General features: G+C 46.0%; 1 protein-coding gene across 2 annotated transcripts; it reads right to left on the bottom strand.

Annotated features, from left to right (window-relative positions):
• Positions 1 to 56,503: 56,503 nt before the first annotated feature.
• LOC144798687 (uncharacterized) lies at positions 56,504 to 116,415 on the bottom strand. Of its 2 annotated transcripts, XM_078669685.1 has the most exons (8): positions 116,209 to 116,415; positions 114,764 to 114,829; positions 106,155 to 106,226; positions 98,763 to 98,887; positions 96,982 to 97,054; positions 92,474 to 92,639; positions 75,806 to 76,003; positions 56,504 to 56,758 (listed from the first exon to the last, which is right to left on the bottom strand). In XM_078669685.1, exons 1-8 carry the CDS (start codon positions 116,221 to 116,223, stop codon positions 56,601 to 56,603), a joined length of 873 nt encoding a protein of 290 aa, XP_078525811.1. In that variant the 5' UTR covers positions 116,224 to 116,415; the 3' UTR covers positions 56,504 to 56,600. The 2 variants fall into 2 exon arrangements, with proteins under 2 accessions (XP_078525811.1, XP_078525810.1); XM_078669684.1 differs by lacking the exon at positions 106,155 to 106,226.
• Between the last annotated feature and the right edge of the window lie 27,764 nt (positions 116,416 to 144,179).

Raw genomic sequence — 144,179 nt, 5'->3', positions numbered from 1 at the left:
CTGTCCTTCCCTGAGGACCCTTTAATGGTGAGTCCTTAACCTGGCAGCAGTAACACCTCTTGGTCACTGCTCTCACTTCCTGTGTGGATGGGGCTCACCATCACTCACTGTGACCCCCTCCTTCTGATCACCAGTGTCAGCTCCTGTCCCTCTCCGAGGAGCCTTTAATGGTGAGTCCTTAACCTGGCAGCAGTAACACCTCTGGGTCACTTCTCTCACTTCCTGGTTGGACAGGGCATCACCATCACTCACTGTGACCCCTCCTTGTGATCACCAGTGTCCCTCCTGTCCCTCCCCGAGGAGCCTTTAATGGTGAGTCCTTAACTTGGCTGTAGTAACGCCTCTGGGTCACTGCTCTCACTTCCTGTGTGGACAGGGGCTCACCATCACTCACTGTGACCCCTCCTTCTGATCACCAGTGTCAGCTCCTGTCCCTCCCCGAGGAGCCTTTAATGGTGAGTCCTTAACCTGGCAGCAGTAACACCTCTGGGTCACTGCTCTCACTTCCTGTGTGGATGGGGCTCACCATCACTCACTGTGACCCCTCCTTGTGATCACCAGTGTCAGCTCCTGTCCCTTTCTGAGGAGCCTTTAATGGTAAGTACTTAGCCTGGCTGCAGTAACACCTCTAGGTCACTGCTCTCACTTCCTGTGTGGACAGGGGCTCACCATCACTCACTGTGACCCCTCCTTTTGATCACCAGTTTCCGCTCCTGTCCTTCCCTGAGGAGCCTTTAAAGGTGAGTCCTTAACCTGGCAGCAGTAACACCTCTGGGTCACTGCTCTCACTTCCCGTGTGGACAGGGGCTCACCATCACTCACTGTGACCCCTCCTTGTGATCACCAGTGTCCGCTCCTGTCCTTCCCTGAGGAACCTTTAAAGGCGAGTCCTGAACCTGGCAGCAGTAATACCTCTGGATCACTGCTCTCACTTCCTGTGGCGATGGGGGCCCGCCATCACTCACTGTGACCCCTCCTTCTGATCACCAGTGTCAGCTCCTGTCCCTCCCCGAGGAGCCTTTAATGGTGAGTCCTTAACCTGGCAGCAGTAACACCTCTGGGTCACTGCTTTCACTTCCTGTGTGGACAGGGCCTCACTATCACTCACTGTGACCCCTCCTTGTGATCACCAGTGTCCCTCCTGTCCCTCCCCGAGGAGCCTTTAATGGTGAGTCCTTAACCTGGCAGCAGTAACACCTCTGGGTGACTGCTCTCACTTCCTGTGTGGACAGGGGCTCACCATCACTCACTGTGACACCTCCTTGTGATCACCAGCGTCCGCTCCGGTCCCTCCCCGAAGAGGCCTTTAATGGTGAGTCCTTAACCTGGCTGTAGTAACGCCTCTGGGTCACTGCTCTCACTTCCTGTGTGGACAAGGGCTCACCATCACTCACTGTGACCCCTCCTTCTGATCACCAGTGTCAGCTCATGTCCCTCCCCGAGGAGCCTTTAATGGTGAGTCCTTAACCTGGCAGCAGTAACACCTCTAGGTCACTGCTCTCACTTCCTGTGTGGACAGGGGCTCACCATCACTCACTGTGACCCCTCCTTGTGATCACCAGTGTCCTCCTGTCCCTCCCTGAGGAGCCTTTAATGGTAAGTACTTAACCTGGCTGCAGTAACACCTCTGGGTCACTGCTCTCACTTCCTGTGTGGACAGGGGCTCACCATCACTCACTGTGACCCCTCCTTGTGATCACCAGTGTCCTCCTGTCCCTCCCTGAGGAGCCTTTAATGGTAAGTCCTTAACCTGGCTGCAGTAACGCCTCTGGATCACTGCTCTCACTTCCTGTGTGGACAGCGGCTCACCACCCTCCACTGTGTTCCCTCCTTGTGATCACCAGTGTCCCTCCTGTCCCTCCCCGAGGAGCCTTTAATGGTGAGTCCTTAACCTGGCAGCAGTAACACCTCTGGGTCACTGCTCTCACTTCCTGTGTGGACAGGGGCTCACCATCACTCCCTGTGACCCCTCCTTTTGATCACCAGTGTCCGCTCCTGTCCCTCCCTGAAGAGGCCTTTAATGGTAAGTCCTGAACCTGGCAGCAGTAATACCTCTGGATCACTGCTCTCACTTCCTGTGGCGATGGGGGCCCGCCATCACTCACTGTGACCCCTCCTTCTGATCACCAGTGTCAGCTCCTGTCCCTCCCCGAGGAGCCTTTAATGGTGAGTCCTTAACCTGGCAGCAGTAACACCTCTGGGTCACTGCTTTCACTTCCTGTGTGGACAGGGCCTCACTATCACTCACTGTGACCCCTCCTTGTGATCACCAGTGTCCCTCCTGTCCCTCCCCGAGGAGCCTTTAATGGTGAGTCCTTAACCTGGCAGCAGTAACACCTCTGGGTGACTGCTCTCACTTCCTGTGTGGACAGGGGCTCACCATCACTCACTGTGACACCTCCTTGTGATCACCAGCGTCCGCTCCGGTCCCTCCCCGAAGAGGCCTTTAATGGTGAGTCCTTAACCTGGCTGTAGTAACGCCTCTGGGTCACTGCTCTCACTTCCTGTGTGGACAAGGGCTCACCATCACTCACTGTGACCCCTCCTTCTGATCACCAGTGTCAGCTCATGTCCCTCCCCGAGGAGCCTTTAATGGTGAGTCCTTAACCTGGCAGCAGTAACACCTCTAGGTCACTGCTCTCACTTCCTGTGTGGACAGGGGCTCACCATCACTCACTGTGACCCCTCCTTGTGATCACCAGTGTCCTCCTGTCCCTCCCTGAGGAGCCTTTAATGGTAAGTACTTAACCTGGCTGCAGTAACACCTCTGGGTCACTGCTCTCACTTCCTGTGTGGACAGGGGCTCACCATCACTCACTGTGACCCCTCCTTGTGATCACCAGTGTCCTCCTGTCCCTCCCTGAGGAGCCTTTAATGGTAAGTCCTTAACCTGGCTGCAGTAACGCCTCTGGATCACTGCTCTCACTTCCTGTGTGGACAGCGGCTCACCACCCTCCACTGTGTTCCCTCCTTGTGATCACCAGTGTCCCTCCTGTCCCTCCCCGAGGAGCCTTTAATGGTGAGTCCTTAACCTGGCAGCAGTAACACCTCTGGGTCACTGCTCTCACTTCCTGTGTGGACAGGGGCTCACCATCACTCCCTGTGACCCCTCCTTTTGATCACCAGTGTCCGCTCCTGTCCCTCCCTGAAGAGGCCTTTAATGGTAAGTCCTTAACCTGGCAGCAGTAACACCTCTGGGTCACTGCTCTCACTTCCTGTGTGGACAGGGGCTCACCATCACTCACTGTGACCCCTCCTTGTGATCACCAGTGTCCGCTCCTTTCCCTCCCTGAAGAGGCCTTTAATGGTGAGTCCTTAACCTGGCAGCAGTAACACCTCTGGGTCACTGCTCTCACTTCCTGTGTGGACAGGGGCTCACCATCACTCACTGTGACCCCTCCTTGTGATCACCAGTGTCCTCTCCTGTCCTTCCCTGAGGAGCCTTTAAAGGTGAGTCCTTAATCTGGCTGCAGTTACACCTCTGGATCACTGCTCTCACTTACTGTGTGGCCAGGGGCTCACCAAGGCTGTTGTGTATGCGGAGCTCCGCAGGGACATCCCCTGATGAGGCACACCAATTAGGATCACTCGAAGGTGCTTCAAAGTTTTTTTTAATTGTTATGAATTTTCATTTCTGTGATTATTTACAGGCAATCCCTTTAAGGGTAGTTAGCTTCGATATTTAACAGCATATCATAAGATGACCAGAGTTGTAATCCATGTACATTTAAACATTGAACTCCAATGCATTTCGGGCTTAGGTGCCCTTGATCACGGAGAGCTGGGGAGGAAGCGAAAAGGGGTGACAGTGAGAAAAAATACCAAGTTGGGAACGGGAAAAGGAATCTAATGGGAGTGCTCTAGTGTGTGGGCGATTGACATGAGTGCTCGAAATTAAAGTGCAAGGTCGGGTAAGTGGTGGGAGTGTTACCGCTAGTGGTATAAACAAACTATAACTCTACCGGTTGACATTGTTCAAACTCTTACTTCAAAGAAACGCGTAGCGTCCTTAAACGTTCACCATCAGTCATCCGTTTGCCGACTCAGCCGCGTGTGACGCGGCCGGCTAAATAATTACATCAACATAGATGACGGACTCGTGCCCGTGAAAAACAGGGGCCATTTTGGAATGGTGAAATCCAACTAGACAACATGTAGTGAGAAACATATATAAGAGCAACCGTATACAGGTAAATGAAAACAATGGAAAAAAGTAAACAAACAGAGGTAAGGATAAAGAGGAAGGTGTGGCAGCAGTAGTGTAGTTCATATTATAGGTAGCAGCTAAATTCTGTGCGATCATTGAGCCCGTGGGGCTTAAGAGTCTGCAAAAGGTAGATCCATTCAAGTTCTCTCTTCAATAATAGTTTAGTATTGTCTATGCCTTCTTTCTTAGGTACCATCTCTAGGACCAGAAATTTTAATTGAGCGATGGAATGGCGTGCTTCCATGAAGTGAAGGGCAATGCTCGATTTTTCAGTTTTGAGTCTAATGTTAGACTTATGTTCATTCAGTCTGGTTTTGATTTTGCGTTCCGTCTTCCCAATGTATAATTTGCCACATGGGCATTTAAGGGCATAGATTAAGTTGGTAGAGTTGCATGTGGCGTCTACATGGAGTTTAATATTGTGTCCTTTCATGGGGTGCTGTATTTCATTGCCCCTGATTACACTGTTGCAGTGGCCACAGTTCAAGCAAGGTTGAGTACCACGATGTCGTTTGGTTGGTTCAGTGGGCTTCGCCAATATTTCTTTAATGTTGCGATTCCTGGTGTGGGCAAATATTGGAGGCTCATTAAAGATGCCTTGAAAGTCCGGTTCATTTTGCAGTATTGGCCAATGCTTCCAGATATCCTTTTTGTATGCTGCACTCGCGGTGGAAAATTTGGACACAAGAACCATGCGCTGCTCTTTGTTTCTGTGAGTCTTAGTCAGGCAATCCTGTCTGGATATGTTAGCCACGCGGCTTCGTGCCTCTCGTAGGACAGTCTCTGGGTAACCACGTGCCTGGAATCTATCCGACATTTCCGTCATCCGTTGGTGAACCATAGTCTCATCAGATACTATGCGCCTGATGCGCAGCATTTGGGAATACGGGAGGTGTTTTTTTAGAGAGCCTTGGTGGAAGCTGGTAAAATGAAGAGCATTGTTTCTGTCTGTACTCTTTCTGTAGAGGTCCGTGACGATTCCGTCAGTTGTGTTCTTGATGTGAACGTCTAAGAAGGCGATGTCAGTATCGCTGATTTGCCACGTGAGTTTGATTCGTGGATCCTTGGTGTTAGTTTCCGTTAAGAGGTTGTGAAGAGATTCTTTGGTATCTGCCCACAGGAAGAATAGGTCGTCGATGTATCGTAAGAATAGTTTGGAATGTTTCTGGAAACTTGGGTTGGTGTACAAATATTTGGTTTCAAAGTTCTCCATGTAGGTATTGGCGTAGGACGGGGCAGCACAGTTTCCCATGACCATCCCAGAGAGTTGCAAAAACCACTGGTTGTCGACATTAAAATAACTGTGATAAAGGATAAATATCATTAATTCCATCAGGAACGTTTGCATGTCAGGGTCAATGTTGCTTTTGAGAAGGATTTGTTCAATTGCCTCGATACCCCCTGCATGGGGTATAGATGTGTATAATGAGCTCACATCGGCTGTGCCAAACACTAGAGGTTCATTGTTGGCAGTTTGAAAGACAGACAATTTTGTGAGAAACTCTGTAGTGTCCTTGATGTGACTCAATGACTGAGTGACTAGAGGTTGTAGATATTTGTCCAAAAATTTACCAGTTGTTTCATGAATTGATCGTTTCGTAGACACTATAGGTCTGAAAGGAGGGTCCGTGAGATTCTTGTGGATTTTTGGGCACATGTGGATCGTGGGACTTTTAGGATGTTCAATCAAAAGATATTTTTTGGTGCGTTCCTCTATGATCCCTAGTTGGAATGCTTTATTGACAATTTCCTTCAGCTGATTGTGATATTCATTGGTAGGGTTGTAGTTCAGAGCCATGTAAGTCTCAGTATCTTGAATATGTTCCCAGAGTTTATTGGTGTACATTTCGCTATCAAGTATAACGAGGGCCCCTCCTTTGTCAGCTTTGGTGAGTTTTATGCTCGGGTTGTTGGCCAAAGATTTCAACGTGTCCCGGTCTTTGATGGTTAGATTCTGGGTTCTTTTTGGTGCCTTGAAGTTAATATTTGCTGAATCTTTACGAACCAATGTCTCAAACAAGTCAATACATTTGTGACTGGTCGGTGCCTGATAAGTGCTCGGAGGTCGTAGGCCTTTGAGTTCGTCTGTTTTTTCCTTGGTTGATGGAGGCAATACATTATCAAAAAAGTGTCTTAGTCTAAGTTTTCGGGTAAACTTAAAGGTACTGACCTCAAGTTCCAAAAGGTTAGTCGATGTCGTGGGGATAAATGACGTTCCCTTTTCTAACAAATTCATTTGGTGGTTAGATATCTGGGTTTTAGAGATGTTGATCACGAGACTACTTTCTTTGGTTTCTGATCTTTTTTGGCAACGGTACTCCTTGTGGCCGGTGGGCTTATATCTCGTTCTTTTGATCTTGCTCCGCCTGGGTCTTCTGGAGGGTCTGGACTGATCTCTAAAAAAGGAAGGCTAGATGTTGTTTGTTCTCTACTCGTATTGGCAGTGGCACCGTTGGTGCTAGTACTCGCCTGTTGTTTGTCAGGTACATTTCTGATGTTTACGGGTCTTCTTGTTGGACGGGTGGTTGAGTCGGTATCGGACGAGGAAGTATCCGTTTGAGGATTAAATGGTCGGTTGCGGCGTCTTTGGGCGTAAACATCAGCCCACGAGTAGACCTCATCAAGCTTATAGTCAAGCGTGTCGCGACGAAATTTCCTGACTTTGCGTTCTTGTATTTCTTTCTGATATTTATCAAGTATGGTTTTAGTTTCATCTAGCTTGGTTGTAAGTTCCTCCATTGTTAGTAGATTCTTAATTTCGTTATCAATCTCTTTCATTTCCAATTCCAGTTCCTTGAGGATACCGGCTAGTTCCTCAACAATTAGTAATATAAGATCGAGGCTACATTTATTCAAGATACCATTCCATTTCTCCAGGAAGGTCTTGGAATTTTTGCAAAGAGATGGTTTCAATGAAATACGTAATCCGCGTGGGATCCTGAGTGCCCTGTGGTAGCGCAATAATGTGCTCGCATGGAGCTTCTGATTTATGTGTCGTTTCGATAAGTATATTAGCTGCTTTACACATTGCTCTTTATTCCTAGTGGTGGTAGAGGGGCTAATGTCTTCCTCGATCAGCGAGTATATTCTTTCTTTCTCCGATTCATCGTAGGCCAATATATGTGCTCTGGCTTCTGTGCTTTTGCTAATGTCATCAAATTGCATGGTCAATGTGTGCTACCCCGTCGTAGACGGACTTGTGGATGAACGAATATTGGAAATCGCAGGGTGCACTACTTAAGGGTAGGTTAATTGTTCAGTGCGGTGCTACTGAATTCTGGGTGCACTCGTAGGGTGGTGTTATCCGTCTAGAACACCTACAAATATCAAGGCTGTTGTGTATGCGGAGCTCCGCAGGGACATCCCCTGATGAGGCACACCAATTAGGATCACTCGAAGGTGCTTCAAAGTTTTTTTTAATTGTTATGAATTTTCATTTCTGTGATTATTTACAGGCAATCCCTTTAAGGGTAGTTAGCTTCGATATTTAACAGCAGCATGTGGACAGCGGCTCACCACCCTCCACTGTGTTCCCTCCTTGTGATCACCAGTGTCCCTCCTGTCCCTCCCCGAGGAGCCTTTAATGGTGAGTCCTTAACCTGGCTGCAGTAACACCTCAGGGTCACTGCTCTCACTTCCTGTGTGGACAGGGGCTCACCATCACACCCTGTGACCCCTCCTTCTGATCACCAGTGTCCGCTCCTGTCCCTCCCTGGGGAGCCTTTAATGGTGAGTCCTTAACCTGGCTGCAGTAACACCTCTGGGTCACTGCTCTCACTTCCTGTGTGGACAGGGGCTCACCATCACTCACTGTGACCCCTCCTTGTGATCACCAGTGTCCTCCTGTCCCTCCCTGAGGAGCCTTTAATGGTAAGTCCTTAACCTGGCTGCAGTAACACCTCTGGGTCACTGCTCTCACTTCCTGTGTGGACGGGGCTCACCACCACTCACTGTGACCCCTCCTTGTGATCACCAGTGTCCGCTCCTGTCCCTCCCTGAGGAGCCTTTAATGGTGAGTTTAACCTGGCTGCAGTAACGCCTCTGGATCACTGCTCTCACTTCCTGTGTGGACAGGGGCTTACCATCACTCACTGTGACCCCTCCTTGTGATCACCAGTGTCCCTCCTGTCCCTCCCCGAGGAGCCTTTAATGGTGAGTCCTTAACCTGGCTGCAGTAACACCTCTGGGTCACTGCTCTCACTTCCTGTGTGGACAGGGGCTCACCATCACTCACTGTGACCCCTCCTTGTGATCACCAGTGTCCTCCTGTCCCTCCCTGAGGAGCCTTTAATGGTAAGTCCTTAACCTGGCTGCAGTAACACCTCTGGGTCACTGCGCTCCCTTACTGTGTGAATAGGCGCTCACCATCACTCACTGTGACCCCTCCTTGTGATCACCAGTGTCCGCTCCTGTCCCTTGCCGAAGAGGCCTTTAATGGTAAGTCCTTAACCTGGCTGTAGTAACGCCTCTGGCTCACTGCTCTCACTTCCTGTGTGGACAGGGGCTCACCATCACTCACTGTGACCCCTCCTTCTGATCACCAGTGTCAGCTCCTGTCCCTCCCCGAGGAGCCTTTAATGGTGAGTCCTTAACCTGGCTGTAGTAACGCCTCTGGGTCAGTGCTCTCACTTCCTGTGTGGACAGGGGCTCACCATCACTCACTTTGACCCCTCCTTCTGATCATCAGTGTCAGCTCCTGTCCCTCCCCGAGGAGCCTTTAATGGTGAGTCCTTAACCTGGCTGTAGTAACGCCTCTGGGTCACTGCTCTCACTTCCTGTGTGCAGAGGTGCTCACCATCACTCACTGTGACCCCTCCTTGTGATCACCAGTGTCCTCCTGTCCCTCCCTGAGGAGCCTTTAATGGTAAGTTCTTAACCTGGCTGCAGTAACACCTCTGGGTCACTGCTCTCACTTCCTGTGTGGACAGGGGCTCACCATCACTCACTGTGACCCCTCCTTGTGATCACCAGTGTCCGCTCCTGTCCCTCCCTGAGGAGCCTTTAATGGTGAGTCCTTAACCTGGCTGCAGTAACACCTCTGGATCACTGCTCTCACTTCCTGTGTGGACAGGGGCTCACCATCACTCACTTTGACCCCTCCTTGTGATCACCAGTGTCCCTCCTGTCCCTCCCCGAGGAGCCTTTAATGGTGAGTCCTTAAACTGGCTGCAGTAACACCTCTGGGTCACTGCTCTCACTTCCTGTGTGGACAGGGGCTCACCATCACTCACTGTGACCCCCTCCTTGTGATCACCAGTGTCCGCTCCTGTCCGTCCCTTAAGAGGCCTTTAATGGTGAGTCCTTAACCTGGCTGTAGTAACGCCTCTGGGTCACTGCTCTCACTTCCTGTGTGGACAGGGGCTCACCATCACTCACTGTGACCCCTCCTTGTGATCACCAGTGTCCGCTCCTGTCCCTCCCTGAGGAGCCTTTAATGGTGAGTCCTTAACCTGGCTGCAGTAAAGCCTCTGGGTCACTGCTCTCACTTCCTGTGTGGACAGGGGCTCACCATCACTCACTGTGACCCCTCCTTGTGATCACCAGTGTCCGCTCCTGTCCCTCCCTGGGGAGCCTTTAATGGTGAGTCCTTAACCTGGCTGCAGTAACACCTCTGGGTCACTGCTCTCCCTTCCTGTGTGGACAGGGGCTCACCATCACTCACTGTGACCCCCTCCTTGTGATCACCAGTGTCCTCCTGTCCCTCCCTGAGGAGCCTTTAATGGTAAGTCCTTAACCTGGCTGCAGTAACGCCTCTGGATCACTGCTCTCACATCCTGTGTGGATGGGGGCCCACCATCACTCACTGTGACCCCCTCCTTGTGATCACCAGTGTCCCTCCTGTCCCTCCCCGAGGAGCCTTTAATGGTGAGTCCTTAACCTGGCTGCAGTAACACCTCTGGGTCACTGCTCTCACTTCCTGTGTGGACAGGGGCTCACCATCACTCCCTGTGACCCCTCCTTCTGATCACCAGTGTCCGCTCCTGTCCCTCCCTGGGGAGCCTTTAATGGTGAGTCCTTAACCTGGCTGCAGTAACACCTCTGGGTCACTGCTCTCCCTTCCTGTGTGGACAGAGGCTCACCATCACTCCCTGTGACCCCTCCTTGTGATCACCAGTGTCCGCTCCTGTCCCTCCCTGAAGAGGCCTTTAATGGTGAGTCCTTAACCTGGCTGTAGTAACGCCTCTGGGTCACTGCTCTCACTTCCTGTGTGGACTGGGGCTCACCATCACTCACTGTGACCCCTCCTTCTGATCACCAGTGTCAGCTCCTGTCCCTCCCCGAGGAGCCTTTAATGGTGAGTCCTTAACCTGGCTGTAGTAACGCCTCTGGGTCAGTGCTCTCACTTCCTGTGTGGACAGGGGCTCACCATCACTCACTTTGACCCCTCCTTCTGATCACCAGTGTCAGCTCCTGTCCCTCCCCGAGGAGCCTTTTAATGGTGAGTCCTTAACCTGGCTGTAGTAACGCCTCTGGGTCACTGCTCTCACTTCCTGTGTGCAGAGGTGCTCACCATCACTCACTGTGACCCCTCCTTGTGATCACCACTGTCCTCCTGTCCCTCCCTGAGGAGCCTTTAATGGTAAGTACTTAACCTGGCTGCAGTAACACCTCTGGGTCACTACTCTCACTTCCTGTGTGGACAGGGGCTCACCATCACTCACTGTGACCCCTCCTTGTGATCACCAGTGTCCGCTCCTGTCCCTCCCTGAGGAGCCTTTAATGGTGAGTCCTTAACCTGGCTGCAGTAACACCTCTGGATCACTGCTCTCACTTCCTGTGTGGATGGGGGCCCGCCATCACTCACTGTGACCCCTCCTTGTGATCACCAGTGTCCTCCTGTCCCTCCCTGAGGAGCCTTTAATGGTGAGTTCTTAACCTGGCAGCAGTAACACCTCTGGGTCACTGCTCTCACTTCCTGTGTGGACAGGGGCTCACCATCACTCACTGTGACCCCTCCTTGTGATCACCAGTGTCCGCTCCTGTCCCTCCCTGAAGAGGCTTTTAATGGTGAGTCCTTAACCTGGCTGTAATAACGCCTCTGGGTCACTGCTCTCACTTCCTGTGTGGACAGGGGCTCACCATCACTCACTGTGACCCCTCCTTGTGATCACCAGTGTCCTCCTGTCCCTCCCTGAAGAGCCTTTAATGGTAAGTACTTAACCTGGCTGCAGTAACACCTCTGGGTCACTGCTCTCACTTCCTGTGTGGACAGGGGCTCACCATCACTCCCTGTGACCCTTCCTTCTGATCACCAGTGTCCGCTCCTGTCCCTCCCTGAAGAGGCCTTTAATGGTGAGTCCTTAACCTGGCTGCAGTAACGCCTCTGGATCACTGCTCTCACTTCCTGTGTGGACAGGGGCTCACCATCACTCACTGTGACCCCTCCTTGTGATCACCAGTGTCCGCTCCTGTCCCTCCCTGAGGAGCCTTTAATGGTGAGTCCTTAACCTGGCTGCAGTAACGCCTCTGGATCACTGCTCTCACTTCCTGTGTGGACAGGGGCTCACCATCACTCACTGTGACCCCTCCTTGTGATCACCAGTGTCCCTCCTGTCCCTCCCCGAGGAGCCTTTAATGGTGAGTCCTTAACCTGGCAGCAGTAACACCTCTGGGTCACTGCTCTCACTTCCTGTGTGGACAGGGGCTCACCATCACTCACTTTGACCCCTCCTTGTGATCACCAGTGTCCCTCCTGTCCCTCCCCGAGGAGCCTTTAATGGTGAGTCCTTAAACTGGCTGCAGTAACACCTCTGGGTCACTGCTCTCACTTCCTGTGTGGACAGGGGCTCACCATCACTCACTGTGACCCCCTCCTTGTGATCACCAGTGTCCGCTCCTGTCCCTCCCTGAAGAGTCCTTTAATGGTGAGTCCTTAACCTGGCTGTAGTAACGCCTCTGGGTCACTGCTCTCACTTCCTGTGTGGACAGGGGCTCACCATCACTCACTGTGACCCCTCCTTGTGATCACCAGTGTCCGCTCCTGTCCCTCCCTGAGGAGCCTTTAATGGTGAGTCCTTAACCTGGCTGCAGTAAAGCCTCTGGGTCACTGCTCTCACTTCCTGTGTGGACAGGGGCTCACCATCACTCACTGTGACCCCTCCTTGTGATCACCAGTGTCCGCTCCTCTCCCTCCCTGAAGAGGCCTTTAATGGTGAGTCCTTAACCTGGCTGCAGTAACACCTCTGGGTCACTGCTCTCTCTTCCTGTGTGGACAGGGGCTCACCATCACTCACTGTGACCCCTCCTTGTGATCACCAGTGTCCGCTCCTGTCCCTCCCCGAGGAGCCTTTAATGGTGAGTCCTTAACCTGGCTGTAGTAACGCCTCTGGGTCACTGCTCTCACTTCCTGTGTGGACAGGGGCTAACCATCACTCACTGTGACCCCTCCTTGATATCACCAGTGTCCTCCTGTCCCTCCCTGAGGAGCCTTTAATGGTAAGTACTTAACCTGGCTGCAGTAACACCTCTGTGTCACTGCTCTCACTTCCTGTGTGGACAGGGGCTCACTATCACTCACTGTGACCTCTCCTTGTGATCACCAGTGTCCTCCTGTCCCTCCCTGAGGAGCCTTTAATGGTAAGTCCTTAACCTGGCTGCAGTAACGCCTCTGGATCACTGCTCTCACTTCCTGTGTGGATGGGGTCCCACCATCACTCACTGTGACCCCTCCTTGTGATCACCAGTGTCCCTCCTGTCCCTCCCCGAGGAGCCTTTAATGGTGAGTCCTTAACCTGGCTGCAGTAACACCTCTGGGTCACTGCTTTCACTTCCTGTGTGGACAGGGGCTCACCATCACTCCCTGTGACCCCTCCTTCTGATCACCAGTGTCCGCTCCTGTCCCTCCCTGGGGAGCCTTTAATGGTGAGTCCTTAACCTGGCTGCAGTAACACCTCTGGGTCACTGCTCTCCCTTCCTGTGTGGACAGGGGCTCACCATCACTCCCTGTGACCCCTCCTTGTGATCACCAGTGTCCGCTCCTGTCCCTCCCTGAAGAGGCCTTTAATGGTGAGTCCTTAACCTAGCTGTAGCCTCTGGGTCACTGCTCTCACTTCCTGTGTGGACAGGGGCTCACCATCACTCACTGTGACCCCTCCTTCTGATCACCAGTGTCAGCTCCTGTCCCTCCCCGAGGAGCCTTTAATGGTGAGTCCTGAACCTGGCTGTAGTAACGCATCCGGGTCACTGCTCTCACTTCCTGTGTGGACAGGGGCTCACCATCACTCACTTTGACCCCTCCTTCTGATCACCAGTGTCAGCTCCTGTCCCTCCCCGAGGAGCCTTTAATGGTGAGTCCTTAACCTGGCTGTAGTAACGCCTCTGGGTCACTGCTCTCACTTCCTGTGTGCACAGGTGCTCACCATCACTCACTGTGACCCCTCCTTGTGATCACCAGTGTCCTCCTGTCCCTCCCTGAGGAGCCTTTAATGGTAAGTACTTAACCTAGCTGCAGTAACACCTCTGGGTCACTGCTCTCACTTCCTGTGTGGACAGGGGCTCACCACCACTCACTGTGACCCCTCCTTGTGATCACCAGTGTCCGCTCCTGTCCCTCCCTGAGGAGCCTTTAATGGTGATGTGGTTCTGAAAATCTGGACCCTATTGTTATCCCAATATCGAGGTCCAATACCCGTGTCACAAAATATCAACGTACCATGACGAATTTAGTGTCCGTGAACCGATAATGATTAGGACATCATTCCCATGTATTTGCGTGACAATCGAGGGTAGCCAACACCCCTAAGTCGTTGTTTCCGTCCCAATCCCTTAGACTCCATTTTGTGAACGGCATCCATCTTACGTCTTGCCCTCATGTTAAGTCAATTAAAGGTCGAGCTTGATCCAAAAGGACACGTCCACCTTCCCTGACTTCCCCCTGACCTGTCCAAACTGACTCCATTGCCTTAAGCCAAACCTGTTTGGGCGGCTCCCCGCCCAGTGGCCGAATACGATACTATCGACACATAACATTCCACAAACCATTCACCCCATACAGAACATGCTTTCTACAAACATGCACCTGTCCATACTTCTTCTTTATGGCCAGTTTTATGACTGGGTGGTACCTGCCTTTATTGGTGTTTCATCGATATCTGATGGGAGTCCCGGATCTTGCTGGGTAATCTGTCACGAACTGGACATCTAAAATGTGGGTTTGCTTACGTGACGCCGCACTTTGTATTATTACAGAAATATGTTTACAGCCATATCATAAACTCAAGAATTCTTGCTTGAAGCCATTTTTTCTGTATAAAAGGAGAAGACTGGTTCTGTAAAAACGAACACGTACAGTCTCCTGAGAATACATGACCCGTGTTTGTCGTGCTTCTAGGACACGTGTTACTTGGTAGCTACCAATAAAAACTTGATCTCTGACTGCGACTAGAAGACTCATTGTTTCTGTGGTCCGGAACAAGGGAGAACTCAGAGGTCTTCGGGTGTTGTCCCCTGGCACCACTGGGTTCCTAAAAACCCGGCACCTCAATTGGCGCCCAACTCGGGGCGATATCAAGCGGCGACGGTCCAAGCCAGATGTTCGTGAGGAGCTTCGTGTGAAAATTCCGGAGGACGGCCAGCCACTTCAGCGACCCCTGTATGTCGACGTGGTTCCGAAGGTCTTTGCTGTGAGGTTCCCCGCGTCCCGACGGCTACGAAGGACTGCTGCCCTGACTATCGCCTTGTTTTGGACCCAGTGATCCTTGGTAGAGCGAAACAATAGACGAGTCTTCTAGCGACGTCACCGATCTTCAAATACTTCAGTTAAGTATAAGTGGAGCGTCTCCCAGTCCTTAGTTTGTCCTTAGTTTTTGGTATCCTTGAGATACGACTTGATTTGGTACTTGCAAGCCCCAAAGCCGAAGGACTCGTGTTTTCACGAGAAATATCGTAATAGATAATCTTTTGAAGTTTGAAGCTAGACTAGTGAGCGAAGATGCCTGGTTTTAGCAGACTTGGAAACTTGTTTTGTCTTGGTTATAATAGGGACTCCCGATTAGAGGATTCGTGTCCGGTTCCTCCAATTGGAACTCCAACGTATGAGCTCTATGTAAAACATGGCGTAGGTCCTATCACATATAATGAAGTGTGGATAAAATACACCCGTAAAGATGGTGTTTTAAAATGGCCCCAATATGGTAGTTTCGACTCAGAAATTCTAGATAACCTAGAGGTCAAACTGTTCAAAAAGAAAGCCCGACCGGCGATGTTTGACTCTTTCCGCTTATGGCGTAAAGAGGCCAAACAAAAGGCAAAAAAACTAGAAAAGAAGAATAAGAGGGAAAGGGGTATTTCAGTAATACAAGCCGCGATAAAATTTAAAGACAACGAAGAGGATCGAATAAGTGAGCAGTTGCACAGGCAACGTAAAATGGCAATAGATAAATGCTATCCTGTTTTACCATCTCTTCAGCAAGAGACAGTAAAAGAGCGTGAGAAAGATCCATTAATGGCGCATTTACTGAGTTCGCCACCACCCTATGCGCAAAATGCCACAGCACCTCCGCAACCTTTAGTTGCACCTCTGGTAGCTGTTATACCAGCTCCTCTACAGCACTCACCAGCTACTCTTCAGCTGGCTTCTATTTCTCTAGTGCAGCCTCCTCAAGGCTCACCAGTCACATCTACTTCTCCTACTGTTCCTTCTACAACTTCGCCTAGCGCACCTTCTATTTCTTCCGATACTAGTTCTGCGAACGCTTCTGTTTCTGCTTTGCGTGACTCTGTTCTGACACCAGTTATTCCTCCACTTTCACCTTCCGTCTGGCATAAAACGGCCAGCATTATTACTAACATTCCTTCACCACTTTTTCGGTCGCCTAAAACGACCCCTAATACGGGACTAAGAGTTACGAAGCCAAATGCCTGATTATCGAGAGAGGGAATGCCTGAATAAGTTAGCACGGAATTGGGCTCTGGATACAGCCAGATATGATGTAGAGTCCGTCATGAACGTTTTCCGTCAATGGGATGAACCGACGCAAAGAAATGTTTTTGAACAGATGTGTGTTTTTCTGTGTGAGGATTTGGAAGATAATGGTCAAGAGAGCAACTCTCGAGAGTTGTGTAGTATACGATTTAAATTCGGGGAAGGCATGATTGTAGGTCCCGATGTCGACAAAGCAGTTGAGGTATTATTATCATATCGAAGCACAGGTGGTAACTCTGGGTCATCGTCTGAATGTGGTACGTCTAGTAGGAAAAGAGCGAGACAGTACCCCATGAGAGAGGTTCCTCCTGTTTGGAGGGAAGGTGATGCGAATGCCAATCCACCAATTCTGCCCCATTTCCAGCGTGTATGGGTACATGTCCCATGGAAAAGATCGGAAGTATTAGCACTCAAACAGTCACTACCTGACCCTCGTAAGAACCCAACTGGGTATTATAAGGAGTTATCGCAAATTGCAAGCTCATGTATAATGAATTTAGCAGATGTAGACATGTTATTTGGGAACGTTGTTCCACATCCTTTGTGGAGCAAGATACGTCATACGGATCACGATCAGGAACTAGGTGACTCATGGGCGAACATCGCGACTACAGATGCTAGACAAGTCGGTGGTTTTAAACCTGAGCCGTTAATAGCTGAACTTCCCGGTAGAATTATAGCGTACATGAAGACAATAATGCCTGAAGTACGCGTAAATTGGGACAAGCTATCAGCATGTAAACAAAAGAAAGATGAGAATGTGTCTGACTTTTTCACGAGATTTGAGGAAACATTCACTGACCACAGTGGCCAAGATATGGCTACCGAGGGTGGCCAAAGATTGTTTGTGGACAAGTTCGTACATAATTTGCTCCCTGAACTATGTAATAAACTAAAAGACTCTGAGAGTGCTTGGGCTGTCTCTACGTCAGCACAGATTTTAGCTACAGCCCAGTACTATGAGAATAGGCGTAAAGACGAGCTAGACAAGGCAGATAAAAAGACGAAAGATTTGAAAACTAAGGTTCTCCTCCAGCAGGCCTATCCGCCTCGCACGGCTAGTCAGCCCGACTATCAACCGCGACAGCAGTATTCGAGGAACGCGCAAGGTAACGAGTTTTCCCACCAGCGTCCTACATATGGCCCGAATCAATGTGCGTATTGCAAAGAAGAGGGTAATTTTAAGGATAATTGTCCGGCTCTTGCGCGACGTTTAAACGGTGGTCAAGGTGTAAGGGGGAGGGGTAGAGGCCGTGGAAATTTCACTCAGAATACAACTTCTTTTCCGCCTCAGAAGTCCATGAATAGCTTTGACCAACAGAATAGTTCATCGTCTAAATCAGCTCAGTACTATGCTGACGACTATTACGCTGAACACGAAAATGAGGGTAACGATTGCTAGGACAGCCATGGACAAAGAGAGGGAGTTGTCTCAGTTCCGGTAGATCAGAATGGACCTTATGTCGAGGTAATAGCCTCAGGAGTGTCAGAGCCATTTCTGCTGGATACTGGTGCCACAAAAAGTTCTATCATATACTCGAAACTTCCTGGCGCACCTTTGTCTGGCGAAATGAATGTCTCAGTAGGTTTCTCTGGCGCCCCTGTTAGAAACCCGATCTCTAGTCCTATGTCTCTTTCTGTTGGCCCATGCGAATTAGAAGCACCCCTCATTTTGACAACAGGTTGTGGTGAAAATTTGCTAGGTTTGGACTTACTAAAAAGGTTATATGCGACCTTGTACTGTTCTCCCTCGGGAGTACAACTTACTTTAGGCAAGAAGGTCATTTCTTTGATGTATTTATCAAAGGAAAATAGTCCAACTGAATTATTGTCACTTCCGGATATACTCTGGGCTAATGGTTCTAATGATGTAGGTCGTTTGGAGATAACACCATATGTCATAACGTTGAAAGCCGACGTTAGGTTGCCACGTATTCCCCAATACAAAATATCTAGCGAATGCGAAAAAGCGTTGTTGAAAATTGTTCATGATTTGATTGATAAAGACGTCATCGATGAAATGACAGGAAATGTCTGTAACAGTCCGGTTTTGCCCGTCTTAAAACGTACTGATCCTTCACAACCCTCTGTGTATAGGTTCGTGATCGACCTCAGAGAAGTAAACAAGATAGTTATCCCACAGTTTCCAGTCGTCCCCGACATTACTGCTTTATTGACAATGGTTCCAACTTCAGCAAATTGGTTCTCGGTGATTGACCTGAAGAACGCTTTCTTCAGTATCCCGATTGCCGAGGAGAGTAGAGATATTTTCGGATTTAATTTAGGAGGACGAAGCTTCCGCTTCAAGTGCGCTCCTCAAGGCTACTGCGAAAGCCCATCCATATTCAGTCAGGCCCTGAAAACACAACTAGACACGATTGTTCTACAAAGTGGTTCAACTCTGATTCAGTACGTAGACGATCTGCTGATCGCTGAGGACACTGAAGAAATTTGCAAGAAAGCTACGTTATCATTATTGCATCACTTATGTGACATGAAGCACAAAGTCTCCCTTTCCAAACTACAATTTTGCCGACAAGAAGTAACCTACTTAGGTCACGTCTTGTCGAAGGAGGGAAGGAGACTGACACCAGAAAGAATACAGGCAATTGCAGAACTAAGTGCCCCAAGGACACAGAGAGAAGTTCGAGCTTTTTTGGGCATTACATCGTACTGTAGACAATGGATACCGAATTTCTCACTGCTAGCTAAACCCTTGCTGGCACTACTCCGTAAAGATACGCCCAATCCTATGCCCTGGTCTGAAGATTGTCAGACGAGTTTTCACCAGTTGCGTGATGCATTGTGTTCAGCCCCTGTGTTGGGAAACCCCAACTACAGTAAGCCTTTCACATTATATGTCCATGAGAAGGAAGGCTGTGCATTATCAGTCTTAACACAACATTTTGGGAACAGACAGCGCCCATGCGCGTATTTTTCGGCAACTCTGGATCCTGTGGCTAAGGCACTACCAAGTTGTCTGAGGGCTACCGCCGCAGCAGCTGTCTGCATTCGACAATCCGCTGGATTAGTCATGAATAATACTCTGATCGTTATGGTTCCGCACGCAGTAGACATTTTACTAAACAGGACGAAGACACAACACCTTACTAGCGCTCGACTATCCAGTTACGAACTGACGTTGCTAGCAAGCCACATCCACGTAAAGAGGTGTGATACACTGAATCCTGCAACGTTATTACCCATTCCGACAGGAACAGACAAGAGTGATAAACATGACTGCTGCTTTAGGACAGAAGAAGAGACAAAAGGGAGAGTAGACTTACAGGACACTCCCCTTCCTGAATGCAATGATACTTTATGGGTTGACGGTTCATGTTTCAAGTTACCGAATGGTGATACGACTGCCGCATATGCTGTAACAACATTACACACCATTATAGAGACCGCACGTATTTCCCACAACTCTGCACAAGCTGCGGAAATTATTGCACTTACCAGAGCATGCGTGTTAGCAAAAGGAAAGCGAGTGAATGTGTACACGGACAGCCAATACGCCTTTGGCGTGGCTCACAGTTTTGGGAGATTATGGCGTGAACGTGGTTTCCTTACCTCACATGGTGCAAAGATACAACATGGTCAGCTAGTTAATGAGCTCCTTGAGTCACTGACCATGCCACTACAAGTTGCCATTATGAAATGCAGTGCACACAAGAAAATTCAAGACGATATTGGCCGCGGGAATGCATTTGCAGACGAGGTTGCGAAAGAGACCGCAAGGGACACGATGAGTCGAATGTATGTTGCGGGTCCCGCTAGATGTACTGCTGATGTGGGAATGTGTGAGGACACCATTGAAAGCGTAAAATGCATACAAGCTGAGGCAACTGAGGATGAGTTGAATGAATGGAGAGAAAGTAAGGGTAGATTGGATGTGAATGGTTGTTGGGTCGAATTATCGGAACACCAGCGATGGCTACTACCTAATGCATACGTACTTGCAGTAGTAACAATGGCTCACGGCATGGCACACATCAGTTCGAAAGGAATATGTAAGCTATTGGCCCCAGTATGGCAGAATAGCAATATCCCAAAATATGCAGAAAATGTGGTCAGAAACTGTATGATATGCCTAAAACACAATCCCGGTAAAGGAACTCCAACTCCAGCTGGTCACTTTGCGCCTCCTACGTATCCGTTCGAGGTTTTGCAGCTCGATTTCATTCACATGGAAAGGTGCAACAATCTAAAGTATGTGCTCGTTGTTGTTTGCGCTTTTTCAAGGTGGGTGGAAGCGTACCCCCTTAAAGACAATACTGCTATGACAACTGCCAAAGCCCTTGTCAAAGAGTTCTTCCCGAGATTCGGTATGCCTAGAATTGTCTGGAGTGATAATGGAAGTGAATTCATAGGACGAGTGATGAAGAGAGTGTGTGAGTGTCTAGGCATACACCAGAAATTCCACGCTGCAAATCACCCCCAATCAGCTGGATTAGTAGAGTGCTACAATGGCACTTTGAAACTCAAGCTAGCCAAGATCCAAGCCAGTACAGGTCTTAAATGGCCTGGCGCCTTGCCCCTAGCACTCTTGTCAACTAGGATGACCGTCCATTCCAGATTAGGTCTTAGCCCCCACGAGATCGTGTTTGGCCGCCCAGCCAACGTCTGGGGCGTGCCAAGACCGAAGAAACTCAGCGAAATAGAACACCCCGTACTGCTTGATTATTTGTGCGAATTGACAGCCAAATTGCGTGTTTTACACCAACAGGTTCACAGTTCCTCTCCGCCAGCCTCTGACGATCCAGGTCATACAATCAAACCCGGTACGTGGATATTGGTGCGGAACTTCCAGCGCACCAACAACGGACAGCCGAGGTGGACCGGACCATACCTGGTACTTCTTTCCATGAGATCAGCGGTTCGGGTGGACGGCAAAAAGAACTGGGTGCATGGGACCCATTGCAAACGGGTCCCTCTGCCCCTTCCATACGACTGGTGGGTCGATAAAGGACTTGCCGACTCTAAGACTGAATCCGTACCTCGTTTCATCCCTTTCAGCGATGCACGTTCAAAAGAGACTGGTACCGAAAAGGAGAGTGATCGTATTTTGCAAGGACGTGTGTCACCATCTATGCAATTGGACACTACCGAACCTGAGACATTGTTTAAAGACCACACCGTACCTGAGAAGCGACGATACAACCTGAGCTCCAGCCCCAGGGACTAATAAAACCTTGATCTAATGTGATTTCCCTTTTCCCCCAAGAACTATTTTTTTATCTTCCAGCTCTCTCGTCCCAGGGAACTAGCTCATTTTTGATTTTCGAACCGCCATCCGGTTCCGCTGCTAGGGTCGCGGTTGAAGTGTAGGGAGTGCAACCAAGGAAGTTTTAGGTCCACGGTTCTGGTTGGTCCGAGGGAGTCACCCCGGACCGAACGGAGCGCGCTCCCTGGCAGAATCAACCTACCACCGCGGGCAGCAAGTAGAGGATGGAGTTTCCAAGGGTAGAGAGACCTGTCAAGCTTACGAACTTTGAAAAACAATTGTGTACTATACTGTCCAAGAAAAGATTTTTAATAATATGTGTTCTAATGCTGTGTAGCACTGTGATGCTTTTGATTGGTTATGCTCTATTCGTATTTCAAGTTTCTACATTCTCAAATGACACTCTGCCGACGCCTTCTCCCACTCTCTCCCCACATTCTTTTCACCCTCTACCTGAACACGAGTCTGCCAGAAGGCTCGAATTTGTAAATAACTCTTTCATCCAACTCCTACACCAACACCAGTCTATAATGAACACATCAAACTGTTGGATATGCGGACTCCTGCCGCACACGACGGATAAGGGTATCCCATACTTCATCCTGCCATTTAGTTATTATGGTTCTCTGTGGGCTTTTCAGACCATGTTCCTATTCGCCCTAGAACCATACCCGACCCGTTCCACTGAAAGCGATTCCAGTAACAAGGCACTAATAGCAGGGATAAGAAATATGAGTAGAGAGTTCGACACATATCTGACTATCCCCAAAGATGAACTGACTCCATACACTCGTTGGAACGTAACCAAACATGGCGTTTACCTGATCAAGAGCCAGGCAGCAAAGAAATCCCGCCCAGTTTGGATAGTGCCCCACCGAGGTCACCTATGTTTACAAGGTATTGGTAGAGATCCCACTGCACAGTTAGGAAAGAGCATTTGCACAGAAACATATGTGCTCGCCTCCCGAACTTCCCCTATACTCTTAGCAGCCAAAGGCACGTATTTCGTCTGCCACGACCAAGCCTATACATGGTTACCCCCTGACTTCTCAGGCACGTGCTTCATCTCATTTCTGCTGCCTCCTACCTACACGGCCCGAACAGATTACCATCGGACAAGGACAGCTAGAGGTGTCGTGAGTAAAGACGACACCGCGGGTCAGGAATTCTCTGACTTCGCAAAAGGTTTTCTGCCATTTTGGGGGCCTATGGTGAACAGCAGGAATATTCGCCAGTTAGCAAGGATAGTTGAATCCGCCGTGACTACAACGGCCGGAGCACTTGGCAATACGACAACCGAGCTTCAGTCGGATCGACTTATGACCCTTCAGAACCGAATTGCCCTTGATATCATACTCGCCGATCGTGGTGGTGTGTGTAGAGTCATCCAATTCAGTTGTTGCATATTCATCCCTGATAATGCACCGACAGTATACCAGGCCATCTCTAAACTACATGAAATATCTGGTTCCCTTCACGTTGAGAAAGGGGATTGGTCCTTGCTAGGGTGGTTCTGGGGACTGATCGCTGCCTGGGGATGGAAAACGCTAATCTTCATTGGGATGATCTTAACACTTCTGTTTATGCTCTGCCTATGTGTCCAGTGCGCTCCTGCACTCTGTGGCCTCTGTGCTACTTCATGTGTACGGAAGCCTGCGTCAAGGGACGAACTAAGCAACAGGATGATGTTACAGCAGCATCTCCACGAATTCCTTCATACAGATTTGGACTCGGATTAACATGAGTTATTGCCTTACATAAGGGCAAAAGGAGGGTCTGTGGTTCTGAAAATCTGGACCCTATTGTTATCCCAATATCGAGGTCCAATACCCGTGTCACAAAATATCAAGGTACCATGACGAATTTAGTGTCCGTGAACCGATAATGATTAGGACATCATTCCTATGTATTTGCGTGACAATCGAGGGTAGCCAACACCCCTAAGTCGTAGTTTCCGTCCCAATCCCTTAGACTCCATTTTGTGAACGGCATCCATCTTACGTCTTGCCCTCATGTTAAGTCAATTAAAGGTCGAGCTTGATCCAAAAGGACACGTCTACCTTCCCTGACTTCCCCCTGACCTGTCCAAACTGACTCCATTGCCTTAAGCCAAACCTGTTTGGGCGGCTCCCCGCCCAGTGGCCGAATACGATACTATCGACACATAACATTCCACAAACCATTCACTCCATACAGAACATGCTTTCTACAAACATGCACCTGTCCATACTTCTTCTTTATGGCCAGTTTTATGACTGGGTGGTACCTGCCTTTATTGGTGTTTCATCGATATCTGATGGGAGTCCCGGATCTTGCTGGGTAATCTGTCACGAACTGGACATCTAAAATGTGGGTTTGCTTACGTGACGCCGCACTTTGTATTATTACAGAAATATGTTTACAGCCATATCATAAACTCAAGAATTCTTGCTTGAAGCCATTTTTTCTGTATAAAAGGAGAAGACTGGTTCTGTAAAAACGAACACGTACAGTCTCCTGAGAATACTTGACCCGTGTTTGTCGTGCTTCTAGGACACGTGTTACTTGGTAGCTACCAATAAAAACTTGATCTCTGACTGCGACTAGAAGACTCATTGTTTCTGTGGTCCGGAACAAGGGAGAACTCAGAGGTCTTCGGGTGTTGTCCCCTGGCACCACCGGGTTCCTAAAAACCCGGCACCTCAGTGAGTCCTTAACCTGGCTGCAGTAACACCTCTGGATCACTGCTCTCACTTCCTGTGTGGATGGGGGCCCGCCATCACTCACTGTGACCCCTCCTTGTGATCGCCAGTGTCCTCCTGTCCCTCCCTGAGGAGCCTTTAATGGCGAGTCCTTAACCTGGCAGCAGTAACACCTCTGGGTCACTGCTCTCACTTCCCGTGTGGACAGGGGCTCACCATCACTCACTGTGACCCCTCCTTGTGATCACCAGTGTCCGCTTCTGTCCCTCCCTGAAGAGGCCTTTAATGGTGAGTCCTTAACCTGGCTGTAGTAACGCCTCTGGGTCACTGCTCTCACTTCCTGTGTGGACAGGGGCTCACCATCACTCACTGTGACCCCTCCTTGTGATCACCAGTGTCCTCCTGTCCCTCCCTGAAGAGCCTTTAATGGTAAGTACTTAACCTGGCTGCAGTAACACCTCTGGGTCACTGCTCTCACTTCCTGTGTGGACAGGGGCTCACCATCACTCCCTGTGACCCCTCCTTCTGATCACCAGTGTCCGCTCCTGTCCCTCCCTGAAGAGGCCTTTAATGGTGAGTCCTTAACCTGGCTGCAGTAACACTTCTGGGTCACTGCTCTCACTTCCTGTGTGGACAGGGGCTCACCATCACTCACTGTGACCCCTCCTTGTGATCACCAGTGTCTGCTCCTGTCCCTCCCTGAAGAGGCCTTTAATGGTGAGTCCTTAACCTGGCTGTAGTAACGCCTCTGGGTCACTGCTCTCACTTCCTGTGTGGACGGGGCTCACCATCACTCACTGTGACCCCACCTTGTGATCACCAGTGTCCGCTCCTGTCCCTCCCCGAGGAGCCTTTAATGGTGAGTCCTTAACCTGGCTGTAGTAACGCCTCTGGGTCACTGCTCTCACTTCCTGTGTGGACAGGGGCTCACCATCACTCACTGTGACCCCTCCTTGTGATCACCAGTGTCCGCTCCTGTCCCTCCCTGAAGAGGCCTTTAATGGTGAGTCCTTAACCTGGCTGTAGTAACGCCTCTGGGTCACTGCTCTCACTTCCTGTGTGGACGGGGCTCACCATCACTCACTGTGACCCCACCTTGTGATCACCAGTGTCCGCTCCTGTCCCTCCCCGAGGAGCCTTTAATGGTGAGTCCTTAACCTGGCTGTAGTAACGCCTCTGGGTCACTGCTCTCACTTCCTGTGTGGACAGGGGCTCACCATAACTCACTGTGACCCCCTCCTTGTGATCACCAGTGTCTGCTCTCTGCTGCACCACATTCACAGTGTACATTCACTAGTGTATTAGAAGTGGCTTTCGTGAATGATCCCATCTCAGGCCAGGCCTGCTTCGCCAGTTGCCATCAGCACTCACCTGTATAGCATCAGTGCACCAGCAGCTGTCTGTCACATCATGATTGACAGGTCAGTTGTAATCGATGGAAATACTGCATGCTTTTGGGTTACTTGGCATTAAATACACATTATTATGTAATCTAGACTTTCTGCCACCTCCTGTTTGAAAGTAACATGTTCCTTGGCATAGCAGCCTTGGAAACCAGAAGCTCTTCTACCGGGAGGTCCCCAGGGCATACACAGTAAAGAGTGTAAATAAATGCACTCTAGCTGGCACAAGTGTCACGTGCTTCACTCTCACCCACCTATACTACACCTGCCGTTAATGGTACTCTGGAGTGTGCACTCAAGAGGGTGAGGGCCTGCAAGACTCCAGGGCCGGTCATTAATCCTTGCAACAAGAATTGCGGCTTTTGGAAATACAGGAATCCAGTACTACTGCGAGCTCACTGAAGGGTCAAATACCTCCTTTTTAGGCACTGGCTGTCAGTAGGTACCAAGGGAGAGCATTCGAGACTTCCTTTCCATCCAAAAAGGCAGTGGTTCAATAAATAGATCAGAATTCAGAGTGAGTGTATGACGCGCAGTAAATAAAGGCGGAGATTTACAAAGGGCTTCCTTTGCCCTTGCGTCAAGTTGTATTTACTAAGTCACCTTGCGTGGCTCTGCGTGGCGTAGTACATCCAGAGTAACACGAGGTCGCGCAACTCACTACATTGCATCACTCTGCGTTGGGAAGGCGTTCCATGGGTGGCGTGTGGGCGTTCCCATGTATCCACCCGTGCATTTTGTGCAATCCGAGATTTACTAAGGATAGGAACCTGAGATTGCATCAAAATAATGCGTCTTACCAACAGAGGCGCAGAAGGAGAAACATCTTTATTTCTCCTTGTTATTTTCTCTTTCTACATAGAAAGGGGGAAATGGCTTCAAGGATTGTTTTGTGTAGGAAGGTCCCTTCCTACATAAAAACAATCCCTCCTGCACTAAAACAATCCTGCCTGTAACGCAGTCACCCTTGCACCGTGGCACAAGGGTGCCTGCGTTAGTGCTGGTAGCACTCAGTGCTCCAGTATATGCGTAATATCTTAGTAGATGTGGTGCATTTCTGCCCTTTCTGTTTCACGCGATGCGATGCAGCGCAGCACGCGGTCTCGCTGCGTAGCGTCAAATATTGATGAATCTGCCCCATAATCTCCAAGCAGTGTTTTTTGTTTATTATCAAGTAGATACACTCAATGGCTTTAGAAAACTCTGTGGAATTAATGCTTAAGAAGCTGCAATTATGGAGAGAAACGGTGCCACTGGCCTCGTATGTGTGCAGGTCACAACGCCACTGTCCAGACCCACTCCTCTCAGAAGCGCCCACTCCGAAATCCAAGTTCAGCTCTGACCCACTAAACGGAGACAGCAGAAAGAGGGCTGATTTAAGGTTAAAAAGTGGACCACGTCATCATGGGCACCCACAGGGCTTTAAGTGGGCCGGGTCTCACCGGGTCTGAGCCCTGGCAGATTTTTAAAGGAGGTCTCGAAACGGGTCCCTATCGGGGTCTGTTTTTTGCCCTGGCACAGGCGGTCCTTTATTTTCCGGCCTGCAGTGACAGCAGCCACATCATGTGCACGTGCTCACCCGCTCACTTCTCACTAGTGGAGAAGTTACGGCATGACGTCATGCAATGTGAGCGTTGTTGGGGAAGGGAAATCCTTTAAAGAGAGTAATTTTCTCTCTGGATGTCCCTTCTCTTTTTGAAAATGAGGAGCAGCAACAGTTCCGTGGTGTCACCAGGGCTTTAAGTGGAAGCTTTTTCAATATCCTATACTAGCCATAGTTGCTGCTTATTTATCTCATGCAACTAGCAACCATTGACAAAGCCAATAGTCCTGACTTGTTGTAGGTATGATGTTACTTGTTGTATCATATCTGGCTGAATGCAATGACAGAAACAGCAAAATACAAGTCAGGCGGCACATTTTTAGCTTGAATGTTTTTAAGCCACGCCCTTTATTACATTGACTACGCCCCTTTGAGACCCCCCCCCCAGTTTTTTCATCCCACTTAAAGCCCTGGACACCCATGCATACTGTGTGGGAGGTCCGACTTGCCTCGTCCTTGCCACAAGTCACGGGCCAGACGGCTTTGATTGCTCCGAACCCTCCCAGGATTGGAGACACAACCATTAGGAATAGCTCAAAATCCTTTGAGACCAGGAGCGTGCAAGGCCAAGTGCGTGCCAAAAACCCTGGTCATACATGACCTCCAAGCACCCCAAAAATCCTCTAACATAACCTGTATTTGTAAAGCGCACGTTCACGTGGAGAAGCGTGGCTCAGTGGTTAGAGGCGGCAGACCCGGAAGCTGAGATCGGCCGTGGACCAGGGTTCGATTCCCCACCTCGGCGGGTCTCGGGCTAAAAAATTCCACGGACTCGACAATTCTCGCTCCGGTGCCTACTCGACTCAAGGGGTCACACTCAGTTTGCTTAATCTCCACTACGGCCCCTCGCGGCGGGATGCCTGGCTTTCACCTTGTGGATACCCTGCCGGGGTATCTCACAGGGGAATACCAGGACGGGTTCCCTAAGCAAGCGCCTTGATACCTTCGGGTGATACGTGCGCTATATAAGTCGCAATACAATACATTCATCAGGACGGGTATCTTGGCGCTGAATAATAGATGTTGTTACCCAACTCATTGATATTCTTTCGACCTCAGAAGGATGAAAGGCTGAGTGGACCCACCGGGATGTGAGCCTGTGACTATGAGGTTGGACACAGGCCCCTACAGTGGGCGCATTAGTCCACTAAACCACCCCTTTGTTTCCCTGAGAGGTCCATAGTTGTTTATGTTTATGTTTAAGGAATTTATAGAGCGCACGTACACCAAGGTTTCATGGCGCTACACTGAACTGGTCGCAGCTGATGAGAAGTATTAGTCATGTGCTTGTTTGAATAGCCATGTTTTAAGCAGTTTTCTGAAACGTAGTAGATCTGGACAGGACCGAATCTCCAGGGGGAACGAATTCCACAGCTGTGGGGCCAGATACGCAAATCTGCACCCTCCATGTCGTTTACGTTTGAATTTAGGGGTGGCTAGTAGATGGAGATGTTTGGAGCGAAGGTCACGAGTGGGAGTGTACCTGGATAATAGATTGTTCATAAAAATGGGGCTATGGCTGTTTAGTGATTTAAAGATTATGCAGCCTGTCTTAAAAGCAGACTGTTTAGGTAGTGGGAGCCAGTGTAGTTTTTTTAAGAGAGGTCTGGCAGATTGCCACCTGGGTTGCTGGAGGATCAATCTTGCAGCCTGAGACTGCACCAACTGAAGTCGTTTAGTGAGACAGAGTGGTAGCCCCCAAATAGATCAAATTAGCATAGTCCAGGGGGGACAATACCAGACCTACCACCACCTGTATTAGTGCTGCGTGGGTGGGCAAGTGGCAGATCTTTCGCAATTGAAAGAAACAGGTTGATACCACTGTCCCTACATGAGTTTTCAGAGATAGGTCTCTGTCTATGGTCACCCCAAGGCTTTTTACAGAGGTAGAGGGCTTGGGGGGGGGGGCAGTTCTGCTGGCCAATAGTGTGGGCCCCAGAAGATCTGGCTTCCCCCGATCAGTAGTACCTCAGTCTTGCCTGGGTTGAGTTTCAAGTGATTAAAGTCCATCCAGAGCCGGATGTGTAGCATACTTGCTGACGCCGGACTGGAGAGGGGCAAGCCGCCATCTTGGGGGAACTCGGAGGGTTGCGGACCAGTTGTTCATCTTCCCGCCCTCCTCACGCCCCATAAATGTGCATAGGATCTCGACCACGCAGCGGACGGACGCGCCAAAGGCAAGCCCGTCTGCGCCCTTCCGCGCCAGTCCAGCGCCTCCCGCCAGAGATCCTGGTGTAGATCTACCAGGTAAGGGAGTCTATTCAAGAGATGAGTTGCTTATCCTGCGCCCCTCTAAGCTCCAGGGTTGTTTGGCCCCCTTTGATCCATGAGTGGCCCGGTAACGTGCATTTGTGATCAATTCAGTCTCCCTACTCCTACTACTATAGGAGTTTTTGGTACATCTTCTGCACAGCAACGACTAAAGGTGCTCCAGCTGAATGTAAGATCGTTACCGAAGCACCATGCAGAAATATTTGATCTCATAGTGGATGAATCCCCGGATATCCTTTTCCTTACGGAAACATGGATGAGTGACGATCTGATGACTATTCCAAACTTAGCACTTCCGCCTGAATAGTCGATCACTTTGATAAATAGGGCGTTTAGAGGGGGCGGCATTGCTGTGATTACTAGACTGGCCTACTCCTGCCTTTTTGAGAAGATTAACTTAAAAGGGGGTGAATGTGGACATTTTAACATCACTGTCAACACTCATTTTACCTTCTCAGGGTTATTAATATACAGGCCCCCTGGAACTATGTGCGGGTTTAATACTTCTCTCCTGGAGACCGTAGAAGCCTTTGCCATGGGGTCAGCTAATTTTAGCATTTTGGGCGACCTTAATTTTCATTTTGAGCTCGAGCATGATCCGACGATTAGCACTTTGATTGCTGATCTAGCTGCCTTCCAGCTCTTCCAATTAGTTAAAGGTCCTACCCACATTGGAGGCCATATGTTGGATCCAATTTTTACTAATATCGAATCATCTAGCACTTCCACCCCTACACCCATAGCCTGGTCAGACCATTTTTTAGTTGAACTGACTTTTTGTATCTCTACCCCTAACATGTGTAAAACTCAAAGAGCCGTGCGCAAAAGACCCTGGCGTAAGCTCCGCCTAGCGGACTTTCATGCCCTTGTGGAAACTGACCCTCTGGGCCCTTTTACCGATGTTGAAACAGGTTACGACTCTTTCTGTACTTGGTTAACCCAGGCACTGGATAAACTTATTCCAGTAACATGGGGTAAAGGTTGCATGCAGGACACCAATCCTTGGTACAACGATACTTTGGCGGGCTTTAAGAAGATCTGTAAGAGATACGAACGCGACTGGAGAAAAGACTATTCCACTGAGAAAAAGACATGCTATCTAAAAACTTAAGGTATACCATAAAGCCATCTGCAGGACTTGGGCGGAGTACTATGCCACCAAAATAAAAATTAGCCCTAATCCGGCTAAGGTGATTTTTAAGATTCTTAAAGAACTTAGCACAAAAAAATCCGCTAACAATATTTTCACTTCGGCGGCTCAGTGCGAAGAGATAGCCTCCTTTTTTGTGGAGAAGATCCGGGGCATCTATCAAGCCTTTACCCTTGTGACTCGGCCTTGCTGTAGCTCAGAAACGAGATTTAGTTCTGCCTCTAAGCTATCGGTTATTCCCAAAATCTCTGAGGAAAAGTTCGATCAGCTAACTAAGCTTATTAAATCTGGCTCCCCGGCGGACCCCCTTAAGCCTGCCCAATTCAGAGACTCTTCTCTGTATTGTCTCGCCCCTCTGCATAGCCTTATTAACGCCTCCTTTTCATCTGCCATTGTGCCAGTTAAGTGGAAGCAGGCATGGGTCTCTCCTATACTTAAAAAGTCCACCTTAGACCCCCTGAAGCCTGAAAACTTCAGACCAATTTCGTTGCTTCCTTGGGCTGCGAAAATTGCTGAGGCCCATGTAAACTCTATTCTTACCAATGTTCTAAACGCCAATGACACTCTGGATGAAACTCAGCATGGGTTTCGTGTCGGTCATAGCACGGAGACAGCGCTCCTGGCTATGACGGAGCATCTTCGGGCCACTCTTGATCATGGCCAAACGGCGGCACTGATCCTATTGGATCTCAGTGCCGCGTTCGACACTGTCTCCCACCAGATCCTGCTCCATCGGCTTGAAGAGGTAGGGATCACGGATATGGCTCTTGCCTGGTTTAGGTCCTTCCTGACCGACAGATCATTTCGTGTTTCCACTCCTCCCTTCCTTTCCAGGGCGTACTCTATTGGGCAGGGTGTTCCTCAGGGCTCGGCTTTGAGCCCCACCCTGTTCAATCTTTACGTTCAGCCGCTGGCTGCTGTCGCCAAAGCGTGGGACCTTAACATCGTGTCGTACGCTGACGACACGCAGCTAGTGGTCGCCCTATCGGAAGGTATCACTATGGACCATCTCAAGTTTAATGCAGGCCTGGCTGCGGTAGCAGAGTGGATGACAGCTAACTGCTTACAACTTAACGCCGCTAAGACAGAGGTGCTATTGGTGGGCAGAAATACGGAGTTATGGGGAGACCATTGGTGGCCTTCTACTCTGGGGAAAGCTCCTACACCTAAGTCAGAAGTAAAGAACTTGGGAGTCTGGTTAGATTCAGCATAAAGCTTCGGCACCCAAACGAAAAAAGTTGCCGCTACCTGTTTTGGCATACCACGCAGTCTGAAAGCAGTCTTGAGATTCTTTGATTCTGCTACTAGGCAACTAATTGTTCAATCTATGGTGTTGTCCAGATTGGACTATGCATCTTCACTGCTCCTGGGTGCTAATAAAGCGGAAATTGCCCGTCTGCAACGCATTCAAAATGCGGCTGCTAGAGCCTTAGTAGGTCTGCCCTGTTTCAGTTCTACCTCCGCTACTATTCGGAAACTCCACTGGCTTCCTGTAGCTCAGCGGATACAGTTCAAGACCTTATGTATCTCATTTAAAATCTTAAAACAGTCTACCCCTAAAATGCTGGGGCCATTGCTGAATATGTATGCGCCTACGCGGGCTCTACGATCAGCTGGCCAGAATCTGGTTGAGGTCCCCCGGTTCAAGCGAAGCAGAGCTGGTGGACGTTCTTTCCGATTCTTAGCAGCAAAACTATGGTATACTCTACCAGTCCATATTCGGGAAATGGAGGAGCTGTTTCAATTTAGGAAAGCCATCAAAACTCACTAATTTCCTTGAAAATAACCTTTGTTTCCTTTCTCCTCAGCTCTGTTTGTACTCAGGATTAGCGCCGGGACGCCCCTTTGCTGGGGCAGCTGATCCCTTTACAAATCACATAACATAACATAACATAACATAGTTTCTTGAAAGTTGGTGATTGAGTTGGGGGAATTGTCTATGGTGAAAGTAAGCTGGAGGTCATCCGCGTAGTTGAAGGTTGTCACGTTTCTGTCATTTAGGGACTTGATTAGGGGGAGGAGGTACAAATTAAACAGGTGGGGGATAGAGAGGACCCCTGTGGACACCATAAGTGGTGGTTAGCTTAGGTGCTGTGAAGTTGGCCAGACGAACTGCTTGAGTGCGGCCCTCTAAGAAGGAATGCCAAGATGGCCGCCTGGTAGGAGCTCCTGTGAGAGCTCCCGGTACTAGGGATCCCAATTTGGGCTTTATCCCTCTTAAGTACCCACCAGTCTAGGAAATCTACTACCTAAAAGTAACTGGATTGCCAAGTAACTGGATTGGAAAAAGTAACTGGTTCTGACGCTTACCTGCTTGACGGAGTCGGGAGCCTGCGAAGACCTGTGATCTCCCCTCATCCTCGACGGACTGCTCCTGGACGCTTTGGGATCGATTCTTCCTGGGCGCTCGCCGGCAGACACCCCCATCACCTCGCCGGGACTGTGAGGCTGGTGCTCGGGGACGGAGGACTGCTCGGCGGGTCGGTGCGGAGGGTCGGAGCTGGCTGGAGCCTGTGGAGCTGCTGGGGGACTCGCACAAGCCTGGACGGCCGCGGCTAGAGCCTGCCCCGCCTCGCTGGGCTGCCGCGTTTCCCCTCGGGACCTGGGACGGAGGTCCGGAGCCTCGGGCGCTGCGCGGACCAGAGGCGTGGTTGCAGGGCTGCAAAGGGAGCATCGGGAGCAAGCACCGTGAGTCACCCGGGGTGAGCCTCCCCTGAGACGCCTGGCCTCAGGCGCTGCGCGGATCAGAGGCGCGGATGCAGGGCTGCAAGGGGAGCATCGGGAGCAAGCACCGTGAGTCACCCGGGGTGAGCCTCCCCTGAGACGCCTGGCCTCAGGCGCTGCGCGGGTCAGAGGCGCGGATGCAGGGCTGCAAGGGGAGCATCGGGAGCAAGCACCGTGAGACACCCGGTGTGAGCCACCATTGAGACGCCTGGCGGTGCGGGACCCCCGTGCTCTCTTGGTACAGCAGACACTGGTTGCCAGACCGGGGAGGCTGGGCGTGCCCCCCCCCCCCATGATCCTGCTTGTGGTTAGGGGGTGCACTCGAGGGCATGCTGGCAGCCGGGGAGCCTGTACCCAAGGACAGGAAGGATTACGAGCCCATATCACCATCAGTTTATCTATAACATAAGCAAGCTACAGCAAGAAGCAGAATAGACCTCAACTTGCCACTAACAGCAGCTGTGCACACTTATGGCCGGATCACCGACAACTGCAACACTCTGCTGGCAAACTCAACATGCTTTGTGAGCAGTATATTCATAAGGTATTTATTTCCCCTTCACTCCACTCGCTGGCCCTCATTCTTAAACCACGTCCTTTTTAAATCACATCCATTGTTCAAAATGGCTGGGGCCATAAAACTGTAGCTATAAATCCCCTCTGGTACTGCTGCTGCCCACCAGGCTCCTTAACTTAACTCCTCCACACAAGTCCTCCAGGAATAGAGATAAGACTCTCGCCCAGCAAGCTGGGGGCGGGGATTGCTCAAACAGAAAAGGGAATGCATCTCCCCTGTTCCCTAAGTAATAACAACAGACAGAGGACTAATGTCTCTATCTCCCCTCTCTGATCGGCCATATTAGAATGGCTCTTCGGCGACCATCTTGGACTAGTCATTTTTTGCACCATATGTACTAAGAACTGAACTCCTTAGGCTATCTCTAATCGTATTTTGCACTTTCTCCGTAACTGGTACTCATGTCACCTTTCCTTCACCTGTGATGCAACGATCGCTACCTCATATCTAGCTAGGAACTGGGCTTGCTCAAACGGAACCTGGAACTTCCCTTCCTTGCTCTCAAGCAATAACAACAAAAAAGGACTACCGTCTCCAGACCCCCTATCTGGCGGCCATTTTAGACTGACCTCTCTCTCTCTACTCAGCGGCCATCATGGACTAGTCATTGCCTTTTACTGCAGTTTTTTTTATTTTATTTTATTCTAGTATTACTGGCTTCCTACATTGTATGCATTGCTATCACATTGCTATCTTATATTCCAGTGTTATATTTGTTATTGCTGCAATTTGTATGCACATATATTGGATTCAGTAATTCATTAGTAGTGTAGCCCTATTTTAGCCTGTATTTTATATGCGGCAAGCTGCACCTATCTCACCTTTATCCCCATCATTCACTGTCCGCTACCGCATTTATTTGTTGGTTTTTCGATGTAAGCTACGTCACGATATTGCACTGATTATTACTACCTCATTCACTTCGCTCTGTCATGTAAGCTGCACCCAGCCACTTTCTACGCCTAGACTACACTGCTGTTACCTCGTACATTCTAATATGTAACTTTGCTTCCACCTAATCGATCCTACCTCTCATAGTTGGTACACGGTGTAAGCTGACTGCTACCTCGTATATAGGATACATTTGGTAAGCTGCACCTACGCTCTGTTTGTTCGGGGATCACACTGACTTCTACCTCTTATACTTTTGATCACTCACTAGTGTCTTCCTTGGCCCTGTAACTAGCGGCTGACAGTTTGTATTATCGTCCTATTTCCTACACCTAACACCACAGCCTCTCTAAAATGGAGCTCAACGGCAAGCACACTTTTAGAATTAACTACCCCTCCACTCCTCTCACCAAAAATGCCACTAAACGTTTTAAACACAACTTCTTGAGGTCGCACCCTGAAACACCCTTTGCCGACACTTACTTCTCACCGGGCAATGGAGCCCTGAATACTGATATCATCTTCCACACCTCACGCAGAGCCCAATGGAGAAAAGCGTTCCTATCCCTACTCACCGTCTCCACCACCAGGAAAACAGCTCATGGCCTAATTCTCACCATCACACCTTCCCACCTCTTCCCTGGCAGGTCTACCATTACTATCTACAATAACGGGATTGTCCTAATCCAATCCACGGACAAGAACCTGGAATTACTAGACAACTTGTTCCCCAAGTTCAAAGAGCACCTTTCCAAGCTGCGGACCACCACCCAGAACTCCGCCAGCACTATCACCCCTGACGTCGCAGCCACCACCTACTACACTTCTATCCCCAGCACCCCGGTAAATGGCCCACCTGCTGTTAACGCCCCCCACTCCCCAAGGACAGTCACAAATATCTCCACCGCATATACTAGCCGCCCCTCTAACATGACCCTTCTTATCCCCACCCATACCCCCTCCATCCCTCTCCCCCCGGACAGAACATCCCCCACCCACAACACACCACCATCTGAACAAGCCACCGCCCAGAGTTTATCCACCCCCCCTCCCATCCCCACCACGACAGACACCTCTCCCTCCCCATCTCCCTCCCCACTCCCACCCACGAGTCTCTCACACCTGACACAACAACTCCCACCCACAACACGCCTCCATCTGCACACACCACCACTCGGAGTTTATCCACCCCCCCCCATCCCCCCCACGGCAGACACCTCTCCCTTCCCTGCTCCCTCCCCACTCCCACTCACAACTCTATCTCCCTCCCAACAAAAGATACAGAACATACCTCCTCCCTTACCTTAGCATCCCCCTCTCTCCCACCTCCTACTCTCAGCCCTCACTACTCGCCTGTCTCCCCCACTGTCTTCAGCCTTCACTCACTCTTCTACTCACCGGCACCGTCTCCCACTGAAGTCACTACCTATGCTTCCCACCCACCGCCTGCCTCACCTACGTCACCCACACCCCTCACCCACAAACACGTCCACACCTTGAATGCCATCCCACTCATTAGCACCGCGGAACCCCTCAACAACGCTAGTGAACCCCCCCCCCCGATACCCTGCCTGCTCTCCAGCTCACTACTCAACCACTCACCAACGGCTCTCTCCACCAACACCTTCCCCAATGACCCTCCTGACCTGACTTTATTCACCCTCCACCAAGTCAAAGAGGAAATCTTACAAATCAAAAAAGACGTCCACGCAATCAAAGACCTTCTCTCCTCACAGCCCAGTCTACCTCCCACCATCCCACTACCCTACAAACGACGCACCCTCCCTACATACCCTCGCCCCCGACGACACCAGCAATGGCCTACTATCCCCGTTCGCAATAATTCCCACCGCCCCCGTCGTGTTCTCAACCCTTTGTCGGACCGCGACCTATGCTCTCTCCTACGCTCTTATGGCCCAGGTCCGGTAAAAGACATTTCCAACACACACATCCCCATACCCACAATTCTTACAAACCCTCTGAGGCTCCCAACACTCAACAACAGAGGCTCCGTCCCTAACAACCTCAGAAAAGTTCCCCTCACACTAGAAAGCTCGACCACCCTTCTCTCTCCCAAACTCAAATGCATCCTACTAAACTGCAGATCGGCCCAGAGACATTCCTCCGACATCGCGGATCTCGTCTCAGCTAGGGATCTGGACCTAGCCATTCTAACGGAAACGTGGCTCACTGAAGCCTCTACCCCGATTATGGACATACTAGTCCACCCCAATTATCACATTATTAGGCTGGACAGGTCTCCTGGCAAAACGGGCGGGGGAATTGCATGCATTTTTAGGAGCAATCTCTCCGTTACTCAAGTCACCTCCCCCTCCCTTTCCTCCTGTGAACTCCTCTGCCTCGACATCACCAGCGAGGGCAAACAAGTCTGTGCTTTACATCTCATCTATCACCCGCCTGGTGACAATCTCACATTCACCCAACAACTCATGGACCTGATCACTTCCAGTGCCGGTCGGCAGACCACTCAAGTCTACCTGGGTGACTTCAATCTCCACTGGAACGATCAGAAAGACACCGTGGTGAATAGTCTCAAAACTTTCCTCAATGCGCTTGACCTCACCCAATTATGCGATAAACCAACACACGACAAAGGCTCGATTCTCGATCTCATCATTGCCAAAGAGAACGCTACTCAACTGGAGGCGATTCTACCCTGCGATTGGTCAGATCACCACATTATCACCTTCTTTATCAACGAAAAAGTTAAACCTAACCCTACTCAACCAATCAAATCCAAAACATGGAAAAGGGATTTGAAGAATCTTAACCCCTCTACCCTACCTCCCCACATCGGCAACCTCCTCCTTCCCCCTTCAGGTGCCTCAGATGTTCAATCACTGACTGACCACTACCTTGACTCTATGAATGCAATAGTCAATGAAGTCGCCCCTCTGCAACTAAAGAGAGTCTCCACCAACATTTCTAACCCCTGGTATGATGACAGACTCAATGACGAAAGGCGTACTATGCGAATGGCAGAGCGCACCTGGAGATCGGACCCTTCAGCACTGCATCTCAAAAAGCTTAAGAACAAGAGAAATGCCTACTTTAGGAAAATAAAGCGCACAAAGTCGGACTTCTTCAGCCGCCAGTTGGACCAAGCGAAGAACAGGCCAAGAAAGCTGTTCGAGCTAATCAAGACCCAAACAAAGGCACAACCCACACAATCAAACAGCACAACAAATGACACCCCACACTGTGAAGCCTTCTCTGCTTTCTTTAAACTAAAGACGGACAACATAAGAAATGACCTCATCATGGATGTAAGCCGATACCCCAACCACACCAGAATGGCAGACACTCAACCTAAAAACAAGGCATCCTGGCTGTACTTCGATACCTATTCGGAAGAAGCAATACACAAACTGCTCTGCACCTTGAAGCCCTCTAATCACCTCACAGACCCTCTACCTGCTAATGCTGTAAAAGACTTTATCCCCTTGCTCCTCCCTCTCTGGACCAAGATCATCAACAGCTCTTTGCAACAAGGCCACATTCCAGACTCCCTTAAGGTGGGGCAAGTCACGCCTATACTCAAGAAACCTACAGCTGATCCGTCCGACCTAAACAACTATCGGCCCATCACCAATATCCCCACCCTGGCCAAACTGCTGGAGAAATGTGTCCAACTCCAACTAACAAAACACATTGATCAATTTGACCTCCTCAACCCTCATCAATCAGGCTTCAGAGCGAAACATAGCACGGAAACCGTTATGACACACATAATTGATGACGCCCTCCAAATTCTGGATCGCAATGAGTCCTGCCTCCTCATCCTTCTTGACCTCTCGTCAGCATTTGACACGGTCAAACATGAGAACTTGCTGGAGCTGCTAAGTACTAGAATGGGGCTATCGGGAACTGTTCTCAATTGGTTTTCGTCCTTCCTTCACAACCGGTCTCAGAGGTTCAAGATCGACAATGTGCTATCTACACCTGTGCCTGCAGATCTAGGTGTTCCACAAGGATCCACCCTCTCCTCTACACTGTTCAACCTCGTCATGGAACCGCTCGCCACCTTGCTCCAAGCATCCAATGTTCAATTCCATATGTACGCCGATGACACACAACTCTATTTAAAGTTACAATCCCCGGAAGATATCAAACATCTGAATTCCACGCTTATTAACACCCAATCTTGGCTGGCCGATAATCACCTCAAACTAAATGCGCTGAAAACTGAGTTCCTACTCATCTCACCCCCGGCGAAAATCTCCACCACCCAAACCTGGCTCAACAACCTAACAGCACTCAATGTCCAACCTACCATCGTGGACTCGGCGAAATCCCTAGGCATCACACTCGACGCCAAGCTCAACATGCAGCAGCACGTCAGCAAAGCCACAAAAGCAGCTAATTTCCAAATTAACACGCTGAGGAAAATTAAACCCTTCCTCCCGGCCAAAGACTTCCAAACTGCTGTACAAGCTTTAGTCATCCCTCGAATAGACTACGGAATTGCGGACCTCAGCGGTCTCCCGCTATCCACAACAGCACCCTTAAGAGCCTCCCTGAACGCTGCCGCGAGACTCATTACTGGCTCAAGAAAGCATTCGCACATATCCCCAGACTTAAAGTCTCTAAAATGGCTGCCTTTTGAAGCCAGAATACAGCTAAAAATTGCAGTTATGACACATGCGGCCGTGCACCACAAGGCACCCAACTACCTCGCTCAAAAGTTGTCTATATCAGGAGGCTCGAGATCCAATAGGAGTACAGAAAATCTACTCCTGAAACCTCGGAGATTCCGGAAAGTGAAAACATACAAGCGGTCCTTCTCAGGAATGGCACCCAGGATCTGGAATGCGCTCCCTCCTGAAACCAGGCTGATCTCCTCCACTGCACTCTTCAAGAAAGAGGTGAAAACCATCCTTCTGGCCAAGATCTCCTGATCGTTATAGATGTTGGTTCAGAGACTCTGCATTGCTTTGTATCACTGCTCACCCTATCCTTTGGCACTATACACTATACTCTACTTGTTGGGGGCACTACTACGCTACTCTCTTACTACCGACCAAGATATGATACACGTTGGTTTACTGATCCACTCTCCCGATGCCCCCATGCATTTTTCGCTCTATACTAAAACATTGGTATAAGCCATCCACACACACCCAAGAGGTACCTGAACACCTCTGTAGTGGGATCAATGACTTGTGCTGTCCTATATTACTTCCTTACCTGATTGTATATTGATTGGTTTTATGTATGTTATTATTATCCCTGTTATTACCATGTTATTGACTATTATACTGTTCCCATTATCTCTGTTGACTCCTACTGCCCCTACCCTGTCTTTGTGAAGCGCTCTGATATCTGTAAGGATCCTGTTCGCGCTATATAAAACTTTGAATAAATAAATAAATAAATAAATTTAATCCAATTAAGGGCCGTGCCCTGGATACCCGCCTGTCTGACACGGTCCCCCAGTATCCTGTGATCGACCGTGTCAAACGCGGCAGACAAGTCCAGGAGCACCAGAGCCTGAGGGGTATCTAAGTCCGCTTTCTTACATATGTCGTCCAATACTGCCAGTATCACTGACTCCGTGGAGTGGGCAGGACGAAATCCTGCCTGGTGGGGGTCCAAGTAACCCGATTGTTCCATGAAATTGGATAGGCATTTGGCCAGGTGTGCTTCCAGTATTTTAGCTAGGTAGGGGAGCAGAGATATTGGAGGATAATTAGAGGGGTTTGAAGGATCTGCTCCAGATTTTTTTAGCAGGGGCACCACGATAGCATCTTTGAATGGTTTAGGGACGCAGCCCTGTGACAGTGATGCATTCAGAAGAGTTAGAGCGGGCTGCGGGACGGTGGAAAAGATTTCTTTCAGTATATATGGCGGGCACCGGTCCAATGGTGAGCCAGATTTTACTTTTGACATTAAAAGGGGGAACACCTCGGCGCTAATAGCTGGGAAGTATTCCAGCAGAGAGTTATTGGTGGGAGTAGCCAGGGGTGGTTCGTTGGAAGAAGAGCATGGAATACTGGCTTTGATTGTGGCTATTTTCTCAACAAAGAAGTTATTCAGGTTGTCACAGAGCTCCTGAGTGGGGGTAGGCTTGGGCGCTACTCTGTTGGTGTTTGACAGCTTATTCACGATTGAGAAAATTTCCTTCGATTTGTTACTGGAATTCAAAATTCTGGCAGAGAAGTGGGCCGCCTTTGCCGCATTGATGGCTACTTTATAATTTTTCAGCGCCTCTTCATAGAGGAGCTTATCTTCGGGGGTGTATTTTAGTCTCCATTTTCTCTCCTTTTGTCAAAGTGCTAACTTCTGTTCTTTTAGGTCACTGGTGAACGATTTATGTGCGTCAGCCCGCCGATTTAATCTGAGTTTCTTGAGTGGGGCGAACTTATCGCTGGCCGTTTGGAGCCAGGATGCAATGTGAGCTTCATAGAGATCTAGATCCTGAGTAGGCACTGGGGTTGAGCCAGCTAGTGAGTGCATACATTCCTTTTTATTGAGGGTACCTCAACTTCTTATCATGCCCCCCTCATCCGAGGGAGACTTTATACTGGAGGAAAGCGTTATTGGGAATGTTATAAGATAGTGGTCGGACCGTAAACATGGAAGGATCGTAGGGGTGGATATAGTAAGGCTTGTGGTCCAAACTTGGTCGATTATATGACCCTTGTTATGTGTCACAGAAGATAGTTGCTGGGTGAAGTTGAGGTTAGTTAATAGCTCAGTGAGTTCGAGTGAGTGAGGACCACCGGATGTCTCGTTAAACCAATAGTTAAAATCACCGATTAAAATAATATTCGTGTAATTTGTCGCTATATTTGCTATTTGCTCACTCAATGAGAGGGGAAATAAAGGCATGTGCTGAGGGGGCCTGTAGATTACAGCGCATATCAGTGGGGCAGTGTCTGATTCCAGTCTGATGACCAGGTTGTCTACTGCCACAAGATTCAAGGGAGAGTAAGTCTGCTAGAGGAAAATCACCCGTCCAACACCCAGCCCTCCCCCAAATCAGGCCTCCATCTTCTTGGGTGAGCTGTACCTCCTGTGTACGATGGGCTGGGTGACCACGGCCAGAGTCATGGCATCAGATAGGCAGAGGGCAGGCACCGGCCTGGACAGCAGACAAGATCTTACCCCACAGTCCCCTTCTGCAGACAACCCTCAGATTCCCCAGCTGAGTCCTCGTGCTTTGCTAATATTACTTAAAATATCCCATCTGTGCCTTGAAAGTAGGGCTCTGTCTTTTTAATTCCAATATACGGTTGTTTGACGAGACGCATTGCCTGGACATTACCCACACTTATATTTATAATACAAGCAGGAAAACCTGCAGGTGGAACACCACTGCCATCTACAGGCAAAAAGGAAATAACGCTGCTGCATTGGATGTAATTACATCAAATGTTATCAAATATTATCGATTCGAATTTAGTTACTGCGAGAATAATCCCGAAATAATGAATTGACCCAAAATAATCAACTGAACCGCTCCAGTGATCTGCACCAGTCCATTAGGTGACGCTGGAGTAGTTTCTTTCTCCTGTCCCTCTTCTACAGTGTACATACAGTTTTTCTTCTGGCTAGACAGTAACCGCCCACTCTGCTGAGTAGGAGAAATGTGCAGGGGGTTTGGACACTGGCGAGGGACAGACAGGAGAAGATAATGGTATAGAGAGACATAAGAAGTAGAGGGGAAATGATACAGAGATGAGATAGAAAGATAGGAGAGTTAAGGATTGACATAAGGTACAAAGAGAAAGATAAGATAGCCAGAAAGAATAACACAGAACAGATCGGTAGGGAGTGGAAGAGGTTGGTAGAGAAAGAGAGGTAGAGATATATCAAAGGTGTTAGAATACGGTAGAGAGGTTAAGAGAGCTAGAAGCAGGGAGAATAAAAAGTAGAGAGCGACAGAGAAGCATGGTACTCCCATGGGTGAGGTAGAGGGGGGTGGAAAGAGTAAGGAAGAAACAGGTGAGTTTGAGAGGTGGAGGTAGACAGGGAAGGTAGTGAGAGAATTATTGAGAGATGCAAGGTAGAGACAGAGTGGAGAGTTAGAAAAAAGGACAAAATGGGAAGAGATGCAGAAGGACAGTTTAAGAAACAAGAGTAGAGAGGCAGGAAAGAAGGTGACAAGATGGATGAAGAGTAGAAAGAGGCAGATTGGGGTAGATAGAAAATAGATGAGGTAGAGTTACAGCGTGAGGTAGAGAAAGAGAGGCGATGTAGGCATTTGTAGACTGTTGTAAGTTAGAAAGCGGCGAAGACTCATGGGAGATTGATGTATAAAGAGAGAGGAAGGTAAAATAGAGCGCAAGTTAAAACAGAAAAGGAGGTGCAGAGAGAGTTGAGAGAGAACAAAAAGGATAAGGATTAGAGAGGGTGGTAAAGAGATAGATGACGTAAATAGAGGGAGTAGAGTGGTAAAAACGCAGAGGTTGTGGACAGTGCTTAATTTGATCAGGTGGTTACTGGTGGTGGTCGTCGGCACTCATTTTTGGGGAACAGCACTTATTTTTCCGCATCACATATTTTGGCGAGAGTCAGAAATGGAAAAAGACGCAGATCAGAAAACAGAGAAAGATAAAGACCGCAACATCATTACAAAGAGAGGAAGCAGGAATCTGCAAATGTGGGGAAAGGAAGTAGATAGTGTCTGGTAGTGGATTAAAGAGGTACAAGGTGGTTTTAAGACTATCAGGCTTGGTATTCGAAGCAGCGTCATGTATTTGCACCAACCGTGGGCTTCTGAGCAGAGATTCGGGCACCGGCACTCTTTCTTTCACAAATTAAGCTCTGGCTCAGGTGCAAAGAGTGGGAGAGAAAGATGAGGTTGAGTGAGATGTAGTCAGAGAGAGACAAGGTAGACACAGGGAAGGTAGAGAGAGTTCAGACAGAGGAAGGAAGTACATAAAGATGGGTAGAGAGATACAGAGGTAAAGAGAGGAGTAAGGTAGAAGATGTGAGGTGAAGTAAAGAGTATTTTAAGTGCTACCTCCCGCCTGGGAGCATGAGGCTTAAGGCTGAGGAGGCCGGGCACGCTCATTAAAGGTCTGTGAAGCATACGAAGAGCTCTCAAATTCAAAGATAGTCTGGGGCTTGTTTACAAGCCTCTTGCGCCACTTTTGCGTCATTTTCCCCAGGTTAAAAATGACGCAAATGTGGTGCAAGGGGCTTCTAAATCTTCCCCCCTGTTTATGCGCGTAATTATTGGGACTTTATGTTGTACAAGTCACTTTACGAAGGGACCCTTGGAAAGTGTGGGACAAAGCGCCATTGCCTATTTTACCTATATCTTTAAAGATTCTGGATTTTCCTAAAAGTTAAGAGATTAGGCACAAGGCTGAGCTGCAGACTCCACACGAAGCCCTGAAAACAACAAAGCGTGGCTTTCCACTTTTGCATATGCCTTAGGTGGGTCACATGCACCTTTGGGACATGGACGTCATTTAGGGGTCACCAGAGGTCGCAACTGTGAACTCAAAGGTGGCAAATTCAGTGCCAGGAACATAGGAGAAGATGGGGCTCCACTCTCTTAATTTTCTGTCAATTTTTATTACACTGATATTGAATAAATAAAATATATTATTCACTAATAGTATAATAAAAATGGAGTACAGTAAGCTGGAATATGCCCTTCCATGGCAGCTGAGGTAACTAAAAAATATTTTAAATATATATCGTGGCTGCTTATGGGGGAGAGTGCGTTTACGAATGAGAGAGTGCGTATGTGTAAGTATGTGTCTGTGAGTGAACGTGGAGGTCAAAGGGTGAGTGATGTCACTTCCACTACCCCTGGCATTTAGGTGAATTGAGGCCCATGCTTTGGGAGGGCCTGGCCCAGGTCCCACCTCTTTAGGAAAAGGGGGGTGGTGATGGACAGAGTTTCTGAATGATGCAGAATACTCTTACCAAGTCAAGAGATCATGGTTTTAATCCATCACCGTTTTTTAGCTCACTGCACCATCCCAGCTCAGAACCTGGCTATATGCAAATTAGTCTGTTCCTGTCCCAGTGCATGATGGGAACAGGGCAAACCAAACTACCAAGCCAATTCTTATACTGGGAAGGAAACAAGCTCCCGGGGACCGGTTTCTGGCATCACAGCCTTCTTCGGCCCGGTTTGCTTGAATCCTGATGGTGCAATGAGCAAGGGACTCACGTCTGAGCATACCCTCCCACACATAGTGTGGATAAAACCGATTTTGGAAAAGGGGGGTGGTGATGGACAGAGTTTCTGAATGATGCAGAATACTCTTACCAAGTCAAGAGATCATGGTTTTAATCCATCACCGTTTTTTAGCTCACTGCACCATCCCAGCTCAGAACCTGGCTATATGCAAATTAGTCTGTTCCTGTCCCAGTGCATGATGGGAACAGGGCAAACCAAACTACCAAGCCAATTCTTATACTGGGAAGGAAACAAGCTCCCGGGGACCGGTTTCTGGCATCACAGCCTTCTTCGGCCCGGTTTGCTTGAATCCTGATGGTGCAATGAGCAAGGGACTCACGTCTGAGCATACCCTCCCACACATAGTGTGGATAAAACCGATTTTGGAAAATGGGGGTGGTGATGGACAGAGTTTCTGAATGATGCAGAATACTCTTACCAAGTCAAGAGATCATGGTTTTAATCCATCACCGTTTTTTAGCTCACTGCACCATCCCAGCTCAGAGCCTGGCTATATGCAAATTAGTCTGTTCCTGTCCCAGTGCATGATGGGAACAGGGCAAACCAAACTACCAAGCCAATTCTTATACTGGGAAGGAAACAAGCTCCCGGGGACCGGTTTCTGGCATCACAGCCTTCTTCGGCCCGGTTTGCTTGAATCCTGATGGTGCAATGAGCAAGGGACTCACGTCTGAGCATACCCTCCCACACATAGTGTGGATAAAACCGATTTTGGAAAAGGGGGGTGGTGATGGACAGAGTTTCTGAATGATGCAGAATACTCTTACCAAGTCAAGAGATCATGGTTTTAATCCATCACCGTTTTTTAGCTCACTGCACCATCCCAGCTCAGAGCCTGGCTATATGCAAATTAGTCTGTTCCTGTCCCAGTGCATGATGGGAACAGGGCAAACCAAACTACCAAGCCAATTCTTATACTGGGAAGGAAACAAGCTCCCGGGGACCGGTTTCTGGCATCACAGCCTTCTTCGGCCCGGTTTGCTTGAATCCTGATGGTGCAATGAGCAAGGGACTCACGTCTGAGCATACCCTCCCACACATAGTGTGGATAAAACCGATTTTGGAAAAGGGGGGTGGTGATGGACAGAGTTTCTGAATGATGCAGAATACTCTTACCAAGTCAAGAGATCATGGTTTTAATCCATCACCGTTTTTTAGCTCACTGCACCATCCCAGCTCAGAACCTGGCTATATGCAAATTAGTCTGTTCCTGTCCCAGTGCATGATGGGAACAGGGCAAACCAAACTACCAAGCCAATTCTTATACTGGGAAGGAAACAAGCTCCCGGGGACTGGTTTCTGGCATCACAGCCTTCTTCGGCCCGGTTTGCTTGAATCCTGATGGTGCAATGAGCAAGGGACTCACGTCTGAGCATACCCTCCCACACATAGTGTGGATAAAACCGATTTTGGAAAAGGGGGGTGGTGATGGACAGAGTTTCTGAATGATGCAGAATACTCTTACCAAGTCAAGAGATCATGGTTTTAATCCATCACCGTTTTTTAGCTCACTGCACCATCCCAGCTCAGAACCTGGCTATATGCAAATTAGTCTGTTCCTGTCCCAGTGCATGATGGGAACAGGGCAAACCAAACTACCAAGCCAATTCTTATACTGGGAAGGAAACAAGCTCCCGGGGACCGGTTTCTGGCATCACAGCCTTCTTCGGCCCGGTTTGCTTGAATCCTGATGGTGCAATGAGCAAGGGACTCACGTCTGAGCATACCCTCCCACACATAGTGTGGATAAAACCGATTTTGGAAAAGGGGGGTGGTGATGGACAGAGTTTCTGAATGATGCAGAATACTCTTACCAAGTCAAGAGATCATGGTTTTAATCCATCACCGTTTTTTAGCTCACTGCACCATCCCAGCTCAGAACCTGGCTATATGCAAATTAGTCTGTTCCTGTCCCAGTGCATGATGGGAACAGGGCAAACCAAACTACCAAGCCAATTCTTATACTGGGAAGGAAACAAGCTCCCGGGGACCGGTTTCTGGCATCACAGCCTTCTTCGGCCCGGTTTGCTTGAATCCTGATGGTGCAATGAGCAAGGGACTCACGTCTGAGCATACCCTCCCACACATAGTGTGGATAAAACCGATTTTGGAAAAGGGGGGTGGTGATGGACAGAGTTTCTGAATGATGCAGAATACTCTTACCAAGTCAAGAGATCATGGTTTTAATCCATCACCGTTTTTTAGCTCACTGCACCACCCCAGCTCAGAACCTGGCTATATGCAAATTAGTCTGTTCCTGTCCCAGTGCATGATGGGAACAGGGCAAACCAAACTACCAAGCCAATTCTTATACTGGGAAGGAAACAAGCTCCCGGGTTTTATGTGTGGGAGGGTATACTCAGACGTGAGTCCCTTGCTCATTGCACCATCAGGATTCAAGCAAACCGGGCCGAAGAAGGCTGTGATGCCAGAAACCGGTCCCCGGGAGCTTGTTTCCTTCCCAGTATAAGAATTGGCTTGGTAGTTTGGTTTGCCCTGTTCCCATCTTGCACTGGGACAGGAACAGACTAATTTGCATATAGCCAGGTTCTGAGCTGGGATGGTGCAGTGAGCTAAAAAACGGTGATGGATTAAAACCATGATCTCTTGACTTGGTAAGAGTATTCTGCATCATTCAGAAACTCTGTCCATCACCACCCCCCTTTTTCAAAATCGGTTTTATCCACACTATGTGTGGGAGGGTATACTCAGACGTGAGTCCCTTGCTCATTGCACCATCTGGATTCAAGCAAACCGGGCCGAAGAAGGCTGTGATGCCAGAAACCGGTCCCCGGGAGCTTGTTTCCTTCCCAGTATAAGAATTGGCTTGGTAGTTTGGTTTGCCCTGTTCCCATCTTGCACTGGGACAGGAACAGACTAATTTGCATATAGCCAGGTTCTGAGCTGGGATGGTGCAGTGAGCTAAAAAACGGTGATGGATTAAAACCATGATCTCTTGACTTGGTAAGAGTATTCTGCATCATTCAGAAACTCTGTCCATCACCACCCCCCTTTTTCAAAATCCAGGTCCCACCTCTAGCACTGGGCCTGCCTCCTGCTTCAAGACCTGAAAAACACAGATTGCAGATTATCTCAGCAAGTCATCCTTCTGTCTCTGAACACGTCTTGGCCTTCCCAACCTGCCACGAGGCATGTCAACAGTGGAAGCGTCAGAAACTGCCCAGATTGGGCAGATCCTGGCCCCTCCCTCCCATCCTAGCCCTTTTTGTGCTCATGCATGCACATAGTTGTGTATTATTTGCTTGGTCTGTAAATATACAGAATAAAGGCAGCCAGTACCTAAGTGGCATCTTTGATGTCAATACAAGCTCTTGTCAAACCTTCCGTGATGTGTGAGCCTTGCGTTGAGATCAGTTACTTTGTCCACCCATCAAAGGACATAAGATCTGGGGACTGGCCATGCGCAAAATGTCCTCATAACTATGGGGCATGTTTACAATGTCTGGCGCATCTCTGCAAATCAGGAGGGATGCGCCAGAACAGATGCAACACGCAAGTCTCCCCTTGCTCCACCAAGGATACGTCGTATTTACAATGCAGCGCACTGTGGCGCAAGGATAGGCAGATGTGTGTTGTATCTTGTGGCGTAATGGTGGCGCATTACTGGAGTCGCGTTGCAAGCATGACGCAACTCCAGCAATGCACAGGGGCCCCCACACCCAGCACTTCCTACAGATCCCTCATGGACATACTGCACTTTCCGAAATACCCCTTCGGGCACAGATGCCCAGGGACACCTTGATGTCCCTAGTGCCCTCACAAAGACCTCCTGCACCCTGCGGTGAGAATCTTTCTATTGGCCACCAGGGTTAACGCTTCAGGTGTCTTCTGCAGGTGGTTCTCATGAGGTTTACCAGTTCCCACTGACCGGAAGCCCGCTTGTTCATGACCCTCAGGCGCCATGCAAATCATCGTCTGAACCCCCGTCCATCTGGCATCCTGTTAGGGTCAGTGGATTTGGGTTTCCGGTGGCAGGTGTGGGGCTCAGACATCTTGCTGATTCTGGTTGCTGCGTGACAGAGCCACCTCTTGTTCCCTAATGGCGAGCACCTCGCTGGCCCAATAGTAGAGAGCATTTACTAACTATCTTGTAGTCCACTGTTTTTCTACATGTTCAGGCCGTATGTCCAGAGTCGCCTCATGTGTGACACTGAGACCAAAGGGTTGGCGCCTTCTCCCCCTTCGGTACTCTTCAGGTGTGTGCTGTCCAGTACCTTTGTTACTCTCCTCCTCTGTTTCCATGGAGCCTGTGATACTTGACCACGATCAGTAGCAGTGGTATTCATCTTAGGGCCATATTATCAAGAACGGCGATAACATTATCGCTGCTTTAGCGGCAGGAAACTGCCGCTAAATCGGCGATAAGGGGATTGATAATATGCCCTTGTGAATTCCCATAGAAGCCCAGGTTTGATGTCCTTCACACTAGAACCTTGGCTTTAATGGGAATTCTCAAGGGCATATTATCGAGCCCCTTATTGCGGCCTTAGCGGCAGTTTCCTACCGCTAAAGCGGCGATAATGTTATCGCCGTTCTTGATGATATGGCCCTTAGTTTTCTGTGAAATGCTTAACTGAATGTATAATATTATAGTTGGGTAACTGTGACTAATAGAATGGGTTTCAAAGAGGAGGGGGATATCCTATCAGAGATCAGAGTGAAGCCTCCCCCCTCCATCCCTGTTTTCAATGTCCTTGCAGGACACCCACTTCCACTACCCCTGGCATTTAGGTGAATTGACGCCCATGCTTTGGGAGGGCCTGGCCCAGGTCCCACCTCTTTAGGAAAAGGGGGGTGGTGATGGACAGAGTTTCTGAATGATGCAGAATACTCTTACCAAGTCAAGAGATCATGGTTTTAATCCATCACCGTTTTTTAGCTCACTGCACCATCCCAGCTCAGAACCTGGCTATATGCAAATTAGTCTGTTCCTGTCCCAGTGCATGATGGGAACAGGGCAAACCAAACTACCAAGCCAATTCTTATACTGGGAAGGAAACAAGCTCCCGGGGACCGGTTTCTGGCATCACAGCCTTCTTCGGCCCGGTTTGCTTGAATCCTGATGGTGCAATGAGCAAGGGACTCACGTCTGAGCATACCCTCCCACACATAGTGTGGATAAAACCGATTTTGGAAAAGGGGGGTGGTGATGGACAGAGTTTCTGAATGATGCAGAATACTCTTACCAAGTCAAGAGATCATGGTTTTAATCCATCACCGTTTTTTAGCTCACTGCACCATCCCAGCTCAGAACCTGGCTATATGCAAATTAGTCTGTTCCTGTCCCAGTGCATGATGGGAACAGGGCAAACCAAACTACCAAGCCAATTCTTATACTGGGAAGGAAACAAGCTCCCGGGGACCGGTTTCTGGCATCACAGCCTTCTTCGGCCCGGTTTGCTTGAATCCTGATGGTGCAATGAGCAAGGGACTCACGTCTGAGCATACCCTCCCACACATAGTGTGGATAAAACCGATTTTGGAAAATGGGGGTGGTGATGGACAGAGTTTCTGAATGATGCAGAATACTCTTACCAAGTCAAGAGATCATGGTTTTAATCCATCACCGTTTTTTAGCTCACTGCACCATCCCAGCTCAGAGCCTGGCTATATGCAAATTAGTCTGTTCCTGTCCCAGTGCATGATGGGAACAGGGCAAACCAAACTACCAAGCCAATTCTTATACTGGGAAGGAAACAAGCTCCCGGGGACCGGTTTCTGGCATCACAGCCTTCTTCGGCCCGGTTTGCTTGAATCCTGATGGTGCAATGAGCAAGGGACTCACGTCTGAGCATACCCTCCCACACATAGTGTGGATAAAACCGATTTTGGAAAAGGGGGGTGGTGATGGACAGAGTTTCTGAATGATGCAGAATACTCTTACCAAGTCAAGAGATCATGGTTTTAATCCATCACCGTTTTTTAGCTCACTGCACCATCCCAGCTCAGAGCCTGGCTATATGCAAATTAGTCTGTTCCTGTCCCAGTGCATGATGGGAACAGGGCAAACCAAACTACCAAGCCAATTCTTATACTGGGAAGGAAACAAGCTCCCGGGGACTGGTTTCTGGCATCACAGCCTTCTTCGGCCCGGTTTGCTTGAATCCTGATGGTGCAATGAGCAAGGGACTCACGTCTGAGCATACCCTCCCACACATAGTGTGGATAAAACCGATTTTGGAAAAGGGGGGTGGTGATGGACAGAGTTTCTGAATGATGCAGAATACTCTTACCAAGTCAAGAGATCATGGTTTTAATCCATCACCGTTTTTTAGCTCACTGCACCATCCCAGCTCAGAACCTGGCTATATGCAAATTAGTCTGTTCCTGTCCCAGTGCATGATGGGAACAGGGCAAACCAAACTACCAAGCCAATTCTTATACTGGGAAGGAAACAAGCTCCCGGGGACTGGTTTCTGGCATCACAGCCTTCTTCGGCCCGGTTTGCTTGAATCCTGATGGTGCAATGAGCAAGGGACTCACGTCTGAGCATACCCTCCCACACATAGTGTGGATAAAACCGATTTTGGAAAAGGGGGGTGGTGATGGACAGAGTTTCTGAATGATGCAGAATACTCTTACCAAGTCAAGAGATCATGGTTTTAATCCATCTCCGTTTTTTAGCTCACTGCACCATCCCAGCTCAGAACCTGGCTATATGCAAATTAGTCTGTTCCTGTCCCAGTGCATGATGGGAACAGGGCAAACCAAACTACCAAGCCAATTCTTATACTGGGAAGGAAACAAGCTCCCGGGGACCGGTTTCTGGCATCACAGCCTTCTTCGGCCCGGTTTGCTTGAATCCTGATGGTGCAATGAGCAAGGGACTCACGTCTGAGCATACCCTCCCACACATAGTGTGGATAAAACCGATTTTGGAAAAGGGGGGTGGTGATGGACAGAGTTTCTGAATGATGCAGAATACTCTTACCAAGTCAAGAGATCATGGTTTTAATCCATCACCGTTTTTTAGCTCACTGCACCATCCCAGCTCAGAACCTGGCTATATGCAAATTAGTCTGTTCCTGTCCCAGTGCATGATGGGAACAGGGCAAACCAAACTACCAAGCCAATTCTTATACTGGGAAGGAAACAAGCTCCCGGGGACCGGTTTCTGGCATCACAGCCTTCTTCGGCCCGGTTTGCTTGAATCCTGATGGTGCAATGAGCAAGGGACTCACGTCTGAGCATACCCTCCCACACATAGTGTGGATAAAACCGATTTTGGAAAAGGGGGGTGGTGATGGACAGAGTTTCTGAATGATGCAGAATACTCTTACCAAGTCAAGAGATCATGGTTTTAATCCATCACCGTTTTTTAGCTCACTGCACCACCCCAGCTCAGAACCTGGCTATATGCAAATTAGTCTGTTCCTGTCCCAGTGCATGATGGGAACAGGGCAAACCAAACTACCAAGCCAATTCTTATACTGGGAAGGAAACAAGCTCCCGGGTTTTATGTGTGGGAGGGTATACTCAGACGTGAGTCCCTTGCTCATTGCACCATCAGGATTCAAGCAAACCGGGCCGAAGAAGGCTGTGATGCCAGAAACCGGTCCCCGGGAGCTTGTTTCCTTCCCAGTATAAGAATTGGCTTGGTAGTTTGGTTTGCCCTGTTCCCATCTTGCACTGGGACAGGAACAGACTAATTTGCATATAGCCAGGTTCTGAGCTGGGATGGTGCAGTGAGCTAAAAAACGGTGATGGATTAAAACCATGATCTCTTGACTTGGTAAGAGTATTCTGCATCATTCAGAAACTCTGTCCATCACCACCCCCCTTTTTCAAAATCGGTTTTATCCACACTATGTGTGGGAGGGTATACTCAGACGTGAGTCCCTTGCTCATTGCACCATCTGGATTCAAGCAAACCGGGCCGAAGAAGGCTGTGATGCCAGAAACCGGTCCCCGGGAGCTTGTTTCCTTCCCAGTATAAGAATTGGCTTGGTAGTTTGGTTTGCCCTGTTCCCATCTTGCACTGGGACAGGAACAGACTAATTTGCATATAGCCAGGTTCTGAGCTGGGATGGTGCAGTGAGCTAAAAAACGGTGATGGATTAAAACCATGATCTCTTGACTTGGTAAGAGTATTCTGCATCATTCAGAAACTCTGTCCATCACCACCCCCCTTTTTCAAAATCCAGGTCCCACCTCTAGCACTGGGCCTGCCTCCTGCTTCAAGACCTGAAAAACACAGATTGCAGATTATCTCAGCAAGTCATCCTTCTGTCTCTGAACACGTCTTGGCCTTCCCAACCTGCCACGAGGCATGTCAACAGTGGAAGCGTCAGAAACTGCCCAGATTGGGCAGATCCTGGCCCCTCCCTCCCATCCTAGCCCTTTTTGTGCTCATGCATGCACATAGTTGTGTATTATTTGCTTGGTCTGTAAATATACAGAATAAAGGCAGCCAGTACCTAAGTGGCATCTTTGATGTCAATACAAGCTCTTGTCAAACCTTCCGTGATGTGTGAGCCTTGCGTTGAGATCAGTTACTTTGTCCACCCATCAAAGGACATAAGATCTGGGGACTGGCCATGCGCAAAATGTCCTCATAACTATGGGGCATGTTTACAATGTCTGGCGCATCTCTGCAAATCAGGAGGGATGCGCCAGAACAGATGCAACACGCAAGTCTCCCCTTGCTCCACCAAGGATACGTCGTATTTACAATGCAGCGCACTGTGGCGCAAGGATAGGCAGATGTGTGTTGTATCTTGTGGCGTAATGGTGGCGCATTACTGGAGTCGCGTTGCAAGCATGACGCAACTCCAGCAATGCACAGGGGCCCCCACACCCAGCACTTCCTACAGATCCCTCATGGACATACTGCACTTTCCGAAATACCCCTTCGGGCACAGATGCCCAGGGACACCTTGATGTCCCTAGTGCCCTCACAAAGACCTCCTGCACCCTGCGGTGAGAATCTTTCTATTGGCCACCAGGGTTAACGCTTCAGGTGTCTTCTGCAGGTGGTTCTCATGAGGTTTACCAGTTCCCACTGACCGGAAGCCCGCTTGTTCATGACCCTCAGGCGCCATGCAAATCATCGTCTGAACCCCCGTCCATCTGGCATCCTGTTAGGGTCAGTGGATTTGGGTTTCCGGTGGCAGGTGTGGGGCTCAGACATCTTGCTGATTCTGGTTGCTGCGTGACAGAGCCACCTCTTGTTCCCTAATGGCGAGCACCTCGCTGGCCCAATAGTAGAGAGCATTTACTAACTATCTTGTAGTCCACTGTTTTTCTACATGTTCAGGCCGTATGTCCAGAGTCGCCTCATGTGTGACACTGAGACCAAAGGGTTGGCGCCTTCTCCCCCTTCGGTACTCTTCAGGTGTGTGCTGTCCAGTACCTTTGTTACTCTCCTCCTCTGTTTCCATGGAGCCTGTGATACTTGACCACGATCAGTAGCAGTGGTATTCATCTTAGGGCCATATTATCAAGAACGGCGATAACATTATCGCTGCTTTAGCGGCAGGAAACTGCCGCTAAATCGGCGATAAGGGGATTGATAATATGCCCTTGTGAATTCCCATAGAAGCCCAGGTTTGATGTCCTTCACACTAGAACCTTGGCTTTAATGGGAATTCTCAAGGGCATATTATCGAGCCCCTTATTGCGGCCTTAGCGGCAGTTTCCTACCGCTAAAGCGGCGATAATGTTATCGCCGTTCTTGATGATATGGCCCTTAGTTTTCTGTGAAATGCTTAACTGAATGTATAATATTATAGTTGGGTAACTGTGACTAATAGAATGGGTTTCAAAGAGGAGGGGGATATCCTATCAGAGATCAGAGTGAAGCCTCCCCCCTCCATCCCTGTTTTCAATGTCCTTGCAGGACACCCACTTCCACCACCTTCTGGCCATCCCGGTCCTCCAGCAGCCAGGTTTTAAAAGAAGGTGCCTGGTGTCTGGCCAACAGCTCCACCCTCTCCTTTTCTCTCAAATGTCAACAAATTTAACTGACCTCCTGTCCTCAACCCAAATTGAAAAAAATACTAGGAACCCTGACACACACCCACACCACTCTGACTAAATACTATCAAAACAATTCCTAGTCTCCTGTCACCCACCCATTTGATAAATCCGACTTAGGTTTTGCGTCAACCTTGCTCCCCCTTGGGTGGTGCAAGGGCCATGCAAAATTTTCATAAACATGCCCCCAGGTGTCCTGTTGTGCCACCCTCCACCCTCACTTCAATCCATCCCTCCCATCACCCACATATAAAAACCATAATAGCTTGCCTCCTGCCATGTTGTAGTAACAATATATTGCTATCAGGCTAGTGTCTTACATAAACATCATAGTCTAAATATTGTATAGCCAAAATATTGCCGCATTGTACAAAATATTGACCACATGGGTATACATTTTCTGTTTTCTACACCATATTTTAGGACACAATCTTTGACCTCAGATTATTATTTCTGTGTACAGTATTCTGACATACGACCCTCTGCCCGGCGCACGTTATGCTTCCCACTGCCTTGATGTGGTATCAGTGAACTGGATTCAGAGTCCGCTAGTCACGCTACTGGCTTTCTAGGAGACCTACTTGGCAAGCGGATTCAGAATCTGGCATTCAAACCACTGGCCCTTCATAGAAGCCATCATCTCGTCCAGCTCAGAATCAAGAGTCTGTTTCGCGTGACATTGGGTTCTTTCCTGAACTCGCGACTCTGAACGTCAAGTGTCCAGCATGCGCTCCTCTTCCAAGTTCTCCTCCGTGCAACTATCCCTGATACACCACTTATTTAGAAAACAATGAAGTATCTCTATTGTTTTTCACTTTCACATTGAACAACACCAAAAATGCTGACCTGGATCCATAAGGTATTTGATTAGTTGATTCAATTTCACTGTTTTCAGTCATTGTACATCAAGTTGTACAAAGTAAACCAGTCTCTTGACCGGGCGCTTCATCGGTTTCTTTCTCTTAGTTGAAGCAAATGGATTAAGAACCTCCTTGTAAATTTCAGTGCTCATATTACCTCTCTGCTGTGCCCCTGCCTTTGACGTGGCCCTCCATCAGACATCATGAGCATCGCCACCATCCTACGTACAATGGTCATCTTCTTCGTTGGAAAGGGGGTGGGTTCCTGATAAAGGTCTCAGGTGCACCTTTTTTCCAGATTCTTTTGTGATATGCAGCATCTCTTTCAATTCTTTTTGAAGTCAGTCAGCCGGTATGTTCACATCAGTATTTGCCAGAGTAGCTGGGTTCACAGTTGTGTTCTGTTTCTCTTCTTTGACCCTATTCAGTTCCCAGGAAGTAGAATATGTCTGTCTGATGTTGGGGGGGGACCCCTAAATATGCAATACTGACATTTGGTTGCCACTGCATCCTTGTGGGCGTTGTTGCAATGCTGGATGAGAGGGAGTCCGGATACGGGGGTGCTAATGTTGTTCTCGGAGGATCCGAATAGCCGTTAAAGAGATATGGATACAAATATGTCTTTTGGCAATTTGCTTACCAGGAATTTTAAAACATTTTCTACCAACCAGCAAGAGACCCACAGGTTATTTGGATACCCATTTGATTTTTGCTATAGAGTAACTTATTATCCAAACCCTAAAAATGATGGAGTTGGCACCAATGATGAAGCTGGAAAATAAAACAAAAAAGGTATACAACATCTTGAAAAGTTTCCTTTATTATGAAAGCACAAAATGTGGTGAGCTCAGGGAAGATGCTCAGATTCTAAGGTCCCTCAGCAATGGTTTAAGACCTCAAGCTACAACTGAGGACTCGATGTTCCGTGTCTGTTGTAGTAGAAGCTCCGATCCACGTCCTTCTCGTCTGGTTCCGCGGGTGTGCTGAGGAGATTCTCTCTCTTGAGGTCTCGGAGCGCCTGGAAGTGGATCGAGGTGAGGTGGCCCATCTCCTCCCACACTGCAGAAAACAGAGACATGTAATGAGAAACAGAGGCAATGAAAGCAGCAAAAGGGAGGGACCCACAGAAAGGAGGGAGGGGTGAGGAGAGGGACAAAGGAGCATAGGGTAAAGGAATTCTATGCAAGGCATCTTGAGCGGGCTTCCAGCCTGGCAGCAGTATAGAGGCGATAGTACAATGTTTAAGTTCATCTAAGGCAGTCGCTCATGCTGCTGGTAGCATTCGACATTGTCAACCGTGAGATTCTTATAGACAGTCTTGAAGGTTTTGGAACTTATTGACCTGGCTTTGTGCCTTAATAAACAGACAGAATCAGAAGGCTACGCTATCTCCTTTTCTGTCGTCAGTGCAGAAGAGCATACGGGGCATAGCCCAGGCTCCATTTTGTCTCTTTAATATGTTCTTCCTCTTGCTTCTTGTGAAGAAATCGGATGTAGATGGTGTTGTGTGAAATCTCACCATGTAATACATTACCAATCCTTCTTAGGACCAGTTAGGCTTCGTTTGTCGAACCTTAGCTCAGCCTTTGGTAGCTGTGGCCTTGAGCAGTCAGATTTCCACAAAGGAACGAGTGTTAAACATTTAAAGAGTACCAAAACAATTGAAGAAGAAAGAAGAACGACTCTCAAGAAATCTGACACCAATTTATAAAAATAGGTTATATTTTTATGATTTAATCGACACCAAAATGAAAAAGATCCACCAGAGGGTTCCAGAAATATAGATTTACAAGGAACAATAAAGCAAGACTTTTCACTTAACCGTGAACAAGCATTGGCAAATTCATCAAATTTGATGCTTAGAAACTTTCTTAGCAAAAAGCTACAGTAAGGATAGGTGCAGTGCAGTTACTTAGAAGAACTTTGGGTAACCACCTCCAGTGGGGAGCCACTCAAGTGGACAAACAAGGTCAAAAGGAACAGTTACCTTTGCAAGAAAAGCACTCTCCAGTCCAGTTCCACTGTCAATGGTCCCTTGCCATTGACTTCTCTCGAGCGGTCCTGATGGAAGGGTTTGAGGATGCTGAAGACGCTCAAGGATGCTGAAGATGCAGTGTGGTCAACTGGGGTCTACCTGGAGTTAATCCTCGGTCCACGGTCCAGGTGGGGTGATGTTGGCCACATTGGTCAATGTCCCTTGTAGTCCTCTTTGGTCCAGCAATAGTCCAGTTACCACTGGATTACTGGTCACGTGCACAACAAAACCAGTGATTTGTCTCTTTCGGTGATAACTCTCCTTCTGGGTGACTAAGCTGCATTCCTACGACACTCCTCTGGGTCCAGCAAACTCAGATGCAGATTTTGAGCACTGGGTCTTGGTCTCCCGGGCTGCACTGTGATGGGAAGTGGCGATCCGGTGATCTGGGCTACCAACTCACCCAGACAGGCTTCCTCATCTTTTGCGCCCTGTGCTACAAACAGGAAGGCAGCCAACTGAGTTTTGGAGTCTCTGCTGCTGGTTGGGCTCGGGAGACTACTTTTCCATAAGCATGACACCACAGGCACAGTATCTAGCTTTGCTATCCTAAGGAGCAGCAGGTGTGATCCAACTTCGGTGCAGACTCTTCTTTGCCGGTTCCAAGATCATTAAAGCAGTCCTTCTTCAGGCCTCCTCGCTAGTCCATGCTAGATTTGAGTTCTGGGAGCTAGGGGTGCCATGTTTATGCCCAGAAAGTTCCCTTAGAGGAAGTCACAGCCATTGGCCAATGGGCTACTTGGTCCCCTCCCGCATGATGACAACTTCCTGTGAAGTGTGGCCTCTAGCTAGCCCTTGTGCTTTATTCTGCCCACTCCCAGGATGGACCAACCCTTCTCTTGGAATGTGGGGCTCTGTAGTCCACCTTAGGAGTGGGGCTACTTGGGGGCTACATCTCCATGGAGAAAATGGTTTGGCCAGTGTTTCCCCCGCTCTGTCCCCGATGCCAACCTGTCTACCCGGACAAAAGAGCAGCTCCTCTCGTGTTTGTTCACCATTTGCTCTTCAAAGGCGACTTCCCCTTTGACGCTTGCCTTTTGGGCTAACACCCAGTGTGGCTTCCTTCGAGGTAACACCTCCTCCAGCTGCAGGCCTCTATGTTATTTGTTCTGGGAGCGATTTACAAGTCCCCCCAGGAAGGCAAATGCTGTTTCATGGCCAACATCTGCAAATGACCACTGGTAAACCTGACAAAATCAACAAGGTGCCCCTTGTTGCATCAAATCGATCTATTAATAATTGTACATTTGATGATACATAACTCACAAAAGGAGGAAATTATTGTGATTATTCAATGCTTTAATGTATTTTATGTAATGCAGAGTGTACAAGTAAGCTATTTATGTCACCTTCCACGTGGGACAATTGAACCCCATCACCAGTTACTACTAAAAGAACATAAATACAAAAAAAACATATGGACAAAGTTAAAAAAATAAATGTATATGTACAGAAAGCCAGCCCAAGGTGTAAAGGATAGAATGTCCAAGAAGTCCAGCCCTGATTGTTTAAAAAAGTAACACTTCAATATCTTCTTTTCTCCAGATTCAGTACCACCGTCAAAAGCTCGTTTTATAACGACATTTCAGTCCCCTCCTTCGCAATTCATGGAGACACTGGTAAACGTAGGCAACAGAATGGCAGCTTTCTAAAAGTTGCGTATAGCAACAAGTCACATTAATTTTGACTTAGGCGTTAAGTCGGGCTTAATATAGCGAGTTGTTTGATACCTTGAAGTACCAACTTTAGTAGTTCCATTCCGAAGTTAGCACAGCTGAGTTGTCAGCATGTAACCCTGTACTGGCCACAGGGGCTACTAGACCCTTTAGCAGTTTCTGCTGTCAGAACATGTAAAAATCATGTTCTAATTTGAACATGCTGCCCCCTGCCTCAGGACTCGATAGGCCTGCTGTAGGGGCCATCTTTACGTATTAAAAAGGGAGGTTTGGGCTTTGCCATCGTTTTAAATGGCAAAGTCGCGTTAGCAGTTTTAAACTTCTCTCCCAGTCTGCAGTAGGAGGCTAGGAGATGCGTTTTAACTTGTCCCTCTCAGGGTGGCACAACAAGTGCTCCAGTCCCTGAGGAGACACTTTTACATACAGGTCCTGTGAACCCCTGGTACCATATACTAGGTACTTATAAGTAAGTTCACTTAGGTAAATCAAACATACAGGTTTAAGGGACTGATCATGGGCACTGAGGTCTGGTTAGCAGGCATCAAAGCACTCTGAGTCGAAAAACCAGCAACATCATTCTAAAACTTTGGGGGTGACCATTCAAAAAGAGGCATTTCCTTGCACTTATTTGCTTCAACCTAGAGGGTTTACTTTTTTATGTATTCACACAACACTCAAGTGATCTTACTAATGACATGAGAGCTACTGCAGCTAACCTACACCAATGTTTAATTAAAGGCAATACCTGGATGACCTAAAACTAACTGAAATTGAATGTAGATAAAACTGGGATTTTCCTCTTCTATGTCTCTCATCCTTTTTTCTGGGAGCTCCTCTCCTGACCACAAGTTCTAGGTGATCGTCCTACACCCATGGCCTGTTTTAGAAATCTAGGGGTCAAATTTGACACACGGCAGACCTTTCCACCTCAAATTAAAGCAGTGGTCAGCTCACGTTTTTACTAGTTAGGTGTCCGCATAGGATTCCAAACTTTTTTTCTTCCTCACAAAGTTCAGATCAGGAATACTTTTATCTGCTCACAGTTGGACAGCTGGACTGTACTTTGCCTTGCTTTACCAGAACCTCTGCTTTGTTCTCTACAACTGATGTAGAATGCTGCCGCCAGGATGGTCCCAGGCCAGCAAAATTGGGATATGTGACCCCTGCTCTCTTTTTATCACCCTGGTTCCCTAGTAGACAATGGGTATTTTTTAAATCTGTGTGCTTAGTGCATAAAGCTCTGTAAGCTAAAGCCCAGTACTACTCTCAGCTGATGATTTAGCTCATATCACCCACCACAGATGCTTGGATCTGTGTGCTTAGTGCATAAAGCTGGGTTAGCTAAGCCCAGCACTTCTCTCACATGAAGCTCTTGCTCATATCACCATCACGGATACCTGGATCTGTGTGCTTAGCTCACCCTGCTTTAAGCAGTAAGCCCAGCACTTCTCTCACATGAAGCTCGTGCTCATATCACCATCACAGATACCTGGATCTGTGTGCTTAGCTTACCCTGCTTTATGCAGTAAGCCCAGCACTTCTCTCACATGAAGCTCTTGCTCATATCACTATCACAGATACCTGGATCTGTGTGCTTAGTGCATAATGCTGGGTTAGCTAAGCCCAGCACTTCTCTCACATGAAGCTCTTGCTCATATCACTATCACAGATACCTGGATCTGTGTGCTTAGTGCATAATGCTGGGTTAGCTAAGCCCAGCACTTCTCTCACATGAAGCTCTTGCTCATATCACTATCACAGATACCTGGATCTGTGTGCTTAGTGCATAATGCTGGGTTAGCTAAGCCCAGCACTTCTCTCACAGGAAGCTCTTGCTCATATCACCATCACAGATACCTGGATCTGTGTGCTTAGCGCATAATGCTGGGTTAGCTAAGCCCAGCACTTCTCTCACAGGAAGCTCTTGCTCATATCACCCATCACAGATACCTGGATCTGTGTGCTTAGCTTACCCTGCTTTATGCACTAAGCCCAGCCCTCTGTCACATGATGCTTTAGCTCATATCACACATCACAGATGCTTGGATCTTAGTGCATAAAGCAGGGTAAGCCACCCCCAGTACTCTCTCATATGATGGTTTAGATCATGTCACCCATCCCAGATGCTTGGATCACAGCACCAGTGTTTCCTCCAGTCTCCCATGGGAGCCAGGTTGGGTGGCCGGGCTTCTCAGTGGCAGCCGCCACCCACTGCATCTTCATCCTCTGCCCCTGTATATGGAGACCAACCTGCTGAAATATCGGCAACCATTGACAATCTAGCTGTATCCATTAAAGAGCAACTTCAAACATAAGAGGTACTACACCATCTCAGCGCCGCCACGGTGTCCTCTGCAGAAGAGCGCTGAATAAAAACAAATAAACTGACAAAATCTAAAAGAAAATGAGGAATTATAGGAGAGAAAAAGAGAAGTGCAATGAAATGACTGTAGGGGAAATGGATTGGAAAGCAGAGAAAATAATATAATAGCTAGAGATTTTGGTTTTATGGTATTTATTTTTTAGACATTTCCATCTTGTTTGTTCACATTTATTTTTTGCTAATGTTATCTGCATTTATCCATATTTATTTTATGTTTTGTGAACAAATGAAGGTGTAACTAGTGCTTTTCCACATTTATTTACCAGATAAATATATACACACACAAGGGTGTCTAATTGGATATACTGCTTTATGGGGATATAAATAATGCATCACTCATAAGGAAGACACTCATCTGAGAAAACCATGATTGCAGTAGACAGGTGGTAACCTGCAGTTCTTTGAAGTTTCATCAGGAAACCTTTCCCCAAATCGTTTTAAACCCTCCTACCTGTCAGTCAGCCCAACCATTGGCCAGCAGTCATTATTGACAGCATTGAGAACCGCTAAAAAAGACACCTATTTTCCATTCCATTTGTCTGTATTTAAAAATGCAGACCGTGGGATATATAATATAGTTCTCTGTGGTTATTTATCAGCACACACCAGTAAAAACGGAAAAATGGGAGCCTTAATTATCAGTAAATATGTGGTGAGCCAGAGATAGTAGAGAGGCCTGGGTAGGGTGCAGAAGAGGGTAGAAAGGAGATGAGAGAGGGCAAAGGAAGTGGGACACAGAAGAAAGCCAGATAATGATAGGACAACAAAAAGAACATTTTAACAAAGGGAAACGTGGGCAAGGGAAGGTAAAAAAGAGAAAGAAAAGAGGGGAGGTGAAGGGGCAAGGAGGAGATGGGCACAGATGAGAACCATATAAGAGGCGTGTCAAGGAGGGAGAAAATAGTTGAGAAGGCAGAGGAAAGAGTAAATGAAAAATAAGTGAGGAAGAAAAAGAGAAAGTTAAAATAAGTGGTAAAGGAGATAGGTAGAAAGTAGGCGGGATGATAGCACACAAAAACTTAGGCTTTTGCCACCAATACACCAAATATATTATAATATAAGTATGGCCAACAGCCTGTAAGTCTCGTCCTGGAGGCGACCCTGTTGGCTTGGTCTATGCTTGTTTTGTCATACTTTGGCCAAAAGCTATATATTCTTTTCCTCGAAAAACAAACATTGCCTTAGTAGTTCAAGGCAGTAAAGGGAACTACTTGGTGTGAGGATACGCTTCTTTTAAAAGTGCAGAAAGCCATCACTCACAGTGAAGTTAGCCAATGGCTGAGGTGGGAGGACACTTTGCCCCATGCAACATGCTGTAGTGGGTGAAAGAAAAACGTGGATGAGACAACAGACCAATGGAGGAAGAGGATTGGCTAAAGCCCTTGTAAGTAAGAAAATATCATTTTATTAAATTCAAAAGGACTTATACAACACCAGACTTAAATATATGATACTACTATATATATTTCTAAATTTGCAATGACTCACCCCTGCAGATATTTATTAAACTAATGAAGGCAGAGCTTTTTCACATGGGCAATATTCAGTTTCCCTAAGAATGTTTACTCTGAGATTCATGGGCAATATTCACTGTAACCGAGCGCGCATGTGAGCACCAATAGGCAAGACGTAGTGTCAATGAGAGTGTGTCTATGCAGGTAAGGGCAATATGCACTGTAACCGAGCGCGCATGTGAGCATCAATAGGCAAGACGTAGTGTCAATGAGAGTGTGTCTATGCAGGTAAGGGCAATATTCACTGTAACCGAGCGCGCATGCGCGCATCAATAGGCAAGACGTAGTGTCAATGAGAGTGTGTCTATGCAGGTAAGGGCAATATTCACTGTAAACGAGCGCGCATCAATAGGCAAGACGTAGTGTCAATGAGAGTGTGTCTAGGTGGGTAAGGGCAATATTCACTGTAACCGAGCGCGCATGTGAGCACCAATAGGCAAGACGTCGTGTCAATGAGAGTGGGTCTAGGCGGGTAAGGGCAATATTCACTGTAACCGAGCGCGCATGTGAGCATCAATAGGCAAGACGTAGTGTCAATGAGAGTGTGTCTATGCAGGTAAGGGCAATATTCACTGTAACCGAGCGCGCCTGTGATCATCAATAGGCAAGACGTAGTGTCAATAAGAGTGTGTCTATGCAGGTAAGGGCAATATTCACTGTAACCGAGCGCTCATGTGTGCCTCAATAGGCAAGACGTAGTGTCAATGAGAGTGTGTCTATGCAGGTAAGGGCAATATTCACTGTAACCGAGCGCTCATGTGTGCATCAATAGGCAAGACGTAGTGTCAATAAGAGTGTGTCTATGCAGGTAAGGGCAATATTCACTGTAACCGAGCGCGCATGTGAGCATCAATAGGCAAGACGTAGTGTCAATGAGAGTGTGTCCATGCAGGTAAGGGCAATATTCACTGTAACCGAGCGCACATGTGAGCATCAATAGGCAAGACGTAGTGTCAATGAGAGTGTGTCTATGCAGGTAAGGGCAATATTCACTGTAACCGAGCGCGCATGCGCGCATCAATAGGCAAGACGTAGTGTCAATGAGAGTGTGTCTATGCAGGTAAGGGCAATATTCACTGTAAACGAGCGCGCATCAATAGGCAAGACATCGTGTCAATGAGAGTGTGTCTAGGCGGGTAAGGGCAATATTCACTGTAACCGAGCGCGCATGTGAGCATCAATAGGCAAGACGTAGTGTCAATAAGAGTGTGTCTATGCAGGTAAGGGCAATATTCACTGTAACCGAGCGCTCATGTGTGCCTCAATAGGCAAGACGTAGTGTCAATGAGAGTGTGTCTATGCAGGTAAGGGCAATATTCACTGTAACCGAGTGCTCATGTGTGCATCAATAGGCAAGACGTAGTGTCAATAAGAGTGTGTCTATGCAGGTAAGGGCAATATTCACTGTAACCGAGCGCGCATGTGAGCATCAATAGGCAAGACGTAGTGTCAATGAGAGTGTGTCCATGCAGGTAAGGGCAATATTCACTGTAACCGAGCGCACATGTGAGCATCAATAGGCAAGACGTAGTGTCAATGAGAGTGTGTCTATGCAGGTAAGGGCAATATTCACTGTAACCGAGCGCGCATGCGCGCATCAATAGGCAAGACGTAGTGTCAATGAGAGTGTGTCTATGCAGGTAAGGGCAATATTCACTGTAAACGAGCGCGCATCAATAGGCAAGACGTCGTGTCAATGAGAGTGTGTCTAGGCGGGTAAGGGCAATATTCACTGTAACCGAGCGCGCATGTGAGCATCAATAGGCAAGACGTAGTGTCAATGAGAATGTGTCTAGGCGGGTAAGGGCAATATATCACTGTAACCGAGCGCGCATGTGAGCACCAATAGGCAAGACGTAGTGTCAATAAGAGTGTGTCTATGCAGGTAAGGGCACTATTCACTGTAACCGAGCGCGCCTGTGAGCATCAATAGGCAAGACGTAGTGTCAATAAGAGTGTGTCTATGCAGGTAAGGGCAATATTCACTGTAACCGAGCACGCATGTGAGCATCAATAGGCAAGACGTAGTGTCAATGAGAGTGTGTCTATGCAGGTAAGGGCAATATTCCCTGTAACCGAGCGCGCATGCGCGCATCAATAGGCAAGACGTAGTGTCAATGAGAGTGTGTCTATGCAGGTAAGGGCAATATTCACTGTAAACGAGCGCGCATGTGAGCATCAATAGGCAAGACGTAGTGTCAAGGAGAGTGTGTCTATGCAGGTAAGGGCAATATTCACTGTAAAAAACCGCGCATGTGAGCACCAATAGGCAAGACGTAGTGTCAATGAGAGTGTGTCTATGCAGATAAGGGCAATATTCACTGTAACCGAGCGCGCATGTGAGCATCAATAGGCAAGACGTAGTGTCAATGAGAGTGTGTCTATGCAGGTAAGGACAATATTCACTGTAAACGAGCGCGCATCAATAGGCAAGACGTAGTGTTAATGAGAGTGTGTCTATGCAGGTAAGGGCAATATTCACTGTAAACGAGCGCGCATGTGAGTACCAATAGGCAGGACGTAGTGTCAATGAGAGTGTGTCTATGCAGGTAAGGGCAATATTCACTGTAAACGAGCGCGCATCAATAGGCAAGACGTAGTGTTAATGAGAGTGTGTCTATGCAGGTAAGGGCAATATTCACTGTAAACGAGCGCGCATGTGAGCACCAATAGGCAGGACGTAGTGTCAATGAGAGTGTGTCTATGCAGGTAAGGGCAATATTCACTGTAACCGAGCGCGCATGTGAGCATCAATAGGCAAGACGTAGTGTCAATGAGAGTGTGTCTATGCAGATAAGGGCAATATTCACTGTAACCGAGCGCGCATGTGAGCATCAATAGGCAAGACGTAGTGTCAATGAGAGTGTGTCTATGCAGGTAAGGGCAATATTCACTGTAACCGAGCGCGCATGCGCGCATCAATAGGCAAGACGTAGTGTCAATGAGAGTGTGTCTATGCAGGTAAGGGCAATATTCACTGTAACCGAGCGCGCATGCGCGCATCAATAGGCAAGACGTAGTGTCAATGAGAGTGTGTCTATGCAGGTAAGGGCAATATTCACTGTAACCGAGCGCGCATGTGAGCATCAATAGGCAAGACGTAGTGTCAATGAGAGTGTGTCTATGCAGGTAAGGGCAATATTCACTGTAACCGAGCGCTCATGTGAGCATCAATAGGCAAGACGTAGTGTCAATGAGAGTGTGTCTATGCAGGTAAGGGCAATATTCACTGTAACCGAGCGCGCATGTGAGCATCAATAGGCAAGACGTAGTGTCAATGAGAGTGTGTCTATGCAGGTAAGGGCAATATTCACTGTAACCGAGCGCGCATGTGAGCATCAATAGGCAAGACGTAGTGTCAATGAGAGTGTGTCTATGCAGGTAAGGGCAATATTCACTGTAACCGAGCGCGCATGCGCGCATCAATAGGCAAGACGTAGTGTCAATGAGAGTGTGTCTATGCAGGTAAGGGCAATATTCACTGTAACCGAGCGCGCATGCGCGCATCAATAGGCAAGACGTAGTGTCAATGAGAGTGTGTCTATGCAGGTAAGGGCAATATTCACTGTAACCGAGCGCGCATGTGAGCATCAATAGGCAAGACGTAGTGTCAATGAGAGTGTGTCTATGCAGGTAAGGGCAATATTCACTGTAACCGAGCGCTCATGTGAGCATCAATAGGCAAGACGTAGTGTCAATGAGAGTGTGTCTATGCAGGTAAGGGCAATATTCACTGTAACCGAGCGCGCATGTGAGCATCAATAGGCAAGACGTAGTGTCAATGAGAGTGTGTCTATGCAGGTAAGGGCAATATTCACTGTAACCGAGCGCGCATGTGAGCATCAATAGGCAAGACGTAGTGTCAATGAGAGTGTGTCTATGCAGGTAAGGGCAATATTCACTGTAACCGAGCGCGCATGTGAGCATCAATAGGCAAGACGTAGTGTCAATGAGAGTGTGTCTATGCAGGTAAGGGCAATATTCACTGTAACCGAGCGCGCATGTGAGCATCAATAGGCAAGACGTAGTGTCAATGAGAGTGTGTCTATGCAGGTAAGGGCAATATTCACTGTAACCGAGCGCGCATGTGAGCATCAATAGGCAAGACGTAGTGTCAATGAGAGTGTGTCTATGCAGGTAAGGGCAATATTCACTGTAACCGAGCGCGCATGTGAGCATCAATAGGCAAGACGTAGTGTCAATGAGAGTGTGTCTAGGCGGGTAAGGGCACTATTCACTGTAACCGAGCGCGCATGCGCGCATCAATAGGCAAGACGTAGTGTCAATGAGAGTGTGTCTATGCAGGTAAGGGCAATATTCACTGTAACCGAGCGCGCATGTGAGCATCAATAGGCAAGACGTAGTGTCAATGAGAGTGTGTCTATGCAGGTAAGGGCAATATTCACTGTAACCGAGCGCGCATGCGCGCATCAATAGGCAAGACGTAGTGTCAATGAGAGTGTGTCTATGCAGGTAAGGGCAATATTCACTGTAACCGAGCGCGCATGTGAGCATCAATAGGCAAGACGTAGTGTCAATGAGAGTGTGTCTATGCAGGTAAGGGCAATATTCACTGTAACCGAGCGCGCATGCGCGCATCAATAGGCAAGACGTAGTGTCAATGAGAGTGTGTCTATGCAGGTAAGGGCAATATTCACTGTAAACGAGCGCGCATCAATAGGCAAGACGTCGTGTCAATGAGAGTGTGTCTAGGCGGGTAAGGGCAATATTCACTGTAACCGAGCGCGCATGTGAGCATCAATAGGCAAGACGTAGTGTCAATGAGAATGTGTCTAGGCGGGTAAGGGCAATATATCACTGTAACCGAGCGCGCATGTGAGCACCAATAGGCAAGACGTAGTGTCAATAAGAGTGTGTCTATGCAGGTAAGGGCACTATTCACTGTAACCGAGCGCGCCTGTGAGCATCAATAGGCAAGACGTAGTGTCAATAAGAGTGTGTCTATGCAGGTAAGGGCAATATTCACTGTAACCGAGCACGCATGTGAGCATCAATAGGCAAGACGTAGTGTCAATGAGAGTGTGTCTATGCAGGTAAGGGCAATATTCCCTGTAACCGAGCGCGCATGCGCGCATCAATAGGCAAGACGTAGTGTCAATGAGAGTGTGTCTATGCAGGTAGGGGCAATATTCACTGTAAACGAGCGCGCATCAATAGGCAAGACGTAGTGTCAATGAGAGTGTGTCTATGCAGGTAAGGGCAATATTCACTGTAAACGAGCGCGCATGTGAGCATCAATAGGCAAGACGTAGTGTCAAGGAGAGTGTGTCTATGCAGGTAAGGGCAATATTCACTGTAAAAAACCGCGCATGTGAGCACCAATAGGCAAGACGTAGTGTCAATGAGAGTGTGTCTATGCAGATAAGGGCAATATTCACTGTAACCGAGCGCGCATGTGAGCATCAATAGGCAAGACGTAGTGTCAATGAGAGTGTGTCTATGCAGGTAAGGACAATATTCACTGTAAACGAGCGCGCATCAATAGGCAAGACGTAGTGTTAATGAGAGTGTGTCTATGCAGGTAAGGGCAATATTCACTGTAAACGAGCGCGCATGTGAGTACCAATAGGCAGGACGTAGTGTCAATGAGAGTGTGTCTATGCAGGTAAGGGCAATATTCACTGTAAACGAGCGCGCATCAATAGGCAAGACGTAGTGTTAATGAGAGTGTGTCTATGCAGGTAAGGGCAATATTCACTGTAAACGAGCGCGCATGTGAGCACCAATAGGCAGGACGTAGTGTCAATGAGAGTGTGTCTATGCAGGTAAGGGCAATATTCACTGTAACCGAGCGCGCATGTGAGCATCAATAGGCAAGACGTAGTGTCAATGAGAGTGTGTCTATGCAGATAAGGGCAATATTCACTGTAACCGAGCGCGCATGTGAGCATCAATAGGCAAGACGTAGTGTCAATGAGAGTGTGTCTATGCAGGTAAGGGCAATATTCACTGTAACCGAGCGCGCATGCGCGCATCAATAGGCAAGACGTAGTGTCAATGAGAGTGTGTCTATGCAGGTAAGGGCAATATTCACTGTAACCGAGCGCGCATGCGCGCATCAATAGGCAAGACGTAGTGTCAATGAGAGTGTGTCTATGCAGGTAAGGGCAATATTCACTGTAACCGAGCGCGCATGTGAGCATCAATAGGCAAGACGTAGTGTCAATGAGAGTGTGTCTATGCAGGTAAGGGCAATATTCACTGTAACCGAGCGCTCATGTGAGCATCAATAGGCAAGACGTAGTGTCAATGAGAGTGTGTCTATGCAGGTAAGGGCAATATTCACTGTAACCGAGCGCGCATGTGAGCATCAATAGGCAAGACGTAGTGTCAATGAGAGTGTGTCTATGCAGGTAAGGGCAATATTCACTGTAACCGAGCGCGCATGTGAGCATCAATAGGCAAGACGTAGTGTCAATGAGAGTGTGTCTATGCAGGTAAGGGCAATATTCACTGTAACCGAGCGCGCATGCGCGCATCAATAGGCAAGACGTAGTGTCAATGAGAGTGTGTCTATGCAGGTAAGGGCAATATTCACTGTAACCGAGCGCGCATGCGCGCATCAATAGGCAAGACGTAGTGTCAATGAGAGTGTGTCTATGCAGGTAAGGGCAATATTCACTGTAACCGAGCGCGCATGTGAGCATCAATAGGCAAGACGTAGTGTCAATGAGAGTGTGTCTATGCAGGTAAGGGCAATATTCACTGTAACCGAGCGCTCATGTGAGCATCAATAGGCAAGACGTAGTGTCAATGAGAGTGTGTCTATGCAGGTAAGGGCAATATTCACTGTAACCGAGCGCGCATGTGAGCATCAATAGGCAAGACGTAGTGTCAATGAGAGTGTGTCTATGCAGGTAAGGGCAATATTCACTGTAACCGAGCGCGCATGTGAGCATCAATAGGCAAGACGTAGTGTCAATGAGAGTGTGTCTATGCAGGTAAGGGCAATATTCACTGTAACCGAGCGCGCATGTGAGCATCAATAGGCAAGACGTAGTGTCAATGAGAGTGTGTCTATGCAGGTAAGGGCAATATTCACTGTAACCGAGCGCGCATGTGAGCATCAATAGGCAAGACGTAGTGTCAATGAGAGTGTGTCTATGCAGGTAAGGGCAATATTCACTGTAACCGAGCGCGCATGTGAGCATCAATAGGCAAGACGTAGTGTCAATGAGAGTGTGTCTATGCAGGTAAGGGCAATATTCACTGTAACCGAGCGCGCATGTGAGCATCAATAGGCAAGACGTAGTGTCAATGAGAGTGTGTCTAGGCGGGTAAGGGCAATATTCTGTGTCACTGAGTGTATGCGCCGCATTAATTGGCGTTATCTAGTTTCCATGAGAGTGGGCCTTGGCAGCTTCTCATGAGCAATATTCAGTGCCACTGAGTGCACGTCATGTTACATTGATTTGCATAGCGCACTAATCACCCAAGAGGGTCGATGAGAGAGTATGCAGGTGGCTATTGCAGGGCAAGATACTCCGGCACTGAGCATGAGTGGATGGACATCAACGGGCAATATTCAGCAAGAGGGTATATACGGAAGGGCAAAATATTGTGTCACTGAGTGTGCATACTTTGTCACTGGAAGACAAACTTCTGAGTCAACGAGTGTCCAAGCAGTGGCATTCATGAGCAACACCTACTTTCAAAGAATGTGTTTAGGAAGTCACTGATTGAAATATCCTGTCTCTGAGCATGTTAACACTGCCATTGAAGAGGGAGATTCTGTGTTATATACTAACAACTCCCCATCCTTACCTCTCCCTGCCTTTTTATGGTAAAGCGCCTAGACACCTCCGGGTACATGTAGCGCTATATACATCCTTCATTTCATTTAGTATGTATGCATGTAACAAATAGAAGGCCGCACTTTGTGAAACTGAGTACATATATAATGGATGAAGGACCTGTCAGCATTATCAGCGAAAGGGTGTACAGGAAATCGCTGAAGTCCTGCGACTGACGGGCAGTAGTGCGTATCGCTGGGCGTGTGCACATACTCTAGAACGCAAGGACAATATTCTGTCACTGAGTCAGTATATATACGTGACGCTGAAAGGTAATGTCTTGGGTCATTGAGTGTAAACACCCTGCACCAATGGACAATATTCTGTGTCAGTGAGTATGTGTACACGCTGGCATTCAAGCTCAGTAGTATATGTCACTGTGTGCATACGCTGACTTGAAGTAAAATAGCTAGTGTCACTGAGGGCATACATGCTGGCATTTACAGTAGCAGTCCGTCACTGGTGTATTTGCACTGGCTTCGGAGGGCACCATTCTGTGTCACTGACCGATGAGCAATATTCTACACCACTTCCTGTATACATTGGTTTTTTAATGATTCAGCATCAACATAGTGCACACACCACCAGGTAAATGACTTGTCCACACTCGCCACGAGGACAAAACACCTGTTCTTCTAGCAACTCAAGAACATTACCAACACTTGAGGTTACAAAAGAATGAGTTTGTGGTGGACTGCTTTATTATGGGTCTTATTTTTGGATTTCGACTAAGATTTTGTAATTGTGGACTTATGTTTTTTTCACACATTGGTTACAACTAAAGTGCAAAGTCCCTCCATTAGATTATGCTTTAATTTTTAAATCTACATTTGAGGGGAGAGGCAGTAGCAGATGTGAAAGATTGCACCGAGGATGATTCCAAATCAAATGCACACACGTGATTGAGACACTACACTTGATCAGTGTACGTGAGTCACTTTACAATAGAACACCAGAGCTTAGGGAACTCAGAAGTTACATATAAAATCAATGAGAAGATATCATGGCATGAACTTATTTCACCCAATAGATATTATGTTCCCTCTGCTCTCCTCAGAAACCTCTGCAACAGAACCTCTGTTTCTGGGGAGAGAAAGCTGAATGGCTAGTGAAGCTTGGGTGGGAATATCTTGCACTATGTCCCAGGTAGGGTCTTGACAACTTTTGATAACTGGACATCTTTGACAATTGTGTCTTTTTTATATTGTGAATAACACGACCCTGTATGATTTTACATGTGTATAAGGATTAACCTTTTCCTCAAACAAAAAGACCGAGAAATCATTTTAACATATGGCATTTTATTAATGTGTATTAATGTGTATTATCTGTGATTTTATGAACTTGTAATAAACTTTTTTTTTTCTTAATAGATCACATGATGTTTTTTTACATTTGTGTCTTCACCATTCTTTTTTACTGTGTAATCATGTGATTGTTTAGACATAGTTGGCATTTTTGAGTTATGAGGGTAGTACTGTAAAGGGTCCCTCGAGTTGGTCGCATTGGACCTTTGATATGCTTAATCTCCTCTCTCCTGGTCCCTTATTGAATCTTTAAGGAGCCCTCCCTTCCTTTTATTACTTGTCTTCAAGGTAAGCCACCTCAGTCATCTCAAACATCTTTGTCAGTGGGCCCATAATGTCTAGTAGACAGTCTTAGCAGAACTTTAGCTCTTTATCAAGACCTTTCGTAGGGTCCTTTCCTCCCTTGGCAAAACATGTCACCACCTTTGCGTCTAGATCTGTGGTTGATGCAATCTTATCCGAGAGGTAAGGGTGTGGGCATTCAGATCTCACGCGAGACCTGACTTTTTTTGGGATCTCCTTCGGAGCCGAAAGGGGAGGTACTCAGCAATGTGCTGGCATGGAGCCCATTCTGGGGATAAGGGGTGTTTAAGAAGGAGTGGGTCAAACATGCTTTCCCCAGATCGGCCCACAATGCCCTTTTTTGACCCAGAGGTCCTTGATGCCTCATCAGTTGTACCCATATTTCTTACCTCTAGCTCCTCAATATCCGGGTTAAATTCAGTGGAGTAGGAGAGGTTAATTTTGTCCTTTAACTCCTCATCGCTATCGATGGGGATGAGTAACTCAGGGCCTACTTCCTGCCCACCTGACATGCCCAAGGCACCGTCCATGTCATGGCCAAGGCGTAATGTCATCTGGTTGAGTCTTTGGATTTTTTAGCCCCTTCAGGCAGGTTTTCTCCTGTCGTTCTTTTTCTCTGGGCCTTAACCGCCTCATCTGCCTCTTCGGGTGTCTTGTGCCAGCAACTTGTCAACCTTTCTTGTGGAGGATTTCAGATTTGTTATTAACTGTATCAATCAGTACCCACATTACCTTATCTAGGGCTTTATATACAAGTCCCTCCAGTTTGTCTTCCATAGTATTCTTTGAAGCTTTGCGGGAGATGCTTAAGGTGAGTATTTGTCAAGATTGCTAGGGCGCTGCGCAAGTAAACTGCTGTTCTCGCAGTTGGTTAAACTACAACTGTCAGATATCAAGCAAATTGCTCAACAACAAAATGGCCACTTCAGTTTCCCAACCTATTTAATTCTATACAAAAGTCCCAAAAGGACGTAAAAAGAGTTTTCCATCACAAGGTTTTGGCCGGGCCGGGAGAACACTGGGTCGGTTCCTCTGCCATGGTCAGAGCTCATCAAGACCCTACATGGGACGGGGGAGCAAGATCCGCCCAGAAGCAGAGATTTTGTGGCAGAGGTTTCAGGGGCGAGTGGAGACAAAGAGGCTTTTCAGCAGGTAAGACTTCTGAAAGACCTCTCAGATACCCCTATAAAGGTGGGAGGAAGACTAGCCCAATTATGTGGGAACTGGAATTTGGTGAGCCCGGATTCTTGGATCCTGGATACAGTCAAAGGGTACAAGATAGAGTTCATATACCTACCGATACAAAGGAAGAAACCCCGGGAGATAACCTTCTCACAACAAGATTCAATCCTAGTGGCAAAGGAGGTAAAAGACTTCTACACCAAAGGGGCAATACTAGAGGGAAAAGAGTTAGGCTTCATCAGCAATGTTTTACTAGTGGAGAAGAAAGACTAGGGGTTGAGACCTGTTATACACCTAAAAGAATTGAACAAATGGGTGTTTTGCCACCACTTTTGAATGGAGGGAGTTTACCTACTCAGGGACGTGCTGAGAAAAGGGGACAGGTTAACTTGTTTAGACCTGAAAGATGCATACCTCACTATCTCTATCTGGACTCCACATCAGAAATATCTCCAGTTCACGCAGGAGGGCAAACTCTGGCAGTGCTGCAGCCTCCCCTTTGGTCTTTCATCAGCCCCGCTGTTTCAACAAGGTCCTACGCCCAGTAGCCGGTTGGCTAGGAGCAAGAGGGATAAGACTGATATTGTACTTAGACGACATACTAATTATGGTTCAATCCAGGGAAGTGGCATCACAACACAGATCTCACAATAAAACTCTTAGAACACCTAGGATTTGTTATAAACATGACAAAATCGTCCATAACTCCAAGCCAGGACTCTCAGTTCCCGGGTTTGTATCATAAGTACAGTTCAAGCAGAGTTAAAATTACCTAGGGAAAAAATTTAGGAAAGTTCTGATGGAGTTAAGGAAAATACTAAAGAAAAGGGGATTCTCACTGAGAACATTAGCAAGGGAACCGGGCCTCTTGTCCTCAACGACCCAGGCCATACATCCGGGCCCCCTGCACTACCGGGCCCTCCAGAGACTCACGCCAAAGTATTGAGATTGAATCAATCCTATTTCCAGACAGTATCCCTGGACTCAGACTTGAGGAAAGAACTACTCTGGTGGTTGAGGAAAGCAGAGGCTTGGCACTGGAAAGAGCCATTTTGGGGGAAGAACCAGAGATGGTAATAGAGTCTGACGGGAGCTTAGAGGGTTGGGGTGCGAGATGTGGCAACTCATCAACAGGGGGACGACGGACAGAACAGGAGAAGGAGTTACATATCAACTGCGGCAATAAAGGAGATAGAGCGCAGATTTCATGCGTGGAGTAAGTTTCATGCTGATGTTATGCATGGAGTAAGTTTCATGTTGATAGTGCACAGAGTTCATGCGTGAAGTAAGTTTCATGCTGATTTTGTAGCTTGTGCAGCTGACCAGGAGCATCTCATGACCTGTGTGCACAGGTCCACCGGTCTTAGATTCTGCTTTCCTGTCGGCCACTTCGCCTGTTTACTAATTCTTTTTAAGTGGACTTTTTTTCCTTCGTAAAGGAGACGGAAAAGAGAAGAGAAAATAAAACAAAAGAACTCAAGCAACTAGAAAAGAGGAGTGATGGGAGGAAGAGTGGATCAGTTAAAGGAGAACAAAAGGTAGAGAGCATTAGGTGGGAAATAAAGATATAATAATTTTCTGTATAATGATTAAGGACTGGGCGATTGTGATAAAAAGCCAGATGAGAGAATACATTATTTCATAATGATAAAATATATATAGTGTGATAATAACTTAGAAAATTACAACTACAAACAACTCTCTCTTGGAGTTTTAATAATAGGTGTCATTATTCAACCCAATCGCAGTGAGACTTCAGAAGCATGAAGTTTTGATCAGCCCTCCAATACTGTGAACTGCAGGTGTCACACAGCTCTCTTAAACAGGAAAATGAGTCCACCAAGCTGTGATGCCGGATATGACGCAAGGAATGAGCATGAGGTGATACTGACCATATTTGCAGGGTTCAGCGCCATGGCTGCCATGAAGGAGGATCTTCCGCAGAACGTGAAGCATGGCCCCGGAGGCGAGGTACCGCTCTGCCAGGGCGAGCGAGCCCAGGAAAATCAGGTCAACGGAGAGGGGGTTCTGAGGAGGGGGCCAGGTGCAGATACTGACCACTTCGGACACCACGTCCCACAGCCTTACATCTGCAAAGGAGAAGGCAGTGTCAGTTTTGAGTTTCCATGATCCCTCAGCACCATCTACCCAATGTTGCAGGAGCAAAACACTCTCCCGCACTCCATTTCATCCACACTGCCTCTGATCGCTGCTTGCCTGGCCTATGCGTCATCAATACACCCTTAAACCCCTTCAATCATAAAACTGCACTCAAAAACCGTCAACTGCAGGCAGGGATCCAAGATGGCGGTGGTAGAGGATGTGCATCTCACATTGACCTATAGCGGAAGCCACCCTACCTAGACTTCTAGTGCAACAGCGCAGGAGAGTTACTATTCATTTATTGAAATCCTTGCATGCTGCCGCGATTCTGCGCCTGTGCGGCAAAATCGCGAGTGGGCGGGTTTATGAGGGCCCCCAGACGTCATCAGCACACGAGCGCCGTAGTGCATGACGGATGGGGGGCGTCATCAGCATGCAAGGGGTTAATGCATTTTTATATAGCGCAGACTTTACCCAAAGGTGTCGGAGAGCTGGACAATATCACCAGTTACGTTACATGAGAGAAATGTTACAGAATAGAACGTTACACATATAAACAGGAGACTAGAAGAGGTAGGGTAAAATCATAGAAGGCAAGAACACAGTATCAAACACAGCAAGCAATGGTGAGGAATGTACAAGAAAATATCCCGAATTTACAATGATGTACGAACTTCCTAGAGGGGCCTGAGAATGAAAGTATTAGTTCTGAGAGTGTCTTTGGAAGAGAAGAGATTTGAGGTCAGCTTTGAAGATCCGGGTAGAGGTGGTGGCACGGAGCAATGGAGGAAGCGAGTTCCAGATTCTCACCGCATTACCTGAGAAGGATTGAGCCAGTGATCTTTCCCTTTTGAAGGAGGGGGGCTCAAGCAGAAACGTTTCCGCATTCCAAGAAGGTCTCGAGCCTCCAGACATTTTCAGTGTATTCGCCAGGTAACGAGGGGAGGAAGTGTGCAAGGCTTTGTGTGTGATGCAGGCAGTTTTGTAAATAAATCTTGCCTCGATGGGAAGCCATCGAAGAGAAGACAGGATAGGAGATGTGGTCAATTGGTTTGGACCCTGAAATAAAGCAAGATGCTGAATGGAGGACGGATTTGAGAGGGGAGAGGTGGGATTTGGGTAGGCCCGTCAGAAGAGAATATCAACAATCCAGTCTAACGAGAACCAGACACCTGTGTAGAGGTTTACTCAAGGCCCATGGACAGCGGGCTACAGGGGTGCATGGGCGGAGACCTGAAATTGTGCCTGTGACCCCGGGAAAGAGGCACTCTTGAGGAGAAGGCATGTGGGCCTGGACACCTCCCTTCTCCATGCCGAGTAGCCCGCCTGGAGTCAGCCTGCTAGGACAGGTGGCCCTGCAGAACCAGAGAGGGCAGTAGAGAGAGGTCTTTCAAAAGTGGGGAAAGGGACACATCTGAGGGAAGCGTACTCCTACGAGAACTGAAAGATCCCATAGATACCCGGGAAGTAACACGGGGCAGTAGCTCTCACCCCCTGGGGCAGGGCTCACCTGGACTGGTATGCTGCAGGTCCCTCTTGGAAGAAGGAATCAAGATCGGGACCTCAAGTCTGATCTGGGATTAAGTTCGGACCCTGCTTGGACCTCAAGATTCTATAGAGACTGGTCAGGAATGGCTCCATGACTGATGTAGCCGGCATGTCCTCCAAAAGGGCTCCATTGCAGCTGATTAGAACGAGGCAGCAAGCGGGGAGAAGGACGACCCTCTTTCTGCTTGCTGGCCGTTGTGTACCTGGAAGGATGCGGGCTCAAACCTCGCGTCCCCACACTTGTCCACTTCTGCGGATCAGTGACACCATGAGAGAAAGCAGGACTCCGTCTGCATCCTTGCCTAAGAGAGGCCGGCCGACATGTTTCCGCTGCTCATTGAAGGCTTAATTGTGAAGACCAAGGAGCTTCTGAACGGCATGCTGTGGCATCACCCAGCTTCATTCACGGGCGGCGCCCCACTACTGCTACCCAGCAGAAGCAGCAGTGAGAAATAAAATGATCACAAATGAATGTTATTATCATTTTCTGTTTCGCTGGTGCCTCTGCTGGGTAGCCGAGTCACGGGCCGGGCCCAGCTTCAGGAGAAGTAGTATGGTCACTACTAAGTGCGCATGACGATTTGGCTGGCCGTTGTAGGCTGGCCAAACCGCCATACGCACTTAGCATTTCTCCACCTGGCTGTGTTGTACAGCTGGGAGGAGAAAAGCCACAGGCTCCATGGCACTGTCTGAATGGCAAACCAGGCCCCTCAGACCAATCCGAGTGCTTCCCTCATGCTGGGTATAAGATTCCCAGATTCCCAGAATGAGGGACGCCCTGGGATTGGGAACTGGGAGCCTGAACAATGTGCACCAGTCGAGGATTGGGAGAGGAGGAAGATGGAGTGGACGCAGCGTCAGGTAAGTTGTAATTTATTTTAATATATATTTTTTTTAATGTATTTATGGCTGCCCTACCATGTCGCATCGGTAGCAGCTGCCACTGGCTTCACTGCTCCTCAGGAAGTCTCCTGACTTAAAGAAAAGCAGATACAAAGAAGGAGAAGTTCATGAGGGCCTGGTTAGCAAAGGGCTGATGATTAGTTCTCCCCGAGCACTGCCATTTTGCACATGGTAGGTGTGAAGGGTGGGACTGCAGTTTCTCTTGTTCAGGGTGTGGAAGTTTGTGGGCTGGGCCTGCCCTTTAGTCTGTCCCTGATTGCTGCTTCAGAGAGGCTGATGCCAGCCAGGTACAGTGATCTCACGCTTAGTTATGCCCTTGTTTTGGATACTCCTGGTCGCAGCCACCATTGTTGCTACCTGCTGTGAGAGCCATCACCTTGCACAAAGGTTGGGTCAGAGAAACAGCCACAAAATTACATCTGAAAGAGAACCCACCCAAACCAGTTCCAAAGCCGTGGACAGTGCATCCACACACCTGTCAAAAAAATGAGTAGAAAATGGGCCTAAACCCCCTTAATGTGTTCCTGTAACAAGTTCTTCTTGACGAAGGAACAGTGTGTTCTGCAGAGTACTGCTATGTGACCAGGGAATGTGTCTACATGACAGCAAGTCTCCCAGAGGTGAGAGGACATCACTAGAAGTCAGCATTTCTTGCTGAAAGAGTTGAAGGTCTGCTAGTGACTAGAAGCATGTCTGTCTGCTGACAAAGAGAGGTAGTGTGCCCAGCTGTGCCAGAGGAAAGACTTCCCAGGTGGGGGGAGCCCAGCATGTTCGCAGCATGAGGAACACCCAGAACAAAGTCTGCCAATGTTGGATGGGGTCTCCCGGTCTTTGAACCATTTCCATTGTGAACTGTGACAAAACATTCATTATTATTATTTGTGATTTGTAGAGTGCATGGCTACCTAGAAAAGGTTTCCCAGCGCTAGCCTCCTTACTGAGCCAAGGTCACTCAAACATTCACAACTGCAATTAAAGAGGCAGAAACAGCCAGGTTTTAAGCTGCTTCCGAAGGGCTGCGAGTGATTAACAGGTTCCTCAGCGAGCGTGGCAGGTCGTTCCAGAGCTTAGGGCTCAGATACGCAAATGCCCGGCCACCGTGGTGAGACTTCCTAATCCTAGGAGCCATTGCCAGATCCTGGTGGCTGGAACAGAGTGCAGGGTTTGGAACATATCCAGACACCAAAGGTCTCAGACACATGAGCACTGTGTTAGCAAGAGCCTTGTACATATTGCATAAAGTCTTAGATTGGACTTGCCACTCAATGGGCAACCAGTGCAGAGTATGTAGCAAACTGGCTGATGAGGTGAACCTGGGTGGGTGAAGAAGTACGTGAGTGGCCACATTTTGAACAATGTGGAGCTGTTTGAGCAAAGATTTTGCAGCGCCCAGATACAGAACATTGCCGTAGTCCAATCTGGAGATCACCCGAGTCTGAACCACTGTTCTTGAGCAGGGATTGGGAGGCATGCAAACATGTTCTTTAGCCATTTAAATGTGCTGAAGCAAGTGGCAGCCACTTTGTTTATTTGGTGACTCATGGACAGCTTGTCATCTAGCCATACTCCCAGACTTCCCCCCCCCCTGAACTGGGCAGGGCGTCAGGCCCGTAGATGGCCAAAGATGAGGACCCCAAAGGTGGAGGTGATTGCCCACTAGCAGAGCCTCCGTCTTGTAGGAAGTTTAAAATGGCAGACTATGGATTTACCAGAAAAGTTGGTCTGAATATCTTCTGGGTTTTTTTTTAACCCGTTCGCTACGGTTGTCGGCCAACGGCCGTCGCAAGCACTACCTCCGTAGTGCTGCGCACATCCGTTGGCCGACGTTGCCCCGCCCGCTTAATAGTACGTTCCGCACTGGCGCGGAATGTTCTAAGCAGTTAAAGTGTTAAGTAAGAAATAGCATCGTGCTTTCTGGCACCCTGCTGCGTGTTCGAAAGACTTCTGATGCCTTTGCCAAACGTTGGCACTACCACAAGAAGAGTCGCCGTAACCATTGATGTGAAATCCCTCATCTGGTCCAGAGGCTGAAACTACCAAGATGACCACCTGCATAGGTCACAGTCCAGGGGGTGTGCTTGCTGTGAGCAAACATCCATCTGCATCCAGCCTGGGAGGTCAAAACTGCTGAAGATGCATGCCGCTGAGTAGACCTGCGACGGTGTTCCATGTCCAGCGGTCTGTGACCCAAGATATCTAGCCGTTGCAGCCTCGCGGCACAGAAGCCGCTGCTACACGAACTGGTTTACTAAACGTGCCCATCAGCCTCACAAAAGCTTCAACTCAACTGAGAAGACAGAGACTGAGCACACAGTGAAATCTGCTGTGTGACTATTAGAGATTTTGCCCACATGAACTGTTTGTGGCAAAGCCATTTGAACGGATGTTTGCATTAACCAGCGGGGTAAATCCGAATGACTGCGCCTGTGACTGACAGATTAATGCCTATGTCCATTCGACATACTGGAGACCGTGGGCATTTTACAAACTCCTAGAGGGGGGGCACCGCAGGTGGTGTAGCGCCTCACTGGGGATTGTACACAAGAGTACAACCGTGTATCTGTCCCTCTTTTGAACCGTGTGGTATTTCGTATTGCAATGAAAGGAAAGTACTTTGGGGCATATTTGTGAAGGTTTTGCGTCACTCTTGTGCTACGCATGGGGGCGCAAGCGTGACACAAAACCGAAGTTGAATTTATCATGCCACGCAAGGCCACCTCGCATGGCCCTGCATGGCTTAATAAATCCAGAGTACCGCAACTCAGTGCAAATCGCTGCCTTGTGTTACTCTGCCCCAGAGAGGCGTTCCATGGATGTTTGGATCGAGGAGCTTAGATTTGGGGGAGAGGTCCATACGATCTCCCTATTCACCGATAACATGATGTTGACACTGACCTAGCCTGAAACCTAGCTCAGTCATCTGCAGTCTCAGCTGCTAGACTTTGAAAGCGTTGCTGGTTTCAAGGTAAATGAATCAAAATCTTGAGTGCTCAGCTTAGCCTCCCTCATGGCACAGTGAACATGTGCAGTCACATACACCGGTTTGATGACCATCTCGCAGCATTTAATATTTGGCCATTAACTGCCCGGCCCTCCTCTCTGCTCCAGCTTCTGGAGATGGGCGCCCCTTTTTCCCTAGCTACAGAAAATGCATAAAATCGGTATGAATGTCCTTCCCAGGATACCATATCTTTTTCGAGATCACCCCACACAAATAGATCAGAAATTTCAACAATAACTCCAAAACAATTATTCTCCACTGTGTGTAAAAGAGAGTGCACCCTCAAATAATGTACGAGAAGCTGAGATGTTGAAAAGGGATTTGGGTCCTGGTAGTTTGGAGATTTTTTTACAGAGCAGCACATGTAAGAATCCTGCCTGCCCTGGTCCCTATTAACAACAGATAAGACTGGACCACACTTGGACATGGGTCCCTGGTGGGACACTCTGGGTCATGGCATGTAAACTAAAGTCTGAGAGGCCCTCAGTGTCAATCTCAGCACCCCCTACACACTAGGGGGTGCACTACTGATTTCTAATCTCGATTGAGATTAGAAATCAGATATGTCTGAATAACCCCTAGTCTTAAACTCCAATACATGCCAACCTCCCCTTCTCACCTGTGATGGTAGCAGGACCTGGAAATATGGGGTTGCCAACAGGCTTGACAAAAATATAGTGAGGTCTCTTGAGTCTTGTAAATGGCCTTTTAATATGGAGCAGTGTTCTCTCTAAAGCAAGCCTAGACAATGAGGCTTTTGTAAAGTGCTGCAGAACATACCTTTGCAGCCTGAGAGCGCTAAAAGACCGATAGAAACTAGAAATTCTAGAATGCAAAGTCCCATGTTAAAAAACTTCAACCCATATTTATGATGGTTTTGTAAATTGACACATTTGAATGTGTGTATACCACCTCAACCATTTATGTTCTTATACTGTATCCTGCTTTCTCAAATTTGCTTGGAACTGCACCATTTGCCCACTACTTAAAAACAAAAAAAAACGAACGCCTCTTAGGTGGTTAGGGAGCGCGCGCTGCGCTCACTCGCGTTAACGCGTCCCTAAAAGAAGATTGCCAAAAAAGGTGTGTCACCAACATGAAAAGTTTGGAAAGCTGTGGTCTAGACAATGGGTAATGCTTAGACAATGGGTTATTGCTTAGACATTGGGCTATTACTTAGACGTTGGGTTATTGCTTAGACATTGGGTTATTGCTTAGACATTGGGTTATTGCTTAGACAATGGGTTATTGCTTAGACAATGGGTTATTGCTTAGACAATGGGTTATGCTAAGACAACGGGTTATGCTTAGACAACGGGTTATGCTTAGACATGAGTTATTGTTTAGACAGTGAGTTGTGCTTTATGCTTAGACAATGGGTTACGCTTAGAAATTGGCTCTTGCTTAGACATTGGGGTATTACTTCGACAACGGTCAGTCAAAATACTTTATTGCGATAACTTAATATCATATAAATACAATGGCAAAATACAAATTTAAAATACATGTGCAATAAATACATTATTTAAAAGACAGTTAAAATACATAAGAAGTCATACAAGAGATAAAACATATAGTGCAATGTACAAGTACCTAGATCCCTAAAATACAACAAATCTAAAATACCACATATCTAAAACCAATAATCTAAAACCAATATACCACCGTTACTAGTCCTATTACAGTAAAAAAAAGTGCCTTTTATAAAATTCTGTTTAAACTTTATATACTATACTGATGAGGTAGGATTTGTTCTGTTTTTTAACCTAATGTTCCTGCTCCTAATGGAACTCACCAGGAAACTAGCCACATGGAACATAATCCTTGGAGTCCCTAAAAGCTGTAGATAAATAAGAGCAGGTTTTACTTGAGTAAATCCAGCCTCCTGTAGAATGGGCACAAGAAACTTCCTCCTCGCCTTAGTGTAATGCCCACAAAACATCACTAAGTGCATGGTATTTTGTACGGAGAAATGATCGCAAGAGCATGGTAACGCCTTTTCTGGGGTATTCCAGACAGGATAAAAACCAAGATTAAAATGTATCAGATTAAAACGAAACCGTGTTAAAATAAACCTGTGGTAAGGATGAGTCACCGTGTTCAGGTAGCTCTCTGGGCCGACATGTATAGATAATATTATTCTGGCCCTAACACTTGTTTTTTTTAACTCCCTCTCTTCTCTTTCCAGGGATAAAAGCTCACTCATTGCACACTTTGTTAATGCAATATCTTTGGGTGTAATAGACTCTATAACTGAAAATAACTCCGGTCTCTCTATCTTGATGAAATTTTCCTTAATATACGTCAACCACTTGATATTATTAACTCTATCCAAGCACAAACAATCTTTCATAATGATGTGGTTTAGGGGAATTTCCTTGTTAAGCCACATCCTCAACCAGGCTACAAGAAGTGCTGTTTTTATCAAATCTGAGATGTAGCCTTCCCCAAGTTCCAGGTGTGCAGTATAGGACGGGGTTGACTGTGGAACACTGAGGACAGATCTGAAAATTTTATTTTCCATGATCTGTAGGGGGGCTAAGGCCCTGTAGCCCCAAATTGAGCTACCATATGAAGCAACAGAGATACATTTAGCCCTATAAATTTTCATGATGGCTGCAATAGGCCTACCACCCAGTTTTTTGGAGAACCCCTGGAGAGCTGAAGATGTTCTGGCTAACGAGATTACTCTATTCTTTAGCTGGGGGCCCCAGTTACCCTTTTCATCAAAAGTGATCCCTAAGTAAGGGAAAGAAGCTACTCGAGCCAGCTTCTCCCGTCCGCAGAAAAAGGATTTATGGCAGTTTTTCCTTGCTGCGCTGCCCATAAACATAATTTGGGATTTCTTCACGTTTATTTTTAAATCAAGAGAGCCCATAAAGATTTCAAATGCGTCCAAGAGACGTTGGAGCCCCACCCCAGTACGTGCAAGAAGAACCGTGTCATCCGCGTAAAGGAGAACAGGAATCCCCTGCTCCCCTACACGCGGAATGTCGGGAGTCACGTCCCTCAGTGCGGGTTCCAGAGCGTTCACATATAATGTAAACAACAGGGGAGCAAGGATGCACCCCTGTCTAACCCCTTTTTCTGAAACAAAATCCCCGGTACAACGTCCACCCGTGGTTACTCTAATTTTGGCTGTAAGGCCCTGGTGCAAATCTGCCAACAAGTTAACTAGTGTCCTATCCAGACCCATTTCAAGCAATATGAACCAGAGCTTGGATCTATTAACCAGGTCAAAAGCAGAGGAGAGGTCCATGAAACCAAGGTACATGGACCCCTCCTTAGCCCTGGTATATTTCTCAATCAGCATGTGTAGGTTGAGACATTGGTCCTGAGTGCTTCTCTTGGGTCTAAATCCATATTGGACATTGGTCAATATGCTTTTCTCGGTTGCCCACTCATTTAGTTTTGCTAATATCACTCTTCCAAGAATTTTTACTGAAGAGTCGATCAATGAAATTGGTCTATAACATGCAGGATCCTGCCTATTACCCTTTTTAAAAATAGGGATGATTATAGATGTTTTCCATGACGCTGGTATATTGTCATGGGTTAGGGCATTAAAAACCCTACATAGTAATCTAGACCAAAAATTAGGAAAACATTTAAAGGCGTCAGCGGGAACACCATCAGGTCCTGGCGCCTTTTTTTTCAGAGTGCAGTCTATTGCTTGTAGGACTTCTGCAACCTCGAAATGCACTTGATTTCCTTCAGCAAAATGACCAACCGGACCCCCAGGGCCTCCACTGCTGTGGTCTGAATAAATGTCACTAAAATGTTTTATCCAACCTTCGTCAGTTATGTTAGTTTCTAAGGGAGAATTCACTTCTCCTGTGAAAAAGGGTTGGTTGACAACTTTCCAAAATGCTCCACTGTTTTTCAATATTACTGGGTCTAATAGTTGGGACCAAGCTTCATCTTTGATCACTTTCTTCCTGTTAGCTATAGCTTTTTTATATTGAGCTCTGCAGGTTGTGATATGGGCGGGAACTTTTGGGACTGCCTTCAAGGCGCTTAACAGTGCGCAATGTGCTTTTGTGCATCTGTTATCAAACCATCTTTGAATGGGCATGGTCTGCTTTTTTGAACCAACAAGCAGTCTTTGATTAATCTTGCTGCAGATGCTACTGAAGGCAAGTACCACATCCCTATTATCTGCCTCACTGGATGAGCACACCCCAACCTCAACCACAGCATCGGTGAGTACCTCTTGTACGAAGGATTCTGGGATTATACTGTCCCATTTCAGTCTACGTCCCTGATCTTTCGCTTTATATACTATCCTATTGTCGCAAGGGCCAACTTTACGCGAGATTAGATCGGTATTTACTAAATCCATGGTGACAGGGTTATGATTACTAAAAACAGAAACCACAGTTTTATACATTAAAACTTTACCTAATAAAAATGACGAGATAAATATATAATCAATAATAGAGCCATTGTCTGTACCCTTAAAGGTAGAGGTCCTAACCCCCCCTCCCCACTCCCAGACTCATTTAGATTCCATCTTGCTAGGAAGTTTTCTAAACATTCCCCTTGTTTATTGTGTTCAAGATGGATTGGCGAGCAATTAGGGGGGGATTCTTCTTCATCCCAAACACACGTTAATGTACAAGGGTGAATATTAAAGTCCCCCATAAACACAATTTCAAAAGAATGTACATTTTCACTATAGACTGACAAAAACTGATCCAATTTATCTAGACTAAACAAAGTACAGTCAGATGCATTGGCATTATAAACATTTATAAACAAAATATTAGAATGATCTACTGAGGTAAGTTCAACAATTAAACAATGATCAGAGCCCGAGTCGCATTTCTTCAAGCGGCCTTTTATATCAAGTTTAAAAAGACTTAGTAGTCCTCCCTTGGCTCTTCCTGCAACACTGGGCACTGCTGGGATACAAAAATAGCTGTATCCATCCAATGAGAAATTATTTTGTGTGTCCCAGGTTTCTTGTAAAGCAATAATGTCGAACTTACTTATAAAATCTGACCATGCTAGAATACCCACTTTTGCCTTAATTCCTGCAATATTCCAGGTAAGTATACTTAAAACAGGTTCGATTTGCCCCTCATAACTGTTGTTTTTGGACGAAAGTCAATCATTTTGGTCCAAAGAGGATAAAGGAATATAACGATTGGATAACATAAGAGGTTGAGCAAAAGGGTTTAACTGAGCTGGATGAACTATATGATTTATCGTATTACGACTTCGCTCTTGGCCCCATCTATTATTCATATCCCAATTGTTATCCCACCCAGGTGCAGGGGTCCTTGGATAGGTGACATTCTGTTGTTCGCCATAAAAGAATTTTAGTGTTAATGGGACGACAGTACCCTGTCTGCGTTGGGGCGGAAGTAGATTAATGAGAATGTTTGGCAGGACGCCTGGATGGGAAAAGCTCACTGCCACACAGTCCCCTTTAAATTTTTTAGGTCGATTTCCTAGCCAGGGAACCCTCTTTGCGGACTTAATGTCCCGAGCCAGTTGCTGCTCCCCCCCAGAAGCTAGCTTCATATTATTTGTTAGCCATTTTAAAGCCTTGTTAGACAAGGAAGAAGGTGATTCACTAATACCACCATCTAGGGGTGGAACATTGGCTAATACTAGCACAACAGGTGAGGCTTCAACTATAAATTGTAAAGGGTCCAATTCCTGAGCTTGTACTGGCGCGATAGTAACAGTTAGTATATCATCACTTTTACCAGCTATCTGGTTAACATTAACTATTGGTGGCTGCGCTGGTGGGTCGATATGCAACAGAACCTCTGTTCCCACCCCGGCAACATTTACCCCTATATTGTTGCCCAAATTAGCAACCAACGTGGTGATGTTTTCTACCCCCCCTACGACCTTGTTTTGCAGCCCTTCCAGCTTTTTAACCTCAGTTTGTAGCTTATCTATTTTAGCTACTAGGGGTTTGATGATAGCTTTGATTTTACCTTCGATCAATTCAGCAATTTTTAAGAACAAATCATCATCAGCAATATGTTTTACTATCCCCTCCTCATTATTATCCTTTAGTTTAGCCTTTGGAGTAGTTGCCCTCTTCCTCCTTACCCCAGACCGCAGCCCTCCCCGCTTTGGCTGGTTCCTTACACAAGTACGTACTGGCCGGGGGGCGTGGTCTGAGGTAGACTGTTCTTCATCAGAGAGACACAACTGTGCCTCTTTTTCAGATTCAATGTCCGTCGCATTTTCAGCGTCCACAATAAGTATCTCGGGGGCAAACGCTTCAATCTCTGATGATTTGCTTGTCCCCTGATTAATAGAGAGGCTAAGGTGGTCATCGGGATCAGTCACCAAAGATTGTATATCATCAGTAAGAGGAAGTAAGGTGGGACTCAAACATTGCAAATCTGGTGATTGACTCAGACCCAAAGACTCTCTCCTTTGAGTGGTAATTTTTTTCACAGTTTGGACCAAGTAGTTATCCATAGTGTTGGATGTAATGGCAACAGTTTTTTAGACATCCTAGCACTATACCCCAATGTTACTACGGGCTCCCAAATCAAAATTATATATAGGGACTTTCTCAGGGCAACTGAGTCTTACTTGGACATGAGAACTCTTTCGTCGCTTCCAGCAGCGTTCCTGGCCCTGTCCCTGTCGCCTCCTGCCGCTGAGGGCCGTAGAGGGCCCGCCCTTTGCCCGGGCTTAGCCCCGGGCGTCCCGCTCGCGTCCCGCGTCGCGGGGACGTCCGCACTTTTAATGCGCCTTCTGGCACGCTCTCCCCGCGTCTGATGCGTCTGATGCGCGCCGCCGCTAGGCCTACCGGGTGATGTAGTCCCCGGGGCGGCGGCGCGAGGCTTCGTGTCCGTGTGACTCTCGGCGGTGGCGGCTTAAACACCTGGCCCTTCTTTTGACTCCTGGCGGTGGCGGCGTTTCAGGTAGGTGAAAGTGTGTTTCCCCCGCTCTGCCGGGACGTCCGCACTTTTAATGCGCCTTCTGGCGTGCTCTCCCCGCGTCTGATGCGTCTGATGCGCGCCGCCGCTAGGCCTACCGGGTGATGTAGTCCCCGGGGCGGTGGCGCGAGACTTCGTGTTCGTGTGACTCTCGGCGGTGGCGGCTTAAAGACCTGGCCCTTCTTTTGACTCCTGGCAGTGGCGGCGTTTCAGGTAGGTGAAAGTGTGTTTCCCCCGCTCTGCCGGGACGTCCGCACTTTTAATGCGCCTTCTGGCGTGCTCTCCCCGCGTCTGATGCGTCTGATGCGTGCCGCCGCTAGACCTACCGGGTGATGTAGTCCCCGGGGCGGCGGCGCGAGGCTTCGTGTCCGTGTGACTCTCGGCGGTGGCGGCTTAAAGACCTGGCCCTTCTTTTGACTCCTGGCGGTGGCGGCGTTTCAGGTAGGTGAAAGTGTACAACGGGTATGCTTAGACAACGGGTTATTGCTTAGACAGTGAGTTATGCCTAGACAGTTGGTTATGCTTAAACAATGGTTTATTCTTAGACAACGGGTTATGTTTAGACATGGGGTTATTGCTTAGACAATGTGTAATCTTAGACAATGGGTAATGCTTAGACAATGGGTAATGCTTAGACAATGGGTAATGCTTAGACACTGGGGTAATGCTTAGACAATGGGTTATTGCTTAGACAATGGGTTATTGCTTAGACATTGGGCTATTGCTTAGACATTGGGCTATTGCTTAGACATTGGGCTATTGCTTAGACATTGGGTTATTGCTTAGACATTGGGTTATTGCTTAGACATTGGGTTATTGCTTAGACATTGGGTTATTGCTTAGACATTGGGTTATTGCTTAGACTTTGGGTTATTGCTTAGACTTTGGGATATTCCTTAGACAACGGGTTATGCTTAGACCTGAGTTATTGTTTAGACAGTGAGTTGTGCGTTATACTTAGACAATGGGTTACGCTTAGAAATTGGCTCTTGCTTAGACATTGGATTATTACTTCGACAACGGGTTATGCTTAGACAACGGGTTATTGCTTGGACAGTAAGTTATGCCTAGACAGTTGGTTATGCTTAAACAATGGGTTATTCTTAGACAACAGGTTATGTTTAGACATTGGGTTATTGCTTAGACATTGGGTTATTGCTTAGACAATGGGTTATTGCTTAGACAATGGGTAATGCTTAGACAATGGGTGATGCTTAGACAATGGGTAATGCTTAGACACTGGGTTATTTCTTAGACACTGGGGTAATGCTTAGACACTGGGGTAATGCTTAGACAATGGGGTAATGCTTAGACAATGGGGTAATGCTTAGACAATGGGGTAATGCTTAGACAATGGGTAATGCTTAGACAATGGGTAATGATTAGACAATGGGTTATTGCTTAGACATTGGCTTAGACAACGGGTTATTGCTTAGACAGTGAGTTATGCTTAGACAGTTGGTTATGCTTAAACATCGGGTTATTCTTAGACAACGGGTTATGTTTAGACATTGGGTTATTGCTTAGACATTGGGTTATTGCTTAGACAATGGTTTATTGCTTAGACAATGGGTTATTGCTTAGACATTGGGCTATTGCTCAGACATTGGGCTATTGCTTAGACAATGGGTTATGCTTAGACAATGAGTTATGCTTAGACAGTGGGTTATGCTTAAATATTGGGATATTCTTAGACAACGGGTTATGCTTAGACAGTTAGGTTATGCTCAGCCACTGGGTTATGTTTAGGCAAAGGGTAATGCACACCATAGTTAAAAAGAGCAACATGAGAACGTACTTCCTTTGCAAAGTTTTATTTCCACCTCTTGTGAGTCAAGGGGTGCTATCTCCTTTCTTCATAGAACCCTAATCAAAGCGCTCCCGTACTCATGTTAGGCATGCCTGGACAGATTGGACTAGGTGGTGGGGAGAAAGTGGAGAAGGACATAGTCAGTGTGACTGGTCTCCCCCCGCGCAGCTCCACCACTGAGGGTTGCCCCCGAACCCTGAGCTCACTCTTGCAGGGTGTTTGAGGCCCTCTTCCTCCCACAGGCTCCTGCCTGCACCTCATCCACGGGGGTCCAGTGGGAGAGCACTCTGCTTTTCTGCCCCTCTTGCCTCTTTTTCATCTTTTTATTTTAATCTTCCTTCTCTTTCTGATTCCTTTTCTTTCTGTTTCCTCTTTTTCCTCTATTTCCTTTTTTCCGTGCCATTTTTTATCCCGCCGCTGCTGCCCTGTGGCCCCTCTTTCCTCCAATGTGTCCTTCTCGCCTTCCAGCTGACCCGCCCTCCCTCCGATCCCTACTTAATGGAGGCCACTGTGCGGCCACGCCACTGGCATGCCAAAGGCAAGCCCGTCAGCGCACGACCGCGACCCGACCACAACCAGCCCCAGGAACCCTGGTCCTCCGACCCACCTCTGCTACAACTTCAGCACCCTGCACGCTACCATTCCCGGACATGGAAACTACTGCCAGCTTTCGACATCGAGCAACACCCAAGGCCCGATCTCCTGTCTACACTGTTGCTGCACCTTCACCCACCTCTGTACCCCTGCAGGTCCTCATCCACACATACAAGGCCCTCCACAACACCGGACCAACATACCTAAACAACCGCCTCTCCTTCCATGCACCCAATAGACACCTCCGATCCGCTGACCTCTCTCGGGCCACCGTTCCCAGTACCTACAACACCAGAATGGGAGGAAAGTCCTTCTCCTACCTCGCAGCCACGGCCTGGAACGACCCCTCCCCCTACCTCTGGCAAGCTCCCACACTGCTCCAGTTCAGGAAGGACCTCCAGGCCCGTCTCCTCGGATGACCCCAGCACCCAATGAAGCCGCACCCTCTTTCCCCCAGTGCCTTGAGATCCTCGTGGGTGAGTAGTTGCGCTTTACCAACCCCTTATTGATCAATTGAAGGACCAATGGCTGAGACTGTAACAGGACCTGGAGAGGGAATCTACTAGCAATGGCATCCCTGAAACCACCCTGGTCCCACAAAAGGCTCCCTGCATGCTGCAGCATCTCACCCAAGACCCAAAGAAGTCCAACCATATCATGATGCAAACACTGAAGCTAGGAGGTACAATGTAGATTACACATAGCTTGCAATTCTCAAATACATGGCTGCCACTTTTTAGAAGTTTTATTCATTTCATTGAAAGAGGTCACTTTATATACATGGAATAAAAGGCAACCTACATACATTCTATTTGTCTTGAGACAATACAATCCAAGAGCAAGGCAGATGGGGGACATTGCATTTACCCCCTTCTATAGAAAAGGTGGCAAAAAACCTCAATATACAGGAATGAGATTAGACCCGGTTTTCAGTCTGGGATTCCTAAACTGGACTATGGTTTGTGGAATGGATATACACCACATTAGTGGGGTGACTACAGAACTGGAAGGCTAGGAGTGGGGTGAGCTCTTACAAGAAAAACCTAATTCAAGACGTCGTTTGGTAGGTTTGAGTGAACCTCTCTATGTCAATGTAAGGCCTGGACCAAAACGAAGTCAAAAAATCAGGTACCAGAAAGGAAAAGGTTTAGAAGTTCACAGTGAGGCTACAAGATCTCATTACCATCGCCATCAAATGGCACCCCTCTGCCACTCTTTAGACAATACAACCCCATGCACCAAAAGGGTATTGAACCAAAGAATACACAAACCACTCAGCACTCCTAGCCATGCCCATTCAGTGCAAGAAAGCAACAGGGCAACATCTACAACGAAATGTTTCTGCCACCCCCCAAGTCATGCTTGAAGATAACTTCCCCTCACCCAGTCTAAGATGTGAAGGCGAAGCCAGCAAGATTTGAGTTCCATCACTTTCAGTGCTAATGGTCTATCACCACCACCCCCTTAACAGTTGGTGAAACTCAAGTTGGCATCAACATTCGTATGCAGGAATCTTACTCCCTCGCTTCTATTCTTGTGATACATACTGAAAGCCCTTTTAATGCCTCATTCACTGTTTTTAGTATCTGAAACCTATTAGCAAAGGGATCCAACAACCGTACGTATATGGTCAATTTAACAAATGTATTAATCTTGCCCTCCAGAAGCCGGGGCTCAAACGTACCTCTTCTGCTCCATTCACTTGTTGTCCCGAGCTTCAGCGGCACATCTTGCGTCAAGGCACCAGTGTAACCTCTGTTGATGAGGTGCCTAGGGCTGGATCGGAGCCAGACATAGGGGCGTCCGTACTTGGCATAGGCGGCCAACAAGAACAAGGTGCAGTTTTCTTCCTGTTGGAGATAACATACCCAGTTACTGCCAAACCCTTAAACCAAACCCAAGGAAGTATTTTTGCATAATGTCAGAGCTTAAGATCTTTAGGTACTCCTCACATAAGTAGCATTGATTCTGGTATTAGCAAAAATGTGTATCACTTGGAAGGGAAAGAAAGAACAAGAACTTTAGGTACTCTTCACATTTGTAGCATTGATTCTGGTGTTTGCATGAATTGTTTTCACTTGGAAGTAGAAGGGAAGAACAAGCAAGACAAAGACTGGATGGTGTGGAAGTGTGGACTATTCAAAGGGCCACCAAAATGACTCCATCTAGAGCATCAAAATACCTTTGACTGGTCTAGAATACAAACGTAACCAAAATCTCTATAATCTTGTAACCTGCGACTGAGATTTCTGAAATGTTATATGTCTCGCCAGTGGGGTGATTTACAGCGCTGAAGCTCAGCATTAAGGAGGGGGCAGAAGGGGGCAATGTTAAAGCTTTTGCAATAGACATTTTGACTAAAGCCTTTTTGCAAGTCGCCTCAACCTCAGTTTGGGAAACGGTAATCCAATGGGTACATCGGGATCCTTTTAAACTCAATACCGGTCGGAAGAAGCCTAGGAAAATCCTGGTGTATATACAATCATACAACCTTAAGGAAAAGTTGCTGGGGGTGGCCCCTAAACAGAAAAATACTCAGGTTCAGGACTTATTGTTTAAAATAAGGTCAAAATTGTGAGACAACGGACCATCCCGTTGTCAAAATGGTAATGTTCAGCACCCTTTCACTGTGAACCCGCTATGGTTCTCTTCAGGTAAATCCATAAACAATAATAATCCAATTCACTGTTTTTGTTTCAAGATTCTCATATTTATTGATTTCATTTCATCATTTTGATTATTTGCGTTATTTTCACGACATTTGGTGTTGACATTTCCCATTTACCCAATGCATTTCGGGTCTATAGTGACCCTTCTTCCGGGGTCTCTGTCAGAAAAATCAAGAAAACTGCAATCAATGTCACAGCCATCTCAGTGTGTACAACTGTTATTTAAGTAAACATTTTAGCATTCTAGTGCATGCAAAAATTCTGCGTCTTCACAAATTATATAACATTCAACCCTAGCCCATTAGGTGAATGCCTCACAGTAATACGCTCTGTATCTTAAGGGATTACGTCCCCGAAAACGACCGTCAAAATTGAATCAAGTTACCAACTCAACTCTAAAAGTGTTCTGTTAAACACTGTGTCCAGCCTGATGTACTTGCTCTAAATAAAGAATAAGCAAACAAAAAATCCAAAAGTTTCTAGCGCATAACAAACAAACATCCTACTCTTCGTTCTTACTTACTCGGAAATGTGCCTGTCTTCAGATTTTCAAAATATCGACCAATCCGCTACTAGCTCACATAGGAGGAACGACTTTAAGCTGCGTGCTGCACTGTGATTGGATACACAAGCGGTCACGTGACCGCCATCACGGACTCGATATCAGCCCTCATCTAATTCAAAAACTGGTTAATGCGTGTAGTTCACTGAATGTAATAAGGCTAAACAGTCTAAAGGGTTGGTCTCTCAAAGTGAAAATACGGAGATTACGATGTATTTATGAATTACTAACTGCTGTACGCGCTATATCACAAACTATATGTGTATGTTCATAACACACTCTAATTACTTCTTAAATACTAATGGTCCCATGAAGTAAAATGCAAAAGACTAAACCATAATAAACAGTACAAATAAACATTGCAAATAAACATGTACACAAAAATAGTGTCGGCCATTTTGAATAGGGAAGTTCTTAAATTTCATGTTATGCAGGGAACAATTGTCAGCTCTCCCAGAGTCACTTTATAAAAAACAGGATAGTTCTATCCTGTCATTCAAACCATTCGGTTGTAAGCTGCCCATCTTCTTTATCCAAAAGTATTCAGATCTCAATCTTTGTTTGTGTAAGTCTCTTTCTGGATGATGCTTTAAGACTTCTAGTATGGTGAAGCGTAATTGCGCAACATTGTGTCCAGCTTCCAACCAGTGTGCACTCACTGTAGATTTCAAGTTCTTCAACCGAATATTACTCTTGTGCTCTGTTATTCTGATTTTAATTTTTCGTTCAGTTTGGCCTATGTATAATTTACCACATGGGCATTTGATGCCATAAATTACGTTTTTCGTGTCACAAGTTCCTGAGTGTAACAAAGACAATTTCTTACCCGTCATTGGGTGTGTGAAAAACTGTCCAACCATCACGTTGTTACAATGGACGCAATTTTCGCATCTCTGCATACCTTTGTAGTTGGTTGCTTCCAGATTAAATCTCTTTTTCAGAAGTTCTTTCAAATTTTTTGGCCTGCTGTATGCAAACGTTATCCGTTCAGCTACCAGTGGTTGTAAGTCAGGTTCCTGTGTGATAAGTGCCCAGTGTTTCTTCTTTTTGTTTGCTTATTCTTTATTTAGAGCAAGTACATCAGGCTGGACACAGTGTTTAACAGAACACTTTTAGAGTTGAGTTGGTAACTTGATTCAATTTTGACGGTCGTTTTCGGGGACGTAATCCCTTAAGATACAGAGCGTATTACTGTGAGGCATTCACCTAATGGGCTAGGGTTGAATGTTATATAATTTGTGAAGACGCAGAATTTTTGCATGCACTAGAATGCTAAAATGTTTACTTAAATAACAGTTGTACACACTGAGATGGCTGTGACATTGATTGCAGTTTTCTTGATTTTTCTGACAGAGACCCCGGAAGAAGGGTCACTATAGACCCGAAATGCATTGGGTAAATGGGAAATGTCAACACCAAATGTCGTGAAAATAACGCAAATAATCAAAATGATGAAATGAAATCAATAAATATGAGAATCTTGAAACAAAAACAGTGAATTGGATTATTATTGTTTATGGATTTACCTGAAGAGAACCATAGCGGGTTCACAGTGAAAGGGTGCTGAACATTACCATTTTGACAACGGGATGGTCCGTTGTCTCACAATTTTGGTCATTTCGTAAAGTGTTTTTTAGACTAAAACACTGGGTGATGTTGCACTAAAACGAACGGATTAATTCGACAGAAGAAAATAGCATTAACTAGAGTGCTGGATGGACACAATAAAGTTAAAATAAGGTCAGACATTTCACGTGTGACAGAAGACAGAAGGTGGGAGTTGGGCAAGTGGATAGATCCCTTGAAAGAAAGGGTGTTCAAGTTCAGTTAAGGTTTCATGCATTCCTTAGAGTGGTATGGGCCAACAAAATGTACAACTTTCGATCCCCAGAGGAGGCTGATAGCTTTTTGGCCCATAATAATTCAGCAGCTAGTTAAAATTGTTATCATTTGTTTGTGGGGGAGATGTAGTTTTTTTCTCTTATATGACTAGTTTTGGCGGTGGTGGATAGCAGCTCGAATTGGCAGTCGCCAATAGGTAGTCAGGGAGGGTTCCCAGGGAAGGATATGGGGGTGTGCACAAGTGGTGGTGGGGAGCATAAGGGACATAAAAAAGAAATAAAATGTGCTGTACAATGTCGCATTATGATCACTTTCATAGCATTTCGTAGAGGGAGAGTAAAACTCTTTATGCCAGTTCAAATAGCCGTATGTCCACCTGATCATGATAGATCACGACAAAGTCAAGCGATCAGGACTAGGGCTTTAAGGAACTTTTTTTTTTTTTTGCAGAGTTTTATATAGCGCGAACTAGACCCGAACTGAATCAGGTATCAGAGCGCTTTACATAGCACCAGTTACGTTACATGAGGACACACTTTCATTTTAGGCACGGGGAGATTAAGTGATTTGCCCAGAATCACAGGAGGTTTTTGGCGTCGTTACCGAGACTCGAACCCAGAGCCCCAGGTCCGAGGTCGAGCGCCTTAGCAGTTAGGCCAACCCCTCTCCCCAATGCAACCTAATGCAAAATATTGATATTGCAAATCAACCTCCTCAACCTGTAGCCAAGGAGATAGCAGGTAGTGCCCTAAAGTGCCAGTGACTGGTGGTCTACACACTTTACAATGATCCATAGTGGCTCCTTAGTTATGGAAGAGATGGGCACTACAAGTGACTTTGGTGTGGGCATGAACAACCCTGCAAGGGCCCAACCCTTCTCCTGGTCTGACTGCACCAGAACCAGTTCAACGCATGGGGGTCAGACAACACAACATGCAATTTATAACCCACTTTATAAAAAGGGGGCAGTGGGAGGCCTGCAGTGTTACCTCCACATGTATAGTAGAATCTACACAGTTTGCCACAGCGGGAGTTGGCATCACATGTACCCTTTGGAAAATGTGGTTTTATTGCCGTGCCTCCCTCCCATGGACCAACTCTTCCAAGCGACATACTCACCGGAACAGCAACTTCCTTCTCACAGGGGGAGGCAGGCGGTATGATGTCTGCAGGCTCCTCTGGGCACGACAACCTATAGAAACACACCGTTATTCGCTGTCCATGGATGTAGGGCTGTCGCGAGCGGGAGATGACCCTATGCCTGGGGCTGGGTTTCTCCATCTGAAACCTTCCAGAGCATCCCCCACTTCAAACTTACATCCTCGACTAACATTCTACCGTGGGAAAGACCCCCCTGCAAAAACTATGCATGCCGGGTCTGGTGAATCAGTGGACTAATGTGTCCACTGCAGGGGCCTGTGTCCGACCTCATGGTCGCAGGTTCAAATCCCAGCGGGTCCACTCAGCCTTTCATCCATCTGAGGTCGATAAAAGGAGTACCATTGAGTTGGGTAACAATAAACATCTGTTATTCAGTGCTAGGACTCCTGCGGGTAATTGTGCGCTTTACAAATACACGTTATGTTATGAGTGTACCTCCTCGTGAAGCAGGTAGTGTATTTTTAACAAAACATATGCTACCAATGAAGCATCAGTGACATTTCTTAGACAACAGCACTTGCATGGGCACACTTTACACGGTAGACCTGCCCAACTAGCTGGGTGCAGATACACTCATATGAACAGAGGTGTGATTATGGACCCCACTGGCTCAATACTGCCACCTCTGAGCCCTCCCTGGCACCCTTGCATCTGCCTGCTCGCCCCTCTCTCTGCCGGGCTTAGAATGAGCCAGTTCCTTTGTGCATGACTAGCAGAAGCAGAGATACAGTGTGTCTTGTGTGCCATGCCAATACCAAGGAAACCACCACAGGACTGGTGCCTTAGAGCTACAATATCTTTCAGGACAAAAATTGTCTTCTGTTCTTTTCAGTGTTTCTTGAGGGCATCGAATGTAGAGGGGCTCAAACATGTATCCCAGCAAAGAAACAAACCTATTGGGTCCTGTAGCAGACACCCTAGGGAGTGGGTCTATTCCAATCCCGGAGTGCCCCTCTGGAATGGTTTCTAAAACCTTGTGCTTTTGAGGCAATGTACCTGGCACAGGTTGCGACAAGATGCCTTGTTCAGCTCTGTTTGTGCTTCTGAGAGGAAGAAATGCTGCTGCTTGCAGCTCAGGATGTCTTTGAAGGTGTGCCATCACCCTCTAACACCCCGCACTTGGCAAACACTTGTTTGCAAATGGAAACCCAGGAGCTTTATTTTGCAACTTTATCCAATGACCTTTCACCCCGAGGATAAACTGGACAAACGTCCACCAGAAATCCCAGACGAGGCCCCCAAAAACGAGTTTACAGTTTAAAACCAGGAGCCAAACTTGACTCGGTTCCAACAATCCCTTAGTGTGTGTTTTACAAAGAGCTGCTTCTGGGAAGTTGTATAAACTACCAAAGTGATCTCCATCTGCAATAACATAATATTTTATGGAATAAAGGGGTAATTGCTAAAGTTCAAAGTGAAATTCAAAAATATTTATTCGGCTAGATAATAGCCATCAAAAACCAAAAATAAAATATTTAAATAACAATTAACATGATAAAATTTTACCCAACATAATCAATACACAAAGTTCAATATTGGACAGAGAGAACCCCCTTCCTGAGGCCCAGGCCCTGGCAAGGGTTGAGATTTAGAAGCATTTAAATGTTCATTTGGTTTTCATTCGTAGGATCTTAGAACAGAACCATATTTTCCAGTATATTCACCTGCCTTCTGGCTGGAGGAAGTTGCCCCAAAGTCCCTTTAAGGATGCACATTGAAGAAACCCTGTTGTATCTCACCTGCCAGGGGTCTCCTGGAACAGCAGGGAAGAGTCTGGGCTCCCAAGCGTCTCCCCCACACTTGCGCTGCTGGACAGACTCTCGGACAGGCTGACAGACTCCAGGCTCTGCAGAGAGCAGCAAGCCTGCAAGAAGGAATGGAAAGAAGGGTTGAGATCAACCAGGAAACTCAGAATGTATAAACCTAAAGCTTTGGTCCTTCTATAAGGGACCCTTGCAATCTTTAATCCAGGGCTCAACGGGGTGTCTGGAAGAACCGCAAAGTATGCTTTACTCTGGGGCCTGTTTACAACTACCTTTAATTGTTACTTGCTATATCCTATGCCTCCACCCCCTTCTTTCACACTTGGGCAGGTGTATGGGCAGGGCCACTGGAATTATGCAGCAAGAGAGGGCCTCATTATGCGGCAGGGTTGAATAAATTAAGTGGCAAGTAAAGGCAAATTAAGCAGCATAATACGGAGCATTCTGATATCATGGCTTAATTATTTCGTCGTTTTTAAACTGAGTAACATTGTCTGAGCATTGGCTGTACCTCATTAGTAACATTTTAACTCTCAAATATATTAATAAGCAATTGAAAGTTGACAGTCAGCCTTAGCAAAGGGCCTTCCACTGTGTGGCAACATGTGTTGCGGCGCTTATAGTAACTTTTGAACCGTAAATATATATACATATATATATTATTATTATTATTATTATGCGTTCTTATATAGCGCTCGATTACCCGTAGGCATCTCGGCGCTTGCCTTGGGAACCCGTCCTGGCTTCCCCAAGGTGAAAGCCAGGCATCCCGCCGCGGGGGGGCCGTAGTGGAGATTAAGCAGGCTAATGCCCAGAGCTGCAGAGTGTGAACCCGTGATTTGAGTAGGCACCGAAGCGAGAATTATCGAGTCCGCGGATATTTGGGCTCAAGACCCTGCCGCGTCGGGAATTGAACCCTGGTCCCGGGTCTGACCTCTGCTTCAGGGTCTGCCTCCTCTAACCAGTGAGCCACACTTCTCCTTATATATATATATATATATATATATATATATATATATATATATATATATATATATATATATATATATATATATATATATATATATATATATATATATATATATATATATATATATATATATATATATATATATATATATATATATATATATATATATATATATATATATATATATATATATATATATATATATATATATATATATATATATATATATATATATATATATATATATATATATATATATATATATATATATATATCCATACTAATATAATAAAGAGAGAGCCCAAACCTTTGAGGTGGGTAATCTCAGGAACCACAGCACCAATCACAACACCCAATACAGCGTTGGAAAGGGCAGTTGCAGCAGAAGGACATAGGCTATGCAGACGCCCACCATATACATTTAAAAGGTAAAAGAACCGTGCCAGCAAAGTAGTCCCTTGTGGGCGTGTCTGCGTTGTGCTGTGGGCGTGTGCTGGGGGCGTGTGGTACGTTCCGCCCTTCATGCCATGTCTCATATCTTGTGCTGTGGGCGTGTGCGGGGGCGGGATTACGGAGAAAAAAAAAGTGAGCGTTGTGCCCAATATTTCATTGTTTTTTCTTCCCAGGTTCTGTACATTCCAGCTCCGGGTGTCCACCCTGCTCCCTTTAAATACCCCTGCACCCCATAATCATAACCCACCCTTACTCCTTAAAATACCCCAACACCCTTAAACACTAACTCATCTTAACCCATTAAATATACCCTGTACCCCAAAACCCAAACCTATCCCTAAACCCTAAAAATACCCCTGTACCCCAAAACCCAAACCTAGCCCTGAACCCTATAAATACCCCTGTACCTCAAAACCCAAACCTACCTCTGAACCCTAAAAATACCCCTGTACCCCAAAATGCAAACCTAGCCCTGAACACTAAAAATATCCCTGTACCCCAAAACCCAAACCTACCCCTGAACCCTTAAAATACCCCTGTACCCCAAAACCCAAAGCTATATCTGAACCCTTAAAATACCCAAACACCCCAAAACATATACCTCAGTACCCCAGTACTTACCTTATCCAAACATAAAAAAAAAAACATGCTATTACCATTCATGCATTTACAACGAATTTCGTTGTAAATGTATGCGTGGTGAAAGCATATCAAATGTAATGCCATGCGTTACAATGGCATTGCGGAGTCATGGTACTTTCGTAATGAAAGTATGCGGAAAGAAAGTTGCGGAATAATGGGTGTTTACCCTCCCCCGGTAAATACATTGGTGGCACGGCGGCCTACATCTCCAGCAACATACTCATATTTTTTCACCACCGATTTGAAAAAGGCACAGGTCTCTCTCATTGATGGTCAGCACCGACATACACTTTTAGACGCACCGACATACACTTTTAGACACACCTCCTGCCACAAGTTCTAGAATTGCGAACTTTAGAGCTGGGGAGCTACGTTCGAATCTCGGCATCAGCTCAACATCCTGTGATTCCAGGCAAATCGCTTTGTCTCCCCGTGCCTACCACAAATGAATGTGTTCTTCTGTAATGTAAATTGTGCTCATGCCATGTTGTCGAGTTCGCGCTATATAATATTGCAAGGGAAAAAAAAGTAGGGAAACTCAAGTTCACACACTACTGAACGCGCACTCTTAAGTGCATCAGCAGTGCACTGTGAATCGGAGCTTTTCACAGGCCTGTCACAGATAAGAAATGCTATCAAAACGAAATCCTACAAAACAATATACTACTGGCCGGCTGCAATTCATACCCGGACAACGTCGGGACTGGCTGCTAGTATATATATAACACTATGGGGCACATGCATCATTCATAGGTTTTGCAATTCTTAATTTGCGAAAATTACCGAATCGCAAATTAAGAATTGCAAAATGCTATGCATCATTTTTTTCACTATTTATTTGAGAATCGGTAAAAATCGCAATTTTTACCGAATCTCAAATAAATAGCGAATTCCAAAGTGCATTTTCGCAATTCCCATTGATTCCTATGGGCCGAAAGGCCCATAGGAGTCAATGGGAAGGCATTTAGGAATTCGCAAATTTTTTTTTTTTTTTTTTTTAAACCTTTATTGTGCATCATAAGCATACAGGTACGGGCCCACAACCAGTCTGGCCGGCCTCGAAGTCGATTAATATTACAAAAAGCAAGGTGAAAACATCCCAGCAGTCTCAGAGACGAAAAGCAGCAACCGAAACATGACGTATGGAAAAGGGGACCACTGGGTACAGGATAAATTAGGTTAATTTTTAAAGGTTTTTAGATGAAGAGGATCAGATGCATTCAATCCACCGAAAGCACATAGCGGGCAATGATCACAGCAAATTATCAACAAAACGAAGGGTGACAATCGAGAAATCGGCATAAAAGGATACGTATCAGGATGATAGCATATATTCACAGTACCTACAGGTCATTGCCCGCCCCATGGACGTGGAACATCCTAACCAATGTTAATAGTAAGACGAAGAACAGAAACAATAAGCGGCGCTACACCTAGCCACCATACTGACCCAAGAGAAGAAGGAAAAAGTAAAAAGAACCAAGAGAAAGAGAAGAAAAATAAGGCCCATAGAAACGTAAACGAAACAAAAAACCCCACCCCCCAACCCCCCACCCTACACGCATGCTGAGGCTACGGCCTACCCCCCCCCCTAGCAGTGTGCCTATCGCCCGAAAAACCGAAACCCGAAATTTAGAGTCAGAAAAGGGAAAAAGAGAAAAGAAAAAGAGTTAATATAATACCGGAGGAGGGCAAACCCAACAGGCACCCGGTCTCCCCTGCCATTAGTGTAATCGCCACCCCAGAAGAAACAATCAACTACTACAGTTTCTCAGTACAATAAAAATGGGGGCGAAACATCACGTAGTGCGCCATGAAGCATGTCGTAGGAATTTGCAAATCCACTTCTCCTCCAGCCCCACAGACATCAAACACTAGCGGAAAACACTTAACCCTGGCCTGTTTTTGTAAGTCCCCCGTGCCATGCCCACAAAGGAGATGCCGTCTCAGCAGACAAAAGAAGACAAAATGTCCACGCCTGGCCGGGGTGCAGCTCGCCAGCACAAAATGGACGCCGCCGGGTACGGACAGAGTCTCCTCCATTGTAGATGGTCACTCCCAGTTCCAAGTCTGAAAAAGCATACCACCGCAAAGATACAGGGGCGAGGGAAGAGGCGGCAGTCATAAGAGGCAATAGTAGCCGAACCAGTGTCTGAGTCATCAGCGGAGCTGTAGCGGACGGGGCCACCGTCAAATGCTGGGAAAGGCGTCCTCCATAACAATGGAGACCTGTAGGCAGTCCGTCCCAGACACCCACACTATCCGGGATCGTCCATTCCCCTCCGCATCCAAGCAAAACCACAGGATCCTCGTCAAACAGAGGTGGGGGCAACTCCTCGCGAATCTGGAGGGCATCCGAACGCTGTTGCCCCAGTGTGATCGCAATATCGTCAAGCCGTTCACCAAGCGCCCGGTAGCCATCTCTCCAAGCAGACTGAAAGTCATTCAGAGCGGCAAGGATGTCGCTGCAGGACAGCACAGGCTGGAGCCCCCACATCGAAGAGTCACTCGGTGCCTCACACTCGCCCTCACACATCACTTCAGTGGACAAGGTGTAATACCCCATCTGAAGCAGGCACCCGTCGGGCGTATCCAGCTGGACGGGAGAACAAAGGCTGGGCGAGGATAAGACCGGTCCAGGCAGACTGCTGCTGGAGTCTCGAGGGCTTCCAAAGTGTGGACCCAGAAAGCAATCAGTGGCAGTGGCCATCTCCCTTCCGACTCAACCACATGCTTAAGTACTGTAGCGGCCAGTGATAACCGGGCAGAGTAGTAAACAAAGCCGATAGGCTCACCTCTCGAACTCCGCAGTCAGGATCAGTTCCACCGAGCCAACATGCCGAGGACGCACTCCAGCCGCACCATGCGACGGCCGGGGCACCCTCAGAGAGGACCGCTCCGGAATTGCTGCTTCCCGGTGGGCCGACTCCGCCCAGGTCCCGCTGGCCGCCGCCGATGAGTCAGTGCCCGGCCATGTTTAGCAGTCTAGGGCTAGGCTCAGGGTCGTTTAAGGCCATCGGTAAACTCCAAAACTAAAACACACGGAAGGTACAGAAGGTCTCAGAAATACAGAGGGAGAGAAAAGAAAATAGCAAATCTCTCTATTGGGACCTAATAGTGTCCTATTTACATGCCCAGAATACACAGTTAGTCTGGAAACAACCAAGAAAACAAAAACAAGAGAAGATGCACAAGGAGAGGAAAAAGATACCCATCAGCCCACTCATAAGTGGAATCTCGTCATCTGGGTATATGTTGGTAAATGGTGTCCTCTAGGGTCTGCCTTGGAAACAATCCATAGGACTGCCTAGTGATGGACCCAGAACATTTCACCAACAGATGACAGTATATGAGCGGGAGGGGTTGAGGTTGCAGTGCTCAAAGAAAAAGAAGAAGAAAAGGAAAATAATCCACGTGATTCTAAAAATACCTACGATGATGTCATGAAATACTTTATTAGGGCTGACCATCAAAGTGGTATGGTTAAAAACAGTATGCTGATAGCATGTAAGGAATTGCTACCCACCAATGTTGTTATTCGGTCAACATGTTTCAGCCTCAAGGGCTTTCGTCAGGACCTATGGTGCTACTGCAACACTTACTTAAGTGATGTGAAAGTGGGATCTACATCTGCTTTCCAAACTGAAAAGAGTGTATCTTCTCCCTTATTGTGGGGAGAGAAAACCTCACCTCACCTGGCCACTGCTCAGGAAGAAAGGGAGGCCACGCACTCTCCGTCGTTGCCTCGGAGTGAAAACTGAGCCTTGGTGGGTAGCAATTCCTTACATGCTATCAGCATACTGTTTTTAACCATACCACTTTGATGGTCAGCCCTAATAAAGTATTTCATGACATCATCGTAGGTATTTTTAGAATCACGTGGATTATTTTCCTTTTCTTCTTCTTTTTCTTTGAGCAATGCAACCTCAACCCCTCCCGCTCATATACTGTCATCTGTTGGTGAAATGTTCTGGGTCCATCACTAGGCAGTCCTATGGATTGTTTCCAAGGCAGACCCTAGAGGACACCATTTACCAACATATACCCAGATGACGAGATTCCACTTATGAGTGGGCTGATGGGTATCTTTTTCCTCTCCTTGTGCATCTTCTCTTGTTTTTGTTTTCTTGGTTGTTTCCAGACTAACTGTGTATTCTGGGCATGTAAATAGGACACTATTAGGTCCCAATAGAGAGATTTGCTATTTTCTTTTCTCTCCCTCTGTATTTCTGAGACCTTCTGTACCTTCCGTGTGTTTTAGTGTCTAGTTGGGGGACTAGGTACCAGTAGGTCTATAATAATTTTTTTCCCCTCGGACCCCCCCTTAACCGTTTATCTCTCTCATCGGTAAACTCCACCAATATGTCCGTCTGCGAGGCCGGTAGGGACATCGGAATCGCGCACTCAGCATCTGCGCGCATTCACCTTCGCCCCGCTGCCATTTAATACCGAAATCGTGCTCAGGATCGTCTTGCGGGGCTCCAAGGCATACGGAGCCGGGAGCTTACACGTCCGTGTCGATCGCCATCTTGGCTCCTCCTCCAATTCGCAATTTGTTGATGCATTCCACGGGTGCAGGGGGGGGTCCAAAGGACCCCCCCCCCTGCACCCCTGAAATGTATTTGAAAGTGCATGTTTCACACACACATGTCCTAAGGACATGTGTGTCTGTAACATGACAGTTTAAAAAAATTCATTTTTTTCATTTTTGAAAGATTTTCGCAAATTAACACGAGGGTCAACCTCGTGTTAATTTGCACTTCCAATTTCATAATTCGGATTTTGTTTTTAAATTGATGCATTGCATTTAAGGAATCGCACAAATGCGATTCCTTAAATGCATTCGCATTTTTTAGAAATGCAAAAAAATGCGAATTAAGAAAAAATGTTTGATGCATCCCAAAAACGTATTTAGGAAGTGGAAACGGCCGAATTTACCGATTCGCACCGTTTGCACTTCCTAAATAGGTTGATGCATGTGCCCCCAAATGTTGATATAGAGCAGTGCCAACATGTAGTCATATTTTATGTCAATGGTGATCATCCCAGTTTTTTCTACTAATAATCTGGTCACCCTGGATTACGCGCAGATGATGGATTATGTGGCAAATCTATAAATAAGCAAACATCACCTTAGCCGCATAATTCTAGTGGCCCTGTGTATGGGATATGTTTGTCATCGTTGAAAGAAAACACGGCTAATAAATCATCTTTAAAATGTCAGAATGTGGATGGCTATACATAAAAAGGACAAACAAAAGCAACATTGTCATAGACAGAACATGTCCTGCACTTCCACTCACCGCATCTTCATTCACCACAACCAGCAGGAGCTCCTCCCTTCCTCGCAAACGAGGCCGGAAGTATCTGAAACCCTGGAAAACAAACCGGAAGCAATGAAGGGAACTTCATGGAGATGACCAAAATGTGGCAGAACTTCCCGAAAAGTGTCACATGACTATAGGAGATGCATTTTACTGAGCCACCCAGGATGTATTGCTGAGCCGCCCAAGACATGTTACGGAGACACCCAGGATGCATTGCTGAGCCACCCAAGACATGTTAAGGAGCCACCCAGGATGTATTGCTGAGCCACCCAAGACATGTTAAGGAGCCACCCAGGATGTATTGCTGAGCCACCCAAGACATGTTAAGGAGCCACCCAGGATGTATTACAGAGCCACCCAAGACATGTTAAGGAGCCACCCAGGATGTATTGCTGAGCCACCCAAGACATGTTAAGGAGCCACCCAGGATGTATTGCTGAGCCACCCAAGACATGTTAAGGAGCCACCCAGGATATATTGCTGAGCCACCCAAGACATGCTAAGGAGACACCCAGGATGCATTGCTGAGCCACCCAAGACATGTTAAGGAGCCACCCAGGATGTATTGCTGAGCCACCCAAGAAATGTTAAGGAGCCACCCAGGATGTATTGCTGAGCCACCCAAGACATGTTAAGGAGCCACCCAGGATGTATTACAGAGCCACCCAAGACATGTTAAGGAGCCACCCAGGATATATTGCTGAGCCACCCAAGACATGCTAAGGAGACACCCAGGATGCATTGCTGAGCCACCCAAGACATGTTAAGGAGCCACCCAGGATGTATTGCTGAGCCACCCAAGACATGTTAAGGAGCCACCCAGGATGTATTGCTGAGCCACCCAAGACATGTTAAGGAGCCACCCAGGATGCATTGCTGAGACACCCAAGACATGTTAAGGAGCCACCCAGGATGCATTGCTGAGCCACCCAAGACATGTTAAGGAGCCACCCAGGATGTATTGCTGAGCCACCCAAGACATGTTAAGGAGCCACCCAGGATGTATTACAGAGCCACCCAAGACATGTTAAGGAGCCACCCAGGATGCATTGCTGAGCCACCCAAGACATGCTAAGGAGCCACCCAGGATGTATTACAGAGCCACCCAAGACATGCTAAGGAGCCACCCAGGATGTATTACAGAGCCACCCAAGACATGTTAAGGAGCCACCCAGGATGCATTGCTGAGCCACCCAAGACATGCTAAGGAGCCACCCAGGATGTATTACAGAGCCACCCAAGACATGTTAAGGAGCCACCCAGGATGCATTGCTGAGCCACCCAAGACATGTTAAGGAGCCACCCAGGATGTATTGCTGAGCCACCCAAGACATGTTAAGGAGCCACCCAGGATGTATTGCTGAGCCACCCAAGACATGTTAAGGAGCCACCCAGGATGTATTACAGAGCCACCCAAGACATGTTAAGGAGCCACCCAGGATGTATTGCTGAGCCACCCAAGACATGTTAAGGAGCCACCCAGGATGTATTGCAGAGCCACCCAAGACATGCTACTGAGCCACCCAGGATGTATTGCTGAGCCGCCCAAGACATGTTAAAGAGCCACTCAGGATGCATTGCTGAGCCACCCAAGACATGTTACTGAGCCACTCAGGATGTATTGCTGAGCCGCCCAAGACATGTTACGGAGCCACCCGGGATGTATTACAGAGCCACCCAAGACATGTTAAGGAGCCACCCAGCATGTATTGCTGAGCCACCCAAGACATGTTAAGGAGCCACCCAGGATATATTGCTGAGCCACCCAAGACATGCTAAGGAGACACCCAGGATGCATTGCTGAGCCACCCAAGACATGTTAAGGAGCCACCCAGGATGTATTGCTGAGCCACCCAAGACATGTTAAGGAGCCACCCAGGATGTATTGCTGAGCCACCCAAGACATGTTAAGGAGCCACCCAGGATGCATTGCTGAGACACCCAAGACATGTTAAGGAGCCACCCCGGATGCATTGCTGAGCCACCCAAGACATGTTAAGGAGCCACCCAGGATGTATTGCTGAGCCACCCAAGACATGTTAAGGAGCCACCCAGGATGTATTACAGAGCCACCCAAGACATGTTAAGGAGCCACCCAGGATGCATTGCTGAGCCACCCAAGACATGCTAAGGAGCCACCCAGGATGTATTACAGAGCCACCCAAGACATGCTAAGGAGCCACCCAGGATGTATTACAGAGCCACCCAAGACATGTTAAGGAGCCACCCAGGATGCATTGCTGAGCCACCCAAGACATGCTAAGGAGCCACCCAGGATGTATTACAGAGCCACCCAAGACATGTTAAGGAGCCACCCAGGATGCATTGCTGAGCCACCCAAGACATGCTACGGAGCCACCCAGGATGTATTGCTGAGCCGCCCAAGACATGTTAAGGAGCCACCCAGGATGCATTGCTGAGCCACCCAAGACATGTTACGGAGCCACCCAGGATGCATTGCTGAGCCACCCAAGACATGTTACTGAGCCACCCAGGATGTATTGCTGAGCCGCCCAAGACATGTTACGGAGCCACCCAGGATGCATTGCTGAGCCACCCAAGACATATTATTGAGCCACCCAGGATGTATTGCTGGGCCGCCCAAGACATGTTACGGAGCCACCCAGGATGCATTGCTGAGCCACCCAAGACATGTTACTGAGCCACCCAGGATGTATTGCTGAGCTGCACAAGACATGTTACGGAGCCACCCAGGATGTATTGCAGAACCACCCAAGACATGCTACGGAGCCACCCAGGATGTATTGCTGAGCCGCCCAAGACATGTTAAGGAGCCACCCAGGATGCATTGCTGAGCCACCCAAGACATGTTACTGAGCCAATCAGGATGTATTGTTGAGCCTCCCAAGACATGTTACGGAGCCACCTGGGATGTATTGCTGAGCCACACAAGACATGTTACTGAGCCACTCAGGATGTATTGCTGAGCCACCCAAGACATGCTAAGGAGCCACTCAGGATGTATTACAGAGCCACCCAAGACATGTTAAGGAGCCACCCAGGATGCATTGCTGAGCCACCCAAGATATGCTACAGAGCCACCCAGGATGTATTACAGAGCCACCCAGGATGTATTGCTGAGCCGCCCAAGACATGTTAAGGAGCCACCCAGGATGCATTGCTGAGCCGCCCAAGACATGTTACGGAGCCACCCAGGATGCATTGCTGAGCCACCCAAGACATGTTACGGAGCCACCCAGGATGCATTGCTGAGCCACCCAAGACATGTTACTGAGCCACCCAGGATGTATTGCTGAGCCGCCCAAGACATGTTACGGAGCCACCCAGGATGTATTACAGAGCCACCCAAGACATGCTACGGAGCCATCCAGGATGTATTGCTGAGCCGCCCAAGACATGTTAAGGAGCCACCCAGGATGCATTGCTGAGCCACCCAAGATATGTTACTGAGCCACTCAGGATGTATTGCTGAGACGCCCAAGACATGTTACGGAGCCACCCGGGATGTATTGCTGAGCCACCCAAGACATGTTACTGAGCCACTCAGGATGTATTGCTGAGCCACCCAAGACATGCTAAGGAGCCACCCAGGATGTATTACAGAGATACCCAAGACATGTTAAGGAGCCACCCAGGATGCATTGCTGAGCCACCCAAGACATGCTACGGAGCCACCCAGGATGTATTACAGAGCCACCCAAGACATGCTACGGAGCCACCCAGGATGTATTGCTGAGACATGTTAAGGAGCCACCCCGGATGCATTGCTGAGCCACCCAAGACATGTTACGGAGCCACCCAGGATGCATTGCTGAGCCACCCAAGCCACCCAGGATGTATTGCAAGACATGTTAAGGAGCCACCCAGGATGCATTGCTGAGCCACCCAAGACATGTTACTGAGCCACCCAGGATGCATTGCTGAGCCACCCAAGACATGTTACGGAGCCACCCAGGATGTATTACAGAGCCACCCAAGACATGCTACTGAGCCACCCAGGATGTATTGCTGAGCCGCCCAAGACATGTTACGGAGCCACCCAGGATGTATTGCTGAGCCACCCAAGACATGTTACTGAGCCACTCAGGATGTATTGCTGAGCCACCCAAGACATGTTACTGAGCCACTCAGGATGTATTGCTGAGCCGCCCAAGACATGTTACGGAGCCACCCAGGATGTATTGCTGAGCCACCCAAGACATGTTACTGAGCCACTCAGGATGTATTGCTGAGCCGCCCAAGACATATTACTGAGCCACCCAGAATGCATTGCTGAGCCACCGAGCCACCCAGGATGTATTACAGAGCCACCCAAGACATGTTAAGGAGCCACCCAGGATGTATTGCGGAGCCACCCAAGACATGTTACTGAGCCACCCAGGATGTATTGCTGAGCCGCCGAGCCACCCAGGATGTATTACAGAGCCACCCAAGACATGTTACGGAGCCACCCAGGATGTATTACAGAGCCACCCAAGACATGTTACGGAGCCACCCAGGATGTATTACAGAGCCACCCAAGACATGCTACGGAGCCACCCAGGATGTATTGATGAGCCGCCCCAGACATGTTACGGAGCCACTCAGGATGTATTGCTGAGCCGCCCAAGACATATTACTGAGCCACCCAGAATGTATTACCGAGCCACCCAGGATGTATTGCTGAGCCACCCAAGACATGTTACTGAGCCAATCAGGATGTATTGCTGAGCTGCCCAAAACATGTTAAGGAGCCACCCACAATGTATTACCGCGCCACCGAGCCACCCAGGATGTATTACAGAGCCACCCAAGACATGTTACAGAGCCACCCAGGATGTATTGCTGAGCCGCCCAAGACATGCTACGGAGCCACTCAGGATGTATTGCTGTGCCGCCCAAGGCATGTTACGGAGCCACCCAGGATGTATTACAGAGCCACCCAAGACATGTTACAGAGCCACCCAGGATGTATTGCTGAGTCGCCCAAGACATGCTACGGAGCCACTCAGGATGTATTGCTGTGCCGCCCAAGGCATGTTACGGAGCCACCCAGGATGTATTACAGAGCCACCCAAGACAAGTTACAAAGCCACCCGGGATGTATTACAGAGCCACCCAAGACATGTTAAGGAGCCACCCAGGATGTATTGCTGAGCCACCCAAGACATGTTAAGGAGCCACCCAGGATGTATTGCTGAGCCACCCAAGACATGTTAAGGAGCCACCCAGGATGGTGGTTTTAGAACCTCCCAAGTAGTTTAATGAAATGTTTGTAGATGGTACAGAGTCTCCCAAGATGTGTAACGGAGCCCCCCCGCACCCCTGAGATAGGTTATGGACTATTCTCATACATGTTACAGGACCTGCTGGTTTTAGTAAGTTTTGTAACCATTTTCTGTCACATTTGTTCTAAAAAATAAATTAAAAAATGTAATTTGAACTGTTAACAACATTTTAGCATTAGACTTTAGGGGGAAAATATGTGGAAACTCTAAACAGCTGTGTATAATGCAAAGTTTGCTGAAACCAACAGAAGAGAGTTTATGCTGGTGGACATGCGTTTATAAATAATGTTTCTATAAGGCTGACTACTTCTATTAAAATATTTTGGAGACGAACATAATTTCTTTTAACTTCATGGAAAAAAATTTAAAAAATCTTTTAAAATCAATTGCTTTCCCCCTAAAGATGTGTTGCTAACAAACGTTTTATTTTGAACCCTTTGTCCTATTAAATCTTGCATTTTCCAATAGAAACATTTTCGGTTCTTTGCAAAAAAATTGGATTTATGACTAGGCTGTTCTTGGGATGAGATTTTTGTACCAAGGAGCCCCCTTTCCCCTCATGCAGTGCATACAAGGGACAATTCAGAGGCGTTGAAGAAAGGTCAAGGGAATGTGTTGTCCAATATGTAATTGGTCTCCCGCCCCCCCTCCCATCTTCCCCTACCTCGAACTGCGATTCTCAGACTAGCCTAAACCCTATGGCTATTAGTGAAGTTTGGGGATACCATTCCCTTATTATATAGTATTTTATGAACAGGCTATGCTGGAAGGGAGCCAGGATCTTCCACAGATAGCACGCCGTCCGATACCCATCCTCCTGTATGCCGACGACTCGGTCATCCTAGCCCGGACACCTAACCAACTCCAGCGGCAGTTGAACAAATATATGTCATTCATGGACTCCCTGGGTCTAAAAGTAAACATTAAAAAAACTTTTACAATGACTATTGGACCAAAGCGTGGAGTCTCAAAGTCCATATTCATTAGTAACAGCAAATTGGAAAAAACATCGGTATACCCATACTTGGGCATACTAGTGGAAGACACAATGACCTGGCATAAGGCAATTGAAGCCAGAAATCTCAACTTTCGCCGAGCAGTATCAGCACTAAGTGCTTTCTCTAGGAAATTAGGTAAACCAGCCCCAGCGGAACTGCTAACGATATACTATGCAAAATGCCACAGTGTGGCCACATATGGAGCAGGCATCTGGGGTCATGGATGTATCGACCAACTCCAGGTCACGGAGAACGCTTTCATCAAATACATCCTGGCTCTCCCCCAAAGCTCCCCGATTCTAGCCTCACATCGGGAGCTGGGTATGGAATATGTGACCGACACCATACGATGCCAGCCTCTTATACTCTGGCACCGTATATGGTGTAACCCTGAAAGTCACATAACACGCTCCCTCATCACCGAATGCCTTGGCCTAGCGCACTGGAAGAAAATACCGTGGCTTAATTACATGCACAAATTCCTCCAAGATCTTGACCGTGAGCAATACTTTTTAGAACCACCTTCAATAGAAGATATTTCAAAGAAACAGTTGAAGGAATTATGTATGAGCCATTTAAGAGAGCTCCGCAATCAAGCTGAGATTGTCAAAACACACAACGAAAAAATCCGCACATTGCAGACAGAGAAACTCATACAGCCTTACTTGACGTATTTCCTTTCGAATTATGAAAAATTTCTATTGACAAGACTACGGTTCGACCTTTTTTTCCGCATGGTCTCATTTCCTGAAATGAAGAACTGGTCTCTAAACCTGATGCGATGCCCCTGTGACGGAGTTTCCAAACAATCAACGATACACGTCATTCTGTTTTGTAAATACTACAGATTAGCAAGGAAAAAATGGATTTTGCCTCTCCTCCGTTCAAGCGGACTCAGACAATCATATCCAGCACTTGTTTACCTTCAATCACCGAAATCCCCGTATGAAGCAAAATTGATAGCGACCTTTTTAAAAACAGTAACATCAACTCGTCGTAAAATCGTCTCTTAATATTATATGTGTTCAAATGTCAATGACCTCTTTTTGATTTTGTACTATTTTTGTGTTTTTTAAAAAACTGTACTTTTTATGATTATATAATTTTATAATCGAATAAAAGTTGATGAAATGAAATAGTATTTTATGATGGCCAGGTGAATAAAAACAGATTTAAAAAGTCTTACTGGTTGAGTACAAATCAGGTGAGGAGGCTCGGTGGTGGTGGTGGGGGGGGGGAGGGGGGAGTACCCTTCCCGTGGAAGATTCTACGTGCATCTGCACTCCAGAACCCTTGTTTATCGACGATGATCCGTATACAGAGTTTGGTGGTTGGAATCTTCTGTCGAGGTATTGTACCAGTGCAATATTCCATAGGGCGTTTGTAGTACGGCAAAAAGTATGTCAACCTCGTTTTGACAGAGAATCCTGTACACCAAATTCTAAATGTGGCGCTATATATTTTCCTTTGTGTTGAGATCTGTTGGTCAGCACACATATTGAGGGCATTGGGGTAGACAAGCACTTTCAATTGCATTTGTGGATGAACTGAAGAGAAAGCACTTTTATAAGACTTGGGAACCATGCAAGATGTTACCGGACCACAAATGAGTACTTTGACTCGTGGCATCCGTACTATGGAATGATTATGTTTGAAATCACCTGGAGAGTGGTGGTCTATACAGTGGCTTAGCTAGCCCTATGGCTGCGCGTGGTGAACCCTGCATTTGCCACACCGGTCCCATTGAAGAGCCTTTCAAACGTAAGAAACACGGGGGACTAAGATTTGCGGTTTTGGCCCCTCAACTTTGGAATTCTCTCCCTGTGTAGATTAGATCACTGACCATCTACGTGCAAAAGACCTGGCTGTTCCGCCAGGCATTTGACTAATCCTCTCACTGATACGACATTCCCTGGACTCCAGCGCCATGAAACCGCCTGGTGTACGTGCGCTTTACAAGCTTATTTAACATAAAATAACAAGAACTGGGGGGGTGCTGGTGACATTCGGCACGGATAGCCGCCCAGCGACGGTCGCAATTTAAAGCGGGGGGCGGTTTCTGCCCACGAGACAGCAGGTAAGAGCGGGAGGAGGCCACCGCCCTCAAAACTCTTTGCCCCGGGATGGACCGTTCCCCCCCTCTCCCCCGCTACGCCACTGGGTCTATATTGGAAGGTTATGCATGCAAGCCTGCATAGGGGCGGAAGGACACCATGGATATCTCAATATCCAAAGATGTTGTGCCGAAACCTGAGACCAAAGCGCTTGCCGGTGCTCTTGAGGAGTCAGAGGTGCACCACGAAAGTACTGAGTATGTGGACTGTCGTGGGACTCTTACCTGGAGAGAGCCAAGCAGGGCCAGGTCCGACAGGAACTGACGCAACTTTCGACCGTCATCTTCTTCCTGTAGGACAAAGCGTTGGAAAGAAGTATCAAAAGATGAGTCTCACTATAACAGCGCCCGAGGACGTTCCAGCACCAGGTCACAATATATTAAGGATTCTACGCCATTGAACACAAGACTGAAATAAATTCCACCAAATCGCCAACAGAAGCTAGAGCATTTATAGTTTGGTCAAAGGTTTTTGGGTCGGAGAACCACCCTCGCCCTCCCAGGCATTAAATCTACTGCCCCTTGGGGTTGGGTTATCGGGCCCTTCGTCATGGGATGAGCAACCCTGTACTCTGGGGAATAGGATCACTTTTCCTGACCTATGCTATAAAGCGCAGCACCCTACATTGATTACTCATCCAATCACACCTTCCCGTCATGAGGATACAGGTGGATAATCTCACACGTCATTAACATGCATAAAGCAAAGGTTCATGCACTGTTGTCTACGGACCAGCGGAGACCGTCTCTATTAAAGCAATGGTAGTGGCTTCCAACATCGAATGGCCACCTCATTTTATGCTCAATGGTCCGTGCCGCCTAGATCTACTGTCTAATGACCACAACAACCAGCACCCACTGAAGGGACTCTAGAGCCATCCTTGACCGTTGCATCAGATCAATGGCCGCGGTCACCCCTTCAGCGGTCTGACCCATCACAAAACCATGACCTTTGGGACTCTTTACTCTTCCATTGGCACCAAACAGGCCACGAAGTCCCTGGTGCCTCTCTGGTTCGAACCCACAACCAATGTTTGACCGCGACCATAAAATTCACCAACCACAGTGGGGCGTGCACACCCTACCACCATGGGCTGCACCTACACACAGTAACACAAAACACAAACAAATGCTCTGGGAAGAAGCGACCAATCCCCCAAAGAAGGCGAGGTTGGTATCAAGCAGACTTTGCAATGGAATTTATGTGGGAAAGTAGATTGGGTTGTGTGTCGAGTATGACACCAAGGGACTTTGCGCTGTCGACAGTGATGGGTTTATTGTTAAGTAGACTCATCTGACCCACCCTCCTTCCATCCTTTTTGTAAAGCGCGCCGATATCCTTCGGGATCTTGTTTGCGCTATATAAAACTTTATAAATAAACCCTAGAGTAAGTGATGAGCATCACCCCAGAGTAGCCATCAGTGTCACCCCAAGAGCAGTGGTCCGTAGATATGGTCCAGTTTTTGACTAGAGAACAAAGACGTCTGGCTTTATGTCCCGGCTCTCCTACTTGCATGCATTGTGCGCTCCTCGGCACATGTCCCTCTCTCTAGACCTCCGTTTCCTCCGTGAATACATGAAGTCAGACGTTCTTCAGAGGCTGGACTCCACAGAGGCCAAAATACCACTTAAAATGAATGTGATATTTTAGGCACTATCAAGGACTTACCCCACACACATTCATCCCGTCAAGGCCGGCAGCAACCCGGACACCGGAACCACACTGCAGGCAAGAGGAATGTCGGGCAAAGCGGCCACAGCCATCCCCGTCCGAGCGTAGACCCTAAATCATCCAGGGATCCTGCCCAGAACCATGATTGGGCCACCGGCACCGCGTCCGGCCAATCCCCGCCTCCTGCACGGCCTGAAGAGAGGACCCAGAGCAGCAGCAGGCATCACTTCGCCTGGGTACCCGCCATTGCCATGGCAACAGATGAAGCAGCATCTCATGCGGAAGGCCGTGGATGCTGCACAACACTGGCCAATCAGAGCAACGCAGGGACTTCGCCTGGTGCAATCATCTTCCAGGTGCCTCGACGTTCACGTAGTAGAAAGAAACGAGTGAGTTCGGATTTACACGTTTAATACCAATTGCCGCGCCCATTTTCCAAGGAGCTTTCGCCTGGATTTACCCTTCAATATGGTTACTCTCCTTTCAGAAGGCAGATTTGCACCACTAACCCGCCCCTACTAAAAAAAAAAATAGCCTTCAAAATAGCTTCAAGGCGCTCATACTGCACAACAATGCAATAATCAAAAGCTCATGTGAATCAAGGGAACGGTTTTCCTGCTCAAGCCAAGAACGATTTGGCGCTCAATTCACTCCAGTAAAGAGAGTCCCCTCAGATTTGAGTCTGCAAGAGAAACCAACTGTGTTTTGTAACCTGACAACCACTGCCCTTATCTGCCTTCACCTAGGGTGACCATGCGTCCCCGTTTTGCCAGGACGGTCCCTGTTTTTCACCAGCTATCCCAGCAAATTTTAAGAAATGTAGCTCATGTCCCTGTTTTTAGAGAGGGTCGACTGAAAACGGTAGGAGGTGTTTTTTATGTTTTGCAAAGAAGGGATAGTTAGCAGTTATTTCAAGAAAGCAATTTAATAAACAGGCAAGCTACTGGGCCTAGAATTTTTATTTTATGTACGTTCTTACTGCCTGTTCTGTAATTCTCTGCTGAGGAGCGCTCTCATTGCTTGAAGTAAAATTGTAGTCCTTCTATTTTTGTGAAATGTCCCGGTTTTTGGCTTTAAAATTCCGGTCACCCTACCTTTACCCGAACTTCTCAACCGGGCGCGTGCGTCTCCAACAAACCACCGCCTGCAAGTCAGGGCGTCTAAAAGTCAGGCTAAAACAAGCTAAAAGTAGCGGGAAAGGTGATGCTGCGTGCAATGGGGCCAGGGTCAAAGGCGTGGCTAAAAATATATTTTCTCTAACTTTTTTCGGTCTTTCCTCTTGAGGTAACTACATATAAAATAATGCATGGCTTAAACGAAAAATAAATAGAAGTTAATCAGTGGGAAATGCACTATCCTACATTATGAAACCTCCATTAGTTAATGCCCTGTGGAGTTTGTGTCTGTAACTAGAGCCGCAGAAGTGAATCCTGGTTGGTGCAGTGGAGAATAGTGACTTATGTATGTGCTGTGAGGAGAGTCTGTGGCAGAAAGCACTGTGAACATGTATTTTAAATTTACATTACACATAATATAAGATAAGCTGCCTCGAAATGGGTTAAGATTTTGAAAAAAAAAGTGCTTCCAAAATCTAGATGTTAGTAATATCCAGACTATACATGGTGCGTATTCTTTTTATAACTTTCTTTTAAAAGAACACACTACCTAGCTCAGCGGGTAACGCCCTTGCAATGCTAGTCAAAAAGTATACATGTGTGTCATGAGGAAGCTTCTAGTGATTCCATCAATTAAGGTCAATACTGACTTCCGAGCTCCTTATACATTTGCAGATTGACCAGTGGTGCACATTTACATTTCTTTCAAGCAGCAGGCACCCTGGCAGGAAGGCTGGTTTAGCTGTCTGCCCCTCACTCTTTCACAACACAAGATGCTCCCTGCCTTACACTTCAGCTAACTCTTTTCAACAGTCGGAATTAACCATCACGGTTGTCTTTTCACATAAAATAGGGGAGCTATTTTAAAAATGTTTTAACGTATAGTATGGGCATGAAGTCCCCCTCCGATCCCTGATGCTACTATTTCCTAAATTTTAAGTCTCGCCTACCAAACAGCAATAGTCTGGAAAAGACTTCCTGTGGTCTTCCCAAGAACTTACAGCCTGCCCATTGCTTACCATTGGATGGCTCTACTGTCACTCATTTGCTTGCTTCTTATTGGAAGGCTTCCCTTGTCCAGTCTAGCTTGTCCTGCCTTACAGCACAGCCTCTGCCATCACTAACTTGTACATTTATTTCCCAATTTTAGGGAACCATTTTTTACATTTTTGTTTAAGCACTTCATGAGAGTGCATGTGTTTTTCCGCGCTCTCACTCGTGTGATTCCCCTTACCCCAAACATCCACCCGACCCTCATTGCAAGCGCTCTTATGAGCTTCACCCCTGCACCTTTTTTGCCCATGTTGTACAGCATTACCGAAAGGTTTTGCAAAGTCAATTGGTTCCAAAGATGAGACCCAGCTGCGCACCTAGAACTGAACTTCGCGGGAGGTGGAGTCTAGAACTAAACCGTGTTGGTGGAGCTACCATTTTGCACACTGGGAACCGAGACAGCATTAGAATACATGTTTGGAAAGCCATTAGGTTCGGGTTTATTGCGCTAACGCATGGACAAGATATGACTATGCCTGTTCTTTCATGCACAAGCACATTAAAGCCAGATCTTGTGTCTTTGCCAATACATTCCCGTGAGACACTGAGCACTGCTGGAGCTCAGAGAGTGTCCTCCAGACCTGCGAGCATCTGATGTTTGCAAGATGGTTGGTACCAAGCGAGGCCTGTTCAGGTCAGAAATGAAAGCACGGAAGGCTAATGGAAAAGTATTTTCTGCTTAAAAGTAGCATGAACAGCACAATAACGGGCTTCCAGGTAACCAGAAGGTAGGTGTGTGTGTGGGAATTGATGTATGTGCCCTATAAAGTGCCCCCACAGACATTGAGAAGAAGCCTTAAGATGTGTAGAATAAACTGGGATTAAGAAAATCGTGGGAGCTTCTTTCTAGCTGTCACACAATGAGGTGGGCTCATCAACAGCTCAAAAGGAAGGGGTGCCGCAGAGAATAAGCTGGGTACCTGTTCAGAATGTAAAAGCAGGTGCATGTTGGTATTTCTATAGCATGGACCTAACCCGAGCAACAGAGCATTGCCCGTCATGGGAGGTGAGGGAAAATGATGCAAGATTGAACTCATCAAGTGGTGGTTTATATCTTTGTATTGCAGAAACACTTACACTAGTATCTCACACATTTAAATCTAAGACACATTGTGATTAAGTGACATCCCAGAACTGCAAAGTTTCCATCGGTGCCAACCTGGATTCAAATCAAGGTCCTCAGATCGACAGCTTAGCCACTAGACCACATCCCAGTCCTCGATTGACTAGAACTTTCAAAAAAAAGCTTCAAATATTCAATGTCACCACTCCTTGTGAACACTCATGTTCTGTTGCAATAGGCCGCATTCCTCTTGCCACCTAGTAGTGGACTGAAGGTTAATTATTTTGGTAATTATCTTTTATAAATGGGTCGAATCTAAATGAGTGATCTCTTTTTGAAGGTTGAGGTTAGTCTATTTGCATATACGCAATGGTTTAAAGTTCAATACATACAGAGCATGCATAACGTATAACTGTGTAATCTGGTCCAATATTACCAGTGAGGGTTTCTGGTGGTATCTTTGGCCTTGTGGTTTGTAAATATCACAAGAAGTCTGAGATGGCAGTGACAAGGTACTCGTTATGTATTTTTTTTATATTACAAGCTGTTTTGTTTAAAGTGCAGCGAACAAGGGGGATTGACTGGAATTAAAATGTTGAGGTTTTGTTTACTGGTCACAAATTATTGATAAAACAATAGGCAATTGTGAGCTCAGTGGATTGATGTGATTCTGAGGCTGCCTATTTACAGCTAATTATGGATTTACTGAATTTGCCACATAATTTCCAAAATATGCCGATTTCACCAACACTGTTGTTTCCAGCTCAAACAGAAGAAAATACACCAGACTAAGTGCTCCATAATTTGCATTTTGTCACATAGTTTTGATAACCTTTGACCTCGTAGATGCTTGATCTAAGTAGTCTGAAAAATGTAAAACATTTGCTCAGTGGCGACAAAATCTGATTTCACACGTAACTAAATATTTTCTATATTTCACAGTTCCTTAAAAATATGTGATTTACACTACTTTTTTGTGCAATAAAAGCACCAAAATATGTAGTACATGCATTTTTACACAAAGATGTAATGACTTCTCAGTAATCTCCACTGTACCCATCAGTGTGGAGCAGAGCTCGTGGTGGGGAGGAGTATCTTTTTTAATGGTATTTTCTGTCATCTACAGTAGTGTTCAAGCAGATGATTCATCTTTTTGTTCATTTTTTTGCCCTGCAATACTTCTGTAAACTGGGTAAACTCTGCTGCAAGAGCAATGAGGCTGGATTGTAAATTGCAACTATCCAGACAGTTCCCAATTTGTTAGCTCTAAATTAATTCAGTAAAACACACACTTAAGCCAAACCTGCACTCAGTCACTTTCCTTTTCTCGAAATGAAAGAAGGTTAGACAAAGATGCTCAGATTTAAATGTGCATGCTGCAACAGACATGCCCCATGGGAAATAGTGCTGACAGCCATATTAGTGAAGGAGCCGAATCAATGTAAAATGATATTCATGCTTGTTAAGATGGGCATCGACAGCATGAGACACTTCTGCAGGATTAGATCGAGGTAGCCAGGAGACCTGGGAGTAGACCCATGTGTGTGGGAAAGTGTGTGCATGCCCATAGCCCTGCTGCACCGCTCTCAAAGGGCTCCTGTAGTGCCAGCCAGTGTACAACGCCTGCCCACTCAGTCAACGCAGAGCTCATGTTTATTCACCTGTATAGATGCCTGGTGATCTCTCGCAGGAAGATGGAAGATACAGCTGGCAGCATAGGGGAGTACGCAGAGCTTTTGTCCACTGAGGGGACCATGATTTGAGGGCACCGCGATTGGAGCCCTGCCCTTTGTTTGTGGGGCCACCAAGTCATACATTAATAGTTAGCATACATGCACTAACAGAGGCTCATGCGAGAAATCCCTCTTATTGCACCTGTGAAGCTGGCCTGCCCTCACAAGCTTTAATCCTCCATCCATGGGGTTTGCCTGCTTCAAATGCACCCAGGGAAGTAGATATATAAAATGCCAAACTCCTTCAAAATGTGAAGTTTACGTTTGATGTTCCACGTGAAGTAAAAATTGACTAGACCACCTTTAATAATTCTAAAAATATAGGTGCCAAGTGAATCTGTCACATGTGCAACACATTCACTCCAACCAGTGCTTAATCGGATAGAACAAATGTGTACCAGTGACCAAAATGTTACTTTGGAGATTGCTATCAGCACAATCCACAAACAGTGCTGCCCAGTGACAGTGAAAAGCAGACCTCTTATGAAGGGAGCTAAAGGAATGGGAGAATATGCTGCAAAATGTTCTTTAGTAAACAGTCACTGCCTCCACCTTCCACACCCTCAAAATACTCAATGCAATCCTCCAATGGATCCTCGTTAGCACACGCTGGACGGTCACCCAGGCCCTCGTCACCAACAAGCTGGACTAGGGCAACACACTGTCTGAATCGCTAACTGCTAGAAGATGTCAGATCATAAAAAAACCCAATGACCTGACTCCCACTTAGGCCTTTCCCCGTGTTCACATCACCCCACACCGACAAAGACCTCCACTGTCTCCCCGTTCACCAACCCACATGCAACACTCACCAGAGACTTCCGATCAGCCAGAATCCAGCTCACACACATCCCCCACATACAAAGAAACAGCTTCCCCCCGACCTCGTGCCAAAAGCCTGGAACAACCTACCCCTATACATTTAAGCGGTTGCCTCGGCACTTGAGCTCCCCAAGAAACTGACAAGGTTCTTCACCTGGACAAGTCGATGTCACTGCAACATAACCCCTGCTTTCTCAGCAACAAGATCTCCTCCACGGTCAGCTGTGCACTTCACAAACCCCCTTAACATAACAAAATTCACCTTAGCATTACTGTTATGGTGTTGTTCATATATCGCTCACTCGGGGGTCTCCTGTTTTGCACTCCGTCTCTTTTCTTTTCCATCTCAGTCACACTCATTTCTTTATCACGTTTATCCGTATTTTTGCACACACTTAATTCTCTTTCACTATTATCTACCTTGTTTTTCTCTCCATCACTCTTCAATCGCTTCTCTCACTCATCCTCCCTCCCACCTTCTCCTCCTCACTCCCCATCAGGAAGATTCACCTGGGTGAGATGTATGATACTCCTATAGAATATTACCTGGCCCTAGTTTCTCAGTTCCCACAGAACCTCTGGTTTTACATTTAATAGAACATTGGAATGTTGGGAGCTCCATTGAAAATAATGGAGTGCTCCGGGCTTATAATGGCTGGTATGAGCCTGGAGCTCCAACATTCCAATGAATCTTTGTTCACAGCTCTGGCTGCGAACAAAGACTTCAGGGAGCCTGAGGGGATTCCAATCCCCTCGAGCTCCCATAAGGCTTTGCTCTTTTTTGTTAGAACATTCTGCCCTGTAGTGGCAGAATGTTCTAATGTTCTAATAGCCTTATAGCCCTTCGTAGCTGGGCTATACCGGCTATTAAAGTCCCTCTCCCTTGTTAAAGGCCTTCGGCTCGGACCTTTAACGCTGGAGAGGGCCTTTAATAGCCGGTATAGCCCTCTGCGGCGGTCTATAAGGCTATAGGAATGAATGCTGAAAGAATTAAACTCTGGCTGTATACTGGCTCACTACGATCTATGTCTGCACGGGGGCTGAGCCCAGTCTGGAGTGGAGCTCAGCTAAATGCTTGGAAGAGCTCAGCCCAGTCTACCCAGGTTCACAGCTCTATGTATGTGGGAACTCATCTCCAGCGCAATGAAAGAATTGACCTATGGGTACATGGACTCTGCTCTATCTGTGCATGGGTTCAGCACTATGTATACAGGGACTCTGTTGCACCTGTGCTGGAGCTCAGCCTGCAGAGGAGTGAGTTCAGTTCTACAAGAGAAGGTCTTTTTGCGTCAGAGCTCCTCTCTCTGCATGCAAAAAAAACCTACTTTTCTCTGTGGAGTTTGTCTTCTAAATGTTCAGCCTATTTCCATAAGAACCACCAACATCTCTACTTAACAAAATAGGCACTGAAATCAGCTTCTTGATACCCAGCAGTCCTCACCCTTTGAAATGGTGATTTTGAACAGAGGACACGCCCACACCACCAGAGTGGTGAAGCCCTTGTTGCAGCAGAGATGAAGGTCCGAGCCTGACAGGCAGGGACCAACAAAAGACTAAGGAAAAGGGATTCATGATCGGGTCAAAGAACTGTATCTTTGTGTTTTTATAAGTGTTTTGCACAGCAGAAGAGGTTTTTATTGTCTGATTCAGTGCTCAAGTGCCAAAGTCAAACCTATTGGCTTTGACAAGGCTTGTTCCTCGTAGCATTCAATTCAAGATAAAAGGCTATGCATGTGTTCACTCTCCTCCTGTTGTCAGCCTGAAACAGCACCCGTCTTTTCCTGCAGAGTTTGTCTTAACACTTTGTTCACAGCACTTCTTACTAATAGGGCTCCTACAATGTTACATCACTTCCTGTTTTAGCCACTGAGAATGACACACTAGGAGTAAGAGAGTCAGTCTAATTACAGCTTTAAAAGACAGGTTTCAAACTATTCGCTCCAATTTAAACACGCATCCAAGCCTAGTCCGGCCCCTAAACGCAAGCTGAAAGCATTTTTTTACGTTGCAGTTTCCAGATGTTCGTATTCACACGCGCGCTCCCGGCTCCAACGAAGGATCGCGAGAATCTCACTGCAGATAAAGTCACGTTTCAGACTACAGTCTCAAGAGCAGGAACCAGTGCTAAACTTGAAGAAGAAAAAATTAAAATGCCTGGGCCCTCATCAGGAGACCGCTGCAGCTTGTGATGGAGCGAGATAGAAAACAAAATTTTGTTTAAACTCACAAAGTCACATTTCCATAACATGAATAAAATTATTAATGATTTGTGATATGTCGTGCTAATACAACCTAGATTAAACTTTACACGTGGGGGGACTAACATGTGTGCTCATAAACGTGCATAAATGTTGCATCTTTTTGTTCGTGCAAAATAATAAAATAATTTATTGTTTTCGTTTTTGTCATTACTAACTGCTGCATATTTAAAATAAGCATGTGCTTGTTTTGCTTATTCTTGTCTGTATGATGTCATTTCTACTATTCTAGGTGCATATGGGTCTCATAGAAAAACGGAGACTGGTAAATATAAACGCTGCTTTATTTACAATGGCTAGGTAACATTTTGATTAATCGGGTGGGTTAATTAATTAGTAAACCATGGGGTGGATACAGAATATACTTTATTTCTTACATTAATACTTTTCTTGTGTTTGTTTTATACTAGAAATCATAAGTTGCCTGCTTTTGAGGCCTAACTATTTGAACCGCACAAAAAGAGCTAATTCATATTTCTGCAGAAAGTCACGAGACGCCCATTCTGAATTAAAACGTTTATTGAAGCTGCATTCACAAAGCGAAAACTGATGAGCTGACATCATTCTGTCGGACATGGCCAAGGTCGAAAGTGAACTTTTTGTCAGTCCTTAACTTGGCATCCGCGGAAGTTGCACTGTAAGACTATGGAAGCTGCGAGGATGACTTAAAACAAAGTTGCAATCGCAGGAAGCCTCTGGCTTCACGTGGAAGAGACAATGGTCTTTGTAAGACATGATTTTGTGGAACTTTTTAAGAATCGGGTGACATGTCACTTGTCACTCTCAGCCAATGGGACGTCGAGTATTTCTGAAAATTTTCCTTCGCTAGTTTTAGTTAGCGTAGAAAGGTATAAAAAGTCATGCCCTTAGGGTTGGGCTGGCTGCTGCTTTCTGACTTTCCGATGAGGGTGATGTGCTGCTGGACTTTGCGTGGAGCACGTAAGAATCCTCAAAGAACTTTACTTTAATTTCTGTCTATTTAGCTCAGTTAGGGAAATAGGTTTTAGAAATGCTAAACTTTATATAATTTCTTTAAATTGATTCAATTGCTTAAATTGTAATTTTCTTATTTCTTACCATCATGCTTGCTTTAATGCTAATAAAATTCAATTATAAAACTTACAACTTATATACCATAATTTAGAAAATAAAATCTTACTTTTGACAAACAAGCTGGTCTTGGTTATTTAGAAGTATAGGTTACCTTTAGCTAGATCACGTCGCCTATGGTGGTCGTTTAAATGGTTGGGTTTTATTCTAATGACAATATTCTTTCTGCAAATGTATAAAATTGTATATAGTGTGTAGATAATGTGTATATAGATTTATTCTGACCACCTGATTCAGTAGGCCCAAAATATATCAGGTTCATAAATGGGTCCATGTTTAGTTTAGAATTTTGTTTATAGGTTATGAAATTGGGTAGCGTAGTTTATGATATATTTTCTATAGCCCGCTGGATCAATTATCTGGTAGCAGAAATTGATGGTTGCTAAGCGGTAACCAAGGTAACATGTTGGTTGCTAAGGATTGCGTCAAGGTATGCAAATAGGATCAATGTTTTAACACTCGTTAAGTTCGTTTTTCGTGCCTATCTGTAAGCTATACCGGTATAGATTGTGTGGCGAGAAATTAGTCACGCAAGCCATCTGTTCGTTTGTAGTGATATCGCCGAATATCACAAGAGGTATCGCCGTGTACCATAGTGTTGTCGCCGAGCAGCACAGTTTTAGGGCTAGGTCTGAATCTTGTATAGTGAGGAATTTCTAAGAAATCAAAGCAGCATGAGAATAGGGACAAAGCGCCTTCCATAAAACTCACTGTGATGAGAGTATTAGTTATATCCGAGCTTGAGTGAAGGGTAAAATTTAACGTCGGTGCATGATTATCTATAAACAGGTTAGAGTCCTGTACGGGTACATGTTTCATATCTATAAACAGGTGAGAGCCCTGTACGGATAACGTCGTTATTTTGCTAACGGTGCATGATTTCTATAAACAGGTGAGAGTCCTGTACGGATTTCGTGTGTGTTTGAATTTAGGGAATTTTCCGTGTAAAAGTGCGAGTTTGAATTGTATTTTATGTTCAAGTGGAACTCTTAGAACTTTCACTTCGCGGTGGGTTCAGAGCAAAGCGAGTTCATAATTATACTTGCTAGAAGGGTGGGGTAAGGTTACTCTACTGACAATTGAATATTATCCTTAGTGTGAATAGCGCCGTCTATTCCGAAGTGTGGATACTTGAATGTGTGTAAACTATCCTAATTAGTGAAACGAACAGATGTTGTCTTTATAAGTCATTGTTAAGAATTAATTTACACTGAAAAGTGTTCTTAAAATGGTGCTGTGAAAAGATTTTGTCAAGGAGGGGTAAGCGCCAGGAGTGAGAAACGAGAAACCGCAGCTGCTGTGTACGTCACAGAGCCGCGCAGGGATTGGGTGACCTACGTCACAAGCTGTATTCTGATTGGCTCCTGAGTCTCTGACGGCCTGTGAGCTGATTGGTCCTTAGGAAAATCTCCAAAATTATTGGTTGAGCAGGAAACTGACGTAGCTCAACTGCCATTGGCTTGTTGGTGTGTTTCGCGCACGGATTGGTTGTTTTGCGGAACATCCCGGAAATATTTTACGAACGATTTTGTGAAATAAATTTTACTTTTGAAAATGAGTTATCATTTTAAACATGTTGAGAAAAAGACTACATTATTTCAGAAATTTAAGAATTTATTTTCACCTGACAAGAAAATCGAAACGCGAGGTGGTAAACTGCTTCATAAGTATAAAACACCTGCAGCGTATATGGAAGGTGAATACGGATATCATACTGTCTTATGGTTCGACAGTTGGAAACGTTATACTAAAAACGATGGTGTTTTGGCTTGGCCTGATGATGGTTCATTTAATGTAAGAGTTTTAAGAAACTTACGAGAAAAAATGAATGCTCTTGTTCCAAAACCGAGACCAACTCAATTTGAAGCTTTAGTTGAGTGGGAAGATGAGATGTATCAGTTACAAAGAGAAGCTAGTGGAATTAAAAGACCTTCTAAAAATCCATCATGGAAAAGAGAAACTCATGAAGATAGATTACGAATGTGGAGACAGGGAAACATGAGTGAAGGATTGTATTTAATTCATGAAATGGTAATGGGTTCTCCTACAGGAAAATCTATGGAAAGTGAATCTGAGGATGCAATTATGGAAGAAATATATACAACTGCTAGAAATAAACAGCCTAATCAGCCTTTGAGACCTCCTAGATCATGGTCTACTCCGGTGGTTTCTACTGAAACTTCACCGAGTGCACCTCCAATTAATGAAGCTCCTAAACTTTATCCAAATAATTGTGAAATCACTGAAACTCCTAGAAGACCAGAATTTGAGAATGCTCGAAATGAGGGTAGACATTTTTCAATGACTCCAAGAGCAAGGGAACCTCCAAAAGATTATACAAGAGAAACAAGAAATGTTGAGGATGATGATTATAATGAATACTTAAGGTCTAAAGAAGAATTAATTAAAAGAATGACAAAAGGCATGGAAGCAGTTACAGTTCCAGTAACAATAGGTCCTGTTCAGCCTGTATTTGATCAAAGAAATACAAACAAAACTGGATTAACTATTCCTTTAAATACAGAAATTCAAAAGTCTGCTGAAAAATTTTATTCAGATTTGACAGAATTAAACACTTCTAGATCAAGAATGCCTGATTTAACTTTCAATGAGGATTTATCTCCAAAAACACCAATGGGTGCTATGTCAGATGTAGGAAGTCCTGAAGTCAGGGTAACTACACCAAAGCTTGATGTGGCCAAATTAAAAGCAAATATAGAAGAATTAATAATTGGAACAATTGGCCCAGATAGTTTAAATTACTATCGGGATGATGAACTATTATTCATTTGCAAAAGTATTCAATGGAAAACGAAAAATAAATATGATCAATTAGAGGATCTAGCTGCAGAACTTGAAATCGATGTGAGTAAACAAAAGAATTTTGCAAAACATTACAGATTAGATTTCTCAGAAAGCGACATTGAGAGTTTGAACTCAATGGGAAGAATAGTTCACATTAAAGATTTAATTGTCTATATCAAAAAGCTAGGAGAACTGAACAAATGGAGAGTGAAATGGACCAAAAGAAAGGAAGATGAAAGATTGGAAAAATTGTCAAAACAATTTCCAATGAGAGAAGTTGCAGGTGGAGGATATGTTCATGTCCCATGGTCGAGACAAGACATTCTGTTATTCACAAATGATTTTCCTAAATTAAGAGAGAAACCTGTTGAGTGGTACAGGCAAGTCGATAGATTTATCAAAGTGTCAAAAGTTCTGTGGATTGATTTGGATGGATTTTTTGACATTGTTGTTCCATCTGATCTTTGGACAGAATGTAAAATATCTATTAGTTGGCCAAAAACAGAACCTGAGCGAATTAAAGAAACAGGTGCCCCAAATCCACTTGTAATGGATTTTTATGAGAAAGTAATTGTTTGGATGAAAAACAAAATTCCACCCAAAGAAGTTGATTGGGTTAAAATAGAAAGAACAGAGCAGGAAACAAAAGAATCAGTTCATTCTTTTTATGAAAGACTACTGTTAATCTTTAAACAATACAGTGGTTATGAAAAATTAGATGAGAAAGACATGAGTCATTTTATCTATAGATTTGTTTATGGACTAAAGCCTGAAATTGGAGAAATGATCAGAACTAGTATTGTCGGATGGCAAGCACTATCTATTGATGATATTCTGAGAAAAGCAAAATATTGTAGCGATGAATTAGAAGTAAAACAGAAGAAGCTGAAGGAGAAAGCCATGTGGGCACAGGTAAAAGTGGCTGAGCAACAGATTGCCAGCATGGGAAATAAGAACACTAATTTTGTTCAAACTGGAAATACGAACCAGATACAAGGAAAGTTTAAAGGTAATAATTTCCAAAAGAAATTTAGCCCAAAGATAGAAGAGCTGAAACAAAGATTACCTTGTTTTAATTGTGGCGAAATTGGACATTGGAGGGACGAGTGTCCTCATCCTCCTAGAAACTTAAAGAATCCCTTATTGAATCCACAGATGCAGAATGGTGTTAACGTGCAGCAACAGCTACAGATGCAACAGGGGTTAAATGAATTTAATATTCAGCGACAATTACAACAACAGCAACAACAACAGGTGAATAATCGACAGGACCAGTTGCCACAACCACCTTTTCCGAATTGTGTGGGAGTTCAAAAATATAATCCAAACGTGGGATTTCAGGGATGTGAACAGGTAATAAAACCACAAAAACAGCAAAAGCAGCAAAGGGTTCAAATGCAAAATGCTTCACAACAATTTTTATTAACAGAAAGCCAAGACAGTGATTCTGATGATTATTGCTGACGGTGCCCGAGAGAGGAGGAAGAGTGTGTTGTTGGAGCCACTCTTGAGGTTGACCAGTCTGGTCCTTATGTAAACGGGAAAGTTAATGATGTAGACATCACTTTTCTAGTGGACACTGGTGCTACCCGTTCTACTGTTAGATCAGTGGAAATTGAAAACCTACCTCTCTCTGGGGATACCATCCAAGTTGTCGGAGTAAGTAATCAGCAAATTAAAACAGACTTAACTGATCCAGTACCAGTTGAAATTGGAAATTACAGAGACAAACACAGATTTGTGGTTTGTAATAGTAGTCCAGTAAATCTATTAGGTAGAGACATACTATGTAAAATGAATTGCAGAATATATTGTTCTCCTGAAGGAGTTGAATTACAAACAATGGAGGAAGATGGTTTGTACAGAATGACAATGATGATGATGGAAGCAGAAGAAACAAAATTGTTTCCTGCATTTGAAGAAAAAGATTTACCTGAAGAGCTAAAAGAAACAGTGAAATCTGAAATATGGGATTTTACTGGGAATGAGATGGGTCTGATGAAAAACGTAGATCCTGTTAAAATTGCATTGAAACAGGGAATAGAATTTCCAAACACTCCACAGTATAAAATGAAAACAGAGACAATTGAAGGTATTACACCTGTAATTGAAAAATTAATCAAGCAAGGTGTATTGAAAGAAATGAAGAGTAGCTCTTGTAATTCACCAATTATGGGAGTTAAAAAGGCTAACGGAACATTTAGGATCGTACAAGATCTGAGAAAGGTTAATCAAATTGTTATTCCATGTTGTCCTGTGGTTCCAAATCCAGCAGTAATTCTATTTCAGATTCCATATGATGCTGAATGGTACACAGTCATTGACCTTTGCAATGCATTCTTTACTGTTCCTCTACACCCAGACAGTTATGAAATCTTTGCTTTCAGATTCCAAGGTAAGACCCTTGGATGGACAAGAATCCCTCAGGGCTATACAGAAAGTCCTTCAATCTTTAACGAACTGTTAAAAAGATCATTAGAAAATTTAGACTTACCAGGTAGGTCTACGTTGGTGCAGTATATTGATGATTTGTTAATAGCTGCAAAGACAAGAGAAAATTGTGTAACAGACACAATAATTCTGTTAAATCGCCTTGCAGAAGAAGGACATAAAGTGTCCCCAGCAAAATTACAGTTTTGCAAACAGGAAGTGAAATATCTTGGTCACAGAATTGCAAAGGGAAAAAGACAAGTAACAATAGAGAGAATAAAAATGATTCAAGCAATGTTACCGCCAAGAACACAAAGACAGGTCAGAATGTTCTTGGGAATGGTAGGTTACTGTCGACAATGGATAAGTGGATTTTCAGTAATTGCGAAACCACTACAAAGACTGACCAAATCAGATGTAAAAGATCCAATTATTCTCAGTGATGTTGAGATGGAATCTTTTGAAAACTTGAAAAAGAGCTTATGCCAAGCTCCTGCTTTGGGTATGCCAAATTATGAGAAAGATTTTGAACTGTATTGCAGTGAGAGAGAAGGATGTGCATTATCTGTGTTAATTCAGAGACATGGAAACCTAAAGAAACCTATTGCATATTTCTCTGCAGTTCTTGATCCAATTGCAAAAGCATTACCAGGTTGTTTAAAAGCAGTTGCAGCTACAAGTATCAGTCTTGAACAAAGTGAAGGAATCATTATGGGATTTCCTGTGAAAGTTTTTGTGCCTCATTCAGTTGAAATATTACTGACAAGAGGTAAGACTCAACATTTAACAAGTAGCAGATTGACAAAGTATGAGAAAATCATACTAGGAGCAGATAATGTATCAATTTCAAGATGTTTGAATCTAAATCCTTCTACATTACTGCCTGATTCAGAAATCGTTAATGACATTGAGACAGAACATGAATGTTTAGATGTCATGGAATTCTGCACAAAACCAAGAAAAGACATCAAAGACAGACCTTTGCCTGAATCGGATTTTGTCTACTTTGTAGATGGCTCATGCTTAAGATCCGAAGGTGGTGTCTTGAAAGCTTCATACTCAGTTTGTACAGTCGAAAACATTAAAGAAGCATCATGTCTTGAAGGAGTTCGTTCAGCTCAAGTAGCTGAATTGATTGCTTTAATTCGTGCATGTGAAGTATCAAAGGATATAAGAGTTACCATCATTACTGATAGCCAGTATGGGTACGGAGTTGTGCATGATTATGGACAACTCTGGTCACAGAGAGGATACATGACATCAACAGGGTCACCAATTAAAAATGCTGTTTTCATTAGAAGATTAATTGAAGCAATACAATTGCCAAAAGAAATTGCCATAGTCAAGTGTGCAGCGCACACTAGAGGAACTGATTATATTTCCAAAGGAAATGCCTTCGCAGATGAAACAGCAAAATACTGCGCAAGGAAAAATTATTCTTACAATCGGAATAGAAGTACAGAAACTGATTCAAATTCATTAATGCTAACAACTATTGTAGAAACATGGAATGAGATTAGAGATTTACAAAACGAAGCAGATGATGAAGAAAAAGACCTATGGTTAAGATCAGATTGTAGACAACGTGATGAAGATGGAGTGTGGGTTTACAAAGATGGGAGAGTAGTTTTACCAAATTGCATGATTTCTGACATGGCCAGATTATATCATGGTCCTGCACATTTAGGAAGAGATTCTATGGTCAGACTGTTTAAAGAAACATGGTTCAATACCAAATTTAGAACCATTGCAGAATCTTTTTGTCAAAGGTGTTTGTCATGCCAACAAATGAATCCAAACAGAAAATCAGTGGTGGGGACAGGAATAATTGGTCGAGAGGGTGGTCCCTTCACCAGGTTACAAATAGATTTCATTGAAATGCCCTTACACAACTGTTTGAAATATGTACTTGTAATTGTATGCTTGTTCTCAAGGTGGGTAGAGGCTTTTCCTACACGACATTGTGATTCAATTACAGTAGCAAAACTAATGCTCAGAGAAATCATCCCAAGGTACGGTTTTCCAGTCACTATTGAGAGTGATGGAGGAAGTCATTTTGATAACAAACTGTTGAAATTAATTTGCGAAGCTATGAGTATTGAGCAGAAAATACACTGTGCATACAGACCAGAGGCATCAGGTGTAGTTGAACAAATAAATGGAACTATCAAAAACAGAATTGGGAAAATGTGTCTAGAGACAGGAGTGAAGTGGACTGATGCTCTTCCACTTGTTTTGATGTCAATAAGAAGTACACCAGATAAAAAGACAGGTTTGAGTCCTCATGAAATTTTGATGGGAAGAGTTATGAGGCAAGCTTTTGTACCTGTAGGTAAACTGTTGAGCATAAATGACAGTGCAATTTTGGATTACTGTAAAAGGTTATCTGATATGGTAACTTCTGTGTCTAATCAGGTGGGAACTGAAGCACAATCAAATGACAAAGTTTTGACACATGATCTGAGACCTGGAGACTGGGTCAGAACGAAAGTACATCGGAGGAGGAATTGTCTATCTCCTAGATGGCAGAAACCTAGGCAGGTAATCTTGATCACTACTAATGCTGTAAAGTGCAGAGGATTGAAGCGTTGGATTCATCCAAGTCATACTATTCCAATACCAACTCCTGAGAATTCTGATGTTGAAAGTGATACCACAGATGACTCTGATTCTGAAGCAGAAGACAGAACAGAAGGTGAAGTAATTCCAGATTCTGGAGATCGACAAGAAAGTCGACATCTGGAAACTGTGCCAGAGAATGGAAATCTGACAAGAAAAGACTTAGAAATAATTGAAATAGATTCTGAAGGTGAAGAGAATCTGTTAAAAGGAAGGATAACTGAGGATTCGGTTGTCTATATTGAAGACAAAGAAGCTGAACCAAAAGAAGTTTCAGACCAGGAGAGTATCGAAAGGCAGAGAACAAGCTCTGAAGTAAGGAACAAAAATCCGAAATCTGGGAAGCTAGAGGTAATTGAGGAAGAGGAAGAGAACGAATTACCGAGTACCAGTGATGGAAGACAAAGCGAAGTTCCTGAAGGAGTGAAATTGCCGAATAGAGAAGTTCCTGAGTCAATTGAAATTTCAGACTACGAAACTGAGGAAAGTGACGTGGAAGGTGGAAGTGAAAACAGAAAGAAAAGGACTTGGAAATCTGAATCGAATAATTCTGAACCAAAGAAAAAGTACGTGAGAAAAGCAGACTACTGGCCTGGTGGAAGATTGAGAGTCAGATTGATTAAAAAGCCAATAGAACAAGTTGAAGAAATCAGTAGTCAAAAGAGTCCTGGAAAAGAGGTTGGAGTTGGAAGGAAAATAGAAGTGATATCAAGAAAAGGGAAGAGAATAATTAGACCAAACCAGAAATACAAGTCTCCTGAGTGGACTTACTTAGTAATTCCACCTGTTATAGACATATATGATAGTAGTGAAGAAGAAAACGAAATCCAAGAAATTAGTGACAATGATTGAAGTACAAATTTATTAAATTGGCATAAGGCTGAAGAAATCCTGTTAGTTGACACAAGGTCGAAGAAAAACTGTCTAGTAGAAGAAAAACTTATGTATGACATAAGGTCGAAGAAATCTTGTTTAGGGTTATAAAAGAAAAATATATTTTAAAAGGGGGGTGTATATAAATTTTAAAATTTATTTTAATTTTAATTTTATTTTTGAGGCTAAAACTAACCTAAAAATGCCTTACATTAAGGAGAGCACTTCAAAATGCTCTGTTTTTAAAAGATGCTGTAAGATGACTCTGGTGTGTCTGCTCATTTTAGTTCTGCTCTGGTTGGTACTAGCTGTGATTATACCTTTAGAAATGAATAGAGAATTACACAAAGTTAATTTAACAAGCAAAGCTCTGGTTAGCCAAACTAAACATAGTGCATCTGCAAAAGTAATTGATCATCAGCCTAACATTCATCAAGATAAATCAATAGGTGATTTTTCAAGCAATACTTTCACAAAGCTTTTGAGTGAATATGTAAAGGTAATGGATGCAAAGGATTGTTATGTATGCGTTAAGTTGCCCGCTTCTGTTTCTGAGGGAGTAACATATAATATGCTTCCTCTCACTTATGCTGTTACATGTAGTGTATTAACTAGTTTATTTTATCAAACCGGTCGTTTAGAATATTACTATTCAAATTATGATGAGATTTTTGCTAATGTCAAGATTGATAATGCTTTAAATAAGCATAAGAAAGCTAAACAATTAAGAGAATATTTCCTTGTTACTAACGAACTCACTTATGAGTATGCTTACAAGAATAATCTAACATGTAAATTAAGTGCTGAAGGAAAGAAATTTCTGAATATGGTTGAGGAGAGAAGAGCAATTTATAAGAGAAATGAATTAGTCAAGCAGACTAAGTCATCCTTCTGGCAAAAAGAGGATGAGAAATTGAATGGCAAAATGCTTGAAAATATTGCAATTCACATAGACAAACCTGTTAGTGGAAAGCTTTGCATTAGAAGAGATAACACACTTTTTGATAATTATTTTGTAGGTGCAAGCAACTGTGAAGATACTTATCAGATTATGGGAGGTTGGGGATTTAAAGGTGGAAAAGATCCTATCTTTCCTGGAATTTATTTTGTTTGTGGTGACAAAGCCTACTACAACCTTCCAGACCATTGGTATGGAACTTGTTATGTGGGAATTGTTTTTCCTAAAGTGTTTCATGTTGACAGAGATTCAGAAGGATTATTTAAAATTCACAATTATGTAAATAGAGCTAAAAGAGAAACTTTTACTGAAGTTCTGGGAGATATTTTCCAAGCTGTAATACCTTTTGTTGGTATAACCCTAAATGCAGGGAGAATCAGAAAATTGTCCACTATAGTTGATAGATTATCAACTGACACTGCTGATGGATTTCAATTAGTGAATGTTGAAGTTATTGCAATTAGATCCATGGTAATTCAAGACCGTCTTGCTTTAGACATACTCCTAGCAAAGGAGGGAGGAGTCTGTGGCATTTTACATGTCCAACATTGCTGTACATATATACCGGATGAAAGTAAAAATATTGAAATGTATATTAAGAATATTACACAAATGCATTCTGAAATAATTCCTTTAGAAGAAGAAGATTTTACTGGGAAACTTTCAAATAGGTTTCAAGCAATTAAAAACTGGTTTCATAATATCGGAAGTTCAATTCTTGGCAAGATTCTGGCACCTTTGATTATAATTATATTCATTTTTATTTTGACTAAAGTAGGTTGTCTGTTGCATAAAAGAAAGAAGCATTTAAGAGAAAAGAAGAGAATTTATAAACTGAGAAAAGAAGAGGAAAGGGAGATTGAGTTACAGGAGTTACATAGAGAGCGTCATGTTAATTGCAAGGATTATGCTGAAACAGACTTTTAGGTTTACTAATACAATGAATTTGAATCGATTTCTTATAAATTAAATTTACCAAATTTTTGAGTGCTGGTGTGGTGATTTGTTAATCACCAGATGAGGGAGTTGATGGAGCGAGATAGAAAACAAAATTTTGTTTAAACTCGCAAAGTCACATTTCCATAACATGAATAAAATTATTAATGATTTGTGATATGTCGTGCTAATACAACCTAGATTAAACTTTACACGTGGGGGGACTAACATGTGTGCTCATAAACGTGCATAAATGTTGCATCTTTTTGTTCGTGCAAAATAATAAAATAATTTATTGTTTTCGTTTTTGTCATTACTAACTGCTGCATATTTAAAATAAGCATGTGCTTGTTTTGCTTATTCTTGTCTGTATGATGTCATTTCTACTATTCTAGGTGCATATGGGTCTCATAGAAAAACGGAGACTGGTAAATATAAACGCTGCTTTATTTACAATGGCTAGGTAACATTTTGATTAATCGGGTGGGTTAATTAATTAGTAAACCATGGGGTGGATACAGAATATACTTTATTTCTTACATTAATACTTTTCTTGTGTTTGTTTTATACTAGAAATCATAAGTTGCCTGCTTTTGAGGCCTAACTATTTGAGCCGCACAAAAAGAGCTAATTCATATTTCTGCAGAAAGTCACGAGACGCCCATTCTGAATTAAAACGTTTATTGAAGCTGCATTCACAAAGCGAAAACTGATGAGCTGACATCATTCTGTCGGACATGGCCAAGGTCGAAAGTGAACTTTTTGTCAGTCCTTAACTTGGCATCCGCGGAAGTTGCACTGTAAGACTATGGAAGCTGCGAGGATGACTTAAAACAAAGTTGCAATCGCAGGAAGCCTCTGGCTTCACGTGGAAGAGACAATGGTCTTTGTAAGACATGATTTTGTGGAACTTTTTAAGAATCGGGTGACATGTCACTTGTCACTCTCAGCCAATGGGACGTCGAGTATTTCTGAAAATTTTCCTTCGCTAGTTTTAGTTAGCGTAGAAAGGTATAAAAAGTCATGCCCTTAGGGTTGGGCTGGCTGCTGCTTTCTGACTTTCCGATGAGGGTGATGTGCTGCTGGACTTTGCGTGGAGCACGTAAGAATCCTCAAAGAACTTTACTTTAATTTCTGTCTATTTAGCTCAGTTAGGGAAATAGGTTTTAGAAATGCTAAACTTTATATAATTTCTTTAAATTGATTCAATTGCTTAAATTGTAATTTTCTTATTTCTTACCATCATGCTTGCTTTAATGCTAATAAAATTCAATTATAAAACTTACAACTTATATACCATAATTTAGAAAATAAAATCTTACTTTTGACAAACAAGCTGGTCTTGGTTATTTAGAAGTATAGGTTACCTTTAGCTAGATCACGTCGCCTATGGTGGTCGTTTAAATGGTTGGGTTTTATTCTAATGACAATATTCTTTCTGCAAATGTATAAAATTGTATATAGTGTGTAGATAATGTGTATATAGATTTATTCTGACCACCTGATTCAGTAGGCCCAAAATATATCAGGTTCATAAATGGGTCCATGTTTAGTTTAGAATTTTGTTTATAGGTTATGAAATTGGGTAGCGTAGTTTATGATATATTTTCTATAGCCCGCTGGATCACTTGCACCACCCATTGCTCCAGATATCGTTGCAGACGTTGCTAATGACAGTTGGGAATGGAGGTCCCAAAACAATTTTTACAAAATATATATATTTGAAATTTTGCGGGCAGTTTTATAAAAATTGCGGCATTTTAAAAAAACAGCTGATTTTGCAAATCGCAAAATCCTGGAGGCTTCTGACTTACCACAAATCCTGAAATAAAGTCCCACTGGGATTTCTGCAGGACAATTTTGTCCATGCACGGCACCCATTCATGCAGTGCCAAGAGCTTTACGCATCCTAAAGGAGGATTATCCACGTGAAAAAAATCAGGACTTTTTTTGTAATGTTTTGTCGTTAGAACCCTATTTAACATCGGTTCATAAGAAAGTTACTCTGGCTACCTTAGCTTCATGCCTGCTCATTGTCGCGAGACATTTTTGCTTGAAAACGCTCACCAAAGAGGAGTGCTTTAGATGCAAATCAAGATAGTTTATTAGATTTAAAAATGTTGAATCATAAAAGCAGAGTACACAATAAGCATAAGAAAATTAATTCATGTGTTCAATGACAGACATAAAATACATCATTGAAAAGATAAGAGTATTTAAAAAAAAAAAAAACGGCTATCTCCAAATTACAAAAAAACCCCAGACTAAAACAGATTTCAGTGTTGCCTTAACCTGAATTAAAACCAAAACCAAATTGGAGAAAATATGGGGTTTGCATGGTTTTCCTAGTTTATCACCCCTTTCAGGTATTTTAGGATATGAACATTAAAAATGTCATCTAAAAATTGCAACTTAAAAGCGGGTCAACATTGTCTCAGGCCTTGCAGCATCAAGTAGGGAAGAATCCATCTTTTCCTGAGAAGGATATAAAACTTGTAGAAAAATGTGAATTGTGGACTGTGCAGATGATGCGTCACAGGGGCATGGACAGAGAATGTGTGACCAATAATTTACCTGGGGGAATGTTACCAGGTTATGGAAAGTGCCTAGACGTGTCAATAGCTTCCGGTCGTAATTTCCAGGAGTTGTGAATAGGTAGGGTTGGATTCCTGGCTGAGTCAAGAGCAATTGATTGGCTGAGATTTTCATAATATTAGATGCATATTTAATAGTCTCCAGGTGGTTAATACATAAAGCCACGAGGTCCTTCCTCGATACGAGACCGGGTATCCGGTTTGACAAAATAATCTGAGCAATCTAGGCCAGGCATAAAGTTTTGACGTAGGCGAGCCAAGGAATACGTTGGGCCCGTTGCAGGTTCAGACAGTCTTTGATCACGTCCTGATTGAGGCCGATAGTAACACCTGTACAGACCTTGCACCATAATGTAATTAGCTGGATTTTAATAAGATCTGACAGGTACGACAGTCCTAATTCAGCATGGGAGATGTACGTTGCTGTGGAATTTGGGACGGCTGACAAATCTCAAGAGCCTGTTCTCAACTTGCTGGAGGGACTCTACATTTGCAGAACCCCAAATGCCAGCTCCATATAGGCCAACTGTAATACATTTAGCTTTATATATCAGCAATTCCTGGATGGAGCGTGTTAGACCTGTCAGCCCTTTGGGTGGTCCCTCCTAAATTTTACCCCCTTTTTGTCTTCATTTTTTTTGTGTCCACTACATTTTTTTTATGTTGATCCTAGGTCTTTGAGCGCTTCTTTGCTACTAAATAGCAATGAAGTGCAGGTGCTCCTCTAAAATGGAGGGAGAGTAGCAGGTCATGTACAAAGTGGTGGCCTTCCAACTGCCACATTTCACCTCATAGCCTAGAGCCATAGGGTGGCATGAGAGGTTACAGAACTTTCTGGACCTCTGCGGACACTCTGGGCATAGGCTATATAAGTTAGAATGTGGGGCGGCCATTTGGTGTGTTCAAAGAGTTTGAGGAGAGCCTGGTGAGGAGTGAGGCAATAACATGGGGGGGGAGGCGCACTGAGTAGGGTTGGATCGTCCCTTGGGCCGGCTACTCTTCTCCACTGATGCAACCCCCTGCCTTTTGACCGAGCCCTGCTGCCATAGTCTTTCTGCTAGCTCCTTCACCCCTTCTAGCGCTCCTTGTATAAGGACCCTGCGATACCTCTGATGAGCGGTGGGTAGATGGACTGAGCCGGGGGGGGGGGGGGAACTGTCTCCAAAGAGAATCCCAGAACAGTGGTAATAGCGCTTCAGGCGGTGGCAGGGAGAAGGCTGATATTGTTGTGTTCCTGTTATTCTACGCGCATGACGCCCCTGGCGCACAACGTTGGGTCATGTGACTTACTATAATAAAGAGGCACGCACGTTCATTCGGGTGTGGAGCAGTGAACCAGAAACAGCACCATTAGTGTCCGCCTGATATTATTTCTAGGCCGCGTGTCAGGCCTGTAATTGTCCCAGGTGCTCCTGAGTTTAGGGTCCCAGCCACAGCCCCTAGGGTCATCCGATCTGCCCCTTTGGCAACACAACAATTGGCGACGAGGGTGTGTCGTGTATTTCTATAGGTTCTGATTCGATCCCCCTATTCCTGACCCTATTCTGGTTAAACTTACTAGCTAGTTAACTAACAGTCAGCCCATGAGGCAAGAAATCCCCCATGATGCAGATACCGTTATCTGACGCAGTCACACTACGGCACAGGAACGTGTTATCTGATTAGGTCATAACGCTTGAGATCTAATTAGACAAGCGACATTCCTCCAGCCCCTGATAAGGCATACGACGTTCTCATAACAAATCAAACCTATGACAACCTGGATAATCCGTGCGGCCATTGTTTTGATTTCACAGAGAACTTTAGTAAAGAATGTGCTAACGAGCAAGTCGTATGACATCTTTATTGACGTACCTATGTCCATCCTTACGTCAATCCCGGCACCTTTAAGGTATAAATATTGCCGACCTTGCCCTATGCAAACACACGCGTGGTGACAAGACGGAGCAGCCATACTTGCCTAAGCCGAGAGCAGAAGCAGACCCCGCAGGCAGCAGCCCCGCCTTCCTGACGCGCTGAGAGACGCGCTGCTATCTCAAGCCGAGAGACCCAGCACCGGCGCTTCTGGGCAGCCCTCGCAGGCAGCCTGGAATATCGAGAGCAGAGAAAGAGATACCATTCCTCATTCATCCTAAATTCCAGGTACAGAACTGAATAACCCCTCCTAGAGAATTCTTTAGTTATTCACTTGGCAAAAACAAACTTAAACTAAACTGTAACTTTCTATTCCCGCCCACGCATTAGACTTAGGTCAGGTACACGGGGTAGGCGTATTTAGAAACACCAGTTGAGCACGTTTAGTCAAATGTATATGTGTATGTAAATATATTTTAATCATTTTAAACATCATATGGCTCAGAAACCATATCAATGTTTTTACAGTATTATTTTATACTATTGCTTCTAATGTATGCACTTTACTTAACTATAAGTATTGCAATAATATCGATCCATTTCTCTTGTACGAGAAAAGAGACTGATCAATAAATAACATCTTTTATTGAACACGCCCGTCTCTTCCTTTTCTCTACATTCTGATGAGACTAAGAATGCACGTACTGACTGAGTAAAATAATTGCCTTGTGCTCACACGACTCTCGAGATTGACTCTTGATTAGGGGAGAGCAAAGTTGTCATGTTCTATGGTTGTCAGAAACTAAATCCCTTCTTGTCTAATCAGGGGAGTTCATCCTTCCTTGAACATTCGAGAAAGTTTCTAGCGAACTCTGAGCTTAGCTGGCAAACCCAAAAATTAAGTCTAGTTTCGACAGTAGTAGACCTAGTTAACGTCTGGCCTAGGCCTTTACTGCTGTAGGTACTATTCCAATGCGCAGAGCCTATTGGGAAAATAGGAGCTACACTACATGGCGCCCAACGTGTTTGGAAAGGGCGATAAAACTAACGTAAGACATTTAGAGTAACTCAGTCGTGCTTTCTCACTCAGACCCCCTTCTCCCAAATACTCCAAAGACGTCTGGAGTGGGTGAAAGGTTATTATATCCTCCAAAACCTCGCAGGAGGGAACTCCTATGTATGGTTCTTGGTCTAGTCAACGTTGAAGGATAAAACAGTTCCAAAATATTGTGCACCTAATCTCTGTTTCCATAAAGAAACCTGATCTGCAAATAAAAATAATACCATCCTGTCAGTAAAATGGGAGACAGTGATGGAGAAAGAGAGGCAATTAGATTAGCTACTGAAATAGCAGATGCTGATGCTACCATGCAAACAGCAGACCCGGATATAATACTCATCCAGGTCGCCAAAAGGAGATCTATAACCTTAAAACTTATAGAAAATGGACTGACACCTAGAGGTGGCACAGTCATCTTCGTAATTGAGGCACACGAATATCGGCAGACAGAGGTATACTATACATGGATACATTTTCCAGCAGCAAATGCTGTAACAAAGTACTTCCACTATTACAAAGTAGAGGAACCTCCTGAAACGTACACTCCTTTCGAGGAGGTGGAAGTACCACTCAAATTCCAAGAGCATTTGCTCTTATTTGATGGCGCCCTAAAACATAATAATCACATTACAAGGCTCGGTCCTTTAGGAAGACCAGGAGCAACGTGGCCGGTCTTAGCCGGATACACACCACATCCAGACATCGACGAGATGACTGCACCAGAGCTATTAATACAGCTAAAACAACTACTAAAAATTCACAGACAATTAGTTCAGTATGTAATGCGGACTTCAACAATTCAGCCAGCGATTAAAATTCCACAGCTGACCCCTCACCAGGGGAACACAAATAAAATCACACCACAGAACATCCAATCCTGCCTAGGTAAAGTTCCAGCTAAACGGGAACAGATACCATTCTGGTTGGCACAGAAAATCACCCAAATAGAGGCGGTGTTTCCTGACACCACCCCATTAGAAAAGCACAGGATTCTGACTATATGTCTCCCAATGGGAATCGCACCACACATTGAGGACTGTGACACTTGGGGTACGGTCTTTGCTTCAATCTACACAAAAACGCACGGTGTTCCATCCATTTCGGTAATACCAGATGTGCTAAAACAAATTCAAGATGAATACGGTCCAGAACCTGCTTTAACTCTTGGTATGAAATTACTGAAAGACTTCAAGCAGGTCTCGGCTATATTACTAGCCAACATAAAGGGTGAAGCAGCAAACGTGGCGATCCGCCAGAGGTTAAAAGAGACAGATATAGCAGACCAACCAGCTGAAATTGCCAGAATCATAGAAAAATCCTATGAAGAACTAGGCAGAGATAGTCTAGGTGGAATACCAGTAAAACCGCAACTGACTACAAGTCCAGAAAAAATATTTTTTAATAATAATTCACCAAAAAAGAACTGGGATGGAAATAAACAATCCAATCCTAAAGAAAAGAAATTCCAGTCCAGAGGAAAGTCTCCTAGGCGAAGAGAGAAATCTCCAAACCCGAGACAAAGGTCACCTCAGAGTGAACCCTCTGGGAATAGATATAACCTTAGAAATAGGGATAATATTAAAAAACCTGATAGATATCAAGACATTGATACACGTCCGTCTCAATCTTTTCAGAATTCCTCGCAGAAATCGGAAAGAAGAGGACGATCAGAAGAGCACGCCAAGTCCAAAGACAAGGAACCTGCTCAACTGAAAAAGAAATCACAATTTCCAAAAAAGAAGGTAGCCAGTATCAAGGTAGTTAACAATGCCGAGAATACTGAGGACACAACTGAAAAACGGAGAATGGGCTCAGACAATGCTAGACAGCGCAGCAGAGGTGAGCATAGCTCGCAAAGTCCTTATGAATCATCTGGAGACAGTGGACAAGAATGAATACCTTCAAGTGGAAACTGCAGATACCAGAGTTAGCAAGCCCCACAAAATATACGAGATAACATTACGTATAGAGGGAGATAAGACTAGGAAAATAAGGGGACTATTTTGGGATAACCTATCCAAGGGCTATGACATCCTTCTAGCTGAAAAAGACTGGCCACCGGAGTTTGTCAGGGAGTGCCCTCATGGCGAAGAAGTAATTATGCCTGCCTTCTCGAATCAAATACCGATTCATAAAAAATACACACTTGCTAGAAAGTGGGCAGTGGCCTTAGCACCTGCTTTATATAAAAATCACGTAGGATGGGATGAGGATTCTCCTCCTCACAAAGTCCAGTTAAAATCACAACCTACTGCACAAAGGCAGTACCCAATTAAGCAAGAAGCTAAAAAACAAGTAAATGAAATACTAGATCAGCTAGAATACCAGGGGGTGATTGAAACTTGCACCTCACAAATGAACAATCCTTTGTTTCCGGTCTCCAAACCAGACAATTCGTACCGTCTAGTTTTGGATTACCGACACCTTAACACATGTTGCAAAACTTTTGCAGTGCAAAACTCACACAGTGCTGCACTAATGAATAACATAGTGCGCAAAAAATACAAAACAACCTTGGACATCTCCAACGGATTCTTTTGTCAAAACATAGCACCAGAGAGCAGATATTTAACTGCATTTTCAGTAAATGGCACTCAAAAACAATTCTGTCGGTTAGCCCAGGGGTACAAGAACAGCCCGGGGGTATTCTCAGCGAGAGTAACAGAATTACTACAACTATATGAT

The sequence above is a fragment of the Lissotriton helveticus genome, chromosome 12 (genome assembly GCF_964261635.1).
Source record: "Lissotriton helveticus chromosome 12, aLisHel1.1, whole genome shotgun sequence".
In the NCBI taxonomy this organism is placed as follows: domain Eukaryota; kingdom Metazoa; phylum Chordata; class Amphibia; order Caudata; family Salamandridae; genus Lissotriton; species Lissotriton helveticus.
The sequence above is the reverse complement of the archived record's forward strand: the minus strand, read 5'-3'. Positions and strand labels throughout refer to the sequence as shown.

Coding starts and splice junctions, on each gene's coding strand:
- LOC144798687 (XM_078669685.1), bottom strand. Junction 106,227..114,763: donor CCCTGCTTGGCTCTCTCCAG/GTAAGAGTCCCA, acceptor TTTGTTTTCCAG/GGTTTCAGATACTTCCGGCC. Junction 56,759..75,805: donor CGCTGAACCCTGCAAATATG/GTCAGTATCACC, acceptor TGTTTTCTGCAG/TGTGGGAGGAGATGGGCCAC.